This window comes from Phyllostomus hastatus, unplaced genomic scaffold (genome assembly GCF_019186645.2).
Source record: "Phyllostomus hastatus isolate PE091 unplaced genomic scaffold, TTU_PhHast_1.1 phas_contig_29, whole genome shotgun sequence".
Lineage (NCBI taxonomy): Eukaryota > Metazoa > Chordata > Mammalia > Chiroptera > Phyllostomidae > Phyllostomus > Phyllostomus hastatus.
This window is the reverse complement of record NW_025333835.1, coordinates 47,941,295-48,055,596: the sequence shown is the minus strand read 5'-3', so window position 1 is coordinate 48,055,596 and position 114,302 is coordinate 47,941,295. Positions and strand designations below refer to the sequence as shown.

At 52.6% G+C, this 114,302-nt stretch overlaps 4 protein-coding genes and 2 long non-coding RNA genes across 8 annotated transcripts; 2 read left to right on the top strand and 4 right to left on the bottom strand.

The window, feature by feature from the left end:
* Nucleotides 1–17,642: 17,642 nt before the first annotated feature.
* Nucleotides 17,643–42,217, top strand: LOC123818792 (histone-lysine N-methyltransferase PRDM9-like; the record flags this gene model as incomplete). The annotated part of the gene is made up of 14 exons (XM_045839053.1): nt 17,643–17,737; nt 17,947–18,043; nt 18,349–18,444; nt 18,823–18,946; nt 19,233–19,340; nt 20,328–20,374; nt 22,394–22,550; nt 23,170–23,271; nt 23,471–23,742; nt 24,157–24,224; nt 25,357–25,550; nt 27,595–29,120; nt 41,556–41,704; nt 42,079–42,217. Coding segments are annotated over 14 exons (3,174 nt in total), but the record flags the coding sequence as incomplete, so codon positions are not given.
* Nucleotides 42,218–47,214: 4,997 nt separating this feature from the next.
* Nucleotides 47,215–58,268, bottom strand: USP18 (ubiquitin specific peptidase 18). Its single transcript, XM_045838875.1, has 10 exons — nt 58,018–58,268; nt 56,967–57,063; nt 53,070–53,215; nt 52,034–52,113; nt 51,598–51,744; nt 50,871–50,966; nt 50,333–50,515; nt 49,680–49,811; nt 49,143–49,192; nt 47,215–47,798 (listed from the first exon to the last, which is right to left on the bottom strand). The coding sequence occupies exons 1-10, from the start codon at nt 58,073–58,075 to the stop codon at nt 47,753–47,755; spliced, it is 1,035 nt and encodes a 344-aa protein (XP_045694831.1). The 5' UTR covers nt 58,076–58,268; the 3' UTR covers nt 47,215–47,752.
* Nucleotides 58,269–71,199: 12,931 nt separating this feature from the next.
* Nucleotides 71,200–83,791, bottom strand: TUBA8 (tubulin alpha 8). 2 transcript variants are annotated; one of them, XM_045838949.1, is made up of 5 exons: nt 83,647–83,791; nt 77,515–77,737; nt 76,075–76,223; nt 73,885–74,565; nt 71,200–71,512 (listed from the first exon to the last, which is right to left on the bottom strand). In XM_045838949.1, the coding sequence occupies exons 1-5, from the start codon at nt 83,647–83,649 to the stop codon at nt 71,219–71,221; spliced, it is 1,350 nt and encodes a 449-aa protein (XP_045694905.1). In that variant the 5' UTR covers nt 83,650–83,791; the 3' UTR covers nt 71,200–71,218. The 2 variants fall into 2 exon arrangements, with proteins under 2 accessions (XP_045694905.1, XP_045694907.1); XM_045838951.1 differs by lacking the exon at nt 83,647–83,791 and adding an exon at nt 77,847–77,937.
* A 2,545-nt stretch (nt 83,792–86,336) lies between these two features.
* On the bottom strand, nt 86,337–100,517 carry PEX26 (peroxisomal biogenesis factor 26). Of its 2 annotated transcripts, XM_045839067.1 has the most exons (6): nt 100,394–100,517; nt 94,895–95,013; nt 92,464–92,604; nt 91,760–92,052; nt 90,942–91,085; nt 86,337–88,773 (listed from the first exon to the last, which is right to left on the bottom strand). In XM_045839067.1, exons 2-6 carry the CDS (start codon nt 94,936–94,938, stop codon nt 88,670–88,672), a joined length of 726 nt encoding a protein of 241 aa, XP_045695023.1. In that variant the 5' UTR covers nt 94,939–95,013; nt 100,394–100,517; the 3' UTR covers nt 86,337–88,669. The 2 variants fall into 2 exon arrangements, with proteins under 2 accessions (XP_045695023.1, XP_045695022.1); XM_045839066.1 differs by lacking the exons at nt 94,895–95,013; nt 100,394–100,517 and adding an exon at nt 93,565–94,256.
* Nucleotides 100,518–100,858: 341 nt separating this feature from the next.
* Nucleotides 100,859–105,298, bottom strand: LOC123818950. The gene is made up of 4 exons (XR_006785729.1): nt 105,113–105,298; nt 103,523–103,739; nt 102,016–102,391; nt 100,859–101,333 (listed from the first exon to the last, which is right to left on the bottom strand). It is a non-coding gene; the product is annotated as an uncharacterized LOC123818950 (long non-coding RNA).
* A 275-nt stretch (nt 105,299–105,573) lies between these two features.
* Nucleotides 105,574–107,761, top strand: LOC123818949. Its single transcript, XR_006785728.1, has 2 exons — nt 105,574–106,385; nt 106,905–107,761. It is a non-coding gene; the product is annotated as an uncharacterized LOC123818949 (long non-coding RNA).
* The last annotated feature ends 6,541 nt before the right edge of the window (nt 107,762–114,302 follow it).

Sequence of the window (114,302 nt, the reverse complement as noted above, 5' to 3'; positions counted from 1 at the left end):
TGGTGCAACTGATTTTCAAAGCCTGATTAGGACACTTTGAACGTGTTGCCTGTCTCCCGCCTGCCATGACGTGCTCTGTCCTCAGTGAACGTCTGCTGTTGAGGGCTCTCCACTGCACCTGGTCTGCCTGCCTGTGGGAGGAGGAATCTCCAGCACGAAACTTCGCAGTCCACTTCTGACACACTTCATCAGTCACAGCATCGTCTCCATACACACCACAGACCTTTTCTTGCCGTACAGTTGCCCCTTGTACCTTCTTTGAAGTGACTAAGCCAAAGGGACTGAAAATGTTGCTTATGTTCATGCATACTCACTGCGGAAATGGCCAACCATACACTCACCACTTGTGGTGAGATTTTTTTAATCTCACCCATAGGATACCTGTCACAATGCAGTCTAACATGATGGTTTCGAATGAGGTTAAAGACAAGTCATGGCATCCACCACAACCCCAACCCGTAATCCTAACCCCGAACCATGCCACGCACCAGACACCAGACCGGGTGCCCGAAGCCTGTCCCTGACTCTGGACATCAAACCGCAGAGAACACTGTGTCCTCCTATTTAAATGTGTAAGCCCTTGAAAGGTCATCATCTCATGTCTAAAACGATAAAGCAGGTTTCTGTGAAACAAGTTATATTAAATCAAGCAAATTAAATAATGCAGTGATGACACACATAAGACAGAAATGCATGAGGCTGCTGCTGGCATATCAAGGCACACCCTTCCAAAGCAAAACTGATGAAAGTAAACAAATAAACGTGATATCCTCTTGATTAAAATATTCTGGGTAGCAGGAGAAGCTATTCTCAGAGTAAGAAGACCACGCACGGAATTGAAGAAAGTGCTTGCACATTATACTTTCAGTAAGACTCTTTCTTCCACAACAAAGAACTTTATGACTCATCAATGAAGAGACGCCTATATTATTTTAAACATTTTATTTCTTTACTTTTAGAGAGGGGGGAGGGAGGGAGAAAGAGAGGGAGAGAAACATCAGTGGGTGGTTGCCTCTCACGCGTCCCCTCCTAGGAATCTGCCCTGCAACCCAGGCATATACCCATGACTGGGAATCCAACCGGAGATCCCTTTGGTTTACAGGCCGGTGCACAATCCACTGAACCACACCACCCAGGCAGGCATCTATATTTTAAAAAACTTGAATAGTCCCTTCTAACGAGAAGACATTCATAGAAGTGGTAAAAAAAATACCAGAGAAGATGTCCCATGGCTACATCACAGCACAATGTCCCTTCCCAGACACTACAAAAGCTATAATGAGAAAGCAAAACTGAGAAATGTTTATGATCGCAAACAAAAATTAGAATGACTGACCATTTCTATTTGTAAATGTAAACTATTGCAAACCAAGGCCTGGCTGGCGTAGCTCAGTGGATTGAGCGTGGGCTGTGAACCAAAGCATCACAGGTTCAATTCCCAGTCAGGGCACATGCCTGGGTTATAGACCACAGGCCCCAGCAACCGCACATTGGTGTTTCTCTCTCTCTCTCCTCCCTCCCTTACCTTTCTAAAAATGAATAAATAAAATATTTTAAAATATATATATATAATGTTTTTTAAAAAGAAAAAATAAAATAAAGAGTTATAAAAAAAGCTATTGCAAACCTTTTATAAAATGATTTGGCATTTCCTCAAAAGAATTACCCTACTGTGTTCAATAACTCCACTTCGAAACACATACCTGAGAATTTGAAGGCAGATGTTATAACAAACTTATACATGATTATTCTTAACAGCACTGTTAACAACAACCAAAAGGTAGAAAGTATTCAAATGTCCATCCCCAAGTAAATGAATACACAAAATTTGGTTATTCTGTCACCGAGAAGTTACTGGACTTTTACTCAAGGCAGGTTTGCCCTGGCAAGGTGTCATACATGTAGACACTTGACTTTGTGCAGTAAAAATTTCATAACACAAACCTAGGGAATTTTGAGTTTGTATATTAAATGTAAGGACAGTGAAACAAAGAAAGGGCTTCAGAGAGAAGAGGCACAGTCAGAGCAACAAGAGTGAGCGTAGGTGGCACTGCCTCTGGGGAAACAGAAAAGTCAGATGCAAAGAAGGTCCTTGGAGACAGAATCGGGGTGACCCTGGGACGAGCTGCCGCTGCCCACTGCTCCCCTGGCTGCAAGTCCCACAGGGATAAGGAGATAAGGAGCAACACAGTGAAGACACGCAGCAAAGAAGAGCAGGGAAGGCACATGTGTGCTCAACAAACAGTGCGTGCTGGGTGCTCTGTCTTTAGGGTTTTACCTGTTTTCTAACGTTGAGGACTTTCGAGGAGGTCTCAGAAGAGTCAGCTCCACAGAACACTCAGCTTTCCAGGGGCGCCCTTTGATGTGCTGATGCAACACAGCGAGCACACAGAGTGGTCAGGGTCCTTCTCTGGTGAACTTCTCCTTCAGAAGAGTCACCAGAGAAGGGCTGGGACTGAGGTGGGCCTTCCCCTGCGTGGACTGAAACTTGTAAACCGTTTGCTCTCCAATGCCCTTGCTTAGGGAAGTTGGATCCTCAGACTTATGACCGGGCTGTACATCGCTGGCCTTATTTAGCTCTCAAACTCACTTTTCCCATTCCATTTGCCAAGGAATTTTCCTCGCTTTTTTACTAATCTGCCTAAACTCCATACACTTGGGGACTCACATGGGCATTGAATTTGACAACAATGATCATCTGTGGGCAGACACCAGACACCAGAGCCAAACTCAGGACCTTGGACACATACCTTTGACTCCAAAACCTGGACCCTGCAGTGGACCCAAACCAAAACCAGGACTCCGGGAGCAAAGCCCTGTGCCCACCCGACCCAGACCATGTGGTCCAAGGGCCAAACACCAGATGCCGGGGATTGACATTGGACCCTTATAATGCCAGATTCCATACACCACAACCTAAATCTTCATCTGCACGTGGACCTTGCAGGCAAACCCAGGACACAATGCCACATCCTAAGAGGTGCAAGACTGCAGACACACAACCGAATACATTTTGACTCTGAGGCACAGGCTCTGGACACAGGACGCAGATCTGTAACCAGGATGCCACGGCCAGAATTTGGAGTTGGGGCCAGATGCCGGGCCCCCCGTTGCCAGAGGCCAGAGGCAGCAGCTGAACCAGATCTTCACACTGTAAACCACCTGTGATTCAGTATGATAAAACCTTTGTCTCTCCAAATGCAAACTTCAAAATTTTACCAAACCCAGCAACAATAGGCCAAAACACTGAGTGAACAAAAAGGATGCTGACCTTGCATGGCAGATGTCCATGATCTCTCAGCTGCAACAGCTTCAGGAGTTAGCGCTGTCTCACCATTCATTCCACACTGCTGGCTTTTCAAAACTGTGGGGAATTATTCTGGCCAAGATGGAGGCATAGGTAGACACACTGTGCCTCCTCACACAACCAAAATTAAGGACAACAAAAATTTAGAAGCAAAAAAACCAATCTGATCTCACAGAAAATTGAACTGTATGGAAGTCTGACAACCATTCATCCTGACTGGTAAGAGGGGCAGAGTCCACGGCCTGTGGAGAGGGGTTGCGGCAGGAGAAAGCGGTGCTTGGAGGTCCTGGGTGCGCAGGCACAGGCTAGCAGCCCCTGGCGTGGGGTGGCCATGGGCAGACCCAGTGAGGCTCGCAAGGCCACTGGCTGACCTTGGACACACATCCCCGCACAGATGAGCCAGATGAAAACAGGGAGCGAGACAGACCACGTAACCCAGGGCCCCAGGGCCTGGAAATAAAGCCTGAAAGCACCGACTGGAAACACTTGTTGGAGTTGAGGTGCCGGGAGAGACTGCCAGCCTCACAGGAGAGTTTGTTGCAGAGACCCACAGGGTCCTAGAACGTACACAAGCCCACCCACCTGGGAACCAGCACCAGAAGGGCCCAGTTTGCTTGTGGGAAGTGGCAGAAGGGACTGAAGTCTGACAGAGAGCGGAGCAAATGCAATTGTTCCCTCTCGGACCTCATCCCCACATACAGCATCACAACCCAGCAATTGGGTTTCCCTGCCCAGATGAACACCTAAGGCTCCTCTCCTTGTACATAACAGGCACGACAAGACAAAAAACAAACAAACAAAAAAGTGGCTCAAACGGAAGAACAGATCAAAGCTCCAGAGTCAATACATCTAAGCAACCAAGAGATACCCAACCTATCAGATGCACAGTTCAAAGCACTGGTAATCAGGATGCTCACAGAATTGGTTGATTTTGGTCACAAATTAGATGAAAAAAATGAAGGCTATGCTAAGTGAAATGAAGGAAAATGCCCAGGGAACCAATAGTGATGGGAAGGAAACTGGGTCTCAAATCAATGAAGTGGACCAGAAGGAAGAAAGAAACAACCAAACAAAAAAGAATGAAGATACAAGAATTCAAAAATATGAGGAGAGGCTTAGGAACCTCCAGGACATCTTGAAACGTTCCAACATCTGAATTATAGGGGTACCAGAAGGAGAAGAGGAAGAGCAACAAAGTCCAGGAAGTTCAGAGAGTCCCAAAGAAGCTGGACCTAAGGAGCATCACACCAGGGCACATCATAATTTCATTACCCGAGATTAAAATGAAGGAGAGAATCCTAGAAGCAGCAAGAGATAAGGGGACAGTCACCTCCGAAGGAGTTCCCAGCAGATTGTCAGCTGATTTCTCAAAAGAGACCTTGCAGGCAAAAAGGGACTGGAAAGAAATATTCCAGGTCATGAAAGGCAAGGACCTACATCCAAGATTGCTCTATTCAGCAAAGCTTTCATTTAGAATGGAAGGGCAGATAAAGTGCTTCTCCGATAAGGTCAAGTTAAAGGGGTTCATCACCAAGCCCCTATTGTATGAAATGTTAAAGGGACTTATCTAAGAAAAAGAAGATAAAAAATATTAACAGTAAAAAGATAGCAAACTCACAATCATTAACAACCATGCCTAAAACCAAAACTACAACTAAGCCAACAACTAGAACAGGAACAGAACCACAGAAATGGAGATCACATGGAGGGTTAGCAACAGGGGAGTGGAGGAGGGGAGAGGGGGAAAAGGTACAGAGAATATGTAGCATAGATGGTAGGTAGAAAATAGACAGGGGGAGGGCAAGAACAGTATGGGAAATGTTGAGGCTAAAGAACTTATGACACATGGACATGAACTAAAGGGGAGGAATGTGGGTGGGAGAGGGTGTGCAGGATGGAGGGGAGTGAAGGGGGAGAAATGGGACAACTGTAATAGCATAATCAATAAAATATATTTTTAAAAAACCTGTGGGGAATTAAAAAGGGATTGTTTTCCACCAACCCTGTTGGCTCTAATACCTGTGGGATAATAATTAAAATAACATAATCAGATCAATACAAGACATTCAACATTTAATCCATGCATGAGTACAAATGACTACCAGACAATGAGGTGATATCAGGTATATAGGACCTTGGGGAGTATGGGGAAACAGGGTCTTATGGCAGTAAAGTGGGTGACTAACAGGTAATTTGTGAAAAGTGCAGCATTTGTGGAATGTTACTTTTTGTTAGACAATCCCACAAACTATAGGACACAAGCTAAATTAATAAACTCTTCCGAAATTTCATCCACGTAATCATTCAGTTGAGAATAGGTTACTTTGCTAAAATTGTTAAATCTTGTGGCAACAGCAGCAGACACAGCCTGAGGGAGCGACCAGCTCATTGCCCACAGGGGGGTCAAAGGACTGAGTGTCCCTGCCCAGTTCACTGTGGACCATCCTCTTCAGCCTGCAGCCAGTGGAGTACAGTGGAGCCCACGAGTGCAAGTCAGGTGATCGTGAAGCCACAACCAGGAGGCAACCCATGGCCACACAGGTGGGACAATGACACAGTCAGGACCTCAGTGCTGCCAGTACATCAGGTGGCCGCGATACAGTCACGTTTCAAACATCAATGCAGTTAGGACATCAACCAGCAGGTGAACTGATGCAGGAGGACAAAGTAACAGCCAGGACACCGACACACACAGGACATTGACAAGGCCAAGACATCTACACAGAAAGGACAGCAGCGCAGCTCACATATTGACTTGGTCAAGGCATTGACTCAGAAAGTACGACAGGGACACCAAGGGAACTGGGACATCGACAAAGATAGGAAAGTGGCACAGCCAGGAAATCTATGCAGGTGGGGCAGCGGCACAGCGGGGACATCAATGCAGATGTGGGACATTGAAATGCAGGCCACAGAGCAGCACGACCTCTACATCGACACAGACAGGACAGTGATGTGAAAGGGACACAAACACAGGCAGGACAGCAGCATGGCCAGGACATCAAGGCAGAGGGGACCTGGACACAGTCACGATTTCAGCGAGGCTGGCACATTAGTGTGGCGAGGATGTAGACACAGGAGGGACATCGATGCTGACAGGATGTCAACACACACAGGACATCGGACCGCAAAGACATGGACACGGCTGAAACATGAACACAGGTCTGGCCAACAGGAGACACCTAGTTACCTGACATAAAGACTCCGCTGTTGTACGTGGGGGAGAGAAGAGAAAATGAACTGCAAAGTCCATCTATATGAAGGTAATAACATCCATGACTAACTACCATTCCATTCAACATTCATAGATCATTCACCACAGCTCACAACCTTTCCTGCTGGCCTGCACTAAGGTGTTCTTCCCAAGATGCACTTGAGACAAGAAGAGAGCCACACTTAGGACATTTTGCTAAGTGACCATAATGAGCCATAAAGCAAGATCAAACAAATTACAAAGAACAAAAAATTATATAGACTATAATTGTTACTCTCGTTGTTAATGTAAAAATCAGGAACAAAATGTCACTAATATATCCTTACACTTAAAGGTTAAGAAATACGCCTTGTCTGGCGTAGCTCAGTGGATTGAGTGCAGGCTGTGAACCAAAGCATCCCAGGTTCGATTCCCAGTCAGGGCACATGCCTGGGTTGCAGGCCACAGCCCCCAGCAACCGCATATTGATGTCTCTCTCTCTCTCTCTCTCTCTCTCTCTCTCTCTCCCCCTCTCCCTCTCTCTAAAAAATGAATAAATAAAATCTTTTAAAAATCTCTTAAAAAATAAATAAACGTTAGAAAATACACTTCTAAACGACATTGCAATCAACAGTCGTTGATATTCCACTGGAATCAATCACTTTTCCTGCCAACCTGCACGAAGGTGTCATTTGCAGGAATGCCCACGAGATGGCAGCAGTATGCACACAGAACACTTTGGAAATGACCATATTGTACCTTCCATCAGTTTTCAACCAACTTCAAAAGACTGAAATTATAAACACATGTGTCGCCTCATGGCTGCTAATGTAGAAGTCAGAAACAGAAGGTAACTAGAAAGTCCTATCATTTAAATGTAATGAAAGACACTTCGTAAATAATATTCCACGAACCCTCGATAGATAATTCACTATCGCCAATGACTTTTCCTGCTGGCCTGCACGAAGCTGTTATTCCCAAGTTACACACGAGATGGCAGCAGAGAGCCACACTTGGAACATTTTTCAAAGGGACCATCCTGTGCTAAGGCTAAGTTTTAAGAAATTCCAAAGGACTGAAATTATATACAGTATGTTTCTTTCTGTCATTGCTGATAACATAGAAATCTGGAACAGAAGGTAACTACTAAGTCCTGATCCTTAAAACTTACTAAATGAACGTCTCAATAACATTGCAATCAACATTCGTTGATATTCTCCTGCAGTCAACCACTTTTCCTGCTGACCAGCTACTAAATTGTCATTCCCAAAATGCCCACGCGATGGCAGCAGAGATGCACACTGTACTATTTGCTTGGCCAAAAGGTTCATTCGGTTTTTAGGTAAAGACACAATGAGACGTTTTTCATTTTCACCAATAATTTCATTGAACAACGTATTCACCATCTTGTCCCACTATTCTGCCAACTTTCAGTCATCTTCATTATTCCATCTTCCCAAAAGTTTTTATCTTTTAGCCGAGCCAATATAAAGCCAGTTTCAACAAGCATCACAGCATTGAAATCACATACACTATGTTTCCTAAGTGCTCCTACTGCACTTTAGCCAGAACTCACTACAAGTGAGTGCCTGGAAAGTCCTTATACTTGGCAGTTATGTAATATACTTATAAATAACCTCAAAAATAAAACTATTTGAATTACAAAATAAACTGAATGGGATAAAGACACTACATACTAAAAGTTATGAAAAAAATCTTCACCCTTCAAAGAAACATTATCAAAAATAAAAGCTGAAAATATACAAGTTTTGTGCCTACACTTATAAGCTAAAATAGTAAATGAAATCCAGAGAAAGTAGACAGAAACGTGCATGTCGACATATCTGCAATTGTATATACATGAAATGATAGCAGTTCTTTTTAACTTTTGGGATAGAATTTTGAATAAATGTTTTCTCATTGTTTAAGTAATCAGCAACAAAGTAAATTAAAAATGCTTTCAGCCCTAGCTGGTGTAGCTCAGTGGACTGAGCGCGGGCTGCGAACCAAAGTGTCGCAGGTTCGATTCCCAGTCAGGGTACATGCCTGGGTTGCAGGCCATGAGCCCCAGCAACCGCACATTGATGTTTCTCTCTCTCTCTCTTTCTCCCTCCCTTCACTCTCTAAAAATAAATAAATAAAATCTTTTAAAAAAATGCTTTCAAGCACACTTGGAACTTGTTAAAAATGACTATATTTTCAAAAATGACTATATTTAGCTATAAAGCAGGTTTCAACAAATGTCTCACAAACTATGTTTATTCCTATTTGCCATTAATCTGGAAACCAGTCATTAGGTAACTAGAAATTCCCTATATTTAGATGTTTTAAAATACACTTCTAAATACCTTCCCAAAATAAATCACATAGTAGAAAATAATTTGCATAGAAAAATAATAAAAAGAATGCATACCAGACCAAGATATTTCTAGTTTCAAAAATGATAAAACCTTCAAACTCTTTCTCAACCAAAGGTGGTTTTTGCCCCCAAGAGGACTTCAGGCAATGTTCTCAGCCATGTTAGACTGTCCTGACAGGAAGGGAAGCGAGGCTGCTGGCAGTGAATAGAGGTATTGGATGCTGATGAGCACTTACAATGCAGAGGACAACCTCCCTCCCCCAGAATGAATCCTCTGGACCAAAAACTCCATAGTACTGAGAATGACAAACCCTACTCTGTATCATGAAGACTCCATTAGAATACAAACAGTATGTCCTTCTGCATCTTAGATCTCAAAGGCTGCCTTTCTTGGAACAGGATGCCTGAAGCTGAAACTGAAAGAACAAAAAGTACAAGCCATCTTGCAAATGTCGGGGAGAAGTGTCTCAGGCAAAGGAAGATCTGTCCACTTAGGAGACCAGATCACCATGTGATTACACACAGTAATCCTTTGAGGATCCCTGCTTCTTTCAATTGCTCACATATCACTTTAATAACTGATTTAATGTCACTTAAAACAAAGAGTCTTACTCTGTTAGATTCCAGATTTTACCATCTCCAGTTTTTTCTTTCAAAATGTGGACATTTGCTACATTCTGTGTTCTTCAGATGACCTACCTGGGGGCACACTTCCTGTGACAACAAACTTCTGATTTCTAGGACACCGTGCTTCCAGGCCCAAAACTCATTTAAAATGCTAAGAAGGATGTTACTCTTTTATTTAGTCATTAATATATTTATGACAATCAAGGAGAATTTTTCTACCTCCTCACATTACCTCACTTCTTGCTTTCTTTCAAGCTTTAACTATTTCTAGTTCACATACAGCTACAACCATGTAATGATCATTATTGCATGAGAGCAAGTTTACCTTCATAACTCATGAGAATCAACTGAAAAGTACCACAAACAGAATTTAGTGCAGTTATAGGAAAATAACATGCAGAAATAAATATGTAGAGATACTAAGTTACAGGTATAATTTTATTTGGACTCAATACCAACAAAACAGGTTTTTTAAAAAACCTGGAAATAATTGAACAGTAGATAGAATCTGTGTGAAGAAAATTCGAAATTGCTACTCAATAACAGAAACTTTAACAAATGAAAAGTATCATCATGTTCTTGGTGTGTGTTTTCAGAAAAAACACACAATGGTACCCATTTACCAAAGTTGTCTACAAATGTAATATAATGTAGATTAATATAGAAAAATGGTCCCACAGGAAGTAGTCAGTTAAATTGGGACCTGAGATGTGTACCCCAGTCTGGACCCCCTTCTGCTCCCCACAGGGTGGCTGTATCTGCCCGCTACCTCCCTCACCTCATAGCCCCCATGCTGCTCACCTCCTTTCCCTGGACCGCATTGCTTGCATCACATTAGGCCATGAGCATCACCTCGTGACCATGGAGACTGGCGACCGGCAGCGCCTAACCTCCAGTCCATGGGGTTGCTCATCTGTCCACCAGAACTACCCATCCCTCCTGCCCGCCAGCCTAAATTTGCCTCCCACCCGGCCCCACCCACATCTGTGACCCTTCTCACCTCCAGGCCAGTCCTGCCTCTTACCTTACATAGGCCTCACACCTCATCTGTGGGTTTGATTTCTAGTGGTCCATTTAAACAAAAATAGCCAGGAATCAAGTATACTTGTGGACATGCAGTTTAATAAAGAATACGTTAATAATATATACTTCATAAAATTAAAGACAACTCTGAAAAAGAACTTGTTTGGACAATACAAATAAAACACACAAAATGGGAGAAAATATGAATTACCTAAAACGTAGGGTGAAAGAAGATTGAAAGTGAAAGAATGGGAAAAGATACATAAGACGCTACAGAAGTAGCTTTAATCAGAAACATAAACCACATAAAAATTACAGGATAATATGCAGTAGCCTTCGAGGTCAAAAGCATGACTGGAGATGATGAGTACTTCACATCAAAAAGCTTAATTTACCCGGAAGATCCAAATTCACTGTGTACTTAATATCACAAACTTAAATTATGTAGAACAGAGACACAAAGAAATATTTATAATCATAATATATTTAACAAACCTCTTTCATCAGAGATAGAACATACCTCTTTCAGAAACAAGAGACCACCTCACAAAATTCAGTAAGGGTACAAGAAACACCATGAGCAGCAAATTGGATTCAACATTCACAGGTAACCAACAGACTATCCACAGGCTTTTCCTGATAACCAGCACCAAGGTGTGATTCCCAAAATGACCACAAGATGGCAGCAGAGATGCAGGCTTGGAACATTTTTTACATTGACCATATTGTAATGAAACAAGTTTAAAAAAAAAAATTCAAAGGATTGAAATGACATGAAGTATGTTTCTTGTGCTCATTGTAGCTAATCTATAAATCACTTGTAAAATGTAACTACAAAATACTTACATTTAAAAGTTATGAAATACATGTCTAAATATCCCTCAAAAAGAATCACAATTGGAGTTAAAAATTATTTGAACTGATTAATAATAAAAACAATACATTAAAAACCCATGGGAAAATGTAGGGATAAATCTACACATTAGGGGGAGACAGCTGAAAACTCACAACTTTTGCATCCATATCACAAGCCCAGAATAAGAAATTAAATCCAGGAAAATAGAAGGATGGAAATGAGCAAGGAGAGATGTCTTGAAGGGTATATACTTAAAACAACAGCAGTTAGTACCTGTTTGGGTAGGTTTATTTTTTATTTTTCTATATAATTAAGTAAGGGTCAATTATTTTTTATTTTTCTATATAGTTAAGTAAGCTGAAATAAAATAAGGCAGTCTCAGTTTGGGTTAAAAAAAGGTACAAGAAGAAAATTTGGCATAATATTAAAATAACAATAACCCAGGCTGCTGTGGTGACAACACCAGAGGCCTTTTCTCTGCTCACCCAGCCCAATCTCCTCAGAGGGGCCCCTTTTCCAAAGGGCGCTTGTTTGTGTGCAAATGCAGCAGAATGGAGAGGAAGTGACAGGACCAGACCAGAATGGGCAGAGCAGCCCAGTCTGAGGTGAAGTAGGCCGCAGGGCTGCCTCACTTCAGGGCCTCCTGGCAGCCTTGAAGCTTTACAACTAAGCAGCAGCACTACTGAGCTGACCCACAGCGGTGCTGCTTCAAAATTCACCTGTAACAATACTGAGCTTCCTAACACAGACATGCCGCACTCACAGCCATTCTGTGTCAAAACCATTACGTGTCATTCTGTGGAGCCATATCTATTACGTAAAGTTTCACTCCTCCCCACACCCTAACTCTGGAACTCCTACTAGCATTGAATTGGAGCCAATGACCATCAGTTCACAGACAACATATGCCAAAACAGACACAGGGTCTGGAGTCCAGAACCTGAACCCCAGAGCAGACCCAGAACCAAAAGCTTAACCCCATATCTCAGCCCGAATCCCAAAACTGTCCCCACAACCCAGGCCAGACCTTCAACCCTGAATGCCAGACCCCAGACACCAGAGACTGACAGAGAACCATGGACACCAGGTTCTGTGCATCAGACCCTAGCACCAGAGCTGCACGTGGACCCCACACACCCACCCAGGACACAAAGCCACACCCAAAGAGACTCCAGATCCCACACACCCAGATGCAGGTTCAACCCCAGGCCACAGACCCAGGCCACAGACCCCAGATGTGAAAATGGCCCAGATCTGTCCAGACTCCAGAGCTGGAGCTGAGCAATGGAGCCCAGTTGCCAGATGCAGGAGCAGAACCAAGTCCTCACAATGTAAACAGAGCCAGGAGCCGATACAGAACATTCCTGACTCTCTAAGTTCAAGCAGCTGGCCTCAGAGATAGTTTTTCATACCAATGTAAGTGTACAAGGGAAGGAAATCTCTCCTGGCACTACTAAATTATGCCAAGCCCTGCAGAAATAGACCAAAGAGGCAGACAGAGCAAAAAATAACAATAATGCTTAATTTTGCCAGGAGATGTCCATGATCTCTCAGAGGCTGCACTTTCCAGAAGTTAGTGTCCCAGCCATGAATGTCACATGGTCAGCTCACAAAACCTGTGTGGGAATACAAAGTTATTTTTGTCATGCCTTGTAAATTCTAACAGCTGGGATAACAATCAAATTGACATAATCTGATTAATGGGAGGTATTCAATGTCTACTACAAGGGCAAAGAGAATTCATATTAAAGTGAATACCAAACATAATGAAGTAATATGGTGTATAGGGTATTTTGGTAAATGGAAGAATAGAGTCTTATATTTCAAAGGTGAAATAGGAGGCATGCAGGTAATTTAGGAAAAAAAGGCAGCATACCCGGCAGGTTGATTTTTGTTGGGCAACTCCCACAACCTTAAGACACAAGGAGTTCAGTAAGAGGATCAACAAGCTCTTGCTAGGAGTCTTACTGTCTGAAGATGAGGTGATTGCGCTTGGGACACGTATTAGTGGCTTGGCCAAATAGTTCATTCAATTTTCACTTTTAAAATGACAGCGGTTTTGTCTTTTTAACCTATTGGGTTAAAATTTATTTTAAATAGATTCTACTTTCTTCATTGTTTAAGGAAGAAGCAACAAACAAAGCAAATTACAAATGATTGTCAAGCACACTTGGAACTTCTAAAAACCAGACTCTATTACACTGTAAAGCAACTTCCAACAAATGGCACATACAACATGATTACTGCTTCCTTTGCCCTAATCTGGAAACTAGTCACAAGGTAATCACAATGACAGTCTATGCCTTGAGACATTTTAAAATATGATTCTAAATACCATTGCCATCAACAGCCATTGAGATTCCATCAGGATCCACCATTTTTCTTGTTGACCAGCACTAAGGTGTTATTCCCAAAATGAACAAGAGATGGCAGCACAGAATCATGCTTGGAGCTTTCATTGACCATATTGTACTATGGAGCAAGTTTCAAAAAAAAATATATCAAAGGGTTGAAATTATATAAAGTATGTTTCTTGTTTTCATTGCAGGTAAAGTAGCAATCAGTAATAAAATATAACTAGAAAGTGCTAATATTTAAAAACTATAAAAATACTTCAAAATAACCCACAAATTAAAATTAAAATGGAGTTAAAAAATAATTTGAAGTGAATGATAATAAAAATAGCACATAAAAATAGTCTGGAAAAATGTATTGATAAATCCACACATTAGGGAGAAAGCCTCAAAATGTACCAATTTTCCATCATATTACAAATCCCAAATAATAAATTAAATTCAGAGAAAGTGGAAGAATGTGCAAGTAGTGATGTCTGGAAGGGTATATACTATTTTTTTATTAAATGATTTTTATTGTTATTCTATTAAAGTTTCCCAATTTTTCCCCTTTGCCTTCCTCTGCCCATCCCACCCCACACACCCCCACCTTGTTTAGAAGTGCATATATTTAATACAATAGCAGTTATTACCTGTTTGGGTAGGATTTTCAATTATTTTTATTTTTATATAATTTAAGCGGCAACAGCAACAACAACAACAAAAAAGGCTGTCTCAGTTTGGGCTTAAAAAGTACTACAGGAAAACACGGCATATTTTAATAATAATAAAAATCTAGTCTGTTGTGGGGATAACACCAGAGGCCTTTTCTTTGCTTCTTTGCTCACCCGGCCTGATCTCCTCGTTCAGAGGGGGTCCTCATCCAATTTTCACTTCTTCATATACAAATGCAGCCGAGCAAAGAGGAAATGAAGGTCTAGATGAGAAGTCATGTAGATAAGTGGAGAAGCCCTAAGCAGCACAACAGGGGAGGGACTTGCCCCAGGGCTGCCTCACTTCAGGGCTTCCTCACAGCCCTGATGCCAAGTAACTAAGAAGCAACTGAGCTAATACACAGTGTGGCGCTTCATAATTCACCTGTAACAATACTGAGCTTCTTAACAACCCTTCTGTACTCAGAGCCATTCTGTATTAAAATTCAGGTATTTGCACTAAAGTTTCCTCCTTCACCACGCCCCAGCCTCCGGACTCCTCTTGGCATTGACTTGGAGCCAACAACTATAAATTTATAGACAGCCACATGGACCCCACACACAAACCCAGAGACCCCAAAGCCACACCCAAAGAGACCCCAGATCTGAGACCCATAGCCAAATGGATTCAAAGCCCAGGCCACAGACCTTAAAGACAGGACCCAGATCCGTAACCAAGACCCCACAGCCAGACTCCAGAGTTGGAACTGGACAATGAACCCTAGTTGCCAGATGCCACACAGGGAAGCTGAACCACACTAGTCAGGGCTTATAATATTCTTAATAGCATTCTATAAGTGACCTTGGATCCAATACTTAAATATAAAATTTATTGTTTTTATAATAAATGGTTTTCATCTCACAAACAGTAAACGTGTAATACCATATATTCTGCGCTATGGAAATGTTCCTGCTGGAATCCAGTTTTGGATGCAAATTGGACACTTTGGGTGGTCACGATGCTATTCAGATAAGGAAGGCAGTGTGGGCCACTGGATTTAATGAGGGTGTGCAGAAATTTTGTTGAGTCATGTTTAAATGCATACATAAATAACCAACTATTTCTCATCCATTCTTTTATCTGCAAAAATATTTATAGATACGTTTATTTTAAGTAAAGGAGAAAACAAATGACACAACATTCCAAATGACATGAAGGAAAAGCAAGTTTTCCCCTCCACGTTGCCCAGGCCCTGGTCCCGGTGACTAGTCCCTGTGTCTCCTCTCAGCACATCTTCTGCCTGGGTTTTTATTATTTTTTTTTACATAATTTGTTTTGCAGGATACTTTTCTCTCATAATAACATTATTTACAAATCATTCTCTGTTAAAATCCATTAGAACCACCTTACTAGGTTTTATTTCTTCAGTGAAATATATATCCTCACCCATTTTTAATGTTCTATAATATTTTACAGTGTGAGCAAACCACAATTTAACAAATTTTCTTCTACTGAAAACTTAAAAAATATATGTTATTATATGTTGGATAAAATATATTAAACATACTTCATTTCATACACAGGGAAGCATAACTGGGGGGGAATTTTTCATGCTTTTCTTTTCATTTATTAATTTGAAAGAGAGAGAGAGTTAGTTGGTCCTCTTATGTATTCATTCATTGGTTGCTTCTTGTATGTGCCCTGACTGGAGAATGAACTGACCACCTTGGCATATAGGCAGAACACTCTAACCAACTGAACTACCAGGCCAGGGCTACTGGGAGAAAATTTTGAAAAGTGGAATTTCTGGGTCAGAGGGAATGAGGATGTTATTTCTGGGTGGCTATTCTCAAAATGATCACTGGGAAGTCTGTACCAAAGGACCCTCCCCGGAGTCTTTCAGAGCAAGGACACTGCACCTGCTTGCTCATCAGCCTCAGACATGTCAGAAGTCCTCTGGATCCCCATACGGGCCACCAAATTATGTTGACTTTAAAAGTATAGCAGTCAGTTATTTTACTAGCAGATAAAGGGTTTATTTGGAAACAGTAAAAGATTACAATTTAGGACAAGCAAGGTGTAGCAAAAATCATAGGCAAGCTCCACAAGTAAAGGAGAGGAACGTTATTTCACAGGGAGAAAGGAGGAACTTGGGAGTGGTCATTTCAAATGAAAGTGCATTGCAGAAAATCCTCAGTCCAGGGTGACGATGGTTTCTCTCTGACAGAGTTGCTGGGGAGTCGGTTTCTCCTGGGAGCACATGACACATCTTCATGCCGGGGCCTGTGACAATTTTTCCTGTAATTTACCCTGGGTGGTGCTATGTGACAGCACCCCCACTGACCCCCAGCTCCACTTTAGGGAGGTTTCCCTTTATGCAATTTCACAGTAATGACTAGTTACTTGGCTCATTTCCAGTCCATGGAAATCAAGTTACATTTACGTGCTAAAAACGAGGTAAGGAGCAGAGGCACGCTGTGGACTTAAGAAAGCCAGCAGTGGCTACAATGACCCTGCTCTGTGGACCCCTGTCCTCTAACTCAATATCTTATTTTTATGGAAAATACTTGTAGTTTTTCTAAGCATTTTTAAAAAATTTATTTAGTTTGGTTTGATTTTATCTTGTCTTCCTATTTCTGAAATCTTTTTAGACCTGACTTACTTCAACATACTTATTATTCATAACGCTGCTTCTTTAAGATGTGAAATTCTCCTAGTGTGTTTTCCAGTGCATTTATTATTCTATTTGTTGTGTTTAAATGTTGGGACCCTATGGGACTTCTTTTGTGTCTGTGAATTGTGTGGTCAGAATTTACTGACGACAGTTTCCAGGGAATGCAGTGCAGTCTTGATCACATCATCACTGGTTATGCAGCTCTGGTTGCAAGTGGGTTTGACAAGAGAGGGAATGGAGGGCTCTAGACGAAGGTTGGGGATCCTGACCACAGTCCGGTGGAACAAAGACACTTTGTCAGGGGGCAGGAGGGCCACGTCCACCCTACAGACCGACCCGGGCTCGGAGCTCCCAGCTCCTGCGGGTCGAGTCCCTCACCAGACGCTGGAAAACTACCCACAGAACCGCGGTGCTCACTGCAGGCTGCTGACTGGCGCTCGGAGACCCAGGGTAGCCAATCCCCGCGGGGCGGGGCGGGTCTTCCGCCGGCCAGTCCTGAACCCAGGGGCCCCTGCCCTTCTGCCCCGCCCTGTCAGCTTCTTCTGACCGCCCATTGGCGGGCAGGGCCCAGGGACCCCAGCACTGATTGGCGGATTGTGCCCACGTGGCCGTCCAGGATGGAACCTCCTCCCGAGGGCGGGAAGCCCAGGAGCTCCGAGAGGGCGCTGCACTGAGGCGGGAAGCGCGGCAGGGGCCCCGGGAGACGGACCGGTAAGCGGGGAGCCCTGCCATGTGGAACACTCAGCCCGAGACCTTCCAAGTCCAGCCCGAGAGACCCCAGATGCCCTCATCCCGAGGGGCCCCCAAACCCCTTCAGCACCGAGGGGCGCGCGTCCGCTAACCCGGAGGACCCCACGTCTCCTGACCCCCAAACAGCCTGGAAACCCAGTTCCCCTCGGCTCGGGGCGCCCTTCCTGCAGCTCGCCCGCCCGGAAAGACCAAACCTCCCCAAACGCAGAGACCCCGAATGCCGTCGTCCTGGAAACCGACTCAGTGGAGGGGACCCGGAAGCCCCTCGTGAGACGCCCCGACTCCCCTCAGCCGCGGCGGTCTGGCCCTCTCCCCCGGGGACGCTGAGTGTCCTCCGCCCGGAAGACGCAGATCGTGTCCTGAGGGACCCCGGGCCTCTCAGCCCGAGAGACACCTCCGGGCGCTTCCCCCGGAGAAGCGCGTTTCCCGCCACAGGCTCGCCCGGCTGACCGGGCCCCTCAGAGGAAAGGGCGGGAACAGGGCGCCCCCCCCCCCACCGTGGCCCCCTCTCCAGACGCCCTGCCAACCGGGAGAAGGGAGTTCGGCCCTCTCAGCTCCTTCTCCTTCCGCAGGCGCTTCGGATTCGGGGCTCGGACACCATGAACCCCGACGGGGATCCGCAGGAGCTCCCTGAGGGAGAAGTGGGGCGAATGGGGCGGACGCCTCAGGTGAGCTGAGGGGCCGGTGGGAGCGTGGGGACAGAGCTCCGCAGACACCCTGCCCTCGGGGTGACCCTCACTGGGGGTGACTCGCGCTGTGCGCGTGGGAGAGATGGGCCTCCGCGGGGCAGGGCCGGTCAGGGAAGTGGGAGAAGGCCCAGCGTGCGAGCAGGGCCCCGGGACACACCCCCGAGGAGCAGCCGCTCCGGACCGGATCTCCACTGAGACTGAGACGGGGGCTCAGCGCATTCGGCACAAGGACCGTCGAGGCCCCGCCTGCTCCCTGCACGAGGAGGGGCCCCGCAGGGAAGCCCCCCACCCCCACCCGCAGTGCATTCTCACTGGCATCACAGACTGACTTACGGGTGTGTCCACTCTCCTCTCCAGGCGGAAGAAGCTTTGGAAGACGCTGCCCTCCACTTCTCCAGGGAGCAGTGGGCAGAGGTGGGAGACGGGGAGAAAGGCGGGTACCGGGACGTGAAGAGGAACTCGGCTGCGCTCACCGGCCCAGGTAGCGCGTGCGCAGGCGCTGGGCCCAGGGGCCTGGAGACCCGACAGGCTGCTGGGCTGGCCCCTGCTCAGGCGGCTCCGTCCGCCCGCAGCTCCCTCCCGCAGGGACACGGGTCGCAGGGAGTCTGCTCCTTCAGTCAGAGCAGGGCCGGCGCTGACGAGGGTGCGGGGCTCACGGCAACTCGCTGTAGACTCTGCTGTCCCATCGGAGCCAGTCCCACGGGCTTCCTGGGCTTGTTCCTCCTCCACGCTCTCTGCTTCAGGACAGAGGTTTTGTCTCTTCCCAGGTCTCAGGGTCCCTCGACCAGCTTTCATGGGTCACCGCAGGCGGGCCACCAAGCTCCAGGAGGGGGACCGTGAGGACTCTGATGAAGAACGGGCTCCGAGGCAGCAAGGTGAGAGGCAGGAGGAGCCAGAGCTGCCCTCCCGACTCGGACCTGGTTTGGGTCAGGCTGCATCTCAGGACATAACCAGGGAACAGGTTTGCTGGTCCAGAAAACAAGCAAGATGCACAACAGTGTATGGTACAGTGAGGGGCTGTTCCCGTCAACTTTCACGTGGGCAACGTAATCATATGTATATTGACAGATGCATTAATAAGCAGTAAATGTGTAAGAACATAAAGTGAGCAAGAAGTAACTAATTCAGAAGAGTCATTGCACCCGATGTCCTGCATGGAGACGGATAGGGAGCAGTGTTAACTGTGGTGATGACCGGAGGGGGGGGCCACGGTCAGGAGGTGTTGATCACCGGATCATTTCCTGATGTGGGCCGCGGTGCCGTTCTGTCCAGTATTGTGAGTGTTCGGTGGGTGGGGTCGGTCCACTTTCATGGGTCTGGGGTTGAAACACAGGGGAAGTCAAGATGTGATCTTCAAGTTTTCTGAGGTCAGCAGATTGTGGGTGCTGACCAGAGTCTAATGACTAAGGAAGGGCGTGGGTGGCCAGTATGTGCCTGGAGGGGAGGATACCAGAGAAAGGAGGCCGGGTGGTCCTGGTGCCCTCAGCCCAGACAAGGCTAGTTTGAATGAAGAAAACAGGAAGGAGAAAGGGTTATGTTGAAGACATGGAGTTTCTGTGCAGTTACTTTTATTACATTTTTGTCAGGAGAGGCCAATTTATTCTTTAATAAATGTAATAGATGCTTTATGAACATAGGGTGAAGCATGGATGACACTTTGTCTATTTTTTTTCTCATTCTAATGCAATTAGTACATGGTCCCCAATGGAACCATAGGCCTTAATGAACATCAGAAAACATTTTCCAGTCATCCTGGGATTGTTCTTGAACTACTCTCATTCAGACTTCTGTGTCCCTAATAAGAATCTCCAGATTTTGGAAACATTTACCCACCCAAACACTGATTTCTCATCATCTTTCAGTGAAACCCTGGGTGGCCTTCAGAAGGGAACACAGTAAACACCAGAAGGTGAGTATTTCCAAATCCTGTTGACAAGAAAATTTTCCTCAGGGATAGAAATGCATGTAAGAGTAGGAAAATGCAGAAAGTATCCTAGGAACGGCTGTCTTCCTTTCCTAGTCTTTTTAACATACTGTCCGACGTTATCATCCTTTTTTTAAGATTTTATTTATCTATTTTTAGAGAGGGGGATGGAGGGAGAGAGGGAGAGAAACATGAATAGGTTGCCTCTTACATGCCCCCAAGTGGGGGAGCTGGTCCACACCCCAGGCATGTGCCCTGACCGGGAATGGAACTGGTGACCTTTCAGTCTACAGGCCAATGCTCAGTCCACTGAGCCACATCAGCCAGGACTCATCATCATCTTAATGGTGAACAACTACAGCAGCAATAGTAACTACCAGTTGTTTCATTCTCACAGTGTTTCAGACTCTAACAATTCTATGTGAATAAACTCAAACATTACAACAATCTGATGAGGTACGTACTATAATTGTCATCATTTATAATGAGGGAAGTGAGCTTTCAGAGATATAGAAATGTTTGACTATATGTCTAAGATCTCAGTATCAGTGGTAGTGCAATCCAACCCATAGTTGCTTCTCTAAACCACTTACAAACTCATTACAACTTTCATGGTTTCACCCTGGCCACTGTGACTCAGTTGGGTGTCATCCTGTGCAGGGAAAGATTGCCAGTTTGATTCCTGATCAGGGCACATGCCTGGGTTGTGGGCCAGGTTTCCAATTGCCATGTGCATGAGAGGCGAGTGATCAATGTTTCTCTCTCACCCAATGTTTCTCTCCCTCTCTTCCTCCCTTCCTCTCTCTCAAGAAAATAAACAAAATCTTTTTTAAAAATTAGAAAAATAAACTTTCATAGTTTTCTAAAGTTTACATTGTCTTATCCATATGTCATTACATCATTCATCTGATTGACGGTTTCAACCAAAGTTCTTCTCTGCTGTGCTGAAGTGAAAGATGCACGAAGACCCTCTGACTAAGGACAGTGTACACTGTGTAGGCAGTTTGTACGGTGGATTGTCCCAGGTGAAGAAGAATGTAAAATGTCCAGGATCAGAGCCTTCCACTCTAATCAAAGAAAGCATCTCTCAGCCCTGAGGAGCTTCAGGTTTGCTGATTGAGAAACAACAAATAATAAGATGACTTAAGCACTTCATATAGGTTACACACTCTTCAACAGAAACTCATCTGTCTGGAACTGATTTCAAATGCCATTGCTTGTAAGGTGAAGTAACAGCTTCTTTCAGTTTCAATGAGGCCACTCTCATCCTGTTTAGAAGCATTTGTTCAGCCTGCCTAACTCTGCGTTGTGAGCTCTTTGAGGGGCTGGACCATACCTGAGTCTTCTCAGAGGTCACAGGCCCACATCAGGGCTCCTGAGAGGGCCCCCGAATGTTTGCTGAATGAATGATTTCACAATTACAAATTAAACTAGAAGATGATCAATGAGTGTTGAAGGTAATTTCTATGAGACTGAAATATGGAGAGAGCTGAGGGGTAAATTGATAGCAGGACTGTAATCTCACATTCATACTGTATTACACAATTCACAGAATACTTTGGTGAGCATTATTTAATTGCACATTCACTGTAACATTGAAAATTAGCATGTTATAGATCATGAAACTGAAGACAACAGGCTACTGATACAGCCTTATTCAAACAATTGGTGGGAACTGGCTAATCTAAGTACAAATATTTTTTCTAAGAAATACTGCAGATTTTATCACCATTTTATTTATTGTCTAGATGTTTCTGCCAACTATTTCTTTGTTCTCTTCCCAACATCCTTCACTCTCAATATTATAGAGACAGTTGAAAGAAAAAAGCCATTAGGCATGAGTTCTAATCTTGGATTCATTACCCACATTGGCCCTATCCCCTCTGATATTCATACTCCCTAGGTATTTCCAAGGATCAAACTATTAAAGACATGCATGTAAAATGTATCCTAAGCCTTGAAAAATTAAATGTTATCTTTTAATATGTGACTCTTACATTGAAGGCAACATCCAGAGTGCCATTAAGCAATGAATATAATTTGAAGGAATGTTCAGGAATAGCAAATTTGATGACTGCAAGTGACTCAGAACATGCCCAGAAATCAATGTCCTCTCATGAAGAAGCATGTGCCTCTGAAAAGCACACTAGACAAATATCGGGTAAGAGAAAATAATTTGGAAACTTTAGTTCCTCTAAGTCCTATAGAAGGGCTGATAAGTATGACTCTGCCCCTAGGGATGTGGGGTAGAGTTTGGATGGGTGTGGATTTAAGCTGGGCTAAACTGAGACTGAAGTTAGCACTGGAGCTTTGGGCAAATCCTGTAAATTCTCTGAGCTCCTGAATGCTAATGTGTAAAGTGAAGATAAGGAAACATCACTCATACATTGTTTGAAAACATTAAATTAAATTTAAAACAATTGACACATGTAAGTTGTCCAATAAATCCATCTGTGATACAGCAACCACACTTTAGTGGTGTTGTGTGCCCAGGCCTTTCCTCAATGCCTAACATGCACAGTGCACTCAATAAATATGAATGATTAAAGGTTGGCAATTACACCTGGTAATAGGAAGATCTAGAAACTAAAATTCAATCAGTTATCTGTACTTAGTGTGGAATCTTACTCTTCTGAACCAATAGTGAATGGAGTAAAATACCAGAGTATGCAAAAGGATGGGTAATAATTTTATGGGAGGAGATTGCATGTTATCTGACAAACTGGGAACTAACACTCCAGACCCCACCAACCTTGCTCACCTGTCCTTCTCCAACTTAGAACTCAGGAGAAAGGAGATTGACATGAAGAGGTACAGCCTACTAGAAAGAAAGGGCCGTGTGTACCAAGAGGTCAACGAGCCCCAGGATGATGACTACCTTTGTAAGTGACCCTCACTAAGAAGCATGTTATGATACAATAATTTCATCTAGTCCTTTGGTCCCCAAATCATTCCCTTCCTCTAGCAACCTGGAATACAGGAATGAGTCTCAATGATGTCAGTGCTGGACTCCCTCTGAAGCTCTCTGCATCCAGGAACATGCACTATACCTTCTCTAACCCCTGTTGCTCTCGCCTCCAGATTGTGACAAGTGTCAGAACTTCTTCATCAACAGCTGTGCTGTACATGGGCCCCCTACATTTGTAAAGGACAGTGCAGTGGACAAGGGGCATCCCCACCGCTCAGCCCTCACCCTGCCCCCTGGGTTGAGAATCGGGCCATCCAGCATCCCTGAGGTTGGGCTTGGAGTGTGGAATGAGGCAGCTGATTTGCCAGTGGGTCTTCACTTTGGCCCCTATGCAGGACACATCACAGAAGATGAAGAGGCAGCCAAGAGCAGATACTCCTGGCTGGTGAGAAGTCTTTACCTCTTCCACTGCCCTCTGCCTTCCCACACTCCTTCTGAGGCTTGGAGGGACCTCTCCTCTTACATGCTAGACATGGAGGGGACAATGTGGTTAGCTCTGTATACTGACTGGACTTTATATGAACACAGAGCTCCTGTTTAAGAATCAGACAGTAAGCAGGAGCAAAGTGGTGCAGACACAAAGGACTGGCTCCTCCCTTGTAGGGCTCCTGCTCTGACTGGACAGGTAGACTCAGATGTGTAGATGATGAGTAAGAAAAATATCATGTGGTCACAACTGGCAGTTGAATCCCCATGTAGGATGGAAGAGCTTTGATGACAGTAGGGAAAAATAATTCTTCTGACTATTACCTCCCCATGAAAACAATAAAAGGTCTTTAACTTCTTTTCTGAAACACAGATCGCCAAAGGGAGAAACTACTATGAATATGTGGATGGAAAGGACAGATCCTGGGCCAACTGGATGAGGTGAGGTCAACAGGTCTCTGGGTGCCAGAGGGGACTCTCATCCCCCACAAGCCCATATATCTTTTCCTCTCATCATGCCTCCTTCAGTGGTCTTCCTTAATCCTTTTTTCCTCTTTTTCTCCATACAGTGTTCTTTCATTTCAGGGGACATTTAAGAACAAAATATGGCATATGTCCTCAAAATATAAACCTCTCTGCTAGACACAATATGGGCACTGGAAAGGACTTGAAGAGCCTAGATACACCAGGGACACTGGATTACAATTTAATTTATCAAATGAACATTAAGCACTTATTATATTCCAGTTTAGGTGAAGGAATACATTACTTAAACAGATCACACAACCCATGTCCTTATGAAGGACTTCTCACAGACAGACATAAAACAATTGCTTTTAGAAGCATTTACCTATCATTTCCAAGAAGTGCACCATGTCAAGATAGCACAAACCAACGGTGGTCTGAACCTGTGAGGGCAGCAAACGATCCCGGCCTCACTTCTAACTAGAGCTGGGCTCTGAGGCCTGCAGAAGAATGGTCATGGCTCCTTTCCTGAGAGGGGCTCTCTTTCATCAGGGATAACAGAATGTGAATCAACTACTATTGTTCTGTTTTATTTTAACTAGGACCAAAAGACCTCCAATTTTCTATGGTAACCTTGGGCAGGCAAGTGAATGGTACCCTAAATAAAGTGTAGGGGGTTTGGAGAAAGGCCTATCAAGAGAAAATAGATGTGGGCTGAGTACTGAATAATTAGTGAACCAATTTAGAAGCAGAGCCCTAGATCAAGCACCAGGTTCTGTGGTATGAGACAACTGGATTTAGAGTTTGGAGAAGCCAGTGATCACTGGATGTTATGGCCAGTCAGGGTGGAGGTTAAATCTACAACTCGGTTTTAGAAAGTGGTATTAGGCAGCATTTGCACTGCAAGTAGAACTTGGAGATAGGAACTCACATGACATGCTGACAGATGCTCAGACACTGAACAGACGGTTCCCCGAGAGCATTACGGGCAGTGGGTAACACCAGAGCCTGAGGGCCTTAAGAATCAGTGAGGAGCTGGACATGGATGTAACAGGTAGTGGGAACGCATCACTGAGGTTTTCTTTCCCTTCCTCTGCTTCAATCCCAGGTATGTGAACTGTGCCCGGGATGATGAAGAGCAGAACCTGGTGGCCTTTCAATACCACGGGCAGATTTTCTACCGAACCTGCCGCGTCATCAGGCCGGGCTGTGAGCTGCTGGTCTGGTGTGGGGACGAGTATGGCCAGGAGCTGGGCAGCAAGTGGGGCAGCAAGTGGAAGAGAGAGCTCACGTCCGGGAGAGGTGGGCACCAATGTTCTTCAAAACAGCAAGAAAAGAGATAAATCTCCATAGAAATGTTCATGATCCAACTCTTTAGTAGAGTAAAATCAGTAAAGTTTCGAATCAGATACTTCAGAAATACAAAATTCATTCATATGCCTTTGGCTCTTAGGCAAAATTTTTATACTTTTTTATTCTAAAAATATATCATACAAAAAATATAGAATCACATATAGTGTTGAAGGGCTAAGAGGCAAAAAAGAAAAGTTTTCAAGCACTAACCAGCTCTCTCACAAAGGCATTTTTTCTTACACTTTAATAGCTGTTTCTTAACTTTCCTCTGTACTTCTAGATAAAACATTTCTTATAGGCATTGATTATTTTTTAAAGATTTTGCCCTTGCTGGTGTGGCTCAGTGGATTGAATGCCGGGCTGTGAGCCAAAGGGTCACCAGTTTGATTCCCAGTTGCAGCACATGCCTAGGTTTCACACCAGGTCCCCAGTAGGGGACAGGTGACAGGCAACCACACATTAATGTTTCTCTCCCTCACCCTCCTCCCCTTCCCCCTTTTCTGAAAATAAATGAAATCTTTTTTTAAAAAAAAAAAGATTTTTTTAAATAAAAAAATCTTTTTTTAAAAAGATTTGATTTATTTTTACAGTGAGTAGAAAGGAGGGAGAAAAAAATCCGTGTACAAGGGAAACATTAATCATTTGTCTCTGGCACACCCCCAACTGGCCCACAACCCTGGCACGTTCCCTGACTGGGAATCGAACTTGTAACCTTTCAGTTTTCAGACAATACCCAACCTGCCGAGCCGCACCATTCAGGCAGGGCACATTCATTTGTCACTTCAGTGAATTGTCATGTGAGACCCCACTCTGTGCCACAGGGTCCTGGGACCTGGAAACACAGATTAACATGAGGATCAGAATCACTGCTATTGAACTGATGGGTGAAGGAGGGAAACCCAGGCCCAGGGATCAGTGTGAGGGGAGGTGCAGTGTGGCAGGTGGTCCGGAAAGGGCGCCTCAGGAGATAACATTTACAAAAATACCTGCAGGCAGAGGATCCCAGGCAGAGGGAGCAGCTAGTGCAGGGAAGAGAAGAGGTGAGGCATTGAACTGGCTGAGGGTCACTCAGGTCTCGTCTCAGCATTGAGCATAAGAATGGAGATCAGATAGATGCTCAGCAGCCTGGAAATACAGTGCCGATGACCCGAGTTGAGACACTGGGGACTTTCATGAGTGAAAGTGTGTTCTCTGTTCTGATTATGCTTTGTTAATTTTAAGAAAATAAACTCCAGTGGGGAATCCCCTCAGAAATTACTTCATCTGCAAATGAGAGAGCATGGTGGATTGGCCAGAGAGGAACAGGAGTCAGGTGTATAAGAAGTGTGGTTGGAGAAATATTTTCAAACAGGATTTCTCAGTGTATTTGAAATGGGCTAACACTGAATGAAATGAAGCATAAATATTTGGTATGAGGCTTGAGGAAGGACATTTAAAAATATATATTTATTTATTTTTAGAGGGGAAGAGGGAGAAAGAGAGGGAAACATCCATGTGTGGTTGCCCCTCATACGCCTCCTACTGGGGACCTGGTCCACAACCCAGGCATGTGCCCTGACTAGGAATTGAACCTGCGACTCCTTGCTTAGCAGGCTGGCACTCAATCCACTGAGCCACACAAGCAAGGGCAGAAAGGACATTTTATTTTACTGTTTTGGAAAACAGAGAAGCAGTTCCTAGTTGGGGCCTGTGGTTTTCCTCTTTCACATGACTTAGAAAATACCTATGAAAGGGAAAGGTCAATGCAGTTCCATCCACACAGGGAGTAAAATGGCCTCTGATGCTCCTCGAAAATCCCTTGTCCGGGCAATATTAGAAAAGACACTTGATGTGGGCTTTCTGCATTTCTGAAGAAGATGCACTGCATAAAAAGGAAAATAGACTGCAAGTGGACACACAGTGGGAGACAGAGGTTGCGTTGTCACCACAGTGTGAATCATGGGGCCCAGGCATTCTTGTCAACATCTGCCCTGACCAAACCTTTCTCTTTCAGCGGAACCAAAGTCAGAGGTGCATCCATCTCCCACCTGCTCTCTGGCCTTCTCCAGTCAGAAATTCCTCAGCCAACATGTGAAACTCAATCATCCCTCTCAGATTCTCCCAGAAACATCTGCAAGAAAACACCTCCAAGCAGAGGAACCCTTTCCAAAGGATCAGAATCAGCAGCAGCAACATACTAGTACACACAGCTGGAATGATAAAGCTGAAAGTCAAGAGGTCAAAGAAAGGTCCAAACCTTTGCTTAAAAGAATCAGTCAGAGGAGAATCTTAAGACCCTTTTTCCACCCTTCCAAAGAACAAATGAAGAACTCCAGTGAGCATCAGAGAATGATGGAGGAAGAGCCCTGCAGAGGCCAGGAACAGAGTCCAGAGGGCACAGGCAAGTTATTTGTGAAAGTAGGAATGTCAAAAATTGTAATAATCGAGCACAGAAGGTGTTGGCAAGGCTTCAGTGATGGGTCACATCTCATCACACACCAGAGGACACACTCTGGGGAGAAGCCCTATGTTTGCAGGGAGTGCGGGCGAGGCTTTACACGGAAGTCAAATCTCCTTAGACACCAGAGGACACACTCTGGGGAGAAGCCCTATGTTTGCAGGGAGTGTGGGCGAGGCTTTACCTGGAAGTCAGTTCTCATCACACACCAGAGGACACACTCTGGGGAGAAGCCCTATGTTTGTAGGGAGTGTGGGCGAGGCTTTACACGGAAGTCAGTTCTCATCACACACGAGAGGATACACTCTGGGGAGAAGCCCTATGTTTGCAGGGAGTGTGGGCGAGGCTTTACACAGAAGTCACATCTCATCAGACACCAGAGAACACACTCTGGGGAGAAGCCCTATGTTTGCAGTGAGTGCAGGCAAGACTTTACACAGAAGTCACATCTCATCACACACCAGAGGACACACTCTAGGGAGAAGCCCTATGTTTGTAGGGAGTGCGGACAAGGCTTTACACAAAAGTCATATCTCATCACACACCAGAGGACACACTCTAGGGAGAAGCCCTATGTTTGCAGGGAGTGCGGACAAGGCTTTACACAAAAGTCATATCTCATCACACACCAGAGGACACACTCAGGGGAGAAGCCCTATGTTTGTAGGGAGTGTGGGCGAGGCTTTACACAAAAGTCATATCTCATCAGACACCAGAGGACACACTTTGGGGAGAAGCCCTATGTTTGCAGGGAGTGTGGGCGAGGCTTTACACGGAAGTCACATCTCATCAGACACCAGAGGACACACTCTGGGGAGAAGCCCTATGTTTGCAGGGACTGTGGGCGAGGCTTTACAGACAAGTCAGGTCTCATCACACACGAGAGGATACACTCTGGGGAGAAGCCCTATGTTTGCAGTGAGTGCAGGCGAGGCTTTACACAAAAGTCGGTTCTCATCACACACCAGAAGACACACACAGGGGAGAAGCCCTATGTTTGCAGGGAGTGTGGGCGAGGCTTTACACAGAAGTCAGGTCTCATCAGACACCAGAGGACACACTCTGGGGAGAAGCCCTATGTTTGCAGGGAGTGTGGGCGAGGCTTTACACAGAAGTCACATCTCATCACACACCAGAGGACACACTGGGGAGAATCCCTATATTTGCAGGTGAAGTGAATGAATCATTACCATTAAATTACATGTCAGTAGCCCTAAGAAGTCTATGGAACCTTACTCTCCCCAAGATTGTAATTAGTACAGAAGTAACTGGTTAAACAAACCCTGCAGTTTCATGACAAGAGATGAGATGAACAAACAGTTCCATGAGTAATATGGGGATATCAGCACCAATCTCTTTCGTGGTTTTTTGATGTGCTTTTCTAAAGAGTTTTGTCTCCATACAAACATGAAACCCACATCCCTCATTCCCCCATCACTGAAAGCAGAGGGTTCCTTAAGAGCCACAAAGAACTCATACTCTCAGCCACAGAAATTCAACCCCTACAAATGGAGAAGTCTTGAGACAGTCTACTTGGGTTACTGCCCAGAGAGAGGAATTTGAGACAGACTCACCAGGGAAGGGAATTCCCCAGACTCCTGGGAAGGGGGCCTTTTTCTCCTGATGGGCTCCCTGCCCTCCTCCCTTCACTTCTCTTGGCTCTTCTAGTTTCCTACAACCTCCGGAGCCTCAGAGGTGAACAGCAGGGAGGGATGTATGCTTGTGCACAGACGTGAGCCTGGCTTGGTCTGGGCACCTGGTCTTCCTCCTTCCTGCCCCTTCAGCGTCAGCATTTCCTGGTGCACAGCATATAGATCCCACATCTGTCCATAGTGGGTGTGAGTCTCAGCTCTGTCTTCTCCAGCTGTGTGACCTAAGGCAAGTTTCTCGTCTCTCTGCTCGATTCCTAGTCTGTACACTGGAAATGGGAACTCCAGCCTTTCAGTTTGACATTCAAAGTTGAGTGAGCACAGACAGAATCTGGTGAGTGAATCGCTGAGATCACAAGTCCTGCTGAACAGCCATCAGTGCCCTTGTCTTCTGGGTCTTTAGCACTGGACAAAGGAAGATAAGGACAGGGTAGGGGTCTGTCACCAAACTCAGATTTTGAGCAGAGCCCACTGCTTTCCCCACATAGACTCAACTGCCCTGAGAAGGAGGCATGAGGTGGGGGATGTGCCTTCCTCCAGATTACCACCCTCTCACTGAGCTTGTGCACCCTCTGAGTCTCAACACAGGCAGGTGGTACTGAAAATACCCTGTGAAACAAGACCCTCACCCACCCCTTGCTGAGAACTGACACTGGGAGCAACATCTGCCCACACTGTTAGGTAGGATAGATGGTAAGCCAAGGCAGGGAGGATGAGGAAGACGTGTCACCCACTAACTCAGCAGTCCTGAGCCTGGTCCAATTCTATTGCCAGATGGTCCAGCATCACCAGAAACACCATGCTAACACGTTGAAATTCTAGGTATCATTTCCACTATCTGGGAAAGAAAGGCATTGAAACTATTCATCTCAAGGCCTAGAAGATGGGAGGGGGTCCACAGCACTCAAGGAAAGGACCCATAAAACAAAATTGGCTAACTGCCCCTGTCCACTATCTGTTTTATGAAGGGTCCCTAATGTTTACAGAAAGAGCCCATAGATAACTTTGGGTGACTTCTTTAACTTTCACTGTCTCCTATCTCATATCTATTTTACAAGATGACCAAATGGGGTCTGAAGCCAGATAAGGATTTGGGCTACCGACCCCCACACATACCTACGTTTGAGTATTCTCATCCCCTGTGGAAGCTGACACCACTTTTACATGTCAATCAATATGTAAGTTCTTTGCCCCCATCCCATGAACTATATAAGCCCTCAGGACAAAGGACCTGGTGCTCTTGCCACCCAAGCTCTTCCCTTTCACTCCCATCTCAGCAAGACCTGTCCTCTTCCATGAGAACGTATCACTAACAAACCCTGCTTGCACACTAATACACTGGCTGATCTACAATGCTTTACTGCATTGGCAAGAAGAACCAAGTTTCTCCTGTGACGGGTGCACCCAGTCTGCAAATGGCATTCATGAAGCCTGCAACACAGGAGCTTCTGTAATGCACTCTCTTTGTACCTGGGTCCCACAGGGTTTAATACACCACTGACACCATCTTGAAATTAGTACTTACTGTGTCTTTAAACTTCTGTGAGGTCAAGCCAGATGGGATAATGGACATGCACAATGTTGTTCATTCCTGGCCACCCCTTCCCAGATATTGTCCACAATGGTCCAGGAGGACAAAATTCCAGTGGGCCCAATAGTGGGAGTCCAGCGAGACTCAAGATGAGAATGGGGTAAACATCTGTATCTGCATAAGCAAAAGGAAGGATGCTAACAGCTCCCAGAGGTCACACTTTTCTTAGAATCACAGCCAAGTTCAATACAGAGAAATGGCAATTAGCAAGGATCCCATCATACCCTCTCCTGCATGAGGGAGACCTAAGCATAACCCACTCTGTTCCTGCTGGGGTGGGATCCCCAAAGGGGGACACCCACCACCATGACCAGGAACAATGACCTTTCTGTCCTCCCAATGCCAGGCTTGTGAAGAAGAGTGTCTACATAAACTGTGGATTTCAATAATAAATACCCACTATTATTTCCTTTTATACTTTTTTAAAGGAAGGTGTATTTCTTGGGTTTTATTTCCCTTCCCTGTTTCTCCCCAGACCAAGACAGCCCAGAAAGAGTACCATAAACTCAATATTCTGTAGCTTTCAGCATGGGCCATGGGAGAGGGGCAGAGTCCTGGTGTAATGCTGGCAGAGAGGCTGACATTGAATTCAGTGGGAAGGGGAACCCACAGACTGCCACGTGATGCTCATCATGACACCCCACCAGGACAGACCCTGGAGTTTTCCCAGAAGGCTTAGTGATTCAAGATGAGTAGACAGGTCTGTTCCCTCTCCCTCCCCTTCAGCAGCAAAGCACATTCCTAGTATAGCTGCAAGCCTCCAAGGTACCCCCCAAATGCACATGCCCTTGTACACTCCTTCCTTCACACAACCGAGCTGATCTGTGTTGTGAAAATGGTGTGTGGCTCTCAAAGCTAAGTCAGAAAGAGAGACTTTTGTTTCAGCCTTGCTTGTATAGTTCACACAATCTCAGACCACCTTGTGCAGGGAGCTGGGTGTTTACACACACACACACACACCCCTTGCCCACCTGGCAGTGGCTGTAAGCCACCATCCTTGTTTTGAAGTAGAGGCTCCAAGAAGTGACTGCAGCCTGATGTCGGATGGATTCCAAGCCTCTTGCCCTTGCCCAGAAGATGGTTGTTTAATAGAGAGGATTGTTCTAGGTGGGTGCCTCAAGGGCTTCTCATCTGCTCCCTGGAAGAGAAAGAGAAACGTGCTCTCTCACCTTTTCCTGATGGACAGTTACGCGTCTTCTGACAAATTCAGGACTCTTTCCCTGGGGCAGTGAGTTCCGTTGGTCCAATGGGGAGTAGTACCGTGGAATTAACTGCCTGGTTTCTGGTGAGGACCTCCTAGTACACTACTCCCCAGTGATCCCACCATGTCCATGTCCTCCTTTGGGTGCAGACCACACTTTGGAGTGGCTGCTGGTGGTTCCCTTCATGTGCCCACGATCTCGCCCAGTCCCCATTAGTGTCAAATATCAATGATTCATCCCCCTGTCCACAATTTGTCTTCGTAATACAACATATTCCTTGTGTATCAGCAGACAATCTGATGTGGAAATGTGGTCAGGCAGGGATCCCTCCTCCTCCCCCCTTCTGTGAACCCAAACATCAAAGTGATTAATGTAACTGTACTGGTGGAAATGATTTTCGACGCTTCATTTGGGTTTTTTGAGTACATCGCCTGTCTCCCACATGGCATACTGGGTTCTGTCCTTGATGAAAGTCTGGACTGGATGGCTATTGACTGTGACTTGTCCATCCAACACGTGGGGAGCCCCCACACAAATCTCCAATGAGAAACTTCACAAACCACTTCTGACATGTTCAACCCATCACACCACCTTCTTCCACAAGCCACAAATCTTGTATTCCATTTAACTGGCCTTTTAACCCTCTTGATGTGCCACAGTGTAATGTACTAAAAATATTACTTCTATTCATCCATCTCCAATATGAAAATGACCACACACTCATTAGTTCTGAGTTTTTCTTAAACACATGCTGATAGGACATCTGTCATGATACAGTTTAACCAAAGGGTTTCAAATAAAGTTAAAGACTAGTGCGTGAACCAGAGTCACATGATGGCAGAGTGAAGGCAGGTTGGTGAGGGACTGAACTGAGTGTTTGGCCAACCCAGTATAAAGCAGGCTTCAACCAGCATCGCAGCTTTGAAATCATATACAGTGAATTTCTTGCTTTCATATCATTTAAGCTAGAAATCACTGAAAGTGGGTGGCTAAAAAGTTCTGTTGTTTGGTATTTATGAAACACACACCTAAATAATCTCCAAAATAAATCACCATTTGAGATACAAAATAACTTTAACTGAAATATGCTTAACATACTACACACTGAAACTTCAGAAAGAAATTTTCAAACAGAAATACGTAAAAACAGAAACTGGAAATGTACCAGTTTTTGCCCCATATGAGGAAACTAAAATAGTAAAGGACATCCAGACAAAAAAGAGAAAAAGAGCACCAAGACATGTCCCTAAGGCCACATACACAAAACGGTGACACTTTATGTATTTTATTTTGTATTTTACACCATGGTAGAGAAAATTGAATAAACTTTACTTTTCTCATTGTTTAAGGAAGCTGCAACAGACAACACAAATTACAAAAGATTTTCAGGCACACCTGCAACTCGTCAAAGCCTGACTTTATTACACTACAAAGCCAGTTCCAAGAAACGTCACATGAAACGTCACATGAAATGTCACATGAAATGCATTCATCGCTCCTTTTGCCCTTAACCTGCAAACCACTCATAAGGTAACTGGACAGTGCTGATGTTTAGGCGTTTTCTAATGAATTGGTAAATACTGCTGCCATCAAAAACCATTGATATTCCACCGAAATCAGTCACTTTTCCTGCAGACTTGAACTGAGGCGTCATTCCCAAAAATGACCGCCAGATGGCAGCAGAGACTGACAGTTGGAAACACACTGGTACTATTGGCTTCACAAAAAGGCTTTTTACCGGTACAATGAACCTAAAACAGTAAAGTCAATCTAGGCGGAGCTGAGGAAATGAGCCCATAAACATCTCTGTAGGGCACGTACATAAAATGAGAGTGCTTGTATTTACTTTCTTTGAACTCTTGGTGGAGAATTTTAAATAAATTTTACCTCTGCGTTGTTTAAGAAAGCTGCAACAAAGCAAATTACAATTCTCAAGCACACCTGGAAGTTGTAGAAACCTGGCTCTATCACACTACACAGCCAGATCAAGGAAATGTCACATAAAACACACTAATTGCTCTCCTGGCCATTAATCTGGAAACCAGTGACAAGGTAAATGGACAGCCCTGACATTTACTGGTTTTCAAATGCACTCGTAAAAACCTCTGCCATCAAAAGTCATTTATATTCCACTGGTATCAACCACTTTGCTGACCTGTACTAAGGCATCATTTCCCAAAATTGCCACGAGATGGCAGCACAGACCGACACTTGGAACACATGGAACCACTTACTGGCTTGGCAGAGAAGTTTGTTCAGTTTTAACATCAGGTGCCATGACAGGCACACTTTTCATTTCCCCCAAAAAACGTGATTGAACAACAACTGGACAATGTAGTCACTGCTTTGTTCCACTGCCCTCTGCCACTTTTCAGGCAACTTTACCATTCATTCCATCATGCCACAGCATTGTTCTCTTTCAGAGCAGAGAACTCTTCCAGGTGCCTTCTGCAGTCTTCCAGGGAACGGAACTCTCTCTCCATTAAGAGAAATTCTGAAAGACTGAACTAAATGGCCATGCACCTTCTGCGTCTTCTGCTGACAAATTCTGAACATTTTCCCACAAGCAACTTTCAGTTGCTGTGATGGGAGAAACCTGCTAGTTTCTACAAGGACCTCCTACTGCACAACACCCTTAGGAATCCACCACATACACAACATCGCCTCCTTTGAATGAAGACCACCCTTTGGAGGGGCTGCGGGTGGTGGTTCCTCTTTCCCTCAACTCTCCCATTCCACATTATTCTAACATAACAGTTTGTCCCCCCTCAAAATTTGTCTTGGAAGCAGAATGTTTTCCTTAGGTTTCGGTGGAGAACGGCTTGTAGAAATTCAGTCAAAAGGGCCCCCCCCCAGCACCCCATTTAACTTCTGTGGAACACAGCATCAAAGCGATGAACGTCACCGTGCTGGTGCAAAGAATTCTTGATGCTCGATCTCGATCCTTTGAGTAGGTCACCTGTCTCCCACGTGCCATTACGTGGTCTGTCCTCAGTGAATGTCTCCCCTCCATGGCTCTCCGCTGCCACAGGTCTGCCTACCCGAGCAGCAACTGCGTGTGAGAAATCTCCATCATGAAACTTCACAATCCACTTTGGACACATTCCATCACTCACAGCAACATCTCCACACACACCACAAACCTTTTGTTGCCCTGCAGTTGTGCTTGTACCTTTCTTGAAGTGACAAAGCCAAAGGGGCTGAGAATGTTGCTTATGTTCATGCATCTTCAGTGGGAAAAGGGCCACACACACATTCACCACTTGTGATGAGATTTTTTATCTCCCAAAACCTCTAAGACACAGGGAGTAAGGTAAGAGGGTCGACAAGCTCTTGCTAGAAAGTCTTACTGTCTAAAGCTGAGGTGATTGTGCTGAAGCTCTCTTCCTAAACCCAGTTTTGGAAACTAAATCTCTCAGGAATAAATGAGATGACAATCCTGAGTAATTTCCCAGTCTCCCCTTTCCTAACAGCCTGTTTAAAATCAACGTGCCAAGTATAAAATGTTGGCCCTCTTCATTACCGCCTCTGAAACTTTACATAAAAGTTTTATAGCAACAAGCTACATTAGTACCTTGTTCCATACTTCATTGACATAATCACTCAGTTTTGAGAATAAGTTACTCCAGTTAAATTGTTAAATCTTACTTAAGTAAATGGTTACGAACATGTACTCTACAAATTCACCTGCTATTAAATATCTGACTGTTTGATTACGTGGTGGAGAAATGATCCTTCCTCTAGCCTCAAGAATCTTTGGGCTGGTCTAATAATCCAACAGGTATAAAACAGATTAGCAAATGAAACAACCTATTTTGAGATATACATAGGCATGGGAACCTCACTCACATGAGAGAGTCAGGAACCCCACGTGCAGAACAGCATTAGACATAGAACGGAAACGTGGGCACATACAATGTACTGAGGCTGAGATGGCGAGAGGGTCAGAGGGGCTTCAAAGTGACCTTGCAAAATGATGCGAGCAGATGCTACGAAAAAGGTGCTGTTCCCAATATGTCCACGAGGTGGCGACAAAAACCAACATTTTCTGCTGGCCTCAACTCAGATGCTATTCCAAAAATGCTCACTAGATGGCGGTGTGTGTTAGAGTGTAAAAAAGGGGTCCTGACAAGTCAGTCCTGGGTCCTCTGACTGCTGGGAGAAGTACTATTTCCTAAGAGAGGATGGAGCCCCATAACATGAGCTCTGGGCCCTCACCAGAGAGCATAAGAGGTTGTGTCAAGTCAGCTCTGGGTCTTATAAGCAAGGAGAGGGGTCCCACCTGAGAGTGTAAGGGTCCTATGACCTCAGGCCTGGGCCACTTGAGTGTGGAGAGGACTACAGGAGAGATGGGAGTGTCCTGTCACTGCACACCTGTGTCCTGTGAGGGTTGAGAAAGGCCCCTCCCTGTGAAATGCAAGTGTCCTGACCCTTCACCTTTGATCCCGGTGATTGTGGGGAGGGTTCTGACTTGAGAGAGCAGGGGACCTGTCACTTCAGCTGTGGGTCCTGGGAGCCTGAACACAGCCTCCCTCCGATAGCACAGGGCTCGGCCACACCGGCCCTGTGATTGTGAGGTGTGCAGAGGCTGTGGGTCCATGACGTCGGGGAACATCCCTGCCTGTGGGTGTGACTGGTCCTGTTCCAATCCCTGTGCTCTGTGGGTGCGGGGACAGGGGCTTCCTGGAGAGAGCTGGGGGTCCTGTCACTTGAGCCCTGAGGCCCAGGATTGCAGGAAAAAGCCTCTCCCCACCCCAGGGAGAGGAAGCTGTGGTTTCGCGTCAGCACTGGGTGTTGTGAGCAGGAGGACAGGCCCCACCGGAGAGGACACCTGGTCTTCTGACATCAGCCAGGGTCCCAGAGAGTGAGGAGGGGAGGGGTGTCCAACGTGAAACAGTCTGCGGTGCTGTTCCAACTCCTCGGGATCTTGTGAATGGGGGGTGGGCCCCTCACTGAGAAAGTAGGGGGCCCTGCCATCTGAACTCTGGGTCCTGGGAGTGTGGGAAGGGGCCTCTCCCTGTCAGGAGTGGGGTCCTGTCACAGTGAAGAGGGCCCTGACCTGGGAAAGACAGGCATCCTGCCTGACAGCCGAGACCCGTGGACGTGGGAAGGGCTCCCACCTGACAGAGTAGGTCAGGCCTGTGTGACAGGCTCTGTCCCCTGTGCATCTGGAAAACTGTCCCACCAGGGAGAAGAGCGGTTCCCGTCCCCTTGGCTCTGGGGCCCCCGAGTGTGTGGAAGGGTCCCTCCCGGGGAGCGCAGGGGGTCCTGTTACATTGGCTCTGGGTGCTGTGACGTGGGGGCCGGGTCACACTGGAGACAGTAGAGGGCACGGCAGCTGCAGCTTTTGCTCCTGTGGCTGTAAGAAGGTGTCGGTCCTACCAGAGAGTGAGGAGCCGTGTTGCTTCAGCACAGGGTCTTCTCGGTACGGGCCTGGGGTCCCTCCTAAGAGAACAGCAAGGCCTGTGACACCAGGTCTGGGCCCTGTGCGTGAGTGGGGAGCCCACCTGGGAGAGTGGGGTCCTGTGGTCACAGCTTGCATCGTCCGAGTGCTGGGGGGGGGGTCTCATCAGAGAGAACAGGGGGTGGTGTCACATCCCCTCCAGTTAAGGGGGCTCAGGGAGCGTGGGGCGGGGTTTCACCCAGAGAGAGCAGCGGTCCCGTGACATCAGCTCGGGGCCTATGAGTATGCAAAGGGGCCCGGCTGCCAGAGTAAGGGGTCGAGTCACTTCAGCTCTGGGTTCTGTGGTTATGGACAGGGGTCCCTCTCTGGGAGAACAGGGGTCTTGTCACATTAGTTTGGGGAAAGGTCCCCCCAGCGGCAGTAGTGGGCCCTGTCACGTGAGCTTTGGGCCCAACAAGGATGGGCATGTAAGACCTGCTGAGCTGGGGATGGTGTGAGGTGCCCTGGAGATTCCAAGCGTCCTGGCAAAACGGTCCGAGCAGCTGCTGAGTAAATAGGTGCCATCCCCAGGATGTGCACTAGATGGCAGCAGAGCAAAGCATTTCCAGGCAGTGGGCGTCTGAGAGCCAGCAGGCCCACTCTGCCAGCACAGAGGGACCTGTCCCATCAGCTCTGGGTTCTCTGAGTGTGAGGAGGGGTCTCACCGGAGAGAATATGGAGCCCTGACACCACCTCGTATCTGAGCCCTGTGACTGGGGGAGGGGCTCCCCCTGAGAGAGCTGGGGTCCTGTCACATCGGTGCATGGGACTGTGTGGAGGGGTCAAGCCTGAGAGACTGGGGGTGCCGGGATGTCAGCGCCGAGTCCTGTGCGTGAGAGTGGGGGGTCCAGTCACTGCTGCTCTGAGTCCTGTGCGTGCTGGGGGGGTCTCCCTGGGAGAGCAGGGTCCAGCCACAGCGGCTCTGGGTCCGCATGTGGCTGTCTCGCCTCTGGTTCTCAGGACCGACACGACTGTCTTCCTGAGTCGTCCGAGACCTGATTGAAACAATGGGAAGCGGAAACATGTTTCAAGGAAACATTGTATCTGTGCTTTATGGGCAGAAAATGTTTCACACCATCTTATCTGGTGCGGCACAACACAGGACAACTTCGTCCTTTCTAACGAAAGTAGAACAGAACCAAACTGCGCTTCTACGTCAGCTGACTTTTCACATTTACACCCATTTACTTAATGAAATGTGTTCCCATCACGGTCAGCTTTGCCATATAAAAATCTTCCCCTCTCTGCGTTTCCCCCCACAGATCTTCTGCCACTTTTCCTTTTCACACTCCGCCGTTGTCCTGCTTTTCCTCTGTCTCGCTCTAGAGCAACAGCCTCTCTTAGGACAAAACTAATTCCCTTTCTCTTCAAAGAAACACGCCCAGGCCTCATACCATTTTATTCAATCACAACATATCTTGTTTTTCTTGTAAACACAGTTCTTTTCTCTGCTGCTTTTTTCTGTACCTTTAATTATTCTTAACATTTTTTTTTATCTTAATTTCTGCCCTGGCTGGTGTAGCTTGGTGGATTGAGCGCGGGCTGCGAACCAAAGTATGGCAGGTTCGATTCCCAGTCAGGACACATGCCTGGGTTGCAGGCCACGGCCCCCAGCAACTGCACACTGATGTTTCTCTCTCTCTCTCTTTCTCCCTCCCTCCCCTCTCTAAAAATAAATAAATAAAATCCTTTAAAAAAAAGAGCTCTTCTTAAGTCTTAATTTCTTGTTGAGGATTAGGGTAAGAAATTGTGAATTCTCTGTTACTCAAGTATTCTTTAGATTGATATTTATAAACAAATTCAATCACTTCTACAGATATATTTATTCATAGCAAAAATTTTTAATGTTTCACAAAAGTGGAACATTAGTGTAAAACGTTGTAAAAAGTGTAAAATATTCTTAGTTCCTCTATAATTTGCAGCAAAACACAAAAACCCTGTGTTCCATCAGCCTAACCCTCAGCCAAAGGCTCCCTTACACCACATACACAAAAACCTGAAAATAAACCCACAGTTTTCCTCACCCAGCCGACCTCTGCTGGTCCTCTGCAGACTGATGCTCCCTCAGGCGCCCAGGTCCCAGGAGACGCCGCCCTCATGGGGGGCTGCTTGAGCCACTTAAACCATCTCAGCAAAAGGGTGCCATGGGAAACCACAGGCACCATCTCTGGTGGCTGTCCAGGTAGGACAGACCTGTCCTGGGCGCCGGGAGAGGTCACGACCCCTACAGGTGCACAAGGGCCTCAGCGGCAAGAGAGGCAGCGGGGGCTCCAGAGGGACCCTGCAGCCCGCACCCCACAGTTCAGGGGCTGACCCTGGCCCCCTTCTAGCCGTCCTGCTTAAATCCATTACACTTGGGGAAACTCCAGCAGAAATGGAGCCACATAATCCGTGACTCCTCCTAAAATACGCTACGATTGGGAACTGCAGCCCCCAGGAAAAGAAGCGTCTTGTCTCCACGTCGCTCACCGCTGGAAAATAAGGCGAAGGCAGCCAGGACTGTGGTCCCAGTTATTGGATAACGACGAGTCACAGAATAGCACCAGCTCCGAGAACTTCCAGGTGCTCCTGGCAAAAAGGATCCAAAATTGAACAACCGGAGGGAAAAGCTATATTACCTTCTGACACCTTCTCCCGGACTCCTCAAGACCGTACGGGACCCGCCCAGTTTGGTTGCAACATCAACGTTGACTTGCGTCTTTAGGGAGAACTGGTCACCGTGGCTACAGCGAAAACCCTTTCCGTCAATCACGTCACTTGATCGGACCAGAACTATCCCCACGCCCGGTCTCAGCCCTGCCCCCGGCGGAGCTCACAGTGGGCGCGAGACGTCCCCTGGGGCGTCGTCCGCTCGGACGGGGGCCTGTCTCTCACCAGGGACGTTTCCGACGAAGGGACGCCGACCCTGCCTCCTGGCGCCGAACGGCCGAGGAAAGGTCCGGAGAGAAGAGCGCGCGCGCGCGGAAAGAGCCCGCTGTCCGGAGGCCGCCCGGGGCGCGCCGGGCCCGGGCTCAGGCGCGCGGAGCCTCCGCGTGGGCGCGTGGGCACGTGGGGTCCGGCGCGGAGCGATTCTGTTCAGCTCCTCGCCCCGCACCGCGGGACACGGGAGAAGCCCGCCGCTCCTTCACCACGCTCCCGCGACGCCGGTTTCCCCGTTTTTTTCTCTTTTCACAACCAGGAGAGAGAGGGGAGCGAGGCGGCCTTTGCGAGCGCATCCAAGTGAAGCGTCAACTCGCTCCACTCCGCTCTCCCCCCCCACGGGGGAGAGGGACCCCCACACCTGCGCGAGCGCGCGACCCCGGTGCCCGGCTCCCGCCCCATCACAGTCCTCCGAAACCCTCCTGGAGTCTCTCGAGGTCCCCGTCCCCAGACCTCCGTTCTCCCCGTCGCACCAAGCACTGCACCGGCCTTTCCCCCTCCCGCCCCCAGGCCTCCAGCGTGACCTGTCCAAACCTCCCCCAGGCGGCTCCGGTCCGCCTTCTCCGTGCCCACGCTCCCCAGCACCGCGCACCAGGGTCCAGCCCTTCCAGACCCGCGCCGCCCTTCCCTTCTCACCTGGGCTTCGCCCCCGAACCCCGACCCGCCGGGGTCGCAGCCCAGCCGGCCCCGCTGTCCCCGCCGTCCCTCGCCAGGCAGAGTCCCGGGCGCTCCTCCTGCGCGAAGTTCCTGAGGTCCCCGGGGCAGACGTCGCGGCGCCCCTGCGCTCTGCGTCCCGAGACCTTCGCCCCGGGGCCCCGTCCTGCGGCCGCGGGGAGGGAAGAGAGAGCACCGGCGGGCCGAGGTGGGGACGGGCTGGGTCTGAGAAGGGCTCCGGGGCCGGACCGGACCGGACCAACAGGACCGTCAGCAGCGCAGACAGGCCGAGCCCAGCGCCGGGAGGGTGGGGGCCCGGCCGGGCGCGGAGGGCGCGGACCGAGGGCGGCCTCGCCCGGGGAAGGCAGCCTGTTCCCTCGGCAAACACGTGCGAAGCGTCCCCTGGCGTCGCGCTCCGGGCCGCACGCCGGTGGGAGGGACCCACGAGCCTTCGCGGGGCCCGCTGCTCACAGAGATAAGGAAACAGATGCGTTCGTCTGCACGGAGGTGGCCGCTGTGCAGAAAAAGAGCAGGACACGCAGGCGGAAGGAGGAGTGGTCCGGACACACCCTGTCTCTCAAGAAGCGGCGTGGACGCCGAGGCCAACGTGGCAGCGCAGGGCCCGGCATCCGGCCCAGACGCGGTGGAAGCGTCCGGGCCGCGCGGACACCTGCCCACGCGGAAGGCACCGAACAACCGGGAGACGGAGTCGCGGCGGTGAGGCGCCGCAGGCGTCCGAGGAGGACGGTTTTCGGGTCATCGCTCGGACGTCACCCCTTGATGACTGTCCTGTGACGTCACTGACAGTAAACACCCCTGCTTTCCTGGGTTCCCAAGTTGACCGTCTGCAATCTCCCTTATTGAAAATGCAAACATTCGCCACATTGTGAGTTCCTCAGGTAACCTGGTGGGGGGTCGGGGCACCATTCCCTTAGGAAACACTTCTGCTTTCTGCAAGACCAGGGGTCCAAGCCCAGAACTCAGTAAAAATGAGTCTCCTGCACACTCTCCTGGGAGGCTGGGAGTCTCTCCCTGCGCCTCAGCCCCCACAGGTGTTTTCAACCAGTGCCCTGAGGCTCTCTTTCCCGGCGCTGGGGCCCTGGGTTGCACGGTCTGTCTCACTGCCCAGTGTCGCCTGGTTCATCTGTGCGCGGATGTGGGGTCGCCCGCACAGCCAGGCGCCCTGCGCACAGTGCCTCGCTTCACCGTCGCTGCCTCTGGGGTCTGCCAGCCGCCTGCGCACCCAGGGTCCGCCCGCTGCGGTCTTGCTCCCCGGGATGCCTCACGCAGGATGCCCACCGCCTTTTGTGCTGCGACCCCTCTCCGCCCGGCTGTCTGACTCCGCCCCTCCTACCGGTCTGGATGAATGTGTATATTTGAGCTCCTTGGTTGTCCGACTTCCATGCAGTTCAATTTTCTGTCAGATCTGGTTGTTGTCTTGTTTCTGACTTGTTGCTGACCGTATTTTGGTTGTGCGAGGAGGCACAGTGTGTCTGCCTACACCCCCATCTTGGCCGGAAGTCCTGGAGAGACCCACGGGGTCCTAGAATGCGCACAAGCCCACCCGCCGGGGAATCAGCACCAGAAGGGCCCAGTTAGCTTGGGGGAAGCGGGGGAAGGGACTGAAATCCGACAGAGAGAGGAGCAGGCGCCATTGTTCCCTCTCGGGCCCCGCCCCCACATACTGTGTAACAACCCAGCGACTGGGTTGCCCTGCCCTGGTGAGCACCTAAGGCTCTGCCCCTCACATGTCATGGGCACAACAAGACCAAAAAAGGCTCGAACAGAAGAACACTCCAGAGCAGATACAACTAAGCAACCAAGAGATAGCCAACCTATCTATCAGATGCACAGTTCAAAGTACTGGTGATCAGGATGCTCACAGAATTGGTTGATTTTGGTCGCAAATTAGATGGAAAAATGAAGGCTATGCTAAGTGAAATGAAAGAAAATGCACAGGGAACCAATAGTGATGGGAAGAAAACTGGGACTCAAATCAACAGAGTGGACCAGAAGGAAGAAACAACCAAACAGAAAAGAATGGAAAAATAAGAATTAAAAAAAATGAGGAGAGGCTTAGGAACCTCCAGGACACCTTTAAACATTCCAACATCCAATTATAGGGGTACCAGAAGGGGAAGAGGAAGAGCAGCAAGTGGAAAAGGTATTTGAACAAATAATAAAGGAGAACTTCCCCAATCTGGCAAAGGAAATAGACTTCCAGGAAATCCAGGAAGCTCAGAGAGCCCCAAAGAAGTTGGACCCAAGAAGAAACACACCAAGGCACATCATAATTACATTAGCCAAGGTAAAAATGAAGGAGAGAATCCTAGAAGCAGCAAGAGATAAGAGGACAGTTACCTACAAAGGAGTTCCCATCAGACTGTCAGCTGATTTCTCAAAAGAGACCTTATGGGCAAGAAGGGACTGGAAAGAAGTATTCCAAGTCATGAAAGGCAAGGACCTACATCCAAGATTGCTCTATCCAGCAAAGTTTTCACTTAGAATGCAAGAGCAAAGTGCTTCTCAGATAAGGTCAAGTTAAAGGAGTTCATCATCACCAAACCCTTATTTTTGAAATGTTACAGGGACTTATCTAAGAAAAGATAAAAAACATGTATAGTAAAGTGACAGCAAACTCACAATTATTAACAACCACACCTAAAACAAAAACAAAAACTAAGCAAACAACTAGAACAGGAACAGAACCACAAAAATGGACATCACATGAAGGGTTAGCAACAGGGGAGTGGGAGGAGAGAGGGGGAAAGGTACAGAGAATAAGTAGTGTAGATGGTAGGTAGAAAACAGACAGGGGGAGGGCAAGAATAGTGTGGGAAATGTAGAAGCTAAAGAACTTATGACACATGGACATGGATTAAAGGGGGAGAATGTGGGTGGGAGAGGGTGTGTAGGGTAGAGGGGAGTGAAGGGGGGAAATGGGACAACTGTAATAGCATGATCAATAAAATATATTTTTAAAAACTAAGTAAATATATAGGGTGTTTAAATGTGACAAATGTTTTTAAAGCATTTGAAAGCATTTAAGGTATCAACTTATAAAGAATAAAAAGTTTGATTTATTAGGCAGTAAAAACAAGTAAATAAAATAAGTATCCTGTTCCTATTTCATCATTAATGAACTTACCACCAACAAACTTTTTTCTAACTCTTCACATTACCTCACTTGTTCATATTTTCTTTCAAGCGTTATCTATTTTTACATGTTTTTACATAACTAAAGTAATGCAATTTTATTATTCTATGATAGCTTATTTACCTTGATAATCATGAAAAGCAACTAATACAAACAATAGAATTTCTTTCAAGGAGAGGAAATAACATGCAAAATAAATATCCTTTAGATGTATGTAGAGACAGTGAGTTAAAGATATAATCATGGGGGGAAATTGAGACAACTTTACTTGAACAACAATAAAAAAGAAAAAAGAGATTAGAATCAGAAAAGGAAGAAAAGAAATTAGATCAAACATAAACTGGGGATAAGACAGTTGTAGTATGTGTGAGCTTACAATTTTTTAATGCATTTTGAAACAAATTTTTATGGGAATGTGATTCCTGGGGATAAATTTGGAAATGTCTGTGACTCAATTTATTTTCCAGAAAGTAAGTTTACAAAACAAGAAAAAAAGAGATCTCATCAAAGGAAAGAAGCAATAACAACAAAATAGATACAATACCTCAGACGAACATTAACAAGAACGTGCAACATCTATATGCACAACATGTTAACATGATGCCCAGTGAAAGACACTCCAACAACTGGAAAGCAACATCATGTTCTTGCATAAAAAACACATTAAGATGTCAACTCTCACAAAGTTGCTTATAAATTTAATGTGATATAGATTACAGTATCATCAACATCTTTAAAACTAAAACACTTGTTTTCAGTTCACTGGTTAAAATAAACATGCTTACAGTTGAATACGCAGAAATAAATATCTTTTATGTATACAAAGAGTAATTTAAAGACACAATCAAAGAAAAGAACCAATAGCAACAAAACCAATAAAGTGCTTGGGAATAAACTTAACCAGAATATCCACAATCTGCATGAACAACATTTTTACATATGACCCACATGAGAGAAACTTCAAAAGTAACATCACGTTCTCGTTAGAAAAATCATACACAGATGTCATTTCCCAAAGTTGTTTAATATAGTCTATATTACGATATTACAAAGCTGTTTGCCTGCAGGTAAGCTTCTAGCTCTCTCCTGAAGGTCTCACACGTACAACCCCTGACGACCATCAGCCAGACCACCGAGCGTGACCACACCTCCTGGTGTCCACCTTCCGGACCACCCGGCGTCGTCAGTCATCATGACTGATAACCATCCGGAACCAATCCTAGGGCTGAGAATGCAGGACGAGTAATTCTCGGAAGGTGCCTTTTACTGTAAGAACTCTCCTCTCTTCTCTCCTTCGCACGCTGTGCTTCTGTTTGCAAACGCTAAGGCTCTGAAAGGAATCTCGGTCACTCGTTTCTGGCTCAGCCTCCAGACTCTTCGGCTTCATTTGACACATTTAACACTTACTTACGGCTGTGATGTGGGTGTAAGCAAATGCACATAGGAGGCGGAGAGGAACACACACCGTTTGCTGCATCGAACAGTGTCCTGCCCAAAATTCCCGTCCACCCGGAACTTCAGAACGGGAACTGACTGGGCAATGGGGTCTTGGCAGAGGTAATTAGCCAGGTGAAAGTGAGGTCACATTGGATTAGGGTGGGCCCTGACCCAGGGGCTGCTGTCCTTCGAGGACGGTCACGTGCGCACACGGGGAAGAAGGCCACGGGAGGATGAAGGCACAACAGGGCTGCCGGTGTGGCCGGAGGCCAGGAGAGAGGCTGGCACAGACCCTCCTCCTGGGGCTCCGGAAAGAGCCGATGCTGCGGACACCTCGATGTCAGACTTCGGGTGTCTGGCACTGTGAGAAAAAAACTGCTGTTGTTTTAAGCCACCCATTTGTGATACTTTGTTATGGCAAATTAATTTAGTGTTTTATGGCTAATTTTTTCCAATAAAATAAATTAGTAAAGAAGTTACCCACATTTTATGCTGGAACCTTTTTGGCTCTGCCACCTAAGTATGAAATCTTGAGCAACTCATTAGCTACATGAAGGCCTCAGCCGCTTTGTCTGTAAAATGGGGATGTTAACACCCACCCTGTTCACTCCCCACATCGCCACTGGAGTCTCCCTGCGCCCTTCTCTCACGATCCACATCCACGTCTCCAGTGGCCGTGACCGCCTGGCCACCCTCCCTGCCACCCCGTCTCCAGCCCCCAGCAGACCCATCCCACCGAAACACCACCGCAGGTTCCTTCTCCTTCTGTGACCTGCCACCAGTCTCTAATCACCTGTCACATGAAGTCCGAACTTCTTCGTTGAGTTAAAGACCCTCTGGACTCGGCGCCCCACCTGCCTACCACCCTTATCACTCACCACTTGCTCCCCTGGTTCAAAACCAGGTCCAGCCAGAGACAACCTTTGGCCCTGGAGCCTTGCCCTCCTCAGCAGTGCCAGTGAGCACGCTCTTCCCTGCGGGCCGGGCCCCCTCTACCTGAGCCCAGCCCCGGGTCTTCTCCCCGCCCCACGACAGACGGGAGTTCCCTTTCCCTCGAATTCCTAGAGCACAAACCCTCAGCATCTTACGAATTTTTATTAGTACCCATTAAACTGCAAACACTCTAAGAGAGAAAAAACTTTATTCACTACTGTGCCTCACATGCAATCTCATGGAGAGTGGGTCCTCAGTACACACCATCACATACACGAATAGCAATTATAAAGCACTTCAGTTTCAAGGCATTAACATAGGTTTTAAAAACTAAAAAATATTTAGATAGAAATGATATTCAGCAAGTGCCACCTCACTGGTTATAAAACACTGGAACACTTCCCTGCCGCCCCTGCGCCCTGGGGGCTGCAGGCAGCTCCGGGCCCCCCGACAGCATCCACACGTCCACAGCCTCGCAACCCCAAGGGCCAGCGTCCCGCTCCGGCCTCGCGGCCAGGACCAGCTGGTGGGGGGACTGTCCCTTCCGACTGGTCAACACCTGTGAGGTGGCAGTTAAATATGCTTATAATTACTGGATTATAAATAAAATTTAATTATACAATTTGAAAATGGTGCTTCTCCTCATTGCAGCATCTCCTAAAAGAGCAGATTCAGGAATAGAACAGGAAAATAAAACTTTGCCAGTCTCTGTGGATTAGGGCATACCCATTAAGGCTCAGTCTTCATGTAAAACAGAAGGTAGGCAGTTTCCCCCCTAGAGAGAAAAAAAATGCAACATCATAGCAGAAATGAAACATTCACAGTTAACTGCCACCTTATTAACTCTCAGCAGGATCAGGGTCAGCAAACTCCCCAGGCTGCTGGATACAGTGCTCATCTACCCACCACCACAGAGGAGCACGTGGGAGGCCACCCTGCACCGCGCTTAGTCAACATCTGCACTGGGGGCTGGCAGACCAGGAACCCACGAGTCCACTCGACTCCACTGGCACACGGCCACACTCGGCCACCCACGGGCGGCAGTGGCTGCTTTCGGCTACAAGGGCAGCGTTGAACAGCTGCGATAGACACTGTGGCCCACAAAGCCTAAAATATTGATTCTCTGGCCCCTTTTTAGAGTTTGCCAAACTCCGTTCTACTTGATGGGGGAGGGGAGCTGCTGACAAGCAGGAAGTGACAAAGAGTGAGCACCCACCAGAGGTGCTTACAAGAGAGGAAAGGGATGTCGGAGGAGGATTTCAAGCACAAATCCCACCTAGTTCATTACTTCTCAAGTGATCTGGTCAACTTCTGCAGCTGAAACCATCTCCACTATCACCTCTGGTGCACGATGCAGCCCCAACCCAGAAACTCAGCTGGGACACTTACAAAGTCTCCGCTTTGACTGCACCCAGCTTTTCTCTTTCCAGCTTCCCCTTTATAGTTATTGATTTTTAAAAATACAGGTATTGATATTTACTAAATACAAGCCACTGACCCAGACAGAGAAAGAGGAAAAGAGTGATCCTTGCCCCCAAAGAGTGCATGGGCTGCAGTGACAGTTATGTCAGCAAATGGGCACAAAACTGGGGGACCCTTTCCACAAAGGAGGTACGTTCAGAGCACAGTGGGGGCTCGTGAGGAGCCCTGCAGATCGGCCTGGGTGGGTCAGGGCAGGCTTCGCAGAGCAGGGAGGGCCATGCACGGGGTTGCGCAGGCAGGGTGGGGCCTCTGCCTCGGTGACGAGCTCACAGAGGGGAACACTGGCCAGACCCTGGGTGTGCAAAGCCGGGCGGCTCAGTTGGTTGCAGGGCCGTCCTGCACACCTAAAGGTTGCAGGTTCGATTCTCAGCGAGGGCACATGCCTAGGCTGTGGGTTGGGTCCCTAGTCAGGGTGCATATGGGAGGCAACCAATCGATGTCTCTTTCTCTCTCTCAGATCAATTTAAAAAACCATGTCCTCGGGTGAGGATCAGAAACATAAATAGATAAAATAAACTGTGAGAAAATCATCGTGGCGTGGTGGGGCGGGTGTGAAAGATGAAGCTGACCAGACCCCATGAGCCTCTCCACGGCTGTGGAGAGCCCTGTGCTTCGCCCACTCAGGCACGTCTCTTACCAGCGGTAGCTGCGGTTGCCGTAGGTGCACCGGATGTCTTCCCAGGACACCTGGATGCACACAGACGGGTTGAGTGAGGCACCCAGAGAGCGCAGGGTGCCGCCGCCCGCCCTCCCTCACTCCTCCCGGCAGCCTTGCCCAGGGAGGGGCCCTGGGGACCCACAGCGCCGGCTGATAAGCGCCACGGAGGAGGCAAAGTGTCTCTTCGAGCCTTTGCCTCTCTGGCCTCTCTGCTCAGACGTGGTTGTGCTCGGCTCGGAGTTCTAGCCTCACGCTTCTGCCTCTCCTCGCTTTCCTCAAGCTCCCCCCACGGCCTGGAGCCACAGGGCACTGAGCTCCGCAGCCACAACCCTGGACGTGCGGCCACGCGGACTCCGTGCAGACGACAGCTGTCACACCCACAAACCGTGCCCCCCACAGGGACCAGGGCCACACTGCGGCAGCTTACATGGCTTCGAGGACCCACCCGGCCCTGGGCTCAGAAGACGCCACGGAGCACTAGCCGGGGCGGCGGCGGTTTGGGGCAGGGTCACTCACCGGGCACACACTGGAGTCGTTGAAGCAGAACCACCGCCCGTCCGCGGAGCTCCGGATGTAGGCGCAGTAGTGGCCGAAGTTGGGCAGCCCCACGTGCGCGACCACAGCAAAGAGCTCGTACTGCCCTCCGAGCTGGAAGAACGCAGGGCAGGCGACTCGCCGCAGCCCCCAGCCGCCCCAGCCCGGCCCCCCCAGCCCCAGCCGGGCTGCCCCAGCCCCAGCCCGGCTCCCCCAGCCCGGCCTCGGAATGAGGGGACGCTCCCTGCACATTCATCTGGAATCTACTCCAGGCCAGGCCCGGGGCCTCGAGGGGACCAGAAAACAGTCCCTGACTTTGAGAATTTTGCTGCTAGGTAAGCCAGAATCAGAATGCCGTGTTTTACCCCAGGTGGTATCACAGGCAAATTCAGGAACACCCAACTGTTGCCCAAGAAAGGAAAAGGAACAGCAGCTGAGGAAAGGCTGAGGGGCGGGGGGAGAGCCCCCAGACACAAGACACGCCTGCGGTGGCCCTGCAGAGTGAACAAGACCGGTGGGCACGCCATGGAAAGGGGGTCCCGGAACACGGGCCCGGAGGCCACCGAGGTCCCGCAGCTCGGCAGGGCGGCGCGTCCTGAGGACGTGCACCCGGGGCGGGAGTGGGCGCCCCTCACCTGGCCATCGGCATCGGCATCGGCATCGTGGGGGGGAGCGTCCTCCGTCAGAAGGACCTGACCTAGGTCCAGTCTCGGGGGGAAACACAGGGAACTGCAGAGTTTTTCCGTCCGCGAATTCCTGACGGAGAACCGCATGAGGTGGATCGTCAAGGTCTGGGGCAAACGAGTCAGCTTCAAGACCTGCGGAGGCAAAGTCGCCGTGGGGACGAGGCCCTCGGCCCGGAAGTGGGGAGATTCGGAGAAACGGCAGCACGGCTGACACGTGGGGAGGGACGCAGCGGGACGCGGTGCAGAGGGCCCCGGTGGGAAGGGAAGGCCCGTGTGGGGCCCGGGGCCGCAGTGGGGTCTGCGGGCAGAGCTCCTCCGGCCTCGGGGGAAACTCTGCCCCAGCTCTCGGGCCCACCCTTCTCCCTCAAAAGCGGTCCCTCCCGCTGACGTCCGCGGAGGAGCCCCAGGACCCCCGGCTGCCAGGGGCTCTGTGACCAGCCTCTCAGGGACAGCCCCTCCGGGGGCTCCGGTCTCAGGGCGGGAGTACCTGCTGGCCGCGGGTCCTCCTCCCACAGTGCTCGCAGAAGCACCTGCTCTCGCCGGACAGCGGCCTGGGCTGGGAGAAGCAGCGAAGGGCCTCCTCCTGCCCACGAACGAGAAAACGAGCGGGGTTGGCGCAGCCCGGCCCTGCGGCGGGACGCCAGCTTCCCTTCCGGCGTCTCCGTGCCCCCAGACGCCAGGCCCAGCCCGGGGCCCACGGCGGGACGGCCGGCCCGGAGTGCCTGCTGATCAGAGGGGAAAGTGGGATGGGGCACCTGGAAGTACAAGTAGGAGGGGAGACATCTTTTTGCCAAATCAAAGGAGGACTTAGCCAGAGCCACGCAGAGGAGACAGGAATGGTTTTTGAAGGCCAAGCGTGAACTGCAGAAACCCAGGTACTGAACTAAGGAAGCAGGAAGGTGACGGGGCTCAACAAAAAGACATTTTATAACGAACAGACAGAGGCAACAGCGTGGAGACGGCCAGACAGAACGGGGGTGGGGGGTGGAGGTGGGCTAAGGGGGCAGCGAGGGGGGAAACAATGAAACGGAAAGAGCCTGCTGGGGGCGGTGGGCACCCGAAATGTGTGTGCAGGTGATGGGTCACCGACGTTACACTCGAGACTGGAGCGGTTTGGTGAGCCGGTGTCCCCTTATAACCCCGGCACACTCACGGGGGGGGGGGGGGCACCGGGCTGCAGGAGAAGAGGAAACCCACCCAGGGAGGCCCCTTACCAGCGTCCCCAGGAGATGTGAGTCCGCGTCAAAGAGAGACAGTGGGAGGGCCAGCATGCTGCTGTCCTTGCTGCTCTGCCCAGCGCAGTCCAGGCACACGAAGGTCTCCCTCGTCTGGATCGTGTGCAGGGCCTGCAGCCGCTCTGCCTGCGCGGGAGGGGGGGGTCGGGGTGAAAAGGGCGCGGAGCCCTCAACGGCCCTGTCAACGGGCCGGGCCAGGACAATCTCCAGAGCTGGGGCCGGCAGACCGAGCTCAAGAAATGGCAGCTACTAATGCTCTCTGCTTTCCTCCGAAAGGTGCAGACAACACCGTGGAACTGTGATCTGCACCCCATGCGATTCTCCCCCTTCACCCTCGCTGCACCTCACGGTGGCCACTGCTGAGGGAGCTGAGGGAGGGGCGTCCTAAGCGTGTGCTCCAGGCCCAGAATCTCACCAGGTCCTCATCCGTGATCTGGTCCTTAATGAGGCTCCACATTGTGAGGTAGAGTTGGGCCGCGTCGTGCTGGGCAAACACTGGCCGAAGAGAGAAGGCACAGCCGGGTTAGTGAGTCCCCGGGGACACCGCTCCAGCCCCAGGGCCTGGGTGCCCGTGGGCACCCACCACCCCGTGTCTCCCTGCCTTCGCCCTGTGTTCATGCCCAGTCTCCGCTGGATGCCAGGCGCCACAAATGGAAAACAACCTTGGTACTGGCTTTTGAGAGCTCCTCTTAGAACTTAACATCCAAGTTTTCTGCTTCTGATGTGCAACCCGCCCCCAGCGGCCTCCACTCAGGACCCAACCGGATAAAACCGGCAGTCGGCGGTGGGTTCGTCCCTGTCCGGGCCAAGCCAGCACTCGACTTGGATTCCTACGGCCACTCACTGCTCTGTGCCGTCATGTATTTTCCTCATTCACTTCCCTAAAACTCGAGCAGTTTCTCAACACTGGTATCTGACCCAGGAGCTCCCCAACAGCGTCCAGGAGAACAAGAAAAGAAAAGACCACCGCAGAGGTAGGGGCGGCAAGGGAGAAGCGGTGAGTTCCGTGCGTGTGACGTAAGTGCAGAAGCCTAGGAAAGAGGCCTGGGAAGACAGAGAGAATGAAGACACACGGAGGACTCTCTCCCCAAAGGGCAGCTATCGGCCGAAACACAAAGACACTGCAAGAAGGGTCACTGTTGTAAGTGCCCCGAACCGCCATGCCTGCTGCCTCAGCCCCATCTCATTTCCTTCGTGGCACTAAGCACAGAAGAAACGTCCTCAGGGTTTTGCTGTAGTGCGTAAATACCACCCGTCCTCCGCCTGCAGACACGTGGGCTCCTCAGAACAGTTTGGGTCGACGTCAGTGCCTCCAATACCGGGGCCCACTGTCCACCACACGCCACACTTAGTCCCTCCGCTCCCCTTCCCTCCCCTTCCCCTCCCTCTCGGTCTCCCACGCCCGCCCACCGGAGCACCAGGCCAGGAGCCGGTGCCGGGGGCCGTCTCACTCGACATGTTGTGCTTCTGGAGGCAATACACGAGCTCCATGGGCCGCACGGCCTTCTGCCGGCTGTCCTGCATCTTCTCCAGCAGCAAGAGCAGCTGGAAGGGCAAGTTTCTCTTCTGCTCCTCCATGCCCACTGGCACCTTCAACCTGCCGGGCAACAACAGCCGTGAGCCCCCCCAGTTCTCTGGGTCGGGGGCACGCTGCCTGCACTCCAGGGGACTTCCAAAAGTCTTCACACGCAGGCCAACTCTGTGAACTGGCTAAATCAGAATTTCTGGGGGTGGAAGCCAGTTATCAGAATTTTTCAATGTTCCAAATTATTTAAAGTATTCTATTTATTATTCTATTTATTATTAATATTCTATTAATTTTTTTAGAGAGGAGAGAAGGCAGGGAGAAAAAGAGGGAGAGGAACATTGATGTGCAAGAGAAACATCCATCAGTTGCCTCCTGCACGTCCCCCACAGGGGGCCTGGCCCGCAAGCCAGGGGTGTGCCCTGACAGGGCATCGAACCGGCAACGTTCTGGTTTCTGGGACAATGCCCAAACCAATGAGCCACACCAGTCAGGTGGCATTTATATACTTTTAAAATTTATTAGGTGACTGTGTAGTCCAGAATGTGCAGATCAAGACTTTCCTCTGGTGACTGTTGAAAGAAAACTATAGTTGGAGTCACTGTGGGCTTCTGGGCAAGATGAAGAAGTAGGTAAAGGCTGCACTCACCTCCTCCTACAACCTTGTCAGAATTCCTGGGCACCTGAACAGCAGAACAGCCATGACCCAGCACTGCCTGAGATCAGCCCACAGCTGAGGATGTGCAGACACAGCCATGCAGGAAAGACAGACATACAGAATGGGCTGGTCCCACACCCACGTGCGGTGGTTAAAAATCAGGAGGGGCATCGCAGCTGCACAGGTCCCCTGAGGAGCGAGGGACCCCAGCCCCGCACCAGGCCCCACAGCCAGCCCAGGGTTCCAGGGGCAAGAAGAGGAGTCCCCCAAACTTCTGGTTGTGAAAGCCGGTGGGGACTGTGGCTGATGGAGACAGAGGGCGTCTGGAGTCCCAGGAGTTCACAGATTCACCCCCTGAGAGACTCCCTCCCTCTGCGCTCCAGCCACGGGGCCGCACCTCGCAAGGCACCAGGGAGACACACGGGGAGGAACTGACGTGTCTGGCTGTGGCATGAGGGCTGGGGGCAGCTTTCCGCAGACAGACGTGCTGGCCGAGGCCTCTGTTCCTTTGATGATTCCCCTCCCCTCCCACAAAGCGGGCAGGCGGGACCCACATCTGAGCCCCCATCGACCTGCTCACACTGTTTGTCCAGCCCTACTGATTCCCTGAGAACCGCCCCCCCCCCCAGTGAACCTGCAGAGCCACCCAAGCTGTTTCCAGTGGCTTTTCCATCCAAATAGACTATCTTGGCTCGTGCTGCAGACTTCCCTAAGGTCTCTCAAAGATTCACAAAGCCCAAACAAGCAGCATTTGGCCTCGGTGTGCTAAGCAGCCCCAAGCCCGACACTGACAACAGCTGGCCTCTGTTCACAGCTCAGCATCTCTCAGGCCCCTCCAAGCAAAGCACAAAGGACAGCCACCTGCGGATCACTTTGTAGCTCACACCAGGTGGCCCCAGGCAGGCCAGAGGCAGCAGCTGACCTGGGCCTGCACCTCCCAAGAGGCTCCAGAACCAATACACTCAGTGGCCAAATTCAGATCACACCAGAGCACCGCCCGGACACCCCCCAAACGTCACACCCAAAGGCCAGGCCAAGTGCACCCTGCTTCGTAGGGTCAGCCCCTGCACAGCAGCCCTTGCACTGCAGTCACGGCCAGTTCCCACAACCAATCAGCCAGGGGGCCCTGCCTCACAGTGGCGTGCCCACAGCTGTCAAGGCACAACCACAATAGGAAGGCACGCAGAACCCACACCGACAGCACAGCGAACGCACTGCCTCAGATGATCGGGGAGGCTGTGTCACTGGGCCCCACAGGACACCTACTACACACGGCCACTCGGCCCAGACCGGGAGATGCAGCAGCTCTACCCGACACACAGAAACATGCACAGGGAGGCAGCCGAAGTGGGGAGACGAGGACACAGGTCTCAGATGAAAGAACAGAACAAAACTCCAAACAAAAAAGGACTAAACAGAATGGAGTCAAGGCATCTACCTGATGCAGAGGGCAGACCATGAGTTGGAAGGATGCTCAGTGATCTCAGCAAGAACTTCAACAAAAAAAACAGGAAACATGAAAATAGAGATAGAAAACAGCTTAAAAAGCAGTCAGAAATTAGAAATACACTAACTGAATAAAGTATACATTAGTGTGAATCAACAGAAGCAGAAGACAGAATTGGCAATTTTGAAGATGACAATTTTGAAAATAATCAGAACAAAAAAAATTTTTTTAATGAGGATAGTTTAAAGGGCCTCAGGGACAACATCAAGCTCTACAACATTCACATTATACTGACAGCAGGAAGAGAGAGGGAGAAAGGAATTAAAAGCTTATTTGAAGAAAGAGTGACAGAGAACTCAACCTGGAAAATGGAGACAACTGTACTTGAATAACAAGAGAAAAAAAAAAAAAAGAAAATTCTCCTAACCTGGTGAAGGAATTAGACCTACAAGTAAGTCCAGGAAGCACAGAGAGTCCCACACAAGATGAACCCAACGAGGCCCACTCCAAGACACATTACAATTAAAATGCCAAAGGTTAAAGACAAGGAGAGAATCTAAAAAGCAACAAGAGTAAAGCAGTTAGTTACCTACAAGGGAGCTCCCATAAGACTGTCACCTGATTTCTCAACAGAAACTTTGCAGAAACAAAAAGACCCACTTCAGATGGAAAGACACACACAGATGAAAGCAAAGGGATGGGAGAGATAGTTCACGTAAACAGTAACAGAACTATCTGGTGTAGCCATACTTACAGCACACAAAATGGACTTTCAAAGAAAGGCTACAACGAGACAAAGAAGGACTCGGCAATTCCACTTCTGGACATTTATTTGAAGAAACCCAAAGCACCAATTTGGAAAGACACATGTACCCACATGTTCACTGTAGCACTACTTATACTCGCCAAGGTACAGAAGCAACTTCAGTGCCGCCAGCAGATGAGCGGACAAAGCAGTGGTGCATGTACGCAACAGACTATGGCTTGGCCGTTAAATAAGAATGGCAGCTTGCAGTCTGTGGCAGCATGGGTGGACCTAGAAGGCAGCACACTAAGTGAAATAAGTCATGCAGAGAAAGACAAATACCATATGAATTCACTTATATGTGGAATCTAAAACACAACATAAAAGAAAATCCAAGATACTCATAGATACGAGGAACATTTCGATGCTTGCCAGATGGGAGTGGAGTTGGGGGAACAGGTCAAAAAGGTAAAAGATTAAAAAGTGGCTCAGTGGGTTGTGTGTATGCCTGCAAACCAAAGGGTTGCCGGTTCGATTCCCAGTCAGGGCACATGCCTGAGTTGTGGACCAGGTGCCCAGTAGGGGGTGTATGAGAGGTAACCACACATTGATATTTCTCTCCCTCTCTTTCTCCCTCCCTTCCCCTCTTTCCAAAAAACAAATCTTTTTAAAAATAGTACACATTGGTAGTTACAGAACAGTCACAGGGATGTAAAGCACAGCACAGGGAATACAGTCACTAATGCTGTAATAACTGTGGTGGTGCCAGGTGGGTGCTGGACTTGTTAGGGTGTCCACTTTGTAACTCACTTAAGTGTCTAATCACTGCGTGGAACATCTGAAACTGATATATACTGAATGTCAACTACACATGAAAAATAAGAAATTATTTTAAAAAGTTCAAGTCACTCTAAAGAACAGTATTTGAAAATATATGTAATATACATGTTTATGGCCTGAATAATAGTCTTACCTCTTCAGTATCCGGGTAAAGCCCACGTTCCTGATCAACACCTGGATCAGGGAGTTGAGGCAACAGGTCTGTCCCAGGTTGTGCAACCCGACTGGGTCTGCAGAGAGAAGAGGAAAGGCACTGAGGACAAGGCCTGGCGAAGGGACATCACAGAAGTCACGTGTCTCTCGGGAATCTCCTTCAGGACGCAAGATCCTGTAAAGCCCCCTCAGAGATACGAAGAACTCCCTGGGGAGCTTGCAAAAAGCAGCAGAGGAGACACAGCCACGGAAGCCGCACTGGCCCACTAGGAAGAGAGAGGCGTCCCGAGACACTGTGTGCCTGGGCCTCGCAGGTGTGCACACCGTTGTTGGGAGAACAGAGGAGAAGGGAGGAATGATTCAGGAACTGGGTGCGTGAGAATTAGGACTTCCTGCCAGAGCTGAGTCACGCAGGTGTCCCCGGGGACTCAGTGGTAACAGTCTTTTCTCGGGGGGAAGGCCCTGCCCAGTCTTGCCCACATGGCTGGAGAAATCGGAACAAAGCTTCTGGGGAGAGTCACTATGACCCAAACCCACCTGCAGGGGTCAGAAGCGACAAGGAGCCCAGCAGGGCGTCAGAAAACCAAGAGGCAGCGTTTCTCTAACCCACTTGCAACCCACGTCTCCTTCCCCGCCCAGCCTGGGGCTCCACAGTCCCTGCAGGTGAGTGACTTAAGGGGGAGGGAGGACCACTCCTCGCAGGATTCCTGAGGCAGGGCAGTGAGAATGCACAATAAAAATCCAGGGGTGGCAGGTCACAGAGTTGCACTCCCGAACCAGCAGAAGCGCTGGCCTCTGGACACACCCGCACACAGGGGGCTCTCTGCCCAGCCTCCTCTGAGGAGTGCCCCTCCCCCAGCCCCACGCAACCGCATGCACTCGGCGGGGGGACCCTTTACTCCCATTTAGAGAGGCTGAAATGGAGGCACAAGAGATCAGGGGTCTTTCACCACAAAGCCCTACTGCCCACGGTCTGGTGGATGCACCAGAGGGGTCTGCACGGTCAAAAGGCGGGGGAGGGCGGTAATGACCGTGAGGGCTGTCCCAGGCCCCGAGGTGCGAAGGCAGCCGCTCCCTCTTCTTCTTCATGTTGCTGCTCTCTTGCTTGTTCTCAACAGGGTCCGCCGAGGGTTGCTGAGACTCAGCCAGGGCTGATGCGCAGATGTCCTCAGGAACCGAAACACCCTGCCCATTAGCGACCACTCCGAAGTCCCCAGGCCTCTGGCCAGCCGGTCTTCAGCATGGCACGACCTCGCTTCCGGAAAGAGCTCTCCTGCGCGGGAGGTCTGTGAAAACACAGCACAGGCCTTACGGACAAGCGAGGGGAGAGCGCATTCCCAGGGCTGTGGGGCGGGGGGGGGTCGAGCGAGTAGGGGGACTAGACACCGGCTCCCCAAGATGCGCAGCCGCGGTTCCAGCCTGGGCCGCCCTGCGGCTCACGTGAACCGATGACTGCAGCTCTGCGGCACGCCGAAAACACGTCACACTTTCTGCCAATCTGACAAAAAAGATACAGGTATAGTTCTGATTCGTTCTCACCGGATGGCTGCTCTTGGGCTGGGTGCTGTCATTTCTCTCTTGGCCATCTGAGGGGAAAGAGCTCGGTGCCCCCGACCACACAGTCGCGTGGCGCACGCCACGGAAGTGCCCGCAGCACCGCGCTGTGCCGCGCACGCGACCTGGAACCCGCCGGCCTAGGGCCGGACGAGAACTGGGCCCCCGTCCACGCCCCTTGTCCCACGTCTCCCCATTCCTAACGCAGCAGAGTGGGCTGCCCCATTTTCTCCGCCCCCACCCCAGGGTCCCCGCTCTGGCGGACCAGATATTCGCCCCGGGGTGCAGACCGGAAGCCTGTCAAGCCCCTGGCCTGAAGGCCGCTCACAAGCACCCTCACTGTTGTCCACACCCTTGCCTTCCGGTGCAGAAGATATACACAGAGACACGTTGAAACGGAGTCAGAGCTGCTGCCCCAGGGGAAATGCCTCACAGGTCGGAGGCCTCAAGCCTCTGGATGTTAAAGGGGCGGAAAGCACCTTCGGACTGGGCCTAGAGCAACAGGGTACCTCAAAGGACTGTTTGCAAAGACAACAGGAAAGCATTGTGGTGACTAAGGGCCTGCTGACTACCAGGCTGAGAACTGGAAGCATTGCCTAGAGTTAGTGTCCGGGGGAGCTTGTCTGCACCAGCAGAGATGCCTGGGTGTGGAAGACACACCCTGGCCTCTGTGTCCTCGTCAGGGCAGTGACTGGCTTTCCCTGAATCAGAGCTTCCTGGAGAGCTGTTCTTTATCTCCAAGGCTCACTACTTCTCGTGGTGGCCTTCGGTTTTAGGGTAACGCTGAAAACCGTGTCCCGGCAGGCCCGGGGGTTTTCCCAGGTTCCCAGGCACGTTGTGCACAGAGCTACTGAACTGCTGGGCTCCCTGTATTCTCGTCACAGGGGGAAGAGCCGTCTCTGCACTCGGGGTGGGTGAGCATGCCACTCAGACCCCCGCAGGGCAGGCACCAGGCCGGGCACAGGGGTGTTAGTGGCCGGCAGCTGCCAGCTGAGTCCTCGGGGAACATGCCCCAGGGAAGGAAGCTAGCCCAGTCCCCATTCTGGGGCCAGAGGAGGAGCAGGTATGAAGGCTCGGGCACCGAGCCTGCCGGCGAAACAGCTCTGAGGGTCGTCCTGCCCCAGGGCGCCCCTTCAGTTCTGCCGAGGCCTCTGTGGTGACCATCCAGCGGGCCCCCGTCTCTCTCCCCACCCCTGCTTTGCTCACCCCAAGAACCCTCCTGGACACACATCTCAGACAGAGTCTTAGTGTTGAAGCGGATGTCCACCCGCGAGCCCCGTGTGCCTTCCGCAGCTTCTGTTGCACTGGGCACGGGGCCCGGTGGGTCCCGTAAGCGAGTGAAGGCGGGAGTGGGTGAGGTCGTGTAGGGAATGAAACAACTTCCCAAATAACAAAGTGGCTGTCACGTGGAGGAGACACAACTGGACTTACTGTCTGTGGGGCCCGGGGGTCGGCAGGTCAAACTACCTACTGTGTGACAAGCACGAAGACACAGGTGTTTCATAGGGAACACCCAAGAGCTTCCTCACAGCCCTGGCGGAGGCCCGTAAGCTCGGGTTGTTAGCCCGGGCCCTGCAGGAAGGGACCTGCAGAGCTGGGACCCGCACTCGGACCACATTCCTGGGTGGCCTGTGTGTGCGTTCCGTGGGAGAAGCCGCTCCAGAGAGCAAGTCCTAAAGGACGCCCTAAAGGCCCCTGGCTGCCGAGGGCGGACCGAGGGAGACAGGTTTTGACGCAGAGCAGCTGCCTTCAACGTGTCTCGTGGAGAGTGTTTTCAGTGTCCGCCTCCCTGAGCGTGCGTGGTTCTCAGGACGCTCCAGCTCCCTCTGAGGAAGTCCTCACTGAAAAGCTCGTGTTGTCATCTGTGCGCCGTGGAAGATGGGGACCCCTGGGTCCAGGTCCTGCACCAACGGCCAGCCTTTCCCACGCAGCCCCTCCCCCAGTGCCACACACGCTGCCACGGGGGGCGAACAGCCAGCCTGGACGCCAGTGCCCCTCCTTTGGGTGGCAGACTTGTATTTTCTTTTTGGAAGCCATCTGGGTTTTCAGACCACAAGGTCGCCCTGGGGGTCATTTGGACGCACAGCGTCCACAGTGGCGGCTGCAGTGGTGCCCGCCAGCCCCAGGGAGAGCGGACCATCATCAGCCCCTAGACTGTCAGATGGGACTTCAGGAGAGAACTTGCACTGAACCACCTGCTCCACCACTGTTGGGAACCGCCCTGCCTGGTTTCAGAAGCTGTAACCCCCGCCAAGGTGAAGGCTGAGGGAATGACCTTGGACCATAAGCCAGCAAGGAGACAAAAGCTTATCTCCCTGGCTTCTGTTCCTTTTACTTCACCCTGCCTGGCCCCCAATGCTTGGTCGGTTAGCCAATGACGGGTAAGATTCCTCAAGGAGGGAACAATCTAAGACAGGCACGATCACGTGGGAGGCCCCCAAGGAAGGACTTTGGGGGCTACAGCAAAAGGGGGTGATGGACCCTCGCCCCTCGGCTTTGACATAGCCTGAGTCCTCACTGTCTACAAGAAAATCTCCTAATCTCCTGACTGCCTTACTTCCCTTGCTCCACCTAATCCTGAAACAATGACAGGGTGGTGCCGCCCTGTGCTGGAAAGGGCGGGTTCCCCAGGCGATCTAGCCTGAGAAAAAATATGTAAAATCTTGTGAAACCTGCTTTGTTTAGAATGCTCTCAATTAAATGATAAGGGTCCAAGCAAGAAGTGAGTTTGTTCCTCAAAGTTTTACAGTTCTTTAGCTATCTGACCCTGACTCATAATAGGCCCTCAGACTTCCTTGTTATTTGATCCTTACTTCCTGGTAATGAGTAATGAGCTTTACCTGAATTCCTGTGCAAACGAACCCAATAACAGGCCATTGAGGAACTGGATCCTGGTCCTTCTCCTGTGAGAGATCGGCCACCTTTCCTCCCCAAGCAGATCATGTCTTGGTAGACTTGCTCTCATCCGTGGTGGACCGGGGGCTCTGCTGACAAAGCTCCCCCACACACCACAGCAAGAAAACCCACCAGCCAAAGAGAAAAGCCCGTGACCACAAGGGAACAGAGCCAAGAGACAGGGACAGACAGAAAACCAGAATCCCGCGGCCTTCAGCTTCAGCCCTGGAAGCAGCCACGCCTCAGGCTGCCCGCCCACCATGCCCCCCCACCCAGAGGTCCTCTGCCGTTTTTCAGATTAGTTTGAACTGAGTTCCTGCCCCTTCCAGCTGAAAGGGTGCTGACTGGTACTGATTCAACTTCTAGGGCTCTCTCTTCAGGAAATAACCAGAGATCTATGTAAAGATCAAAGATCTATGTAAGAGATTATTCACCAAAATTTGTTTTTATGGCCCATTTTCATTATGTATTTAACAAACAAGGTAAAATGAAATATTGATAAGAAAAGTAATGACATTTAGGAAATTGAGGGAAATTCATTCCGTTACCATTTTGTCCATTCTTCTAGACATCTTATTGTTCCTCTTTAACAGTAGGTGATTTATCAAATAAGGATTTTTTTGTTTTGTCAACTGCCAAAAAAGAAAAGTACCCTTCCAAATTCAAGGGCTGCAACACTATAGTAGCAAAAAAAAAAAAAGCCCCAAAAATACAACAATAAGAGTTAACTAAATTATGATTCATAAAATGAAATATTATGGTGGTATTAAAATAATTTTAGACTGTTTAATAAAGATGGAGAAATGACTATATTTCATTGAATAAAAAGAAATGATAAATCATATAGTATGAGCCTAATTTCATAAAACACAAATGTAAGTACACACACACACACAGAAAATGATTGGGATGAAATATAACAAAAATGTCATTGAAAGGTAAATCTCACTGGTGGGATTGCACACAATTTCTGGGTTTTTTTTTTTCCTTGTTTTCAAATGTTATTTTTTTATTTTTAGATTGAGGTGATGAGAAGGAGAGAAACATTGCTGTATGGCTGCCACTTGTGCGCCCCCTACTGGGGACCTGGCCCTGCAACCCAGGCCTGTGCCCTGACTGGGAATTGGACCAGCAACCTCTCAGTTCGCAGGCTGGCACTTAATCCACTGAGCCCTCCAGCCAGGGCTCTTGATTACTTCCCTTAATTTGTAAATATACTGTAATTAATTGATATGTAATTTTTAAATAATAATTCACTTAGAGGATAGATTTAATATCTTTCAATGGAGCCTTTGTTGGCATGGTGTTCTCGTTCCAAGATCCCAAAACTTAACAAGTTAGGAATGAAAAGAAGTGTAAGAATCTTTTTTCTTAATTCTTTTAGAAAACGTGGAGGAAAGAAGAACATCTGCAGTTAGGAAACAACTAAATATAAGTGGATATCTTATTACATTCATGTTAACAAACACCTCCTTTTCCTAGTAAACATTTATTTTCAAAAGTCACCAACAGCTGTTCCTCTTCTGAGTCTCAGTCTCGGAGAGTAAAGCTGAGGACAGGCGACAATTCCGTGAGCAAGACACAGGACTCGGCGGCCACCCTGAGGGGGAGCCTGACGGAAGAGTCACAAGGGGCCAGCCTGTGCTTTCCAGACACTTTCCACCAAGACCTGGGAAAGACTCACTGCAACCAGAAAGGGCAGCGAGACTTGGGCTGGCGGGCCAGGTGCTAAAGGGCAAGAGACGGAGGCAGCAGCCTTTGGAGCTGATGGCAGAGGAGACAGGTAAGGGACGCAATAACAGGAAGGAAAGTGAAACTTAGAGTCCAGAGGGTGGGGAAGGTGGAGTGGGCAGACGGCTGATGGCTGAGCTCAGCGAGCTCGACAAACATCCACCCCAGAAGAGAAGAGAGGAACACCTTAAGGAAGCCGAATTTTCAAAGTCAACCCCTGACCAAAAACTGGCTCTGACAGAGGATTTTTAAGGCATGGCACTGGATGTATGACAGTGTAACAGTGGACGCATAGCATTACACATTTGTCAAGGCTCACAGAACACAGACACCAAGAGTGGGCCCCTTGTCAAGTGCAGACTTTGTAGTCCATCAGTTGTGACAGGTGTATCTCTCTGGCAGGGGAGGTTCATAAGAAGGAGGCTGGGGACAGGGGCCCTGTGTGGGGCGTCTGTGCTTCCCACTCAATTTGGCTCTGAACCAAAATTGCTGTAAAAAATAAACTTTTTAAATTTAAATCAATTAGGGTAAAATTGGTTGATAATGCTTTTTTTTAAATACATTTTTTGTTTCCAAAAAACAAAACCAACTTAGCTCCCATCTTTTCTAAATTTTTACCCTTAAAATAAGTAGGAGATGTGACCAACAGAAGCAGCTGGCTTGGGCCCACAGCCCCTGCAGCCACAGAACCCACCAGGGCGTCCAAGAAACACCAAGTGTGACGCAGGAAACCTAACGTGGTTCCCGTCACAACGAGGCTGTCTGCAAAAGCCCCGACTCTGTCTGTAAATGCCCCAAGAAGAACAAAACCAGCAGGCCTGGAGCATGGCGCAGGCTGCCCCAGTCTTCCAGACCCAGCCCACGGTGCCGACAGCAAACCTGGCCCTCCTTGCTAACCACTGGCTGTGCTTCCGCGCTCACAGTGTGCGGGGCAGGCAGGTGACTGCACGGCACCTTAGACCCACAATAGGAGGGGATCTCAGGGCTACTCACTCCAAAAAAAAAAAAAAAAAGGAAAAAAACACAACCATGTGAAACACATTAGGACTTACCTTCTTTTTTTAATCAAATCTTTATTTTTTAATAAAACATTTTATTTCTTTCTTTACTTATTTTTAACGAGAAGGGAAGGGGGAGGGAGAAAGGGGAGAAACACATCAGTGTGAGAGAGAAACATCTATCAGTTGCCTCTCCTACACACCTGGACCTGGGACCTAACCAGGAGCCCAGGCATGCTCCCCGACCAGGAGTCAAACCCCCACCCTTCCCCTTTGCGGGACGACGCCCAAACGACTGGGTGTGCTGCTCAGGGCAGGACCTAACTTCTTTTAGCCTGCGTACATGTTAAACACTTTCCCCTTTGCAAGCCAAGAAATCACTGTGCCAAAGTTCCAAAACTGTGCAGCACTTCTGTTAATAGTGAAAAGGGGAGATAAAAGCCTTTTCTGCAGTTTTTTGCTAATGCTCCAAAAACCAAGATGAAGCTACATACCTGTATTAGTCTCCCACCCATTGTCCTGGGAACATGACCAGGATACGCAGATTTAACCCCCTCCCCTCCCCTCCCCCCCTCCCCCCACCTCCCTCTGCACAGCATAGCAGAAATGTGTTTAAATATCTGCCTTGTTTTCTGGAGCAATTTCAAAGTACAGCCACTTCAGTGCTGCAAACTATGCCGTTAAAGCCTATAACTTAACTTTCAAGAACCCAGAGTTTCCGGGGTCGTAGAATGAAGGTTTATGTTTAAAGATCTAAATTTATCTTTCTTACGGGAAAAGTGGGGAGGAGGTAGGAAACAGACCAAAACGAAAATACTGTGATTTGCCCAAATGGACAAAATTTTTCCAGTGTCTCAATATGTTTTCCCACTGACCCAGCAATTCCACTTTTAGGAACTTTCCACAAATATATTTTTATATTAGTATGAAGGTGTACATAAAATATTTATTGCTCCATCATCTACACCGGTAAATATAGGAAACAACCTAAATGTCCATGAGCTCTTTAACAGATGAGATATCCTCACATTATGTGCCAATTTTGAAAAATTAGGAGATATATCTATATGTCTCGTCATGGAAAGATGCCCATCATATACTGTCTAGAGCAAAAAAAACAAATCCCGTAACAACCTTAAAGACTTGTACATATATAAGTTTCTAGTACACGAAAACGATACTGAGTTGAGGACTTAGAGAAGCTTTTGTTTCTACATTACATCTTTGTCTAGCTGGCTTGTGTACTGCATTTTTTCCCCACAAGCTTGAAGCCATGCAAAAAGTCCACATAAATATATCCACTTGGAAAAAATTCATTCGTCCCACATATGCATGTAATGACTATAGACCATTATTAAAATTTGCTGATCCCCTAATATATTCCTTAATTATCCAGGGGCTAAGCATAGCTCTGTGGGGTGTCTTTCTGGAAAGAAAGCTTCCAAATCAGCACCAAACTTGCCTTAAGTGCCACGCCGGCGCCAAGCTTCCACTGCTGAGCTGGATGCTGGAAACAGGAGAGGTCCCCCGCGCTGCCGGCTCCAGCTCTCGCCCAGACGCACTGAGCCCGAGCCCGAGCCCGAGCCGAGCCCGCGCCAGAGCCGCTCGGCCCGCCCACTCCACCTGCCCCGCCCGCGCGGCTTTCGATTCCCACGGAATGGAAAGTGAAACTCAGCGGGGCGCTCAGCCCGGCGCCCGCTGCAGCAGGGCGCCTGCGCAGGCGAGCCCGGGAGTCGCTGGGGGCGCCCCCTCCGCGCTGTTCGCTGGCGCGTTTAAATCAGCTAGGTGTGTAACGCACACGTTTCGTCCAGCATCCCGAGGAGACGCACTTCTCCCCATTTAACATTTTCAGATCGCTGCGCACACGATGCGGTTATTATAGTCGCTTGGCAATTCACAGTACACAGGGCAGCATTTTCCCCTTTCCTAGTGCTAGAATTTCCTGAATTGTTTACCTTAAAATCAACACGGTGCGTAGTGGATGAAATCTGGCACACAGGCATAAAGTTGTTACTCTGTCCTGCGGTTCTGCTGCCAGGGTCCAGGGGGTAAAGGGTAGAGCAACCCCGGAAAAGAAGGTGCACTATTTATTTCTCATTAGAAATTCTAAAGGCAAGGTCTACTTCAATGCAAACAGGAACCCCCAATTTGGGGTGCTGGGAAGAAGGAAACTATTCAGAGCAGAAAGCTCATCTGTGCAACAGCTCAGCTGGGAGGCAGCCCTGGGAGGAAAGGGTCCTGGGACCAGCGGCCATGGGGTCAGGTTCCTCTCCTGGGCACACTCTGCTCTTCCTGAGGCTGGAAAGACGCCCTTCAGCAGAAAGGTGCAGTTGCCTCCCAAACCAGAGCAGAGCCCCAGCAGCTGAGGCTCGGTGGACTGAGCACTGGCCTGTGAACTGAGAGGTGGCTGGTTCAGTTCTCAGGCAGGGCACAGCCTGGGTTGTAGGCTGTGAGAGGCAAGAAGTCTGTTTGTCTCACACGTAGATGTTTTTCTCCCTTCCTTCCCCTCTCTACAGAAATAAATAAATAAAATATTTAAAAAAGAAAAAAATAGGAGGAGGTGGCTTATATTGACAGAAGTCCCTTCCCCTGGCCCCTGATTGATCTGCCCTCATGCAAATAAAGACTCCAATCCTGGAAGTTTGATTGGTTCAAGAGCACTGCCCTGATTGGTCAGAACAGAGCCACTCTGGTTGGTCAGAGCGGTATCGATGATTGGAGGGAGAAAGCCTTAGTCCTATTGGTTGAAATAGGATTCCAGGGAACCTTTATGAGGCTGGCAAGAGCACAGTACAGGTTTTTCCCTGAAATGCAGTTTGTGTGAGAGGCTCCTGTGCAGGAACTGCTGCTGAGCTGTTTTTAAGAATTTTAGCTCACTGAGCTACTAGGAGTGCTTCTTAGTAGATTTCTTCTTTCCCAAGGCTCACAACCTCTAACATCTGCTGTGTCCCTGAGAAATGCCAGTCTCTCTACTAAACTCTAAACCTAATTTGATCTAGACTACAGCCTCTGGGTGGAAAACCTATTTTTTACCCCAATTTTAAGGATGAGAATATTGAACCTCAAAGAGGTTAAATGACCTGCCCAAGGTCAGAAAATTACAAGAGGGGAGCCAGGATTTCAAAAGGGTCTGACCTGAGAACCTTGGGTCTTAACCAGCCCCAAGTGTGTAAAATACAGGCTCAGTGAAATTGAGAACCTGCTGGGCATGCAGATACATAAGGTTAAAGGACCTGTCACATACACACATGAATGGCTTGTTGCCCCTTTATGTCATGTGTGTACACTTCTGTGGGTAGGGGCAGAAGGGCCACCTGCCAGGGGCTCAGGTGCCGGCTGTTGGGCAGGGATGCGGGATGCAATCTGCCCACAAGGGCCCGTCCTTTGTGAGAGCCGTCCACCGGCAGCGGTGAGGGTGGGAGGTTCCAGGAATCCAGGCCTCCTTGAGTCGGGTCTGCAGTGAGGTGTCACGGCAGGAAGATACTGTACATGTGTACACAGTATGTGTGGGTGGGCACATGCGGTGTATATGCCTACGTCCACGTGCGTGAACACGTTCACCCTCTCACCTGTGCTGAGGCTCCTGGTGCCTCGCAGTGTGAGCAGGAAGCAGTGAGGCACACAGCACAGCGTGGTCTCGCTGGCACTTGGGTTTTGGGCAGACAGCCTGGTGTCACACAGCACATCTGCTGACTGTCAGTTGTGCGGCCAAAACCAGAGACGTGCTAAGTCTTGCCAGTGAACAGGAACCTCGTAAGTCCTCATGGGTGAAGGATATTGGGGAAGGATATTGCAAAGTGTAGTGCAGTTTGCTAAATATTTTAAGTCAGTAGAACGTTAGGGAGTAAGCTCTATTTGCTTCCAGGGATTCTTAGCAGAGAGCTGTTTCTAGTCGACTAATTCTTTCTACCTGAATCTCGGTGACACGGTGGAACAAAGTAACTGGTGTTGCTGCGTCCGTGGAGTGGACAAGAGCCGAGCTTGGGGCTAGAGGCTGGACACAGGATGTGAGATCCATAACGGTTATTGTGAGGGCTCTTTCTCTTCCCTTCCCAAGCAATTCTGTGCTAAAGCCACCAGGTGGGTGGAGCACAGGAGGCACGCACACAGTAGGGTTCCGCGGTGGCCCGGGGCAGGAGAGGAATTGCATCCACGAGATAGAACTGTCTGAGGAAGCGTGTGGGCCTCTAAGCAGGGGAGAAGGGTGTCCACACATGGTGGGGGGACAGCCCAGCACACAGAGTGTCAGAGCCCAAGCAGGATGAGGAGGGCATCCGCCCAGGCAGGCTGCCCAGCGTGGATGTCAGAACCACATGGGGTACAGGGAACATCCACAGGGGGAGGGGGCACAGCCTGCCAAGTTGTTACTGGACTCCAGGGCTCGCTGCCTGCGGTGCTCTATTCAGGCTCAAGATGTGGTTGTCGTAAGGTAGTTTTATTTACTTGCAGCAAGTAAAGGAGACAGGATTCGCATCTCCTAGATGGGGTCTGACCGTGGCTTATACACACTATTGAGTCAATTGCATGTTGATATCAATATTTATAGAACATCTTCTCCGACAATAGCAGAATACATGTCCTTTTCAGACCACTGGCATGACATAAAAATGTGTGGAACACAGTTAAAACAGCACTGAGGAAGAAAAAGTGTTTAATCCTCACCCAGGGATATGTTTTATTGATCTTAGAGAAGAAGGGGTTGGGGGAAAAGAGAGAGAGACATCAATGTGGGAGAAAGACATGGACTGGTTGCCTCCCACAGGCGCCCTGACCGGGGATCATACCCGCAACCTTCTGGTGTGCGAGACGACTTTCCAACCAGGCCACCCAGCCGGGGCCTGAGGAAGAATTTGTTGCGGTAAGTGTCTGCGTTAGAAAAGAAGTCTCAAATCAGTGATCTAAACTCTACCCATAAGAAACTAGGGGAAAAAAAGAACAAAATAAACATCAAGCAAGCAGAAGGAAGGAAATAATAAAGAGTATAAATCGATGAGATTGAAAACTGATACACGAAGAACAAAAACCTATGAAATTGAAAGCTTATTCTTTGAAAAGATCCATAAAATTGACCAAACTCTAACAAGACTGACAAAAAAAAAAAGATACAAATAATAAGTATCAGGAATTGAACGGATACTATAGAGACCTGGTGGCTACAAATCATAAGAACGGAATACTATACACACTGCATATATAACTTTGACAATTTACTCCAATTCGACCAATTCCTTCAATGGCACAAACTACTGCAACTCACCAACAGAAAACAGATTATTTGCATAATGCTCTAATTTGTAAAGAAATTGAACTATTATTTTTTTAAAGATTTCATTTATTTTTAGAGAGAGGGGAAGGGAGGGAGAAAGAGAGGGAGAGAAACATCAATGTGTGGTCGCCTCTCACAGGCCCCCTACTGGGAACCTGACCCACAACCCAGGCCTGTTCCCCGACTAGGAATTGAACCAGCGACTCTTCAGTTCGCAGTCCGGCACTCAATCCATTGAGTCACACCAGCCAGGGCTTAACTATTAATTTTTAAAACTCCCAAAAATGAAATCTCCAGGTCCAGTAGAACTCTGCCAAATGTTTTAAGAGTTAATATTAATCTGTGATGTACACTTCCGGGAAATGAGAGGCCACTTCCCACCTCATCTTAGGAGAGCATTGCCTGGGTACCGAAATCAGACACAGCACACAAAAGAGAAAACTGCGCACCAACATCCCTCCTGAATTCAGATGCAAAATTCTCCACAAAATATTAGCAAATAGAACTCAGCAATGCAGAAGAGCTCTATGCCCTGACCACGTATGGTTTTACTCCAGGGATCAAAGTCGTGTTCAATATTCAAAGATCAGTGTAGTCCGCCATTTCGTGCTACTTCCAAAGAATATTCTAACAGAAGCGTCTGGGCACAGCCAAGTACTAATGAGTGCACCGGCACGTTTGACAGACAGGGGCCCACAGCAGTCTCGACATCTCCTGAAACCCTACCAGAGCTGCCAGCTTCGGGCAGAGCGCACTCACGACGTGCCCTGTGCTTCTTCAGTGGCACACGGGTTCTCCCCGCCCCCACCCGCCCCTTCCCCAGGCAGCAGTCGGGCGCTCGGCCAACCACTGCCGACAGACACGGTGCAGGGCAGACTCGAAACCAGGCCGGCGGCCCCTGGGCACCCCTCTTACTGTCTCCAACACAAACTCTCCGCACCTCAGGCTCTTTGCTCGTAGTGAGAACACCCGTGTTCAGACGGCCGGGGCGGGGGGTGGGTGTGGGGATTAGCGATGAGGTCTGTGTGTATACGTAGTCACTTCCTGCTCCAAACCTTCCAGTGCCTCTGTGTCTGCTGAGAGAAAAGCCTAAACTCCTCTGGGTGGTCTGGGAGGCCGAGTTTGCTTGGACCCTGCCTGGCTGCTGCGGCTCCCTCTCCACCACCCTCCACCCACAGGCGCCCCCTCTGCTCCTCAGACACTCCACGCTTGTCCCCGCACCTGTGTTTTTGCCCCATGCCCAGCACCCCCGGTTCCAAAGCTTCCCAGAATGGCTCTTTCCTGCACTGGGGTCCCCACGAGGCCTTCCCTGACAACCCAGCACTTCTTCTCACCACTGCTTGTTCACCTCACATCACTTGACACCGCCTGAAGTTGTCTCGCGTGGGTCTTGCTGTGTGTACGGGGCAGGAGAGGTGTCTGTTCCAGGACCTTCCCGAGGCCCAGATCCTCCCCTTCCCTGGGTCTTACCTTTGCCTGGCCAGCAGGCTGTGTTTCGGGGTGGGCACAGCCTAACCCAGAGTTAAAAACCCTGGTCGGGCCTCCGCACGTGTACCTTGGCATCACCTTAACCCAGAGATGGTGACTCCCGTTTTCTTTATTGACACAGAGCTGCTCCTGCCCAAGGGGGGTCGGACAGAGCACAGCGCCCGTTTCAGCCCAGCCACCTGCAGGGACGGGGGTCAGACCGGGATCTGGCTGCAGCTGGGAGCGTCACCTGTGACAGCTACAGGTGCTCGGAACGCAGCAGCAAAGACAAAGAGACTCAGCCAAGAGGAACCTGTGTATTTAAAATTCCTCCCCTTCATTTTCTTCTTCAAACGAATCTGTCCCCACTTCTTCATAATCCTTCTCCAGGGCCGCCAGATCCTCCCGGGCCTCGGAGAACTCTCCTTCTTCCATGCCCTCTCCCACGTACCAGTGGACAAAGGCCCGCTTGGCGTACATGAGGTCGAACTTGTGGTCCAGGCGGGCCCAGGCCTCTGCGATCGCCGTGGTGTTGCTCAGCATGCACACGGCCCGCTGCACTCTGGCCAGGTCCCCTCCGGGCACCACAGTCGGAGGCTGGTAGTTGATGCCCACCTGGGGAGAGAGAAAGATGGGCAACCCAGGCAGGCGCAGGGTGGCCGAAGGATGATGCCCCTGAGGCACCTTCTGGACGTGGTGTGGGCACAGGCCAGGGGGTGGGGCTGGGGGCTGGGGTGGGACGAGGGGAGCAGGAGGCCGGGGCGCAGGCAGGTGGAGAGAGGTGAGTGCTGAGGAGGCTGTAAAGGGGGGTGGGCACAGCCAGTGCAGGAGGAAGGACTGGGGCACCTAAGGACGGGGAGCACAAGCAGCACAGGGCTGGGCGCAGAGACGCTTGTGGGGAGGAGAGTCTAGTGGACACCAGCGCACTGCCGGGGCTGCTACGAGGGGGAGGTGAGTGACATGTGTTCATCCCCGAAAGGAAAGCAGGTGCCCTTGGAGAGGCGAATTTATTTCTGGACTTGAGGTTACTATGAAGTGTGTTCTTCCTCGGCGGTCATCTGAAGCTCCCCCGAGCTCTGTTGTCAATAAATTTAGGGAAGTTTCTCTGCGAAGGGTGAAGAGCTGTTTACAAGGTCATGGAGAGAGTCCAGAGCCATAAATAAAAAGGTCCAAAGGGCCACGGCGATGGGGTCAGTGTTAACCAGCCTCGTGTCTCTGGGGAGCGGGACTTCTTGGAAGAAAAGCAAGGATGCCAAGCAAAGGAAGGCAGCTGCAACCCCCGCACTGGCGGCTGGGCAGGGTCCAGCCGCCGAGTCCAGCCCTGGCTGACGGTGGGGCTGTTACACGAGAAACCTCCCTTTCCCTCACACACATGTCCAACCAAAGCCAGCCCTGGCAACTGGAGGAACCTGGAGGAAATCTAAGATGACAAACTGGGATCCCACTTATGGGACGCTGAGATCCTTGGTGCCATCCAAAAGACACCTCTTCTACCCAAGCCACCCTTCAGTTCTCAGCTTTGAAACGCAGGTCCTCTTGGGAGGAGGAGTGGGGAGCGGCAGCAGGCCCCACAGCCAAGGCAGTAAATGGGTTCACCAAGGTCAACAGTTCCTCTGGGGCTGAAGAGGCATCTTGGTGATGGGGGTGATGCTGAGACGGAGCAAAGACTAGAAATGGGGAGGGGAGGCCCGAGCAGCAGAGACGTGCCGTCTCCTCGCCGTGCAACAGCAGCCTCCCTGCGAGTCCCAGGGAGAGAGCACCCTTGGGACAGGAGAGAGGAGGACGTCCCGAGAACCAGCTCCCGCAGCACGCTCCCTGAGAAGCAGGTCCAGGTGCTGGCTCGGCTCCTCCTCCGGGAAGTGACCCCGGAGCTCCCACTTGAGAGAGCAGAGAGACGTTTCCCCACCGCCCTCCGTCCTCCGCTTTTTCTACTCTTTCCTTACCCTTTTTCCTATCAGCATGTTTTGCTGTTTGTTTCCATTTGAAAGAGAAAAAAGGACTGCATTTTTTTTTTTAAGATCTTGGCTGTTTCACAATAAAGATCAAGACTGACTCATACAACAGGCAATCTAGAAAGAAAGATTACCTGTGTCACGAGGGGCCACACGGGGAGGAGGACAGCCACACGCCCTTGCCCGAAGGTCGGCCGGGTCAGAGAGAGGCGGGCACACGAGGAAGTCCCACCAGGGGAAAACCGCGTCACGTGCATGGCTGCCTACAGCCTGGCACTCGGTAACCCTCTGAATAATTCAGCTCTGCCTCCTGCGCGGCCCCAGTCAGTGGAGACGGCAGTGCCCGTCCTGATGTGGAGTCCAATTAAAGGCCGTGGAACACGGCGCAGAGTGACGACCCAGTTCTCGTGCGTGGAGCTGGCCGCTCACCCTGCCGTGGAGCTCAGAGGGGCCGCTTCACCAACACCCAAAGTCCACCTGGCCCTGAGACCCGGGGGTCTTCCCTGGACCGTCCGAATCCCCCCACAGATGGTTAATCTCACAATAAAGCAGGACACGCACAGATCTTTTGTTAAGAGGAGGGAATTACACCTCTCTGGCAACCCGAACAATTGGCCTCACTCCATGTGCCAATCTGTGGTCAGATCACGACGACCTGCACCCCTTCCTCCTCTGCACCCCCCTGCCCTCACTGGTTCTTTCCAGCCTGCCCACTCGGCCCCTTCGAGGCACTTGCAGGTCTCAGGGCAGGACCCCCCGCCCCCCTCGCCACTGCCGTGCCCCTGCCTGCTTTCAACAGTCCTTCCCAGGACGTCTCTCCTTTGCCCGAAGTAAACGAAATGATAAGCGAGTGAGCGAAGGAAGGAAGGAACGAAGGAGTAAAATGAACGTTACCCTCGGGCTAAGCCCCTCTTCCCGCAGCAGCGGCCCATGATGCCCGAAGTGCCGCCGGAGCCCACGCACCACCCACCCCGCCCCGGGAACGCCCCTCAGCCTCCCAGCCGCCTGTCTCCTCCCTCACGCAGCAGCTCTCACCTTGAAGCCTGTGGGACACCAGTCCACAAACTGGATGGTCCTCTTGGTCTTGATGGCGGCAATGGCAACATTCACGTCCTTGGGCACCACGTCCCCGCGGTAGAGCATGCAGCAGGCCATGTACTTGCCGTGCCGGGGGTCGCACTTCACCATCTGGCTGTTGGGCTCGAAGCAGGAGCTGGTGATCTCCGCCACGGACAGCTGCTCGTGGTAGGCCTTCTCGGCGGAGACGATGGGCGCGTAGGTGACCAGCGGGAAGTGGATGCGGGGGTAGGGCACCAGGTTGGTCTGGAACTCGGTCAGGTCCACGTTGAGGGCCCCGTCGAAGCGCAGAGAGGCCGTGATGGAGGAGACGATCTGGCTGATGAGTCGGTTGAGGTTGGTGTAGGTGGGGCGCTCGATGTCCAGGTTGCGGCGGCAGATGTCGTAGATGGCCTCGTTGTCGACCATGAAGGCGCAGTCGGAGTGCTCCAGGGTGGTGTGGGTGGTGAGGATGGAGTTGTAGGGCTCCACCACTGCCGTGGAGACCTGCGGGGCCGGGTAGATGGCAAACTCCAGCTTGGACTTCTTGCCATAATCCAGGGACAGGCGCTCCATCAGCAGAGACGTGAAGCCGGAGCCAGTGCCGCCGCCGAAACTGTGGAAGATCAGGAAGCCCTGCAAGCCGGAGCAGGCGTCTGTCTTGGGGGAGAGAGAGAGGAAAACAGCGGTGAAGACAAGCCTCTGGGAGCACCCTCGGGTGGACAACGGCAGACAGCCCTTCTGTCCGCCCCACGCTAACCCTCCACGGTTTTGTGGGCGTGAAACCAAAACAGCCTTGAAGGAAATGCTGTTTTCAGGAGGGGGCTGACCTTAGGAGGCCTAGTGAAAATTTGGGGCGGCACACTGCGCGCGTGTGCACACACACACACACACACACGCACACGTACACACACACACACACACAAGCCTGTAGGTACGTGAAGGTTCCCATCCAGCGGCTTTGTTGAACCAGGAGTGAGAGCTCCAGGACCACAGGGGTCAGTGCCGATGTCCTTGGAGAGCCCCCAACTCCCGGCCCCTCCCCCGCCTTCCTCACTCGATTCTGTGGAAACTGCCGGCCTGCACGTCGGAGCCCGACCTTGGAAGGTGGAGCAGGGAACTGGTTTCAGAAATAGTAATGGAGTCAGAAAACCTGAGTTTTAATATCAATTTGCCATTTCCCAGTTGTAAAAACTTGAGCAAGTTATTGAATCTCTCCAGACTTCTGCTGCTTCGCGGTTAAAGTGGGTCAGCACAACACACTCATCTCACAAGGTGACTGTGATAATTGAGGAGGCGGCACAATACGCTGAGCAAGGACGTGACCTGCGGTGAGCACTCCAGGTGGGCTCCTGTCAGAACGAATTGGGTTCCTGGAGTCTCAGAACCTCACCACCAGGTGTGGTCTATGGTCACCTGACCCAGTGGCTTTGAACTTCGTGGGATCAGACAGCTTTGAGACTGATGACTACTGTGACCCCTTCTCTAAACTGAAAAAGTGATCATATAAGAAATGTGGCATCCTTAGCTCCCAGGGAAGAACCGCTGATTAAGTCCCACCTTCTTCTTTGGACAGATAAGGAGATGGGGGTTCCAGTAGACAGTGGCCACTCTACACCTACAACTTTGAGTCAAACCAACGGGCTTAAATCCTACATCTGCCCGTTTCTAGCTGTGGAGCCTGGGCTAAGTTATTGAACTACCTTGGCCCTCTTCACCTGTAAAGTACAGTTTCTTTACCTGTAAAGTACAGGGAAGTGACCTCCTTCCTACCATTATTAAGGGGATTAAACTAAGGAATATAATTGACACTCATAATGGCATTTGTGAGTGCTGAAATGTATCCACAATCACTTCCTCTTCTCTTGCAAGTTCAATGCTTTGTTAGCCTCCAACGAGCCGAGAGCTCCGCCTCCTTTATGTCTGGGACGTCCCCCTGACACTGCCACAGAGGGTCCGTAAGTATTAATAGGGCTTCAGCCTGTAGGGTCGCCCGTGATGTCCGGGTGGAGGAAAGGGCTCCCTCGCTGCAGACGCTCCTCACAGAGCGTAAGGAGAAACTCCCAAATCTGAGGCCGTGAGCCTCCACCCCCTCTGCTCGGACAGGCGTGAGTCTGAGCCAGCCCACTCGGGCCTGATGCACCGAGTGCCGCCCCCGCTCGCACTTACCAGCTTCCTGATGCGGTCCAGGAGCAGGTCGATGCTCTCCTTGCCCACCGTGTAGTGGCCGCGCGCGTAGTTGTTGGCAGCATCCTCCTTCCCCGTGATCAGCTGCTCCGGGTGGAAGAGCTGGCGGTAGGTGCCCGCCCGAACCTCATCTACCGAGAGAGGGGGACCATTGGGTCCCCTTTCCTGTGAGAATACTGTGTAGCACCCTTCCAGGTCTCCACAGCCCCCGCTGGTCAAACTCTACCACGGCGAAGCCCGACAGCCCTGTAACAGACGGCTGAGACAATTCCAGGGTGACGCAGGCACTCCACGAGCCGGAAGCCAGGGCCTCAGGCAGGTGAGGAGAAGCAGGTGCTCCCCCGGCTGGCACCTCACACAGTCTCGGGGTCACAGAGCTCGCTGAACACTCAGGCCGACGGCCACTCCTTCCTGCTGCCTTCACCTCTCCAGGCTTCCCTCTCACTTTTTCTTTCATGGGGCAAAGTTCCCCCAAAGTTAACCTGCTTTCACTTGCATTGGAATGTGCTAGGGACACAGAGAAAGATTCAGGGTGACCTGCCCAGGTCCTAGGCTCCCCCAGAAATCACACCCCCCACCCACCTCCACTCAAGATGGTGACTGCATGTCAGGCCTTGGAGGTGGAGTGACCGGGAGGCAGAGCCAAGTGGCACATCCTGGAGAAGCAGGAGCCCGGGAGGCTGTGGGGGTTGGGGGGTGCCCCTCCCCTCTAAGTGTCCACACGACATGGGCCCATGGTAGACCAGACACCCCGGCCCCAGCTACACCACCCCCTTCCCTTCAGGGGTCTCCCATCCCTGAAGGAGCGCCCATTTGCACGGCGGCCTGGCCGGGTAAACTGCACTTTTCGTATTTGGACAAAGTCCCTGAGAGCCAGAGTCCCTGGAGTGTCCTGGGACTCTCACCCCGATGCCTCTGCGACGCTTACGCACCCCTTGCCTGTTGAGCCTCAGAGATGAGGGCAGACCCAGGGCTCAGGCCCAGGGAAGGGGTCTGGGGGTGGAGCTCAGGGGGCGAGCTAATTCCTGTCTCCTGAGATCCAGGAGGCTTGTGCTGGGACGACAGCCACCTCTGGCTGGAAGTTACTGCACGCCGTGTGCCAGGCCCTGCAGGGTCCTACCAGACCCACGGGAACAGGGGGCAGTTATCACCGAGTTGGGGATCTGTGCTCTGAGACGCTATTTGGGGGCTTCATTTGTATTTCACCCTCAGCATGTTGAAAGCTATCTTGACCATCTCATCGGTCTGTGCAGGTTCCCGTCAAGGGCGTTTTGTTTGCGGTTTGGAGCTGTGCTGGGCGCTGCCCCAGACCACGGGGAATCCCAGGGGCTGGCGAGGGCTCGGCTGAGCCACCCCCACTTCCAGTCCGAGCTCCCTCCCAGTCCCCCGCCGCTTCCCGGGGGAGGGGCGGGCCACACTCACCCACTACCGTGGGCTCCAGGTCGACCATGACAGCCCGCGGCACATGCTTCCCGTTGCTGGTCTCGCTGAAGAAGGTGGTGAATGAGTCGTCGTCCCCGCTCTTGCCGGCCCGGGCCCCGAAGGTGCCGTCGGCCTGGATGCCGTGCTCCAGGCAGAAGAGCTCCCAGCAGGCGTTGCCGATCTGCACCCCCGCCTGGCCCACGTGCACGGATATGCACTCCCTCTGCGGGGAGAGGACGGAGGCCGGTCAGAGGGCCCCAGCCGGGGTCCTGTCCCGCGTCCCCGTGTCCCCACGCCCCCCACGGCGACCCCCGGCCATGCGATGCCAGAACCGGGGTCTGTGGGCTCCAGTGTCCGAGTGCCACTGCGTCGGACCGGACCAGGAGTCAGCTCTGAAGAGCCACCGTTTCGTGGTCTGCTCCAGCGGTGGCTGCCCAGGGTTCATCCTTCGTAGTGAGACAGGAAGAGGGGGCGGGGGCACCCAGAGGAAGCGCGGAGTCGTTCCGAACTGCTGGCGGGGGGCAGGGCGGCAGAGGAAGAACCAGGGCGGCAGCAGCAGACGCCGCGTAGGCGGCGGTAGCCTGGTGTCGGCGCCTAAACCCCGACTCTCCTGGACCACGGTCACCCACGCCGAGTCCCCGGGTGTCACAGAGCAGCCAGACACTCACGGAAGCAGAATGCCTGGGGAGCACGTGTCGCGGGCGGAGTGAGCGCGGGGACCCCAGACGTGGCAAGGAGAAGGGGCTGCCACTTGAGGAGCCTGCACTCAAACTCCGGCGTCAGAGACCAGACCGGCTCTGTGCCCGGTGGCGGCTCCAAGCACGGCCGCCGGACGCCAGCCAGGCTTCAAACCTTTGGGTGGAGCGGAAGGCAAATGAGCTCCTTTCATAGCGTCTATACTGATCGCATATTAGAATATGTTGGGTGTATTGAGTTAATTAATTTAAAAAAATAAAGGGTTGGTGCATCCGCGAGGGAGAGTGGGGGGCATGTAAGTCAGGCTCCTCCTGGACTCTGAGAGGTGGGCCGTTTCCTCACAGCCGCGGTCCCTGCCTCCTCGCTGGGCCAGGCCCGCGCTAAATAAAGCCTCCCCTCGGGGGTCACTGTGATGTGGAGCCAAGGTTACCTGATGGGCCCCTGTACCAGCAGCTGAGGGGGGGTGGGGGTGTGTGTGGGAGAGTGCAGGCGAGCGAGCGTGTGAATGCGTGTGTCTGTGTGTGTGAGTAGAAGCCCACCTCGGGGTCTGCTGGGAGCAGGGCCCCAGGCCCCCGGCACAACCCACCTGTGGGAGCAGCGGCCAGCACAAGGGGCCTGCGCGTGACTCCCACCAGAGCCCAGCAGGGAAGCACGTGCCTGGCCTGTGGGTTCTATTCTTGTCTGTGACCCCACCTGGCATTTTCCAGCGCTGGGTGACCCGGGCCGGGCACAGAGCCTGCAGAGCGCGTGGTGGTAGGAGCCAGGGCTCTGGGGACCTGGAGGTTCTCCGGGCGTGGGGGCAGGGTGGCTGCCCTGAGAGGCAGCTCAGAGGGCCAGAGAGTCAGGACCCGTTGTTCCTGGTTTATTGTCACCCCTGGACACCAGCTCTACCCCTGTCACTGTGCCCTTGTCCTCAAGGGGGTCAGGTGTCCACAGCAGCCAGCCCACAACCCCTGCATCAGGGGAGGGCTGAGCTGCGCAGCCCCAGGCCTGAGTGAGGCTGCGCTAACCTGCTCGCTGTGCTGTGTGACCCTGCCCGAGTGACTTAACCTCCCCTTGTCGGAAGACAGCAAGTTAGCCGTGACACTTGTCGTCATCTTTACTGACCTCAGTGTCTTTGCCTTGAAATATGAGACCTCAGGTCCCCATGCCATTCACCTGTATTGTGAAGTTTACTTTCTGTGTTCCCCTTAGGGACTCAGTTCTGGCCTAAGAACAGGGGTGTCCCACATCCAGGAGCCGCCCACAACCAGCACACAGGCGACCAGACTGCACCTGCGCACCCGGCACTGGCCGGGCCTCCGAGGGGGCCCTGGAAAAGCCTAAGGAAGCCTCATCCCTCGGACATCAGGGTAACCACAAAGGCATCTGCGCTGCCACGCCTACGGCACATGTATGGGGCTGACATGTGCCGAAAGCCTGAAGGGGGCTGGGCTGGTTCCTAATCAGCCTCCAGGTCTCGTGGTTAGAAGTCCCCTCCTACAGGAAGTCTGGGGAACCACAGACTGACGCTGGGCCCTACTACGTGCTCCCACAATCCCTTTCCTCCCTGCCATTGCATCTATCACACAGTTAATACTTCCCTGGGGGAGGGCGTCCACTCTGTGAGGGCAAGAGCCCTGGTTTACTCCCTGAGGCCCCAGCGTCCGGCCCAGGACTGGGACACGGCAGGCTCCGAGAACAGAGGGATGATTAGCACAGAAACCCTGCCCCGAGGGGGCTTCCGTCTATTTATCAAGAAGGAGAGTGGCCAGGGCCTAGGAGGCATGGGAGTTCGAAGGAGGAAAACAAACAACTTCTGGCTCGGTTTCTTGGAGGAGGATATTTGCAGAGAGCCCGAGGAACTTGGACGTGCCCAGGCGGCCATTTGGGTTGGCCTCTGGAGCAGTGGGAAGGAGAGGCAGGAGAGCTCAGGGCAGGTCTCGCCAAGTGCTCACCTGTCTGAGGCTCACCCCCTGCGAGCTCAAAGGTCACACAGTGGCTTTCAGGATGCATGTTGTCACAGCCAATTATTTCTCAATGTCAGCCTGGGATAATAGCCGCCCTAAACTCTAGGATCTAGGTCAGGCACAGCCGGGAGAGGACAGCTCCAACAGCGTTTCAGGGGGACAATTACTGTGAGAACAAATGTGACTCATCGGAACTTGTCTGAATTGTCTCTGCTCCAAACCCTGCGATCAGCGCGCATGTGGGAGTCCTCATACCAAAGAGCAGACGGCCAACCAGAAACAGCCAGAGCCAGGAGCAGCTGATTCGCATCTGTGAGCAAAGGTGGCTCGACGGCTGGGGCACTGGCAGGGGTGGCACGGCTGACTTTGGGAAACGCAGGCCTGAGTGGGCTCCCTGCAGGAGGCCCCAGGAGGCCCGAGGCCCCGAGCCTGAGCGGCCCGTAGGGGCAGGTGCAGGAGGTCCTAGAGGGTGTTCATCTGTGTGCACGGTGCCCACGTTGCCCCCCATTCTCTTCCACAGGAAGATGCGGACCCTCAGTCAGATGCCAAGGCCTAGACAGCACTGTCAGACCCTGGGGGGCCACAGAGAAAAGGAGAGGGGTCCACCTCCTCCTTCCCCCCCCCCAGAGGGCCACAGGCTCCCACCCACCCCTCCACTGGCCCTGTGTACAGCAGCTCTTTCCTCCTAGGAAATTGTGTTTAACTTTTCATATTAGAAAGGACACTTAGTACCTGCATTACACCCCCTGCCCTGAGCCCGGGAGTTTCCCATGAAAATGCCCCCAGCTCCTCGGACCCAGCCCAGGCCTGGGGGGGGGGCATGCTCCTCAGGCCCCTGTGCTGCTCCCAGGTGTGGACCCAGGGATCCCTGCACTCAGGGCCGGGGACCAACGAGGCCGCCGCGACCCGCAGCCAGTGGAAACCTGGCTGGGCGGGGACCCTGCAGAGCTCAGCCTCGCCCCCCTGCGCAGCGGCCTTGGCGCAGGACGCAGACCCAGAAGCCGTGCCCGTCTTGCCCCCAGAATGCTCTGCCCTCCGCTGGCCCATTTTTGCAGGAACCCGGCTCTGTTGCGCTCCAATGCCTATTCCCATCCAAACTCAGCTGGTGCACCGGGTTCGAGGGAGGGCAGGTGCGGAGGCCCCGGCGCGCGCCCGGAGCGCGCCCCGGTGCGCACGCGCTCTCGCCGCCGCTCACCCAGCCCGGGGCTCTGAACCCTGGCTGGGCTCGGGCGTCTGTCCAGGCTTCTCCGCACCGCTTCCCAGGAAGGGTCGGAGTCTCAGCTCGGGGAGAACTGCTTCCGAGGGGACAATGCGCGCAGACGGCCCGCTCGAGGAGAACGGCAGTTACAAATCTCTCTCAGCCGGAACACAAAAACGCTGAATTACTTCTTGACCCAGAGGCAACTTCCATGCATCCCACCCCACCCCACCCCCGACCTCCACGCGCAAAGTCCTTCCAGTGAGGGTGGGGTTTGCGTGGTCTAGGTTTGTGGATGTGTCACCCTAGCCTCTCAGGAGTGAGTCCCAGGGTTTTCAGAGATTCTGTGAGTGGGAAAACGTCAATAAAATGGGTTTTCCCATCAAGACAATGCTGTCATGCAATTAAACCTTCTACATGCATAAAACCTGCTGTACAAAAATTAGTGTTCCAAAATAGATGTTCGTTTTTCAAACTATTCAACCATAGTTTCCAGTTAAACATCTAACTTCTTCAGCCCACTTCAATAAGGTTTGAGCTGTTTGAATTTCTGATTTTCCAGGTATCCTCAGAAACCTGCCTATTGAACACACATGGAAGGTGCTCACAGGGCCCTCGTGAGCTTCCTTTAGGACGTTCAGGTAAAAATCAAAACGTGCAAGAGAAAGCACTCTGAAAAGTAGAAAGCACTAGCAAATGCTAGATGTTATAAATACTGAATACACACTTGAGTATGTTGCCTAGGGTTTGCTCCACAGTAACGGGAGAGAGGGCGGAGGAAATAAAAGAGGCAGGAACCATCTACGTAGATAACAGTTGGAACTGGATGCGGCCTGGGGAGGGCTTCACGACACCACTCTCCTCCTGTTGTGTATGCTTGAGGTTCTGTATGACAGGAGTTTAAAAGCAAAGCTGGGTGGAGCTTTGCACGTGAGAACGCTAACCCTGCTCCATATCGTAGGTGAGGAAAAACAGTCCAGAGAGGCCGAGTGACCTTCTTGAAGTCACCCAGGCAGCTGCAGAGCCAGAAGCCAAAACTCTGAACTCCTGGCCTGGGCTCCTTCCATGGCCCCACACCAGGCCTCGGGCAGAAGTGGGTTCCTCTACCCACTCACTTTCCCGCAAGACATCCCCCTGTGTCCCGAGGTCCTAAATCCCCAGGTGTGTCCCGGAGCAGCTCGGGAGAGGGGCGGTGCAGGACACATCTGGAGCTAAAACCAGCGGAGCTGGGGCCAGAGCCGAAAGACTCTGGGCTCTTTCCACTCCAGGCAGCGGCCTGGGTAGGCCGGGAGGTTCTCCCCTGGCCTGCCTGTCACTGACACCTGAATCCAGAGAGCCAGGGAACCTGACCTTGGCCTGTGAGACTGCTCTTTCTGCCCCCTCCCCCACCCAAGTCTTCCAGCCCACCTCCCTCCTACTGAAAGACCGGGGCTGTGGACCAGGAGACTCTGGGCACCCGTGGGGTCACAGAAGTGGATTGGAGGTAACTAACCCACCCCAGGTTGGGGGGGTGCAGGGAGGGGTATTAGAGGGTGGACTTAGGGGTGTGGAGAGGCCTCCCCCCCAGCAAGTAAGATCCATGTCTGTGAAAGGAGACAAATGCTGGTGGGGGCCAGGCCTTGCACAGTCTGCTCAGCCAGCGTCCCCTGGCCTGCAGGGGGAGATGGCTGTGTGCCCAAGTCCCCCTGACTGACCGCTGGCAAACGGGGGAGTGGGCACGGTGCCAAGTGCCTCGGACGCTGAGACACTCAAGTTGGAAGTGCCCCAGACCCAGACAGATGGTGGGGCAGGAAGGGAGACCTACCCTAAGCCCCAGGCGACAGTGACGCCCTAAGTCCCCTGTCACATTCTGGGACAAGGACACGGGCAATGTGGTTGGATTGGGTGCCCTGGTTGGACCACTCCCCCTGGCCAGGGCCCAACCACCTGAACCCCTGGTTTGCCTCTGATCCCCGCACTCTGGCCCCTGAGCTTGAGGATCCCTCAGAGCACCCCCCCCCCCACCCCGTCCTGGTCCGGGCTCTCCGTGTCCTCCCCCACCTCACCCACATCGCCTCTCATTCCCTTTTAGATGCGACCTGCCCCAGGTGTGTACTTTACCTCCGTGAAAAACCCCCATCGGCACCAGGTATCTTACGCCCCTCGGTGCAGACCCCACCACTGTACCCTGGACTGACACCCCCGGAGACTGCCAACTCTACAGACCCGACGCGATGGGTCCCTTAGTCCCCACTGCCCCGGCCCCCATCCCCGGGCCCAGGCACCCGCCCGGGCCCCCGGCAGGCTCACCATCTCGGCTGCACTCGTCGCTCGCTCGCCTGCCGGCCTGGCCTGCCCTCCCCAACTGCTCCAGATACAGCCGCCTCCGCCGCTGTGACACGCTGGGCGGGAGGGGGCTGGGGACAGACATGCTGGGCCAGCAGCTGCTCTTGGGCATCACAGTGCCCGGGGAGGGCGGGGCCACTATGACCCGCCGGCCCCGCCCCACCCCGCGTGGCCCCGCCCCTGCCGGCCGCTCTCTGCAGCTCGGCCCTCGGGTCCTGCGCGCGCGGCCGCACCACAGGCTGTTTCCCGAGAGCGGCTCCGCGCGGGGGGACAGGCCTCGAGGACCCAGCTGCATGGGGAAAAAATGCGTGCGGAATGCCGCCACAGACCAAGTGTTCATCGCCTCGCAAACTCCCAGTCTCGTCCTGCTGCCAGCGCTGGTCGCCCCTGGAAGGGCAGGCCGGGCGCCAGAAGCACCTGGCTGGGGCTGAGTTGGCTGCCCTCGCCCTGGACCCTGGACCCGGGCGAGGACCGGGCGGGGGGCGCAGGCGGCGTTGTGGGGGCGGGGATGGCCGCAGGGCTCCGCCGCGGCGGGCAGGCTGCGCCCAGCTCCAGTGCCACTGCGCTAGGGAGGCGTGAGCAGCGGGCCTCGCACCTGTGCTGCGGATGCCTGCTTCTCCCACATCCAGGTCCACCCGGCCATCGGCGAGTTCGGGGATGTAACGTACAGATAAAGCAGTTGCTCAGTACTTGAGCCGCTCCCGTTCCCACCGCCCTATCGGGGTGCATCAACCCTGCACCATTGTTTCCAAATCTGGATTTTTTAAAATATATTTTATTTATTTATTTTTAGAGAGGGGAAGGGAGAGAAACATCAGTTTGTGATCGCCTCTCACGCACCCCATACCGGGGACCTGGCCCACAACCCAGGCATGTGCCCTGACTGGGAATTCAACCAGCGACCTTTTGGTTCACAGGCCCACGCTCAGTCCGCTGAGCCACACCCACCAGGGCACGTTTATGCAATTTAAAATATTTTCTAAAACATGTGTGTGTTGCTTTAAGACAAGAAGCACTTGTTTTATCAAGAGGCCGGCACGACCCCACCCCGGAGGGGCAGCACCCAGACGGCTTGGCAGACTGCGGGAGGTGCCAGGCCACTGCCTTCGGTTCAGCTTCTTCCTGGTCCAAGGGACCGAGGTCTGCACAGGGGGGAAAGGGAGGCCACCCTTCCCCTCTCAAACACTCTGCACACTAAGTTCCACAGAGGGTGACAAGCAAGGCCGTGGCTGGCCTGCAGGAAGCCCGAGTGGAAGGGCCACGGTGGCAGCAGCCCCTCCTGTGGGCGCCAGCGCTGGGAGCCCTGCAGCCCAGAGCTTCCCTTGCAAGACAGGAACGGTGGCGAGGTGGTGGCGAGGCGCCCTGCCTGCGTTCCTGGCCGCCGTCCTCTTGTGGCCGCTTCCTCTGGCAGATTTAACCGGGTGGCAAGGGTTACTTCAGTGCGAATGCATTCCCAGTTTGGAAAACACGGACCTGCAGAGCATGGGAGGCCTGCTCTCCCCTCCCCACTGTGACGACCAGGCAGGCTGCTCTGCTTGCCAGGAAGTGGCAGGAAATGCATAGCCGTCACCTGTCACCTGTCACTCGGGGTGGCTGAGCCTCTGAGTTTCGGAGCGGGCAGAGAGGTTCCAACGTGGTGAACAGGGATGGGCATCGGCCCACCCACTGTGGCCCATCACACAATGGAGCCTTGTGGGTCAAAGGAACGGGGCAGCTGCACAGGACCTGATAAGGTGCAGGTTACCCCAGATTATTTTTTAGGTGTTACAGTGTGTGTGGTGTGTGCAAAAGAAGGAAACAGGCAAGAGGGGAGATTACTCTGGAAGGGTAAACAGACTGGCCACAGCGGTGGCCTCAGGGCCAGAAACGGGTGTGTGGGGGGGATTCTTTCCGTGAATACCCTTTGGTAACTTCTGAATTCCTACCATACATGTAACTCAAGTCTATTTTTAAACAGTCTACAAACACATGCAGAAAAATGGGGGTCACCTGCACAAAGCTGTGAGTGACTCCAATCCCTTCTCCTCCCTACAAGCAGAAGTTGGGGGTCCTCCTACTGCCTCCTGCTCCCCCCATCACTGCCCACTGCAGCCTAATTTCCCACCCCGGCCACCTCGGGCCATCCGCCCCAGCCTCCCACCACCCCACAGAAGAGCACTGCCCATTCCAGCACTCCTCAGCACCCCTAAATTTTAAACATCTGCTCCATGTTGTACCCTCAGAACCAAGTAGAACTGATCGACTCCAGCGACAGTCCTCCCAGCCCAGGTACACCAGCACACTAACAGTGAGCCTCCGCCAGAGAGCACGGATTCTAGGGCGAGTGCGGCAGAGCCACGGGCAGGGCAGGGAGCACGGGGCTAGAGGGGCACGCACCCACGGTCCTGTCCAGCCTGTGCGACTTGGGGCGAGTCAGTCACCTCCCTGGGCCTCGGCTTCACCTTACACAGAAGGGGCTGCACCAGCCCCTTGTCCCGGACCCCTCATCCCACCCACCTCCACCCCACGCTGCCACTCTCCTCACTCCCACCCCCTCGGGGTCTGCTTCGCGCTGGGTGTGCCCCACAGCACCATCTGAGAAAATACAAGGTGAGCCGTGTGTAATTCCAAACATTCTAGTAGCCCCACAAAAAAGTAAAAGAAACAGATTAAAATAATTTTAATCATAGACTTTTTAATCCAATTATGTCCAAAACATCATTTCAACAAGCAATCAGTATAAAAAGTGAGCTTCCCTTTTCTTTGGCTCTAAGTCCATGAAAGCCCACGTGTACCATATGTGTGAAGAGCCACATCTCACTCTGGTCCAGCCACATTTCGGGGGCTCAAGAACCACCTGTGGCCCCAGCTACCACCTGGCAGCACAGGTGCCGGGTGCCCTGACCTCGTTACACCCAGAGCTGAAGGTGGACAGGAGGGCAAGCCTGCATCCTGAGAAAAGTCAGAATCCCAGGGAAGTCCTGGTCTGGGCCCCTTGTCTGGCCGAGAAGGCAGGGGGGCGGTGTTCAGGACAGACACCAGAGAACCGGAGAACCGGGAGGTTCTGCGGGCACAGCAGCGATGCTTTACACTCAGGGCTCTCACGACACAAGCCCCACACCCCTTGTCTTATCAGCCGCAGGGACTCATTCCCATAAACACCTCTGGACACCTCCCTCCCTGGCATGCAGCCGGGCAACAGGAACACAGCCCCTCCCAAGGGCTCCTGCTCAGGTCAGGACAGCAGGTTTGACGCCTCCTCCCCTGGGCGGACACGGAGGCTGAGAGAGGTCCAACCTCATCCCAGCAGCCACACAAGTGGCTGGCGGTGGAGCAGGGCCCAAAGCTGAGCTCAAACACAGCAGCAGGCCGTGCCTCCCAGCGACAAAGAGCTCACAGGTCCCGGAGGGACAGAAACTTTACAACCACGAGGCCATGGGGTCACTACGGCAGAGAGGATATGAAACGGGCTGGAAGCAGGCGACGTGGAGAAGGGATTCCCAGGGGTAACCTCATGTGGTCCGGAAGGCTGCGGGGCTCACCAGGCAGGAAGTGGGGTGGACACTCCCGAGGGGACAGCAGAGGTGTACTGGGGGCACATGTGTAAGGACAGAGGCCTGCATGGCGGGAGGCAGCGTGTGAGCCAGCCCCAGTGCCTGGGAAGCCTCACAGGACTGGGTCCCGGCCGTGAGCAGGACCGGATTTCCACTTTACAAGTCCTTCTGAAGGAGACCGGAATGCTGCTCTGCCCCCCTTCCGCTCCCCCGGGCTGTGATATTTAGGAGCGCTGGGGACTGGTTTCCCAGTTAGAGCACAGCTTGGGGGCTTAACCTCAAGGAGCTGACTTACTCCACCCGCTGACCTAGGAGACGCTGATGACTTTTGAAAACCAGCCCATGGAAGGCTAAATAAAGGCACCCACTTTGTTCTCAGCTTCAGCAGACAGAGGTCCAAGGGCGGAAGGACGGGGGGGCCTTCAGCCCGGAAGGCTGGCCCCTGACCTGGGGCAACAGGTGTGTTACCTTTACCTGTGCAGAAACCTGCACAGAAACGTGGAGGATGCCCTCGGCCGGTTACAGCACTGTCTTCCAAAGCCTGCCTGCCCTCTGCTTGTCCCTCCGGCTCCCGATCACCCAGTTCCGTTTTTGACTCGTCAGCCTCTAAGGCTGGCCCACTTTTCCAGGCCACACACGCAGAAAAAATGTGTGCGTTATACAAGCAATAGATTCTAATTAGAGCGGGACACGGAGAGGGGGAACCAGCCACGGTTCCCACCAGGTGCAGGCAGAACCCAGAGAAAGGGCCACTGGACAAAGGGCAGGGCTCCCCTGCGGTGCGGGGTGGGGGTGCAGAGGGGGCAGCGACACCAGGGAACAGAGCAGGGCTCAGCCGCACAACCTGGAAAAGTGCGCTGGAGCCCAGGAGCGCCCGGCAGGGCCACGTTCCCTGCTGGGAGGAGCAGAGCGGACGCACTGAAACTCAGCAGTCCCGGGGGTGGCTCTGAGAGCCGGGCCCTGGTCTGAATAGACTGGGGCTGCAGCAGGTGCCGGCCCAAGGCGGGACCACAGGAAGAGTGCTCAGAGGCCACCAGACCGGGGCACAGGGAGGAGCAGGGGAGGGAGAGATGCCCTCTCGGTCCTGCTCGGCCCAGGGACAGGCCTCCCTGGGGCAGTTTTCCAAGGGGCTTTTCTGAACTTCAGCTTCATCAATACCCCGACCTGGGGGTGGAATGTCCCATGGGCGCACTGCGTTCCCAAACCACGAGGGGCCCCTGGGCACGGGGGGTACCGAGCTGCAGGACTTGTGCCCTCTGGCCCAGCCTTGTCTCTGCGTGACCTGCTGATGCCAACCAAAGTGGGGTGCTGAGGTCTCCCTTTCCCTCCCGATCCCTCCACGCAGCGAGAATGAGCTGCCTCCCCACCCAGGGCCCCGCCAGCAGCAGGGAAGGGGCCATGGACAGGCAGCTCTGATGCAGGCGGTGGAGGGCGGAGGCCACAGAGAAGACCACTCAGTCGAAGATGGGGGGCTGGTGGAGAGGAGAAAGCAGAGCCCCCCAGATGCGGTGGAACAGCTGAGCCAGCCTGCAGAGCGAGGGCAGGGAGGACGGGGAGGCTGCAGAGAGAGAAAGCCGTCAGCCATTGGCGACCCTCCTGCCTCCCCTCCCTCCTCCCGCCTCCACACTCAGCCCACTTCCTGCCACAGAAGCTCTGCAACCTGGGCACAGGCAGGATTTTTAAAGTGTACTTGGATGCTTCATGTTATGGGCTCCTCCTCCCCTCCCCAGCAACAAAGAATTTCCCCTTCTCTAGGACATACTCTGGAATATTCTTTCTTCACCTGGATTACAATGGCTTTAAATTTGCTGAGAAAAAGATTAAAATGTATTATGTTTTCATTTTTTCGATGTACAAAAACTGCTAATGTGGCTGCTTTTGATGAGATGAATTTGAGAAGAGACTTTCTGCTACATTCATTTTCGTATCTTGTATTTGGAGTCGTGTGACAGTATCACCTATTTTTATCATGTTAATTACACTGCAATAAAATAAAGTAAAATTTACCTCCTTGGAATTAAAGCTGAGTTGGTTTGTTTTTGATTATTTGAATTACTGTTTTCTTTGTTTTATTTTTAAAGATTTTATTTATTTAGAGAGTGAAAGGGAGAGAGAAACGTCAATGTGTGGGTGCCTCTCGTGCGCCCTCTACTGGGGACCTGGCCCGCAACCCAGGCCTGTGTCCTGACTCGAAATCAAACCAGCGACCCATTGGTTCGCAGGCTGGCGCTCAATCCACGGAGGCACACCAGCCAGGGCTGATTTTTTTTCTTTCTTAAAAGGAAAATGTTATTTTTAAAGAAAGCTACCAATGGGTTACCTTCTTCATAGCCTTCCTGCTGGGTGCTAACTGTGGCCCATCCACCATCCACCGGTTCTCCTTTCCCACAGGACCACTGCTGCCCCGCTGAGAGTCAGGATGGGGGCGGGGGAGGCAGGACCCCCAGCCAGGGCCCTACTGAAGATGCCTGAGCAGCCCTGCAAACAGCTCCAATGGCCCTTTGCCACACACACTTAGGGACCAGTGTTTAAGACTAACAGGTTTCTAAAAGCCATAAAATGTTTTTCTAAATTTTTACCAAGTCTTGGGCACAAAGTAGAAAGTCAGAGGGGAGCTACGAATGAATACAAAACCACCGTCACGTACCTGACAGCTCACCAGTGATCCCTCCCTGAAGCAAACAGAGCTCCTTGGAGGGAATTCCTATTCGGTGTTCAGTGACGGGTGAAAGGGGCACCCCTGAGCTCTAGTATGTGACAAAAGGTCACTGACTTGGAGAAAGGGAAAGGAGGGAGGGGGACGAAAATCCGAAGGTTAGACTGGCAGTTTTAAATAATTTCTGTGACTATGGGCTGGTCACTTTTCTCTGGGGTCCTCAGATTTCTCAACCAGAAAGGGAAAAGAAGATAAGGGGCCTGGAGTGAGGGTTGCCAGTTTTCCTCCAGCTGTGAAAGTTACATCATTGTATCCTAAGTCTACATTCACGAGAAGAGTGGAGATTAGATCATAACGCACAGAGGAACCGAGAAAAAAGTGTGAGCGCGTGTGTGCCGACCCTCTGTCCAGGGCTCCCTCTTCTGAGGAGTTAATCCTCCGGATGGTGGGGGGTGGGGCGCCGCTCCCGGAGCACCCAGCGACCTCAGGTCTGCCTTCCCCACTGTGGGGAACAGAGCGCGAGACCGTGACGACGCTCTGCAGTGGGGGGTTGCTGGAATCAACTACGGAACCCTCTATGAGGTGGAATAGTATTTGGCCATTTAAAGCCACGTTTCAAAGAACAATTATGATGTGCAAAATTCACCTGGATCCATGTAGCTCTATCCATAGATACAGGCTGAGCGTAACCACTGCAATAGCAGACTTACAGGTGATTTGTTTTCTTCCTTATACTCTTCCCTGTTTTCCACATTTTCTAAAAAGTACATGTATTTCCTTTACAACTCACAATGTGTTAAATTAAGTTTTAAAAAGGTTACGATGAGGCAGATTTTTGGACTCCAAGGCTCTATTCTGGGTTCACCCTGGATAAAGGAGAAGCTGGCACAGGTGACCATGACTCAGGGTCATGTCCGGGGTCAGCAGGTGGACTGCTCCCAGGTACCCTGCCAGTCTCTCCTGGGGGCCAGCCGGCTCCTGCTCAGGCCCGGCAATCCCTCCTTACCGAGCCGGCCTGCGTCCACGGCCTGCCTGGAAGGGTGGGCAGGGACGTGGGCTGTGGCACTCACCTGGGTCGAACCTCACCAGCAGGAGGCAGAGGACCAGGGTGGCCAGGAGGCTCTTCTTGAAGGGCAGGGACGCAAAGTGGCTCAGCACAGAGGCCCACAGCCGGCGGAGCAGCGCCAGCAGTGACAGGAGCTTGTGGGAGGTGCCTGGCAGGGAGACAGAGCGTCACTGCAGAGTGAGTCACGGGAACTGCTTCCCTGTATCTGGGCTTTGAGCTTGGTTGTGAGAGGAACCAAAGGTGACAAAACTGGTTCACTCCTGTGATTCGTAAAGTGGTTCCAAAGGACGGACTGGGCCACCTGAGTGTCACGTCCTTGAGGAAGGACTTCAACAGGCCACATCTGCTCAGCTAGGTAAACCTGGCCTATCTGGTATTTTTCTAAATAGCCTCATCATTCTAGAGCATTCTTTCCGCTCTGGCCTAGGCTGCATACGGAGAGCCACACGGAGCAACAGGTCTCCAGTGTCAGGTCAGCACATCTCAGCTGTGCCCGTGTGTGAGCCGGAACGGAGAGGAGGGATAACGGCCCCAGGCCAGCACGGCACAGGCCAGAGATCCAACGACAGGGCCCCGAGGAGGGGCTGACTTTCAGGAGAAAAGGGTCAGGGCCCTGAGACCCCATACGGAGACTCTCCTTCCACTGCTGACATCGGAGGGTCTGGGCTCTTTAAGCAACTCCACGGGCTTCCTGGCCTGGGATTTTTGAGTCGCACATACAAAGAACGGCTCCCAGGCTCCCAGGCATGCCACAGTGGACCGAGCTCCAGGGGAGAGCCCACCGCTGCACCTGCCAGAAGCTGCAGAAGGCCGACACCCTACCTTCCTGGGTCAACTGCTGGTGCTCCTCAGAACCAGCGGGTCGGCGCCTCTGCTGGTGCCTTGCTGTGCAAATGGCCTGCAGGGCGTCCAGCCGCTGCTGCTCGCTGAAGGCCACCGAGCCCACCAGCTCCTCAGCCTCGGACACGTGGCCCAGAGGCAGCAGCACACGCTGCAGGTGCAGCTCCGCCAGGGCTGGGCACTCTGGGAGGCCCTGGTTGTCTGGGTCTCGGAGCCAGGCGCGGGCTGCTCCCAGCACGGCTCCAGGGTCTTCCATCTTGCTGTATAAAAGAAGGCTGCAGCCCCCAAAGGAACAGTCAGTGCTGCACAGTGGGTTTGCCCTCAACACCAGCCCCCTCTTCTCCCACTCCTGCCTGCGCCCCCAGCCCTGCCCCGTGGAAGGTGGGTAGTGCAACAGTTAGGAGTTCCCAGGAAGTAGCAAGAAGCTCTCTCTGCTCTGGCCCACCACCTTCTCATCACGCATCACACCTCCCAGTGCCACTGCCCTCTCTCTCTTTCCTCTAACCTACTCCTCAATCCCCTTCCTCGTCCTTTAGTGATGTTTTCAGGTCTGGGGGAAGGGGGAGAAATGGAAAGCCTCAGACTTGGAGGGGAATTGTGGGGAAGGGGAGAGATGCAGGCAGAGATGCAGGACGACAGGAACACTGTCATCTCTGGAAGACGCACTGAGCCCCAGCAGGACCTACCACAGCTCCAGCACTTTGGGCGGCAGCTTTTCAGGGACCTGGTAATACTGAAGGACCCAGGCCAGCGCTTCTCGCCACCGGTCCATTTCTGCCAGGGCCTGGATCCCCACCACGCAGAGGGAGCACTTCACCTCTAAGAAGCTGCCAGCAGAAAACCTGGTTCAGGTTGGGAGGTGGCGCCCCTCCACTTGCATTCACACCTCCACCCAGGGCTGCTCTTCCCCAGCTCCCAGCCTAGCAGCCATCACCTCCGTACTCCCCCTTCTCCCCCATCCCATGCGGGTGGGCCTGGCTGAGAGAAAACTGCCCCTTCTCCTAGAAATGAGAAGTTCCTGAAACCTCCTAGAGGCAAAGCGGCTGTTGCCCGACCAGGCGTGGGGGTGCAGAGGCAGCTGGAGCCAACAGTTTGCTCAGTGGAGAAATGGGCCTGGAGCCCGAGGGTGGGAACGCGGGCAGCACCCCCAGAATCCCAACCTTCAGCATTCACTGCAACAAGCCCCCCCAGTCCCTAAAATCACAACCAGGGCTCCCCAGTTCTGGGGTCAGCCTCTGACAGTGATCGAGTCCAACTTTACAACCCACAGAGAAATGACGCCCTCAAGTCTCAGAGGAGGCCAGCACCTCAGAAAGGGCCACGGAGGGCAAGGTTTTCTCCAGGTTGAATCTTTATTTTTAAGGAAGAGAGAAACACCGATTTGTTGTTTCACTCACTGATGCATTCAGTGGCTGATTCCTGTATGTGCCCTGACCTGGGACCGAACCCGCAACCTCGGTGCATGGGGACGATGCTCTAACCAACCCAGCTACCCGGCCAAGCCTTCCAAGTTGATTCTTTAACCCACTTCTTCAAGAGGGCCAGGACCCCGTCCCCACTCCTCAGCCACGACCAGAAGTGAAAAACTTGGGGACGGGGAAAGGAACAAGGAAAGGACTGAGCCCGCTGACGGAGAGTCGAATACTCTAGATAAAGGACACCTTCCCATGGCGCGATCACCCTGGGGCAAAGAGCTGACCTCGGGGACCCCCGCTGCAGAATGGCTCCCCCCGCACAGAGGATGGCAGCCCGAGTCCCCCCGCCCCTCCAGCGAGCCCCGCACGTACGCGCCCGCAGGCTCGCCCGCCAGGCCGCCGGCGCTCAGGCTCCGCGCCGCACGCTCGCAGGTGCGCAGCGCCGCCGGGAAGTCCAGGTACACCACCAGGAGGTCCGCCGCTTCCTCCAGCAGAGCCGCGGCCGCCGCGGGCGACAGGGCGCACTCGACGCCCCCCGGCGGGGCTGCGGGGGTCGGGGGGCTCTTCATCGCAGCCCGACTCGAGGCCTGTCTGCACAGGTCCGGGTGGCCGCCTCCACGGGGCTCCAGTGCAGCCCGACTCGGCCTGATTGAAGCAGGGGGTCCCCCCGGCCCCGCCCACCACCCTTCCCAGGCCGGAGCGCCCGACCAGACAAAGATCCGGGCCGCATCCGAGGCCAGATCGGGGCTCCCCGACCCCGGGATTCCAGGTCACAGCCGGCGTGCAGAACGACTGCGCGCCTGGCCTACTTTCTCCACCCCACCGCCCGTGCGGATGCACCTTAGCCCGGGAGAAGGCGGGTCCGGGCTCCTGCCTCCCGACAGCTGCTTACTCGAGGGCGAAACCCACTACAGCTTCCCTACCCGCGCGGCCCAGCAGCCCGCTTCCGGCGGCGCGCGGGCCTCTGGGAGTTGGAGTTCCCCGGCGCTGGGCTGCGTAGCCCTCTTGACGCAGGTAGGCAGGTCGGGACTACAACTCCCAGGATGCGCGCGCCCCAGAAACTGGCGCTGGTCCCGAAAGAACAGAAACTGCCCCGAGTCAGGGACTGTGCTGAGGAGTGGGTTGGACCCCTTGCTAACCTGGCCGGGCTGAGACCAGACTGAAGGACGGAGACGGAGCTGCACCCGCGCTTCCGAGCACTCGTGGGGGTCGCGATGATGGCCGACCGAGAAGGGCACTAGCTCCCCCGCGCCCAAGGTGTCCGCGCCCCAGGCTCGGTGCTGCGCGCTCCGCGATCGTCTCGTTTAGTTCTTCCCTCAGAACAGCCATCGTCCCCGCGACACGGAGATGGAACGGAAGCTCATCTAAACAACTTGGTACAGCCACGCAGCTGGTGACTGAAGTGACGTCCGTCCGAGCTGCGGGACCGGGCGGAACCTGCGCTCTGCTCCGGGCGCGGGGTCAGCGCGGAACACGCCGCAGGAGCCTCCCTTGCGGTGTGCCGTGCAATTCGTAATGAAGTTCCAGAACAGGCACTCCGTACATGATAGCTTCAATAACAATTACTGAATAACTGCACACAAGTACGCAAGTCGCATTTATGTGTATTCTGGGCTTCACCCAGGCTTTGCCCCGCCCCCCAACTTTATGACGAGTTCTCGTGGCTCTAATTTCTCCCCAGTTCCCTATTTATGGCACTTACTCCTCCAGATTAGCCAGGCCAGGCCCGGGTAGGTGCCAGCTCATCTCACACAGCCCTCCTCGTCACCAGGTTTAGACGCGCCTGTCTGCTGGGACTTCAGTTCTTTGCAGAAGGTCCTCCTGAAAAGCAGAGGCAGAAACGTCAAACCCATCAGACCCTAAGGAGAGGGAAGCCTGGACGCCACGACCAGTAAGAGCATGGACTTGGACGCCGCTGATTGCACATGTCCTTTTCCAACACATGCCCGGTGCCGGGCCCTCTTCTAGGAACAGGGGTCCTCCAGTGAGCAAAAGAGACAGAAACGTCTGCCTTTGTGGAGCTTAGGTTACAGGCAAAGGAAACTAAATAGGGGACAAGCAAGTGAAATACAGCCGTAGGTCAGATGGTAATAAATGCTGAAGATAAATAAGCGGAATAGAGAAGAGAGATTGAGAAGGACAACCGTGGGGTGTGGGGTTGGTTTCTACCTTCCACTTTGTCTCCTAACAGTAAACCCAGGGCTGGGAGCAGCAGAGGAGAGAGAAAACGTGGTCGTCATGCTCGGAGCTGGGGAGTCACCATTCATTTTGGAACGCTGTCCTTGGGACCCACGTATTTTCAGGGTCATTTGTGAGAAGCCTCCCCCTCCCTCGCCTGGCAAATTCCAGAGGTAAACCGGGAGGCCTGGAAAGTGGGGGTCAGTCTGAAACCGAAGTTGCCGAAGTATCTTATCGGGTCTGCCTCAGGTCTGACATGTGAATGCGAAGCGGCCACCCCCAGACTGACCCCGACCAGCTCAGGGGAAGCCTGCGTGGCAGCCTCCAAAGCTCAGACCTGCAGGGACCACACGGGACGGTCTGAGATGAAAACTCCTTAACCAGTGGCAGGTCACGGCAGGTAGTCACAGCCTAGCCTGGGATCTTCCCTGATAAAAGTGAATCTTCACCTTAACTGAGCCTGTCTGTTGTCTTTTTGCCTCAGTGATAACACAGCTTTGGAATGTCAGGATGGTTTCCTTTTCCGGATCCCTCAGGACACAGGCACCGCTCCAGGGGGAGACCACAAATCTCACTGTTACTGTCACTGTGTTAATAGTCGACTAGTAACTCTCCTGTGCCCACCCGTGTGAAAGAAGCTTGTGTCTATCATTTTACCTTTTCATACAATCCAAGTCGTTTCCCACTTTGCTTTCTTCCCCCTCCCTAATCTATCACCAAAGGACTTCATGCGACTCCCCTACACCTCTTCTTTTGATTGTACAGTATAAAATACGGCACAAAACTTACTTTTTCCAGATCATTTTCTCATTATGTTGAGATTTTACTTCCTAGCGATTGTGGTCAGTTTGGCTCAAATAAACTTACAAAAATTCTTACAGGTTTGGACACCTGTCCTGCTGACCAACCACAGATGATGAAGACTATCAGTAATAATATACTTATTGGACTGGAAAAAAATCTGCTTCTGAAGACTGGGTTTCCAGGTCTTTCCTGAAAAGTCTGGAAAGTAGCAGGAGCACCAGAAGCCAGACCTCGGCAGGTTGAGGGGTCTCCACCTCCAGGGGCCCTTCGAAAGGCTGCGCCTAGAAGACCCCCTCTTCCTTCATTCCTCACAAGAAATGTCTTGCTATCCCTGTTTTTCCCAGGAGGGGGCAGCACAACCTTAGGAGAAGTAAATCTGCCAGAAGTGAATTTGCCATTTAGTGGCGCCATAGCAGCTAAAATGAGGTCAAGATATTTAAGGGGTGGGTGGGGTGCTCAAAATATGATTGTGTTCTATTTCTGTGTTTCAACCAATTTTTGACAATTCAGGGCTTCGTCCTAGTCTGTGTGTTGCCACTTAACCTTTAGCACTGTGATGCCCCCAGACTGAGCCATGAGTCACATGCAGTGTGGTATTTGTCCTTGCATCAGGCAGGGTGCCCGGTGCATCTGTCTGTCACCTTCACCTGTGGACGTGGATTTGCTCGGCCTACTTGGAACACATGACATATTGGTGTTTTTGTAGCAGAAAGAGTGCCAGACAGGAGGTTGAACTACACCAGTTAGAATTCTGTTTCCCTTGGTGATTAAGCCAGGTGACTCCTGGAAGGTCACCAAACTCCTCCGAGCCTCAGTTTTCTCACCCGAAGACACAGGGTGACTGTGAGGATCAGAAGAGACTGTCTAACAACCCAGTGAACTCTAAGTCACTGGAGTACTTCAGGCCAGTCTACGGTGAGGTGGTATAATATATGGGGAAGAGAGTAAGGAGAAGAAAGAATCTCATTCCACCTAAAAGTTCTGTAATTTTACATTCTGACCTGGAATCTGACTCTTGACTCTTCCTTACAGAGGTCAGATGCGCCCCCATCTGTGGCCAGCCCAGCCTCTCCTGACGCCCCCAACCTGGTGCTATATTTCTTGACAACAGACAGGATCCCTACCTGCCCCTGTCAACACATCTCAGCCAATCAGAGCCCCTTAGTACAGGGACGTTGGTGGTAAAGGTCTGAGTGCAGCAGGATCAGAGCGGACCTTTGGCCAGAAGCAAGCCAGAGAGATAAACACTGGCAGGGTGGAGACAGCGTGTTTCCCAGATGGCCACGGGGTGTGCCTCTCCCACACCAGACCTTCATCGGTTAGATGGCACTTTTATGGTTCTCTTTAAAAGCCTGAGCTTGTCCAGAGCAGAGCTCAATTGTCCCTGCTTGCTCCTCTGCATGTAGACACAGCAGAATTCTCACCTGTCTTGTGTCTAAGAAGAAATCTTCATAATCTTACTTATTCCACGTAACACTTTACAGCAGTAATAATGACGGCTTGATTTATACAGTACTGTATTAACTTGGTGCTATTCTGAGTGCTTGACATTTAACTCATCTACCATCAACAACCTGGGGATAAGAGTCTGACGGTCATTCTTATTTTGTCAGAGAAGAAACCATGGCTCAGAGAGGCTTCGTGACTTTCCCACCAGAGGCACATGACTGGGACCTAAACCCAGGAGAGGTGAGCCCAGCGTCGTTCTCCTTAACTAGCACCGAATACCAGCTCTACGGCATGCTTTCACTTGCTCGGTCTGAGCTTGACAGCAAAACGGCGAGCAAGGTAACACAGATGGTGGTGGGTGCGGGGGTCGGGGAGAGAAATGTTGGAATTCCCAGAAGTCTTAATTTTCTACCTTACCCAGGTGATGAAAGTCAAAAAGGAAAGTTACGCGAGAACTCAGAGAAGCGAAGGGGCAGGCCTGCGGTCTGCCCTGGCAGCGCAGCCGGCCCTAAAATGGGATATTTTACTCAGTCAATTTCAGCAAGTACAGCAAGTAAACAAATCTGCCCAGCACTGTCCCATGTGGCCAGAGCCTACAAGAAACAAAGTAACAAGTCTAAAATAAATCAGAGGAGCTTCGGTTTGCCTTTGCATTGGCTCTGGCTCCTGTTCTCAGGCCGGGAGGTCAAGGGCACTGTGGCGCTCCCACCCCAGCCCAGCGCCCACTGCCAACAGAACCCCAACCCCACTCAGTGTCTCTCCTGGAGCAAAAGGAGAACGGCGTCAGACGGAAGAGTCACGTGAGCAAAGTGGGGCAAACAGGCACCTGAGCGTGTATTTTAACCCATGACAGTTGAATTCATTTCAAGAATCGTCAAGGACTACTCAGCCAAGCTCCAGTCTGTTGGCTTTTCCTCATCAGATTGGTGTGCTTGGGGCAGGGATGGCGGGGAGGACCCTTCCTGGGGTTCCCACAGCACAGCCCTAGGGGGCGCCCTTCACACAGAATCTTTGCAAGTGGCACACACGCAGCAGCTCAGTTTTTTCTGGGGACAGTCTCAGTGGTTTGTGGCAGCCGGAAGGAGCCAGCCCTCTGGCCCCAGGCTCTGGTCCTCCTTGGGGATGGGCCCCCAGCCAGCAAGCTGCCTTCCAGCTTGTGGGGACTTGCCTGTGGGAAGTTCTCTGGGGGGAGATTGTTGTGAACAGTGAGGCACACCGTCACCATCCCTTCTGCATCGTGTCTTTCTGGGAAGCAAGCTTGTCCTCTGTGTGTCTGGCTCTAAACTGGGGTGAGATGGTGCAAGCAGACTCCAGGTAGCTCGCCACTCCCTTGCCCTAATCCCTCACAACACAGGCGACTACCTGGACGGGCGAATGAGTGGGTGCATTCCCCTCTCTGACAGCCAGAGTCCACGGGATCAGGAAGAATGGAGGTGGAAAAACAGGAATCCTGTTACCATAGGAAACAAGGCAGTTCGTGTGGACACAGGCTGCGACCGAAACCACGCTGTTATTACAGCCTGCGGCATAAACAGAGATGAAAGTTTGTCTCTGACTCTCTGGCTGGGTCACCCCCCGATTCCTCTTCACCAGCACCTGCCACTGTCCTCGCACACACCACTGCTTGCTGCCAGAAGTCCCGTTTCCACACCTAAGAAAACACACTTCATGTAGGAAGGCATCCTCCTAGACGGCGCATTGCAGCCTGAGACTGGATGGCTCAGTGTCTGCTCTTTGTTCATCTCTTAACTTTTTATTAACATGAACATGCCAAGTAAAAATATTCCCAACAAGACAGAAGAGTACACGAGAATAAAAAGGATCTGAAATCCCACCATCCAAGAATGACCAGTTGTGACTTGGTGACGAACATCCCTCCATAAACACGCGAAGTACATGTGTGTAATTATGCATAATTACGTTGCCCTGGATCCTGGCTTATTTACTCACAGTCTGTCACGCAAGCCCTTTTGATCCTTCTGTGGATTTGGTGTTACCGCTGCCTAAATATATACTCCTGCTGCCGCTGGTGACAGTGTACACGTTGAGCGACCTCTGTTGCAGGAAAGCCACTGCACAGCCCAGATGCTGGAAGGAGGGTGCAGTGGGGCCCGTCCCCTGTCTTCGTGTTTAATCCTAACCTTTCTCACATTGGTGCAGGACCTTACAACTTAAAAAGCACCTTCAGCCCTGGCTGGTGTGGCTCGGTGGACTGAGTGCCGGCCTGAGAACCAGTGGGTTGCTGGTTCAATTCCCAGTCAGGGCACGTGCCTGGGTTGTGGGCCAGGTCCCCAGTGGGGGTGGCTCAAGAGGCAACCATACATGGATGTTTCTCTCCCTCTCATTCTCCTTCCCTTCCCCCGTCTCTAAAAATAAACAAAACCATTTTTTAAAAAGCACCTTTACATTATTCTATGTGATCACCACCAAGGGAGGTGGTGACATGGGAGCTGAGTGATGCTCCTGCAACGACAGTGCACTCTGCTCACGACTGCATCCATTTACACGCGCGTCTCCTGGACCCTCACCATCCCTGTCAGAGAGGTCACGTAGCCAAGGCTTGAGAGGTCACGCAACTTGGTCAAATCTCCACAGCAGATCTGGATGGAATTCTGGTCTCAACGGGTCTGACTTTGAAGTCCCCTATGGTTGGTCAGGCTGCCTCTGATCACAGCTAACTTCGCAGGGAACTTTGCAAAACCCCCAAGGGACGCGGCGGGCTCCACCTCACGGATGCAGGCAGTGGCCGCGGCCGGGGGAGAGGACTTGCCTGGAGGCTTGGGTCCCAGGTCCTTCCCACTGTCTGGATCCTGGGCCCGCTGCTGTGTGGACAGGCTGCACCTGCCCATCTCCTCGGGGTGAAGGCGCCGATCTCAGACGTCTTCTACCAAATCTCCAGAGAAGGGAGTTCTCATTAAGGTCTTTCAACAATCACGCAGCGAACTCTGTTTCTTCTCCTGAAGGAACGAGATTGGCCTCATCCACAGAGGCCAAGCCCTTGGTCATGTTTGGGCATGAGCTAGGAGGAGGCGAGTCTGTGCAGCTTGAATCAGGTGCAGATCCTCCCCGCGTACGACTTTCCTGTGCTTTTCACGTGGGGCAGAGTCGATCGGCCTCACCCTTTCCTTCCGGAGAGGAGGGAGAGAGGACGTGTATTCCTGAGGGTGTGAAACCAGAGGGGATGGAAACGATGCCGCGAGGTGCAGGGAACGATTTAAACGCAGGGCCGGTGGGAGGCGCGTCAGGTATTAATGGGAATCTTACTGATCTACAGGCAAAGCGTTGGTTTGTGGAGGCAATTGCAATGATCATTTTCCCTTTTAAATATAACAATCTTTATTTAGAAAGCAATCCCCACTGGAATGAGCTCAGAGCACTTAATATGCGCTGGCTAATACTCCACCCAACAACCTGGCAGTTAGAAAGACGGAGTTGCCCCCATTTTACAGAGGGGGAGACCGAGTCGCAGAAGGGCGGTGCCTCGCTCAGAACCAGCTTGTGGAGAGCTGGAGGTAGCAGTCCAGCAGCCCGTCCCACCAGCATGGGGCTCCCGTCCCCAGACGTCCTCCGGGGAAAGCACAGCCTGCTTGCCACGGGAGAGAAGCAGCCACCTTCCCGGGACTACAGCTCCCGGCAGACAGTGGGAGCCCACTCCAGATTCCCAAATATGGAGAAGGACTGAGCTTTGGAAGAGGAACGGCGTGCTCACCCTGGAGAGGGAGAGGGAGAGGGAGGGAGGGTGAGGTAAGTTTGAAATATTTAACTCTGTCAGCTCAACGCCTGCCCAAGTCACGATCTGCTCATAACCCTTTCCCAAGGGCCTCGCTCTGTGGATCAGCCGTGAGTTCGGCAGAACCCTGTTTCGTCCTGAGCTGGTTAGGTGTGTGCCGCCCAAGGCTGCCTCCGTCTTGCGGGGTGCAGCGGAAGGAGGTGGGGGAAGAACAGCCCTGCCGCTCCAGGAGCGGACACCCCAGGGGGCTCCCTGAGGACAGGGTGAGCCGCTGCAGTGGGACCAGCGCTGCTGGTCGTCTGTCCTGGAGGCGGCTGAGCCTGCCCGTTGGGAAGGCAGTGGGAACCTGTTCTGTCTTCATTCTGTCAACAAACCTGTATTAAAGTGTCTGGGCTTGGTCACCGCCTGGGGTGCTGAGGGGGATACAGATCCTAAGACCTGAGCTCTGTCCTCAGGACGCTTCGGATTAGGGGAGGGGGTGGGCATGACGGGAATGAGAGAGCAAAGGGGAGAAAGAGACAGACAACGCTAGGCAGCGTACGATTATTTACACTTCCCACCCAGCATGTAGCTACCTGTCACCCACCGTGGGCCAGGCACTGTTCGAGCCACTTAGAATACAGGGTGCACCCACCAACAGCTTCGGCTTCTGTAGGCTGTACCTGCTGGCGGTCCCGGGACTGCTGCAGGAGGACACTTCCACCTGAGGGAAGACTGTCAAAGAGCAGAGCTTCAAGACGGACGTACACTTGGTGAGGTGACTGGATGAGCCAAGAGCAGGAGGAAAGGGGGTCAGATCTAGGCCGGGGTCGAGCTGCGCCTGCCTGCTGAGGACCAGGAGCATGAGGGTCTCTGTCTAAACGTAACGGGAACCCTTGCGTTTCAGCAGTGGGTTGACGCGGTCTGATGTCAAGTGCCAGAGGGCCACACGGACACCGGAAGGCATCTGGGGTCGTGTGGACCAGAGGTGTCTCTGAGCTGGGACGCACAGGGAGGCTTCCCAGCAGAAGCAGAAGGTGCCGATGGTCAAGCACAGGTCTGCTCGAAAAAAGAGGGCTGTTAGGAGGAGCTTCAGGAGCAAGGAGTGGCGCTAGCACAGCACGTGACAGGTGGTTCTGGGGGGTCTGACCAGGGTGTGAGTGTGTGGGGGAGCAGCGGCAGGTGAGCTCGGAGAGGCATGGTTGGGGAGACTTGCCACCTCTCCGCCAGCACGTTCTGAGCCTCAGATCACAGTGACGGGAGACACCCATGTGCAGAGCACCCCGGCAGGCGTGCATGTCCCCACCAGGCAACGCCCCACCAGGCAGCGCTTTCCCCTGAGAGGTGTGTTGCTGAGAAGGCGTTTGAGCGCCACGTTCGAGTCACAACTCCAGAGGGTGCCATTTACCTTGCATCCTCTGTGACAGCCCCCCCCCCCAAACAGCAGCAACCACAGGTGCACAAGCAGAGATACTGGTGAACGTCGTGGAGCATAAAGCACCAGCCCGCCGACAGGTGACATGTGGCACCCTAGAGCGTGCTTTACCTCTGAGGTCCAACTCTGCTGGGAGGAATGGCGGCAGCAAAGGGAGAGGAGTGGGGAGAGGAGAATGGAGGGAGAGCTGGGAAGGAGAAGGGGGCCGGGAGGGGCTCCAAGGGGAGGCCGGGGAAGGAGTCCCTAGTCGGAGTCGTCGCGGTCGCCCTTTCACCGGGCAGTGAGGGCTGGGGGAGAGGGGCAGCCAGAGGGGAGGCCCTGCCCCTGGGCCCGCTGAGCTGCTGGGCGTCCCAGGGAGTTGCCCTGGGGCTGTGGTCACACCTGCAGGTGGTGCATCCCCGGTGCTGCGGTCCCCGGCCTCGGCCGGGCGCCACACTGCGGTCTGGCCGGCCCTGGCCCTGAGACCAGTACTGGGCGTGAAGAATAAGCTGCACCCCACGCAGGGGTCTCATCCTAACTGTTCTCTTCCCCCTGAATCTGGGGGAACCGCAGTCTGTCCTCACAGGTCAAAGCAGCCAAACAGAGAAGGGGCTGTGCCTGAGCAGGGAGTGGCTGGCCGCTGGCTCCCGGCCTGCTGCCCGGGAAGGGCTGGGTGCTGCGTCTGGGGCTGGGCTGTGCTCTGCCCGGCTGGGCTCATTCTGAATTCTCGGTAACAGTCAGCAGCAATTAAACATCCCCCGGGCTGTCCGACTGACCTCCCGCACCCCGCAGACAGGGCGGACCGGCCGGTTCCAGAGTGCGGCCGCCTTTCTCTCCGGCCTGTCCTCCGACCCCACTGTCGCCGCGCCCGGGTCAGGGCTGCCCTTCACTTCCTGTGGGAAACACAGTGGGGCCTCGTCTCCAACTCCACTTGTTCCGGGGGGCTGTGGAGGAGCGGCTTGTTCAGAAACTGAATCCTTCTTTCCCAGGTACCTGCATGAAATGTCGTCAGGTTGAGAACCGAAGTTTTGGTCAACAACCAAGACAAGTTTTCCTTGAATAACTTGGTTGAGAACCGCACTGTTCGAGACGGGAGACATTCGAGAACTGAGGTTTCGCTGTGTGAGCTGCCTGCCCTGCTCCCCCTGCGAGTGCCCTGTCTCAGAAACCAGGGGGGCGATTCCTGACTTCCACAGGCCAGCCTTGTAGGATGTGGGAAGGATCCTCGAGATCGAAAGTCCCCGAGCGCACCATGGCCGTGCCCCAGCATGCTGGTGGAGAACCTCTGACCCCGACTTCCCTGGCCTCCCCTCCACTGGGTCACTGCACGGCTCACCCCAGCCTGGGCTCTGAGAGGTGGGGCGGGTTTGCAACCACGGGGCGCGGCCGCTGCCGGCTCGTCAGCTGGTACAGCTGGTGAGATCCTCTGGGCAGCGGGGGCTCGCTCCCTCCCTGGGGGAGGCCTGCCCTCACCTTCAGGACCCAGCTTCTGCGCCCCCTTCCAGCCTATTTCTTAAACCCACAGCTCTGGTCGCAAGTCCCCTGGCCTTCCAGGACCCACCCTTCTCTCCGAAACCTGGTGCTTTGAGGGAATTATTCCCTCTTCCTGGGAGCCCTTTCCCATCTCCTGAACTACGTCCTTGTGACCCTCCAGAGTTCAGCTCAACCACCATGTGCTCCGGGGGGATTGTCCTGATCCCCTCCTCACCTCTGCGGGCGGGTTAGGCGCCTTCCTGTCTGCATTCCTGGAGCCCCCGGGACGGAGGGCATGGTAGCACACTAACTGTTTAGTGAAGTGAGTCCCCTGCCTGAGTCTTCACTTCTTCAGGGTAGAGAGCTGTGCATTTCCTCTCGACCTTTCCGACTCCTAACCCCCAGCCAAGTGGTCGTGAGTTCGTGTCGATTGGATGAATGGCCAGGATCCCTGGGCCTAATGAGTAGCCAGGTCCCCAGCAGTGAGGCCAAATACAGAAGTAAGGCTGGGAGGTGACCTCCACTTGCCAGGCCAACCCCATCTTCCTGACATTACCACTTCCTGGGAAATCCTTTTCCTACCCCCACCTGTTCATCACCCCCACCTCTCACCACCCTCCACCCAGAACTCACTGGAGGGGACCGAAGTTTTGCCACCTCAAACATGCCTTTTAGGGCATCGATTTTAAGCTGGTTACTAAGAAACAAAAGACTCAGAAAAAAACCTGTGACCCTTCCCCTCTTCTGCCTAAAGGCGTTCGATGGAAGAAGGAATCTTAGCCTATTTGGATGAAGTGTGGCACACAGGGAGGGCGCAAGCAAGAATGTGTTGGCTGGAGCCCCTCTGGACTGCCCAGCGAGAATTTGCTCGCCATGTGTTTGCTCTTCCTCACCTGCCTTTGCTTCCCGGAGCCCGGCCCCCTGCACTTCGTCCAGAGTTGCGTGTAAGCCTCCGCCGCCCCGTGCGTCTCCGGGTCTCACATCTCGTGGCAGCCCTGCCTGGGCGCCCCTGATAAAGGCGGGCCTCTCCTCACGCCAGCCTGACTCACACCAGCCTGACTCACGTCACTCTGACGGCCAGCTGGAGGAACCCAGAAGCTGGGAGGAAAGGCATTGTTTTGTGCCCCCACGCTCCCCTGAGTTCTCGTTTGGCCGAGCAAACACTCATTTCTGTCTGAATAACCGAGAAGAAAGCACGTGTGTGCTTGGGTGTCGACCCTCCTTTCCCTCCTCCTCCTCCTAAACCTGGCGAAGGCCAGCTCTGCGCCTTTCCAAACCTCGCCTGGATGGGCCTCTGTCCCCACCCACCCCTCCCACCTGAACCGAGGGGGGAGCACAACACTTCAGGGCGGGTCTGGAGGTGGCCTCCTGCATCGCCCCCACCCTCTGCCCCCAGTCCCGCTTCCTTCTGCAATGCTGCCGGGAGGTGAGCTCTGTGACCTCGCCTGGCGGGTGCCACAGACATGAGCTCACTGAGAAGGTCGAGTCGCCTGACTCTGGGTGAATGTTTAACAGAAACACCTGCCCAAGTAGAGACGCCGGGGGAACCCTAGCTCCTCTCCCCGCCCACTGCACAGACACTCAGCGGGAGCACGACCTCCACACTCCCAGCGCCTCTCCCTGCAGGGAGAGGTGGGGGTTCTTCCTGCATCTGGGGGAGACTGGGGCCCTGGGCAGCACTTGCAGCCAGCAGAGTCCGGCCCCTCACCCCGCCCCAGACCAGACCGGGGGCCAGGACCTGGAGGAAGGGCAGTGTATCCGGTTCTTCCCTATGACAGAAAACGGGTGCAATGGTCACTGGCGGCAGGCGAACCCATGCCAGCTGCAGGCTTGTGGAAAAAATCAGCTAATCCATGAATCATCCTGTTTACACCAGAAACAAGTGGAGACTTTGCACCTTTGATCCACAGCTGGGGCAGAAACCGCAGGTCGTTGGGAGACACCTGTGGAGCCGTGTTGCAGCCCCTCTGACTGCGGGAGACTCTGGCACCAGGCTTCTGGGCGCCCCTCACGGCGCGTCGCGGGCTCGTCCTGGGTAATTTCCGTGTCCGGCAGACCAACGGCTCATAAACCAGGGATCGCAGCACCTCCGCGTGCCAGGAAATTGGCTTACAAGGCTGTGACTAAGTTTTTTTTGACGACACAGGACATCAGAGTACTTCACAGGTAGGAAGTGTGGTTTGGGGTAAAACATTTATTTCCGTAATACGTACTATATGACAACACATTATTTCAATAACACGACGCACACGTGAGTACTAGGTCACACCGTCATGGGCTCTGACCGGACGTGTGAAGGGGGAGGAGCCCTGCCGTAGGCCTGATTCGGAGTCACAAGGACGTCCTGGCCTGCGCTGCAACCTGCGGGAACCCCAAGGGCACGGCCGCGGGAAGGAAGCGAGGCGCTGCCTGATCGCACTCCTGTGCGGGGCTTCCCACAGCCCGGTCCACGGACACGGAGACAGAACTGCCGTCAGGGCTGCGCGGGGCGGGGGGCGGGGGGCGGGGGTTGGGGGGCAGGTGCCGTTTAACAGGGACGGACGGACGTCCGGTGTTGCCGCGGGAAGTGGCTGTGGTGACACCACGCAGTGAACCCTCTCCATGCCACTGAACCCACTTACCGCACTTCAAACACTTAACGTCACCCGAAGGGTGAATGTGACGTTTTGTGTCTTTTCCCGCAAGGTTTCAGGCGCTGTCGGAACCCCCCGGGCTGCCGGCCCAGCTCTCGGGGACTCCAGGCCCCGCGCCCACTCCCCAGGCCGCGCCCTGGCCCCGTCTCCACCGCCTGTCTCTCCAGTCTTGTCACTTCTCTCCGTGCTTTTTCTTCAGTTCACTTGGCTTCAGGTTAACTCCAGTTTGCTCACTGACTTTTTGCATTGCGTTTTCCAGTCACGGCTTGCCTTCGACACTGCTGTGCAGTGGTTTCTGTGGGTGGACAGCTTCTCCCTCCCACATCCCCACGGCACTCACACGCCGCCGCACTGCACGGCAGAGTGCCAGAGGGTTCCAGAGCACTGTCACGTTTTTTATCGAATTTGACACACGGGATCACTCACAGAGGAAGAAGGAAGTCCTTTGTCATCACCCGTTATGACTGAGGAAACCCGGGCTGTCCAAGGTCAGAGGGGAGGAAACAGCCGAGACGGCAGACCTGCTCCCACCTTCCTTCCATTCGCTCCGCTCGGCGCACGTAACCTCCGGGAATGGCGAGAACCAGGACAATGACCCCTGAACCCAGGGCCTTTCGGAAAACAGGGGCGTGTGTTTCCTGGCTTCCCCGGGGCCCTCCGCGGTCCTGCTCCCAGGAGCCCAGTGAACACTCACCCCTGCGGCCACTCCAGCCCCGATGTGCCTCGTTTCTCCCGCATTTTCTGGAAAAAAGAAACAAAACTGAGTGTCCTAAGGACTGGTGTCGGGCAGCGTACTGGGATTCTGCCTTATATTCACCCGTGCTCTCTGCATTGCACATCCAGCCCAATTCCTCTTATTGGGTTTTCCGCAGAAATAGAAAAATAAAGCATGAATATTTTTGTATCCCATCTGCGTCCAACCAAAAAGAGCCTCTCCCTCTGCCTCTCCGGCCCAAAGCAAATAGTCCTCATTGCGCTTTGCATACCATCTATCTTCCAAGTGGCCATTTCATTTGTTCTGGTAAGGACCTCTCCGATTGCTCCCGGTCTATTTTTTACTTTAAAGCCACAAGTGGACATGGGTCGCCAGTCAGATTCTGGTGAAGGCCAGGACAGTGGAGGACGGCGCCCTCGACTCGGGGCCTTGCCCGCTGGGCTCGTTTCAGCACATCTCCCGCAGGAAACCCAGCCAGGCGTGTCCACAGAGCAGGGTGTGTGCGGGGAGGCTCCGGCTGCCTCGTCGGCACCAGGGCAGCTGTGGAAAGGCCGTCTGCACGCCAAAGCCCTTCCTCCTCCCAGAAACGCTCCGCAGGCCCTCTCGCCTCTGTCTGGGTCAGCCGAGTGCCAACGACAGGCCACGGCCGGAAGCGTTGATGTCAGGGACACTGAGAAGGCCCTGAGTCCATCTAATCACCAGGCCTGGAATTTTCAGGGTTACCCTGACTGCAGCCCTGGCTGGCGTGCCTCAGTGGGCTGGAGAGTCACTCCGCATACCGAAAGGTGGGGAGTTCGATGCCCAGTCAGGGCACATGCCTGGCTTACAGTTGGATCCCCGGGTAGGGCACGCATGGGAGGCAACCGATTGATGCTTGTCTCTCACATCAATGTTTCTCTCCCTGTCTCTCTCTCCCTTTCCTTTCTGAAATCATAAACATTTTAAAAAGATTATTTATTTATTTATTTATTTGCTTATTTTTAGACAGAGGGGAGAGGAGGGAGAAAGAAAGGGAGAGAACCATCAATGTGTGGTTGCCTCTCATGCGCCCCCTACTGGGGACCTGACCTGCAACCCAGTCATGTGCCCCGACTGGGAATCAAACCAGTGAAACCTTGGTTCACAGGCCAGGCTCAGTCCACTGAGCCACGCCAGCCAGGGCTCAATGACCATATTTTTAGTGACACTAACTTTAGCTGAGTTCTGATAATCCACTACCATCAGACCAGCTTCAATAAACATATTTTTAAAAATTAAACAAACATTATCCTGACTTCAAAACTATTCTGGTTTGCCATAAACCATCCACTTATCCTAGATGTTCCAAATTTTCTATTTCTAAATTACACCTAAAAAGAAGCTTCTGACATCTAAACTTAACTTTAAAAGCTCTTTTGGCAGACAATGTGTTCTAATGTTTTATTTTAGGAGATATGGTCGCTGAGCCCAAGTTTTCCAACAAGCGGCATCTGCTCTGCTTGCTGTGACCGGCAGTCCCGCCGCTGGAGCTTGGCCCCCGCACGTGACCGGGGGGTGGGGGTGAGCTGCAGCCCTCTGGTCTCGGGGATGCTGGTCCCACCCCCAGAGCCACCCGTCTGGGCAGGGCCTCATTCCTTTGTGCCTTGAAGCGGCTTCGGGGCTACCAGTGGGTGGGCGGGCGCGGGAGAGATTCCGTTAAACGTCCCCAAGTCACGTATAACTTAGAGGGGGTGCGTTTCGGATTCTTGGCCGAAAGCAAAGCTTCGCCAGGAGAGAGGAGGCAGGGCCTGAGGCTCAGCGGGGGCCCCTCGACCCGTTTGTCACTATCGCACCTTAAAGGGTGTTTTTTAACATCTATTTCTAGGTCATCTCGGCCCCCATAAAGGTTTAAGACCACAGACGCGCTGTGTATCTGCGTAGTGTACGCCTCTCAGTGCTTTATACATAAAGAGAGTGTGTTTTTTTCAGTCCCCAGAGAACCAGTCCCCCCGCTTTGGAGAATGTCCCCCACCAAGAAGCTATTACCCCCAGAAACACACGCAGATGATGGAGGCATTGGGGGCACCGCAGACACGCTCCTTACAGCCTGGACGGCTGTCCCCAGACCGCAGGGCAGGGGCAGAACGCAGCCCCGTACCATCATCTGTCCCTGGCTCCCAAGTCCCTCACGTGCAGCCGGGACAGTTCCTAGGTTCTCGGGCTGTCACAGGACACGTGTGGTTCTGGTGGGTCCGTGGGCAGGGTCACATGCCCCAGGGCGAGTCAGGTGCCGTCCGCAGGCCTATACTCCCCACCCAGTGGTGCGGGGGGAGGACTAGGGAAGGGAATGCCCGGCACCACCCTCCCCGGGGGCAGGACGGGGGTGGGGGGCACTGAGACACAGTTGAGGAAAATCATCAGAAGGGGCCCCTCCCAGCCAGTGCCATCTGTGTTTCCAGCGACAACTAGTTACGGCCTCAGTTTTAAAAGGGCCCCAGAGATGAGAGCCACGAGAAGACAAGCAGAGGAATTAGCAACACACAGCAACGTGGCCAAGAGCCGGGGGCGCAGAGCGAGCCCCCGGTGCAAACCCAGGCGCAGGCGAGGGCCTGCGGTCACGTGCACACGGCGTGGGCGGTGCAGTCCGGGAGACAAGGCGGGCTTCTATAAATACGAGCAGCAAAATATTTGCCTTGGTTGATGAGCTCATCGCACACGGCCCATGGGAGGGTCTCTGCTGGCTCCTGGACTGAGGCTGGGACGGGAGCAGACTCGAGAGCGAGTCCAGGCTGCCGGCCCGTTGGACCTGCGTTCGCATGAGCCGGTCAATTCCTAATCAGATGCAGCTGCAGTCCTTAGGGCTCGATACCATCAATCTGGACTGTGGCCTGCGTTTTCCTGACGAGCCGGCCCCAACCTTCCCCGCCCACCTCCACCCACGGCAACAAGCCGGCTAGCGGCTTCCTCACACTGCGCACGTGGGCTGAAACAGGAAGAGACGGCCGGCCGAGAGTCGGACGCAGGCCTGGATGCGGGGAAAGGCCGGGCGAACCCCCAGCCCCTGCTCCTCAGGGGCTATTTTCTCTGGACCCTCACCGTCCCTGTGTCTCGGCAGGTGTGACGGGGACGCTGGGCCCTGAGGAGATCCGAAGTCGCTGCCGTGTGCGGAGGACAGTCCTAGACACTGGGGATGTGCTCCCGAGCAGAGGGGGTCCTGCCCCGGGGAGCTGGCCCTTGGAGCTAGGGGTGGGGTACTTGGTGGTCGCTGGAGACAGACGTCATGAATGATGATTGCACAAGATAATTTCACATGCTGACAAGTGCTGTCCGCAACGTAAAATGCAGATGGAGAATAATTGGAGGGGTTATTTAGCTCAGCAGTTAGGGCAGGCCTGTCTGGGCAGGCAGTCTCGTGCAGCAGGGAGAGTGGGCCTCGAAGGGGGAACACGGAGCGGAAGGTCCCCGAGTCAGGGGAGTGCAGGGCGGGCGTGGGGGCCGGGAGGGCTGTGCCCAGGGACCAGAGGTGGGGGAGCAGCCTGCAGACGCAGGCGGCCCGTGATCACAGCCTTGCGGGCAGCGGAAAGGGATTTGGATCCTGGAGCGTTTTTTAGGGGAAGAAAGCTCTCGTGCAGTTTCTACTGCACAAAGACCTGGGCGCCATGTAGGGAACAGACCGGGCCCGAGGGGCAAGAATGAAGACGGGAGACGAGGTGGGGGCCTGACCTGGGCAAGGGAGACGGCGGTGGTTTAGCTACGTACGGGTGGGGAAGTCGAGGTGAAACGGGGAGGAAGGTTCAGGCGAGATGTGGGGGAGGCGCAGAGTTAGGGTGACTCCGGGCTTTTGCCCTGAGCAGCGGGACACACACGGTTCCTGTCGCAGGATGCGGCCGACCAGCACACGGACGGCTCACAGCGGGGTGGGGGGAGGGGGACCTCGCTTTCTGTTTCAGTCGTGTCGACTTTGAGGCGCCGCCTCCATTTGTCTCTCAGACGCCACCGGCGCCTGGTGACGTGTGTGCCTCGGCCGCCTCGCCCGTGAAGTGTGGGAGCACCTGCGGCCCCGTGGGGCTGGCGTGGGGACGGGACGGGTCCGTGTGTGGGAAGCGGCGAGAGCAGCTCCAGGAGCAGAGGAAGCAGCGATGTGAGTGTTCGGTATTAACACGAAGACGATTTCTCTTCTTAATCCCAAAAGATGATGGGGAGGAGAGAGAAAAATGGAGAATTTGGGAGAGAGAGGGAAGAAGCAGGCGAAGACCCGCAGGGCTGACGCCCAGAGTGCAGGCAGAGGTTGGGCCCAGGTGGGACTGGGCGCCGCCGCCGCTGCGGCTGCTGCTGAGGCCAGGGGGCCGGCTCCTGGGGGACCCACGCGGGGGCCAGGGGGTGGGGCGAGGAGACAGTTCTCTGATGACATCTAAGGCAAGGTCCTTCTCTGGCGTGAAGGGCAGGAGGGAGACCGTCTTCTCCAACGGGGGAGGGAGCACTTTCCAGGACAGCGGGCATCTGGCTGGAGGCGCAGCCTCCGCGTCCCGGAGGGCGTCACCACACAAGGGTGGCTGTGCCGTGGGCTCCAGTGGTTCGTTCCCAGGCGAGAGTGTCTTTGCCTCGTGGCTGCTGCAGGTCTCACACCGGCTGTGTGCCTGGGGCGGACAGTGTGTGCTAAGTGAAGGGAAAGGTTTAAGAATGAAGGAGACGAGTTGGAGACGGACAGAATTCAGCTGGGAGCCAGAGACTGTGCCGCAGGAAACCACGCTGCTTCCGAGGGAGTGGGCTTGGCTGTGTGCGGGGGCTGTGCGGGATGGCCTCGCCGTGGGGGCAGGGGTGGAGGCGGGGCGAAGGACTCGGCAGTGCCGGCGCGGTGCAGGAACTCAGCTGGCCCCAGATCAGGGGCCGCCGTCGCCCGGGGCCCCCGAACTCCGCACCACGTCCACCGAGGCTGCTGCGTGGGGCTGCGCCGACTCGCCTGCCCTGTCCGGTGTGGGCCACCCCCTCATCGGCGGAAACGAGGCCCTTCTGTTCCAGAAGGGAGGGTGCTGTCTTCCCTCCCTTCCCAAACGACAGAAAGGGTTTTCCCGTCACAGCTGGCTCTCCTGCCCCCGACATCGTGTGGGGAAGAGCGGTTGGGAAACGTTCTGGCCGGAAGATAGCTGGAAAGGTCACGTGAAAATGCAGCCCCATCTCTCCCCTGGCAGCGTGGGCCCCATTCTTCTCGTCCCTTGCGCAACGGGCGTCTGTCTGGTTGTCGGTAACTGTCAGCCCTGTCCAGCTCCACAGCCCGGCTTCCTGGGGACCCTCCCCAGCAGAGGGCCAGGAGAGGCTCCCCTAAGCCAATGAGAGGCAGGCGAGGGGCCACCGGAGAGGCCCATGCTGAACCCGAGACGTGTTCCAAGCAGAGCGGCCAAGACTTGCTCTGTGCTGGCAAAGTTATTTTTTTAAACTGGAATTGCTGGTGAGGCTGCTTCCCTAAAAGGCAGCTCCAGGCCTGCCTGCCGCCGGCCCTTCCCGGGAGCCCTGGCTCTCCGCCAGCAGCCGGCCGCTGAGACTCCGCCAGCTGCCCGAGGGGTCGGGGTCTCTCGGTCCGTCCGCCTACCCCCGTCTCTAAACTCCGCACGCAGCCCGTCCAGGGCCAAAGGGAGTGTTTGGCGGTGTCTCCAACGACGCCGCACGTCTCGAAGTGCCTGCGCGGCCCAGGCTGCAGCACAGCCTGAACCTACGCATTCAGCCGGTGCAGGAGTCTCCCGGGGCCACTCCCCAGAGGGCACACACCCGGTCTCGGCCGCCTCAGAGCCTGCGGCTCTGCGGTGCAGTCTTGTCTCAGGATGTCACTCGGAGGCGAGAGGGATGTGGCCAACCTCCCTGCCCCTGCCCGCGGTGGTGGTCCAGCAGGCACAGGCCATCCGAGCCCACAGGGTCCGCCCGGCCCTTGGAAAAGGGCCTCGTGACACAGAAGGAGGAGGGATCGGTGAGGCACAGCGGTCCCCGAGGCCCCCGGAGGCTGCCCTGGGCGCCGTGCACCGGGAGTAAGAACACAGGCCTGGCCTCACACGCACTAACGCGCCCTGCCGTCTCTCTCCCTCTCCAGGCCGCCGTCCCATGAGGTGAATACTCCCTGTGTCCTCTCTGACTTCCCAGGTCAGGGGCGGTCACCGGAAAGAAGAGCCACTTTAAAAATCCCCCGGAAAATGTAGCGATGGAGTGCTTGGGACACGACAGAGGACAGACGCGCCCACGGAAGGCCGTGTCATCAGACGGACAGGACGTGAGGGGGCTGAGGGGGGAGCGGAGTGACGGCAGTGGGAGGAGAGAACCAGGCGCCAGGGGCCGGCGTGAAACTCACAGCAGTGAGTTCCCCATGGGGGCGGCCGGGTCGCCATCACTGGAGGCGGCCAGACCGGCCTCTGCATGCCCTTGATGGACGGAGCTCAACCCCCTGGAAAAGGAGTGGGTCCAAGAAGGCGCCCGGAAGGGATTGCTCCAGGCCCACGATTCCCACGTGAACCCGGCGAGGGCAGGATGCCACTGTGCACGCCCCTTCCCGCTGTGCCCCAGGGGGGCCCACCCCCACCCCCGTCCTCGTCTGCCGTCCGCTCCCTGGATTCTTCGATGCGGCAACTCGTGGTGAAAGTCTGAGGGCTACACTTATTAAATGTGCCCAGGTCCTGGCGTAGAAGACTTTCATTTATTATTCTCATTGGCTTATTTGTAGTTTATGACACCTACACCTTCTCTTCGAAGAAGTTGACAGGAGAGGTGACTCTGGGCCCCGCACAGAGCCCAAGG

Excerpts from the sequence above, each read along its gene's own strand:
- USP18 (XM_045838875.1), bottom strand. The coding sequence starts at position 58,075 with ATGAAGAAGAAGAGGGAGCGGCTGCCTTCGCACCTCGGGGCCTGGGAC. Across the intron at positions 50,967-51,597 it reads CACATCTCCTGGGGACGCTG|GAGGAGGCCCTTCGCTGCTT; the intron begins GTAAGGGGCCTC and ends GTTCGTGGGCAG. Across the intron at positions 50,516-50,870 it reads GGAGGACCCGCGGCCAGCAG|GTCTTGAAGCTGACTCGTTT; the intron begins GTACTCCCGCCC and ends TTGCCTCCGCAG.
- TUBA8 (XM_045838949.1), bottom strand. Across the intron at positions 76,224-77,514 it reads CCTGGAGCCCACGGTAGTGG|ATGAGGTTCGGGCGGGCACC; the intron begins GTGAGTGTGGCC and ends CTCTCTCGGTAG. Across the intron at positions 74,566-76,074 it reads TGGACCGCATCAGGAAGCTG|ACAGACGCCTGCTCCGGCTT; the intron begins GTAAGTGCGAGC and ends CTCTCCCCCAAG.
- PEX26 (XM_045839066.1), bottom strand. The coding sequence starts at position 93,761 with ATGAAGAGCCCCCCGACCCCCGCAGCCCCGCCGGGGGGCGTCGAGTGC. Across the intron at positions 92,053-92,463 it reads CCCAAAGTGCTGGAGCTGTG|CCTTCTTTTATACAGCAAGA; the intron begins GTAGGTCCTGCT and ends TGGGGGCTGCAG. Across the intron at positions 91,086-91,759 it reads CCAGCAGTTGACCCAGGAAG|GCACCTCCCACAAGCTCCTG; the intron begins GTAGGGTGTCGG and ends TCTCCCTGCCAG.